Below are 144,179 nucleotides of genomic sequence, written 5' to 3'. Positions count from 1 at the left end.
CCGCCTCGGCCGAAGCAAACGTGTCCAGTTTATAATGCCGTATAAAGGTGGTAGGGGTGGCCCACGTGGCCGCCTTACAGATGTCTTCTATCGATGCCTGTGTGGCCCATGCCGCCGAAGCAGCGGCACTACGAGTCGAATGAGCCGTGATGCCACTAGGCAATGTCTGGGAACCTGCTTTGTACGCTTCTACTATACAAAGCTTCAACCATTGACTAATGGTCTGTGAGGACACTTTGAGGCCCAGTCGATGTTGGCCAAAGGAGACAAACAAGGCCTCAGTCCTACGGAAAGGAGCCGTGCGTCTGATATAGAGTTTCAGAGCTCTGCGCACGTCCACCTTATGCCACTTAAGTTCCAACGGATGTGATCCATGGACGCAGAAATCCGGCAAGACAAGTTCCTGTGTCCGGTGAAAGTGGGTGTTGACTTTAGGTATGAACGTTGGGTCCAAACGGAGGATCACCCTATTAGGTTGAAATGTACACAGGTCAGGCCCTACTGACAAGGCCGACAGTTCCGACACCGTCGTGCCGATGTAATGGCCACTAAGAACGCTGTTTTAAGGGATAACATTCTCAAAGGTACAGTTCTCAGCGGTTCAAACGGAGGAGCTGTGAGTGCTTGTAATACCACTGTAAGATCCCAAGTAGGGAAACGTCGTATCGGTGGAGGATGCCTATTGGTAGCCCCTTTCAGAAAGTCTTTAATCAACGAATGGTGGGACAATGACCCACCATCCTCAGATCGAATAATCGTTGCCAAAGCCGCTACCTGTCTTCTTAAGGTATTGGGAGCCAATCCCTTTTCCAGACCGGATTGTAAAAACTCCAACACCAAGACTAAACTAGCATCCTGCGGCCGCTGATGTCTGACCTTGCAAAAAGCGGTGAATGCGGCCCAAGTAGCCTGGTAGATCCTAGTCGTTGAAGGCCTCCTGGCCGACTGGATCGTAGCGATGACATTCTCGGGAATGTTCCAGGTTCTCAGTCTGTCCCCCTCAAGCGCCAAGCGGTCAGGTGGAACCACTGAGGCTCTGGATGGAATATCGCTCCTTGAGTGAGGGTAATTTGGTCATCTGGGATCCTCCATGGCTGGACAATTGAGAGCCCCATCAGGTCTGCGAACCAAGCCCGCCGCGGCCAGTGCGGTGCTATCAGGATGACCTCCGCCTGTTCCACTAGGATCTTCTCGATGACCTTTGGAATAAGTGATGTTGGTGGAAAGGCGTATAGCAATTTCTTGGGCCACGGTAGGTACAGGGCATTGATCCCTTCGGCTCCCGGTGTGGGGAATCTTGAATAAAACCTTGGGAGCTGGGCATTGTGCGGAGTCGCGAATAAGTCTACCGTCGGGTTGCCAAACCTTTTGGTCACTTGCTGGAACAGTTGTGGGGTCAGACTCCACTCCGCTGGATCCACTGCTTGCCGACTGAGCCAATCCGCTTGAGTATTGGCCTCCCCCGCAATGTGCTCTGCGTGGAGAGACGCAAGATGGACCTCTGCCCAGTCGAAGAGGAGTTGTGTTTCCTCCATCAACCTGAGAGATCTGGTGCCCCCCTGGTGGTTGAGATGCGCCCTGGTCGCAACATTGTCCGTACGAACCAACACATGCTTTCCCTGGAGAAGTGGTGTAAAGGTTAGCAGGGCAAGGCGCACCGCTTTCAGCTCCAGGAAGTTGATATTCACTGGAGTTAAGTCCTGAGGAAGCCACAACCCCTGAGTTACATGATGGTCCACATGGGCTCCCCAACCCAGGAGGCTGGCATCCGTAGTCACAATGATGTGCTGTAGGTGGCCAAGGGGGGACCCTTGATGTATTGCCCGGGACTTCCACCATTTTAGGGAGTCTCGCAGGCCTCTTCCTACCGCAACTAATCTGTGTGTGTGACTCACCCGTTGCTTTTGGTATGGAAGCAGTGTCCATTGTAGCGTGCGGAAATGGTACCGAGCCCAGGGAACGATGTCCACGCATGACACTAGCGTCCCCAGGACCTTGGATAAAAGGGCCAGCGGTACCATCCTCTGATGTTGTAATTTGGTGACTAAGTCCTGAACGTTGCGCTGTCTCTCCAGAGATAGGTAGACCTTCATGGCGATGGTGTCTATAACAGCGTCGAGATGGGTGATAGTGGTGGTGGGCGAAAAATGACTTTTTGCCCCGTTTATCGTAAAGCCATGTTCCTGCAACAGCGCCACCGTGTCCCGTAGATCCTGCCGCGCGGTCGCAAGATCCCTGGACAGTACGAGGGTGTCGTCCAAGTAAGCTAACAGTCTTATTGACCGGGACCGTAAAGAGGCGAGCAGCGAATCCAGGAGCTTGGTGAAGGTACGCGGTGCGGAAGAGAGGCCAAAAGGCATCGCCTGGTACTGATAGTGCCTCCCATGGACATAAAAACGGAGGTATCTCCGGTGCTCCGGATGAATGGGCACGTGCAAATACGCCTCCTTCAGGTCGATGGATGACATGAGATCTCGAGGCCGGATTGATGCCAGGATAGTGCGAAGGGAGGCCATCTTGAATCTGCGGTATAACACGTACCTGTTTAGGTGCTTCAGATTCAAGATGAGCCTGCAACCTCCCGATGCCTTGGGGACTATGAAGACCCTGGAGTAGAATCCCATACCCTCCATCTGGGCTGGCACCCTCTCGATGGCTTGGATCTCCAGGAGATGTGCAATCTCTTGTTCCAGTAATGACCGTTTGGTAACGTCTTTGGGCACTGGACATGACACAAATTGGGTAGGCGGAATCTGAAGGAATTCCAGGTGTAGGCCCCGGGTCACTGTGTCCAAGACCCAAGCGTCGGAGGATGTGGTCCTCCAGGCGGTACAAAACCTTTGGAGTTTCCCCCCCAAAGGGACCTGCCCTATGGAGTCACTTGGCTCCACGGAAGCCTCGTTGATTGGAACCCCGAAAGGGGCGTCTCGCCTGCTGGTATCCTCTGCCCCGGCCCTGGAAGTAGGTCCTATCACCCCGGTACGAATAGGACTGACCATATTGACCTTGTGAATACGGTCTAGAGGCCTGGGTGGTTCCGGATGCTGGGTCCCATCGAAAGGGCTGCCGGCGTTGATACGGGGCGGTAGTGCGATCCTGACGTCGAGAGGATCTGGGGAGGATCTTCCTCTTGTCCTTGTCCTCCACAAGGACTGATTCCAACACCTCCCCGAACAATTTCGTGCCCTGGAAAGGCGCAGATGACAGGCGCCATTTCGACTTGGCATCCGCCTGCCAGTGGCGGAGCCAAAGGAGGCGCCGAGATGAAATAGTGGAAGCCATGCCCCTCGCAGAAAACTTCGCCGCATGCAAGGTGGCATCTGCGGAGAATTCGGCCGCCGCCAGGAGCTTGCTGAGATCCAGCTTTAGACGAGAATCCTCAGGCCCCATCCTGGCCTGTACCTCCTGAATCCACATCAGGGATGCCCTATTGAAGATGGATGCAGTAGATGCAGCCCTCAGGGCCCATGCTGCCATCTGGTGGGCCTTCCTCAGGAGTGTCTCAGCCCGTCTCTCATCCGGCTTGAGGCTGTCTGCAGTCTCAGAAGGAACCAAAGCATTGGACACCAGTGTGGCCACCGGCTTGTCCACTGGCGGGAACTGCAATAGGTTCTCCATCTCATCGTCGAATGTGTAGAAGCGGCGCTCTAAGTTGGAGGGCCCCTGCGCCGCTGCTGGGTGCTGCCAGGTGCGTTTTATATTCTCAAGGAATATTTCCATGGCAGGTACATTTTCAGACTCCTTGGGCGGCTCCTTACATAGGGAAGCTGAAGTTCTGACTCCATCTCCCGCCTCAGGAGGAGCCATGGCACCTGCCACATCCAAGGCTTGCTTTACCTTGTGCAAGAGCACCCTAAATAATGCTGGTTTAAACAATCCTGCGGGAGCTGGTTGTTCTGGAACATTATACTCATCATCAGATAGTTGATTGTCCCCCGGTTCACTGTCACCTTCCAGAAAGCATGTTTCTCCCGCAAGTGAGTCCAGCCCAGGAGGGGGCGGTGGTGCTGACCAAAGATCCCTGGGCTGATACAGGTGTGATGATGAAGGCGTTGTACGCTGGGCTCCAACCACCATGCCCTGCGCATAAGCGTTAGCAATAATGTCCTGCAGGGCTGGAGGGAAGGCCTGCCAGGCATCGGCTTGGGATCTGAGCCCTGCAGCCGTTGGCGTGAACGTTGCTGTTGGGGCACACACCTGTGTCCCTGCAGGGAACCCATAGGTAGGATGGCCTATTGAAGCAGGCCTATCTGGCCTAGTGAGAGGCGAAGGTGGAGGTGGGCCTGATACAGCTTGTCTGTCAGGAGACCAGTCCCTCTCACTTGCAGTGCCCATGGCTCCCAGAGACAATGATGATGTCCTTGATGAAGGGAGTGGCTGAAATGGGGGTATGGTGAGAGCCCCTGCAGTATGGGGGGCCAAGGCCGCTTCTAGCCTTTGTTCCAAGGCTTTAATCTTCCTCTCAGCTTCTTTAATGGAGGATGAAGACTGGGAAGATTTTGACTTGGCCTTGCCAGAAGCCTTCTCCTTATTTTTACTGGGCACTGGAGTTGGCTGGGGCTGTTCCTCCCCATGAGCACCCAGTTGGTCAGCCATTCTTTATCTGGTGATAAGGGGCAGCGTACTCACAACTATTATTATTGAACTGTCAAACGACAAACAGCAATCTCTGCAGTCTCCGTTCACGAGCACTGACTATGGAGGCTGTCACAGTTTTTTCTGCTGACTCTGCCTGATGATCACTTATCACGTGATCGGGCGACCACCAATCAGAGGCAGTCTCCAGGCAAATTAACCTCTAAGGTTTTTTGGCACACCGCCAAGCCTCTACATAGTGGCTGCCGCTTGCAACGGCTTTTTGCGCCCTTTTTTAAAAGAAAAAATGGCGGGCGTGACTCTCCCCGGTCTTTCGCGCCCTTATAGCCAGCGAAATGGCGGCGCGACTCTCCCCAGCGAGCCCAAGCCTGGAGAGCACTCCTCTGCTGGAATCACCAGTCACTGAGGCTTCCGCGCCGGCGAGCCTTTATTTGGCTTCGCCTCAGGCCGAATAGTAATTTCCGCGGCCGTTTAAATGCCGCCGCGCGGCTTCCCGATCAACAGCTGACAGGCGCTGCTGTCAGATCCGCGCCTGTCATCCACGGCGCCGCGCTGCCCCCGTCAATGGGGAGGGGCGGACCCTCCCCATCTGGGGTGTAGGGCTAGGTCTGACCACGGAGGACAGTGACCTGTAGCCCAGCCATTCCTCATCAGGGCAGTACTCGCTGGGAGAAGAGGTCCCATGAGGAGTCTGATGGGGGTGCTGCCCGCGGAGGGCAGAAACCCCAGGCATCCAGATACCTGTAGAAGACAAAACAACAACATTAATACAGAAATGAACAAGTAAAAACGATTAAAACATTATTTTATTGAATTTCCTTCAAGAGGAAAAAACTCAGAGTCCCTATTCTAGACTGAGTTTTTTAAAACAGAGGTACTGGGGCAGCAAAGGGGCGGTACCTACTTAATATGTTAATTATATTAATTTAAAACTCAGTCCCTACCAATAAGACTTGAGCTAAACCCATGCTGGACTCTCCTTCCAGAGACATGGGAGAACTTTGCTTTATGCATAATACATTAATAGACAAATCAGGCATTATGATGATGGCGAATTGCGATACTAAATTTTTGGCATTGTTATAAGTGTCAGCCTTACTTTTTTGCAAATATAAATCCCATGTAGTTGACTTTAAGACATAGCTTCTTTACAGTGGCACTTGTAAGTATACAACAAAAGTAAAACATGAACCAGAAGCCAGTTGCTATGCTCTTGGTGGAATAGGCTATCATCAAAGGAATGGAAGCTAGTGTTTAACAATAATGCTTATTAATTTACTACAGCCGTTAAGAAACATCAGCAGATGTGCCAAGTGCCACTATAACTCCAAGCTGAGAGCTTAACCACAGTTGTCTGCAATTTTGTAACGTCTCATTTCAACTTCTGCAATTTGTTGCTTTTTAAAATAGTTCTGAAACTACAGATGGTTTAGAAAAAGACTGGCAGATTATTAATTTGAACTGCCAATGCTTTGTTAGTCAGGCTTCTTGGCCCACGGTAAAATGATTTTTACGGGATGGAGTGAAGATACCTTAAAGATCATTATTTCTTATCCATGGTTGTCTTCTCTGTAAAATCTTCATCAGGAGTCTAGGCATTCCCTTCAATTAAAATAAGGTGGATGGATCAAGTGATACCCTACTCAGTACTGAATCATAAGGTAGAAGAAACCTTTTTCTAAGGAGACATTCAATTGGCCTTTTTCATATCACACGAAAAGGTTTAACAGAATTTCTGTTATTTATTCAGGTTTAACAGAACCTTTGTTTTTAGTCTAGTTTTCTTCATTATTTTTTTTGTTAGTTATTTTTTCTTTCTCTTTTGAAAAGGACATGTTTTCTGTGCTGCCATGACAGAAAAATCTCTCATAGAAAAATATCTCTCCTTTCTCAAACATTGTCCAACATCATGGAGCATCTTAAGGTCTACATTTTTGGTGCACCACGTATCTAGTACTTTTCTATTGCCACCAGTTATCTTTCTAAGGGAAGTGAATGCTGTGAGCTGGCTCTTTTTCCATTAGTATTGGCTTACAAGAGAGAGGAAACCTCTCAATTTGAGCAGGTAGTTACCTTCCTGAAAACCAGGTATAATGGTAGCAGTAGTGTTAGCACTAATACTGGTAGCAATGGAATAGGAAGCTCTGTAGCATCATCTGCATGGCCTAGTAACTTTTAAGATGTGTGACAGAAAATAACCCCTACTTTTAAAAGAAGGCAAAAGCACCAATCTTTTTTATAAAAAAAAATAAAAATAAGAAAAAGTACGATATCTATTTAATATTACATAGCCAGATATCCAGAGCAATGACAAATGGATGGAATAGGGCATTGACTACTGTCAAAAATCACAAATGGTATCTTGGGCATCAGTTTCCAACATGTCCATAATGGGAGGGAGCTGAACTCTTGAAATAGAATAAAACAAACCAAGGTTTCCCCTTCTGTCTTTCCTCCTTGTGTTCTCAAGGAGTTTTTGTCTACCTGGAAAATTGCCTATTTTGCTTCAGTACAACAAATGTTAAGAGCATGCCACGGACTCTGTGTGTGTGTTTTCTTTTTTTTCTTTTTTTAAATAATACAGACTATACAATAGGCTCTTTGTTTAACAAACACTTGATATTGTGTTTTACTATTGCACAGGTTAGTCCCAATTACCATTGTTAAGCAAGGACAACCAATATTACTGTTCATTTGAGGTCAGCAAGTCCAAGTATGTGAGATAGATAGATAGATGGATGGGTGGGTGAGTGGGTGGGTAGAAAGGTAGATAGATAGACAGACAGACAATGTAGATTTAGATGACATAGATATAGATATATAGAGGGAGGGAGAGAGGAAGAGAATAAATGAATTATGGGGATTAGTTACTCTAGTACATTGATGGCTAACCTTTTTTGGTTCACATGCCAAAAGGATGGTTGTGGGTGTGCTAGCAGCCACACCATTCCCTCCCTCGAGCATGTGCACCCTCTCACACTGTCCATGTGCATACCCCCCCCCCCCGTCCACGCACATGCGCACAGGCCTCACTGAAGCCTGGGATAGTGAAAGAATAGGCAAACCGGAAGATCGGGAAAATGGATTTACGGTTTGCCCATTGTGCTGTTTTTCGCACTCTGGGGCTTCAGGAAGCGCTGCAGCTGACAGGGCAACAGCTTATGTGCCCTCCAATATGGCTACATGTGCCATAGGTTTGACATCATGGCTCTAGTATATGATTGATACACTTACAACGGAGAAAAAATGTTTTTAATATAATGTACAGTATATTGACCACTTGAGACATCAATAGACAGCAATAACATCAACATGCACTGATTTCAATCTTAAGTATGTGGACTTAATTAGAAAAGAGTGATATTTAAATTATACACTGCTCAAAAAAAATAAATGGAACACTTAAACAAAACAATATAACTCCAAGTAAATCAAACTTATGTGAAATCAAACTGTCCACTTGGGAAGCAACACTGATTGACAATCAATTTCACATGCTGTTATGCAAATGGAATATTCAATGAGAATATTTCATTCATTCATTCAGATCTAGGATGTGTTATTTGAGTGTTCCCTTTATTTTTTTGAGCAGTATATTTTGGCAAATTTTCTTTTCAAATATTTCATCTTAAAAATACGTCTTTAAAGTATAATTTACCATTAAATATTATAGATTTAATTATGTTTTGACTTTTAAAACTGGCTTATTATGTGTTTCTGCTAGCATTTATGTTGCAAAATGATCTTTAGCCATAAGGAAAAGCTTGTTCACAAGCTTTCCTTCAAAGGTGCCCTGCATCATGCGGTACCTTCTCATGTATGTTTGGACAATATTAGAACAGTCTAAAGGAATAATATATTTCAAGTTCTTTTACATTTCTGCTGTAAAGCTTTTGGCAGACTGGGTTTCTGTCCTTTTTTTTTTATCTGCTGAGTTCAAGAATGATTTTGAGAAGCTTCATTTATGGGCTAAAACAAGGATTTGCTTCATTAGGGATGTAAATGCACCTACGATGCTATGTTGCTATGCTATGGGTGCTCTTTAGTCCAGGTTAAGATGTTTTGTAAAGAAAGTGACAAAAGGCACTCACAATACTTGTGAGATCCTTTTAATTCAGACTTTGAGTATGAATGAATGTGTTTGTATGCATATAATATTGTCAGCTTTGAAAATGTGCTTTGTTCTTTATATTTTTCTACCAGCTGCTCAGGTTCATGGAAAAGGTGCTGAAGCATGTGCTTAGAGATCAGTTATTTGTGTGCATCTCAGAATAATAGATCTTCAAAAGACCCCAAAAGTTTAGTTTGCACCGCTTGCTGGTAAATCAAGGGTAGCGGGGAACATACAGAGTAATTGTAGTTAATTCAGCAAAATGCATCTTTTCTAAGAATCACTCTTCCACTCTGAGATTCATGTATGTAATGTATGCATTCGCTGGCTGGGGAATTCTGGGAGTTGAAGTCCAGATATCTTCAAGTTTCCAAAGAAGGATTTCCCTTTTAAAGCTAAAATACTTCTTTGCCCTGTTAAGCAGGTATTCCTTAATGTAATACCGGCTGCTTAGCAAATGTTTGATGATATGATGCACCCCCAAATATTCTTATGACCAGAATTCAAAGTGCACACGATCCATTTGTGGTACCAAGCTCACATGACCCTGATTTATGACTTTTTTTGCCACATGGCATTTACTCCCAGTTTCCAAGGGGGTAAATTTCCATTGTAGAGAGACAATGGATTTGTTTAGCAACTGAACTTTAACGACCATGTTGATTCAATTAATGGCTGTCATAAAAATGTCAGAAAATCTAGTTAATCATGTGATGATTTGCTTAATAACCTGCACAGGTTAAGATAATTCTGATCTCAACTATAGTCGTGTTGTTTATTTTATTTTAATAAATTTATATGCCGCCCAACTCCCAAAGGACTCTGGGCGGCTTAACAACAGAATAAAATATTTTAAAAATCTTAAACATTAAAAACACTTTAAAACCCGTACATATCATTCCATGGCCAGATCTCGCCGATTACAACCGTGAGATCAACAGCCCCAGGCCTGCCAGAAAAGCCAAGTCTTAACTGCTTTTCAGAAGGTCAATAGGGTGGGGGCAGTCCTGACCTCTGGAGGTAACTGGTTCCAGAGAACCGGGGCAGCCACAGAGAAGGCCCTCCCCCATGGGCCCGCCAGCCAACACTGTTTAGCTGACGGGACCTGGAGGAGACCAACTCTGTGGGATCTCACTGGTCGCTGGCAGTTGTGTGACAGAAGGCGGTCTCGAAGCTAAGTTGAGGATTACCTGTAACAGGAGAGTACAATTTGGAGTTGTGAAGAAGAGTATTCCCATCAAACCTAAATAAAATAATTCTTATATTGTATTATTATATTTACAGTAATCTTAACTAACCAAACAAAATGTTACAGATTGTGTAGGACTTTATTTAATCAGTTTATCTTAGCATAATAATTGTTCTTTCCATTTCTAACACTGTGAGTTAATTGGTCCATAAAATAAATGTTTAGACCCTTGCACCCCTACTTGGATAGCATAATTTCTAAAACAACCTTTCTTACAAACTCTTGTGTTCCTTTTTATTTTGAAGGTGCCACAAGAACTTCAACTGAAGAAAGAATTTCTACCAGAAACTTAACTAACCGTGCCTGTCAGTTGGGCTTCTTCCTTGTGCTTTTAATAAGATCAAAATAAGAAAACACAAAAAAAGAAAGAAAAGAAAGTTGTCTTTTCCTTTCCCCTGTTTTTAAAAAGATGTTGTTTTTATGGGAACTGCACTCACTTTAAGTGTTCTACATTGGTCATTTGTTCCTACCTGAACTTGAAGACTGTGGCCCTATAACCTGGGGCTTAATTTCAAGTAATCATGCATAGGATTGCACTGTGCATGACAGCAGCACTGCCTCCCTCCTCCAACAGGACCTGGAACAGAATTGTGGAATATTTAACCTTATGAGAAAACAAATAGCAGCTTAAGGTTTACAGTACATGAACAGTTATAAAATCATGAACATTTTCAGTTCTTTTCACCGCGGATGGGATTTTTACATTTTTGCCCCAGCTTGGTTCTGACGCCATCTTTATAAGTTCTTTAAAAATTTACCTTACTTTCCCCCCCAGTAGCAGCAATCTGGTTGTTGTTAATTGATCTTCGGCACAATGTGTCTTCAGTGGTGATTTTTAAGAAATACAGGTTTCACATTGTGGTCCACCAAACTCCATTCAGGAAATCTATTGAAAAGTCAACTGTTATTTATGCTTTGGCCTTGAACTTGATTTATTCTCTTAGAACAGAGTTCATAGCCTGGTTGAAGAATTAAACTCTTAAACTTCAGGGAAAGGCAAAGGCTGAAACTGGTTGCTTGTTTCTTTTTTGCTTCAAGGAGATGTCAATAACTATAAATGTCTATAGAATGTTCAAAATTAGACTGCTTTATTATTGTTCTAGACAACTTAACAAAATGAGGAAGCTTTTTAAAAATAGATGCTTGATCTGAAGAGGCCCAATGTTACTGTATTTTCTTTTAAATAGTGGAGAATACTTCCAAAAAGCCACATCAATTTTAAAGATCTGTAAAAGTATAATCTGAAATATCCTGTTTTAGTATTAAGTATTAGTAAGCAAAAAAGCAAGATGTTTTTTTTCAAAGATGGTTTTACTGAATAAAGCAGCATTTTTTCTATAGGAGTTATGTACGTGCTGGAACTTGAACTGTTTATTAAGAGGCTCATTAAGCTGTCTAACAATTTGCAAGTGGTCCATGATTTAAAATAAAAGTTGGGCATCTTGTCGGAACTTCTTAATTGCCCCAAATTGATACAGAAAAGACGATGACTAGATTAGAAAATGCAGATTAACAATTTCTGAAATAGGTTGCCACCACACTGACAAAACTATGTGGAGGGGTGATGAACCTGCATGATGATTTCACAAAACACCAGCTTTGCTTATGGCAGAAGAGTTTTATTTTACAATTTTCATTATGCAGATTCTATTCAATTCCCTGCTGTATCATACCATCAATTTGTTCCCTCCCCCCTCCCCCCCCCCACCAATAACTTGCCTTTATTTCTCTTGCTTCTGGCACTTATGTTTTATTGATCAGTTCTTGCCAGGTATTAAAATACTATATAGGGATGCTAACGGAATTGTTTTAATAATTCCTTCCATATGTTCATAGATGGCAGTTTTGGTGCACTATTGGCAAAACAAATATTAATAGAGCTCTTCCACCACCAGCATTACACCCTGGTGTTGTGAGTAGTATAAGCAGAACTGAAGTCACACAAAGAACAAATACAATAAAATTATCTGTGGACTGTTCTCTTCCCCATTGTAGGTGACTGACCATATCACTTACTCTTCTTTATCTGTATAGAGAGGTGTTAGGGGGAACAAATCTGCGGTATAACTTTTCCTCTGTTGATGATTCCTTGTAGATGGACCTGACATGGCAGGGTCCCATAAAAATGTTATCCTTCCACTGCTAATTGTTTAAATCTACATTTAAGATGCTTCAGAAATCAGTTTGCCCCATCAACTTACTATATTTTTTGGAGTATAAGATGCACTTTTTTACCTTCCCAAAAAGAGTGAAAACTTGGGTGTGTCTTATACACCAAATGTAGCCCCCCCCCCAGTCCCCCCCACTCTTTTGTCTCTGCCTGCCAGCCGTTTACCTCCTTGCAGCAAAGAGCAGCAAAGCCTGATTAGCACAAGTCACTGATTATCTGCCTCCCGACACACTTCTGAGTGATTGAAGTTGCTGGCAAGCTGCACAGAGCCAATTGCTGCAGGGAGAGGCAAAGGGTGAAACTGGTTGCTTGTTTTTTGCTTCAAGGAGATGTCAATAACTATAAATGTCTATAGAATGTTCAAATTATTAGACTGCTTTATTATTGTTCTAGACAACTTAAAATGAGGAAGCTTTTTAAAAATAGATGCTTGATCTGAAGAGGCCCAATGTTACTGTATTTTCTTTTAAATAGCAGAGAATACTTCCAGAAAGCCACGTCAATTTTAAAGATCTGTAAAAGTATAATCTGAAATATCATATTTTAATATTAAGTATTAGTAATAAAATAGGTGTTCTGCCAATGTGTCCCAACAGCCCATAATTACAGGGTAATTAGTCCAAAAAGACACACACTACACGATAGAAGGAAAACCAAAAGTCTTTATCAACAGAAAAGCAAAAAACCCTCCCTTTTTAAATGTCAAAGGGATTTTCTGGTACACACAAGGCACGGGTTAAATGCAATCCAATTCCTCACCCAGTAACTGGGAAATTGAGTCCAATTCCAAAGTCCAGAAAGTTCACACACAGTCTTGAACGGGGAAACAGCGAAACCACGATCTTGACGAAACTATGAATCAGATAAACTTCCACAAGACTAAACCAGCACGCTGCTCTTTTTATCTGTAGCACTAATTATAGCAACCCCACCCAACCACATGTGGCCTCACTTATCTCCTGTAATAATCCTTCAGTTGTTCTCTCCTATGCATTACTCTACCCATGCGTGGGTCCATCATAAGTTCTTGTTCAGAATCCAGGGATGATAAGGATGATTGAACTCCTGGGCTGTCTGCCAAACTCCCCTCTTCCCTGCTACTCACGCTTCCTTCGTCAGAGGAGCCTTCGTCGGGAGATTCTATTGGGAGCAAAAAACAGGCCTGTGGCATGTGGATGTTTCCCCCACATCCACCTCCACATTCCTTGGGGCAGGAGCTGGGCCAGAGCCAACCACAACAATAGGGCAGCTGAATTAAATCTGATTTATTCATGTTTGGAGTATATCTATTTAAATAATTGGGAGCAGTTAGTGTGACTATTTAAGAAAACTTTCTGGGATTATTATACTGCCATAATGTGCATTTCTCCAATTCTTTGCTATTTCTATGGGTCAAACACATGCACAGGAATACACAGCAAACAGTGTATATCTTCTGCTGTACTGTTTTCTGTTCTGCAATTTTCTGGGAGACAGGCCTTTTTTCCTTCTTTTCCCTCCCCCAAAACTAATGTGCGTCTTATACTCTGAAAAAATACAATAACACACATTTTTTCTGGTCTTGCTGTTCTATGTACAAGTGGTCCTTGACGATCATTCAGTGACAGTTCAAAGTTACGACAGGTTTGGAAAAGGCAACAACTTGTCCTCAAAAGTACGGAGAGGGGCGGCATACAAATCAAATAAATAAATAACTAAATAAAAGTTATGACGATTGCTTCACCTAGTCACCCGATGGCAATTTGGACTCTTAGCTTATGTTTACAGTGATTTTGGAGTCTTGGAGTCACATGACCATTATTTGTGATTTTTTGAGTCATCTCCCGATAAGCAAATCCACTGAACGTTTCATTAAAAATGGGCCTGGTCACATGATGATTCATTTAATGATTGAATCACTTCATAACCAAAATTCCAGTCCCAAATGTTGTAAATTGAAGACTACACATGTCCACAATATTTTGGTAAGTACAAATACCATAGCAGGCATAGCTGCTGGTATTCGCAGAGCGCTTGGGCATTTGGGACAATGATTACAGCAATTGAAAGAGCACAATAAATTTGAGGCCAATTGTTACATTTATCATTGTTAACACTTGTTTTTAACTGATACTCGTTTTGTTACAGTATACAGTGTGGCAGTCAGCTTTGCTCAGACAGCCCTGTCAAACTACATAAATAAATAAATCGTACGGACCTTGATACACTTAAGGAATCAAATCAGAAACACTATCACTTTATTAAAAACAGAAATTTCTACTACAACAAGGTGATAATATCTCGAGATAGAAAAAATCCCCAAAATATGAACAGGTGGGATGATACCTCCCGCCTGCCAGATATCTGGAAACCAGCCCTCAAGCGTATCCCAGCCATAGAAACTGGGACCAGACTCAGAACACACATTGCAAAACAATTAAGTAGCCTGCAAGCTCCAACTACTCAGGATGTCACGCCTAATCCACAACCATTAACTAATTAGCATACCTCAATCACATCAAAGACCCCAGGTGTTACCCCACTGACTCACCAGGAAGTTTCTACACAGCAGGCAATTTATAGAAGGAATGCAGCTCAGGTCTCGCTGTGTTCGCCCTAGAACAAGGACAGAAACACCAGCCTGAAGAAGACGAGTGGGACCTTGTCGAAACATCACCAGAAATTTCCAAATCCTACATGGGAAGAAACCCAAATATACCAAGACCGTCATACCTGTACCCATGAAAATCTACGAAAACATATATATGTGTGTGTGTGCGTGTGTGTGCGCGCGCGCGTGTGCTGATTTTGTTTTTTGCTGAATTTGAAAATTAAGGGAGACAAGGATAGATCTATTTCGGCCTTATTTTGGCCTCATCAGCTAGCCATACCCACTGGGACTTGAACCTGCAACCTTTGCCTTGTAAGGCAGAGAATTATCCTCTAGGCTACAGTACAGTAGTCCCTCGCTATATCGCGCTTCACCTACTGCGGCTTCACTTCATCGCGGGTTTTCAAGAAACATTAATGAGAAAAATCATTCGCGGATCTTCGCTGGTTCGCGGGTTTCTGAGGAAGTCGATCGGCAGATTTAAACAGCCCGCGGAACTCGATCGACAGGTTTTACAAAAAAAAATATATCTAAAATTGTAAATACTGTATTTAAATACTGTATCTAAAATAAATACTGTGTGGGAAGGGTTTATAAACACTTAAAACAATGAAAACTTACCAAACAATTACAATATAAATACTTAAATAAGTACTATCAGTCGATAAATTCCCCATCGCGGATTTCACCTATCGCGGCCGGGTCTGGAACGTAACACCAGCGATAGGTGAGGTCTTACTGTATATATATATTTGTTTTCGTAGATTTTCACGGGTACAGGTATGACGGTCTTGGCATATTCGGGTTTCTTCCCATGTAGGATTTGGAAATTTCTGGCAACGTTTTGACGAGGTCTCGTCATCTTCAGGCTGGTGCTTCTGTCCTTGTTCTAGGGCGAACATATATATAAATTAACATTGCTTATTGCAGTCATGTCTGACCCATCGCAACCCCATGGACAAGGTTCCTGCAGGCCTTTCTGCCCTCTACAATCCTCTGGAGTCCATTTAAGCTGCTCCAATGACTCAATTCTGCCACTTCGTTCTCTGTCGTCCCCTTCTTTTTCTCTCAATCTTTCCCAGCATTAAACTCTTGTCCAGTGAGTCCTTCTCATTAGGTGGCCAAAGCACTTGAATTTCATCCTCAGGATCTGGCCTTCTAAAGAGCAGTTGGGGTTGATCTCTAAGACTGTCTGGTTTAATTGCCTTCCAGTCCAAGCGACTCGCAGGAATCTTCCAACACCATAGTTCAAAGGCCTCAATTCTTTGGTGCTCAGCCTTTCTTATGGTCCACCTTCCACAGCCATACATTACAACTATTAGTATACACACTTTGGTTGGCAGGGTGATGTCTCTGCTTTTTACTTTGCTGTCCAGACTTGCCATAGCTCCCCCCCCCACCCCGGAGCAAGCATCTTTTGATTTCTTGGCTGCAGTCCCCATCTGCGGTAATCTTGGAGCCCAGGAAAATAACATTTTCACTACCTCCATTTCTTTCCCATCTATTTGCTAGGAATTGAGAGGGCCAGATACCATGCTCTTAGTTTTCTTAATGTTGAGCACATGAATATATATACATGATATCTGGCCCTGAAAAGCAGTTATTTAGAAATTAATTGCCCATGTGTAAATAAAAATAAATAAAAAAGGATTAATGATTTAACAAAAATATAAAGGTGATTTTTTAGAAAGAAATGTATTGTTGACGCTGTAAACTTTACTTGAGCCAGAAGGTGGCAGCATTTTTAACTATTGCAGGTTGAAAAAAAGAAAGTTTGGAAGACTTGGTCTAATCAGCCTAAACCAGTGTTTCCCAACCTTTTTTGAGCCGCGGCACATTATTCATATTTTCAAAATCCCGGGGAACACTGAAAGGGGGGGGGGGCGGGGGGGAGGGCTAAAGAAAAGTTTGGACAAAAAAACCCTCTCTCTTCCTCCCTTTTGCTCTATTTCTCCCTCTTTCTCTTTTCCTTCCTTCCCTTCTTTCTCTCTCTCCATCCCTCTTTCTTTCTTTCTCTCTTTTTTGCTCTCTCTCTCCCTCCTTCCCTTCCTCTATGTCTTTCTCTCTCCTTTGCTCTCTCTCTCTCTCTCTGTCTCTCTTGCTATCTTTCTTGCTTTTCTCTCTCTCTTGCTCTCTCTCTCTCTTTCACTGTCTTGCTATATGTCTCTTTCTTTCTCTTTGCCTCTCTTGCTATCTCTCTTTCTTTCTCTTTCTCTCTTTCTCTCTCTCTGTCTCTCTTGCTATGTCTCTCTTTCTTTCTCTTTCTCTCTCTCTCTGTGCCTCTCTTGCTAAGTCTCTCTTTTTCTCTTGCTATGTCTCTCTTTCTTTTTCTCTCTCTCTGCCTCTCTTGCTATGTCTCTCTTTCTCTGCCTCTCTTTCTTGCTCTGTCTCTCTCTCTCTGCCTCTCTTGCTATGTCTCTCTTTCTTTCTCTCTCTCTCTTTCTCTGCCTCTCTTTCTTGCTCTGTCTCTTTCTCTGCCTCTCTTGCTATGTCTCTCTTTCTCTCTCTCTCTGCCTCTCTTATATGTCTCTCTTTCTTTCTCTCTCTCTCTCTCAGCTGACTGCAAGCGGGAGCCCTGACGGCGGCAGCTGGACGAGCTGCTGGACACCGTATATGCCAGGCCCGCAGCGCCAGCATGTACGACGTCTAGCAGCACGTCCAACCGCCACCGTCAGGGCTCCCGCTTGCAGCCAGCTGAGAGAGAGAGAGAGAGCGCTCCCTCTCGCTGCCGCCATCTCCCCACGACTGCCTGCGGCCACTGCGGCTGCCCCCGCCCCCCGCTTCCATCGCCAGTGCCCTCCCGCCGGGCCACAAAGGAAACTTGCCGTCGACGCAGGAGAAGCTCCAGCTGGGCGGGGCGCTGCCGGTACTTCCGTCTTGGGGCTCCCGCTCGCAGCTGTCAACCGGCTCCTGCTCAATGCCGCGGTTTTCGGCGCTCTCCTGCTGGGTCCCAAAGAAGGAAGGCGGGGAAAAGGCGCGAAGAATAAAGCTCTCCTTCTTCCTGCCTTCCTTCTTTGGCGCCCAGCAGGAGAGCACCGAAAACCGTGGCATCGAGCAGGAGGCGGGGGACAGCTGCGAGCGGGAGCCCCAGGACGGAAGTACCGGCAGCGCCCCGCCCAGCTGGAGCTTAGCGGCACACCTGGCCATGTCTCGCGGCACACCGGTGTGCCGCGGCACACCGGTTGGGAAACGCTGGCCTAAACTAATAAAAGCGGAGTAAAACTACAGGAAATTAAAATTCAAAACTCCACTGCTTTAGGTGCTTATCAAACTTAGGAGGTTCCTAGAGAGGCCCCACGGAGGCTTCTCTCTGCCTTTTCCGGCCCTGTTTCCTCCCAGGAGATTCATTGAGAGGCCCCATAGAGGCTTCTCCCTGATTTGGAATTAGATTTTAACGTGAGCACTAGTGAATAGATATTAACTTAAAGTAAGGAAGTTAATTTTATTATAAATATATAAGAAATTAAGATTTAAAAGTATGGATTGGCAACACTTGTTTTTCTTTTTGAATTTTTTGGTCTTAATAGTAAATATGTGGATTTGGGTTTTTGCCTTTATTTTTACTAATTAAGAGAAGTTTATATAAGGGTTTTTAATTTTAAAGAAAAGTGTATAAGAAGGGGGAGTAGGCATAATGGCTTACTTAGAATTGTAAGATGGACCAGCCGGGAGCTAAAAGGCTGGCCGGAGCTTGCGGTGGTGGTGGAGGCAAGTTAATTTGGAGCTCAAATCCCTTTGGTCACTGGGGATGGCGCTAAGATGCGGAAAATGGGGAAGACAGCAACTGCGTGATCTCCTTTGGGCATCTTTTGGAAGATGATGGGCCTCTCCTCTTTAAAAAAAATATATTATTTTTTAATTGATTTTAAAATATAAAATACACACAACAACATACGAGTGCTCGGTGATTGGTGCCTGCCACCAGACAAACATTCACACCCCACCACCAAATTGGGGGTGTTTCTTATATATGTCATTTTAACTCAAGAGCAATATATCTATTTACATATTATAAAGTGATTCCAATTTATTCCTTGTAGCTTGGTCTCGGATTCTACTAACCATATATCGTCTTGCCTTGTCCCATCATCCCATCAGTTGTCGCAAATCAGTTTCATTAACTGAATTCATCCTTTTGTCCATAATCTCAAATTGAATATGATCCACCATGTACCGGTACCAATTTTGCATTGTCCATTTTGTTGCATCCTTCCAACCCAAGACTATTACCACCTGAGCGCTTTCTATCGCTGCTTGTTTGATGGGCTGCTCCTCTCCATGACTACAAGGCTGTGCCGGCCTGAGTTACTTAGTTAGTGAGTGAGTTAGTTAGTTAGTGAGTTAGTTGTCTGTTTGTTTGTTTGTTTGTTTGATTGATTTTTATGCCGCCCTTCTCCTTAGACTCAGGGCGGCTTACAACATGTTAGCAATAGCACTTTTAAACAGAGCCAGCATATTGCCCCACAATCCGGGTCCTCATTTTACCCACCTCAGAAGGAGGGAAGGCTGAGTCAACCTTGAGCCGGTGATGAGATTTGAACCGCTGACCTACAGATCTACAGTCAGCTTCAGTGGGCTGCAGTACAACACTCTACCTGCTGCGCCACCCTGGCTCTTATGGAGGTGGGATGCCCTTGGGGCTCACCTACCGCATGCCCAGAGATGACAACTGGGTGGGTGAGCCTTCCCACACGCCTGGGCATGGCAGAGAGCAAGGGAAGGTCAAGTTGAAGGCCAAGGTCAGGGGACCCTTCCTTTGCAATGGAACCTTCGCCCATAGTTGCCCAGGAATGTTTGAAACTGATGTTTCTCCCCCTTTTTGGTTACCTCTGCAGGTCCAGTTGGAATTAATAAAGTGACCCATAAATCCCAGTTCTGTGTCCAAGTGTTTATTCTGCGTCTGCTGCAACATAATGATATTGTGTCAACAATGTTGACAAAATGGCATACAAATCTAATAAATAAATAAATGTTAAAAGGAAATTAATGGTGAATTTAATTAGCAGAAAATTTGTTATCTAGATGACAAAATTAGGGGTTGAGGTTTGGGAGCATGATATGTACCGAAAGTAAATAGTTTGGAATTTGAAATTTATTTTTTGGACTATATTATGACTGACTAACAAAATACTGTTTTTATTGTAACATGAATAGAAGGTACTTTATACTGTATTGAAAAAAATTGTATTGAAGAAACAAATAAAAAAAATTACTGGAAAAAAAAAGAAAAAAAAAGATCACAGTAGGTTAACCACCAAACTCTTGGCTTCAAAGACTTGTATGGTGTGACATTTATCCAATAGATGAAGTCATCTTGTAGCATTGTAGAAGACCTCTGATTGGTCCACTGAAGACAATTCTAACTTGACTCACCAGTGAAGGAATGACACAGGAATTCTGTCACAAAGGCTTGGGCCAGAGGTTGGACTTACAAACCCATGGGAGGTCTTCCACGGCTGCAGCTGCAGCTGGCAACCCAGCCATGACAAGGAAGATGCTCCTCTGATTCTCAGCTCGCTCGTTTCTGTTTTCCTTACCAACCATGGCTGTGCCAGGGGACAAGATGTACAACAGTTGTCTCCCCTTTGGCGAGACCCATCAGAAACTCTTAGCCACCATCTTGATTGTGTTGGGTCTTTTTGCTTTACTGGAATACGCCGTTAAACTGATTGCCTTGGTAAGCAAAACTAACCAGGTGGGTGCTGTTACGCACGTCCTCACAAGACGGATGGGCTGCAGGGAACATCTGTCCTTCCGAATTGTGGCCATTGGGTGAGCTTCCCTGAGCATTAAGGCACTGAGGCTTCTGTGAGTGTCTCTACTGGATCTAAGACAGCGGTGGGTCTACGAGCCGGAACATTAAATTGCGCTCGCCACCGCGGCTCGTAAGTTCTTGCAGGACCAACACAATTTTGTGCCTGTGTTTCGGTGAGGTTTTACCTGCAGCTCCGTGCATGATTTTGCTACCTCCACAGGTGCAGCAGAAAAATCATGCTGGTCCCGCAAGAACTTACAAGCCGCAGCGGCGAGCGCAATTTAGCGTTCCAGCTCGTAGTCCATTGCTGATCTAAGAACCTCTTCTGGATCTAATTGTTTCTGCTGATGGGTTTCTTCTCCAAGCAAAGGATCATAGTTAAAATATTGTTGGTTCTTTCTTGGGTGATGGTGGTGAAGGCGTGAATTAGGTCTAGGCCAGTGATGGCAAACCATTTTTCCCATGGGTGCCAAAAGTGTGCGTGTGTATGCGCGTGCTATCATGCATGCACGAGTGCCCACCTCCATAATTCAATTCCTGGGGAGGGTGAAAACGGCCTCCCCCTTCCCCTGCAGGCCCTCTGGAGGCTAGAAATGGCCCATTTCCCAACTTCCGAGTTTGCGGAGAGGGGCGGCATATAAATCCAATAAATCTAATCTAATTTTCTGGTGGGCCCGGTAGACCTGTTTTTCACCCTCCCCAGGCTCTAGAGGCTTCCCTGGAGCCTGGAGAAGGCAAAAATGACCTCCCCCATTCCCCTGGAGGCCCTCTGCAAGCCAAAAACGCCCTCCCATAGCCTCTGTGTGAGCCGAAAATCAACTGGGCAGCATGCACATGCATGTTGGAACTGAGTAGAGAAATGGCTTGTGTGCCAGCAGATATAGCTCCACGTGCCCCCTGTGGCATCCATGCCATATCACTGGTCTAGGCTTACAAAACAAGTAAATAGTGAGTACTAACCAAAAACAAGCTGCAGCATGTTACAACAGGAAGCCAATTTGGTTAATCCCCAGGGGGAAAAAAAGTGGTCTCAACCTGATTGGTACTGGGATAAGATATCACTAGGTATCACCTGTGCTGCAGGCATCTCTTGGCGCGGCGACAGCGCCCCGAGCGAGCCATGGCCTTCAGGAGCACAGTGCTGCTGCTCCCAAAGGCCACAACTTGCTCGGGGTGCCATCACCGCGCCGAAAGATCCCTACAGCGTGGGAGAGCAGAAAGCAGGCCACGCGGTTGGAGCTCGGGCAGGCCGCTGTTGCTGCTGGCCCCAGCTACCACTCTAAGCGCCACCGCGAGATTCTGCTGCTGTGCATGTGCAGCAGCTGAAATCTCGCACGGACATCCTTCCGGCAGCGAGATTTGGGCAAAAATTGCCAGTTGCATGGTGCGTGCATGCCCGGCAGTAATGGAGATAGACTATGTGCTCCATTTCTGCAATAGGAATGGCATTCCCAGCGTTCCGGGGCCTGGCCCATCCCTGCATAGGAGATACATACACAGATCTAGTTGGTAATTCAATTTTCTAAAAAAACAAAATCATTCAGGACTTTATAGGTAACTAAAGGCATTATAGGTAAGTACGAACTTTATAGGTAACTAAGTTACCTATTACAATTCTGCTTTCTCCTATGAGAGTCAGAGGGATGTACATTTAATATTAGAGTATGTAAGCCTTTCAACATTATAAAAACACTATTCCTTTAACCCACAAAAAGCTTTTAACACAACAGGCTTCTATTTGCCAGCATTTTGGCCCTGCAAAAATGTGAATATGAATTAAAGTGACACAAAACAGACCCAGATAAAGGAGAGGAATATAAATTGCATTTATACAGCTGCCCAACTCAAAGAGACAAATAGCAGAGCCGGGTAAGGGTGGGGAGAATATATACAGTATTAATTAATTTATTTATTACAGAGATTTACACAGCCGCTGAACTCAGGATGCATGCGCAGCATAGAAAGAAGATTAAGCAAGAAAAAAAAATCCCAAAGCATGTATCATTTGTAAAAATAACTCAAATATGCAAAAATGACGAACCAACAAAACAGATTAAAACAACTGATGCTGTATATCAGTGATGATGAACCTATGGCACGGGTTCCATAGGTGGCACGCAGAGCCTTATCTGTTGGCACACGAGCTATAGTCCTAGCTCAGCTCCAACGTGCATCTGTGTGCTGGACAGCTGATTTTTGGCTCATACAGAGGCTCTGGGAGGCCGTTTTTGGCTTCCAGAGAGCCTCCAGGGGGATGCGGGATCGAGTTTTTACCCTTCCCTAGCTCCAGGGAAGCCTTTGGACCCTGGGGAGGGTGAAACACAAGCCTACTGGGCCAACCAGAAAGCTTAGAACTTCGACGCCTAAAACACGATTTAAGTATTGTCCACAAGATCATATGCTGCAACGTCCTACCTGTCAATGACTACTTCAGCTTCAACCGCAGCAACACAAGAGCACGCAACAGATTCAAACTTAATATTAGCCACTACAAACTTGACTGTAAAAAATATGACTTTAACAATCGAGTTGTTGAAGCATGGCACTCATTACCGGCCTCAATAGTGTCAACCCCTAACCCCCAACATTTCTCCCTTAGACTATCCACAATTGACCTCTGCAGGTTCCTAAGAGGTCAGTAAGGGGCATACATAAGTGCACCAGTGTGCCTTTCATCCCTTGTCCAATTGTCTTTCCTTTATCTCATATATATTTTCTTCCTTTCGTATCTTCTTCTCTATTTTATATTTTTCTTTATATATATTACCTCATGTCTATTCTCTTCTATATGTATTGTGTATTGGACAAAATAAACAAATAAATAAACAACCAGAAGTTGGGAAACAGGCCATTTCTGGCTTCCAGAGAGCCTCCAGGGGGATGCAGGAGTGTGTTTTTACCCTTCCCTAGCTCCATGGAAGCATTTGGAGCCTGGGGAGGGTGAAACACAAGCCTACTAGGCCAACCAGAAGTTGGGAAACAGGCCATTTCTGGCTTCCAGAGGGCCTCTGGGGCATCGGGGAAGCTGTTTTCATCCTCCCCAGGCATAGAATTATGGGTGCGGGCACTCATGTATGCATGATAGCATGTGCCCACACTCTTTTGGCCCCCGAGGAAAAAAAGGTTCACCATCACTACTATAGGGCATGTGTGTCTGACCTTCTGCCTTGCCTGGGCCACATCAAGTGAAGACGAATGGTCTTGGGCCACATATACAATACATAATATAGTTTTATAATATCAAATCACAACATAATGGTAAAAGTTATGATCTTGTGGGTTCACATTACCAGAGGTCCAAGGCTGCATGTGACCTCTGGGCTGAGAATAATTATACTTTCAGAAAGCCACACCAATTTTAACAGAATCTGTACAAGTACAGTCTGAAATGTAAGGGTCCTGTTTTAGTATTAAGATAAGACAGCTGAGTAAAACCCTGACTTAGTTCTGTTTGGAGTAGATCTATTTAAATAATTGGGAGGCATTAGTGTGACTACAATAATAACTTTCTGGCATTAATATACAGTACTGCCATAATGTACATTTCTCCAGGGGACATGATCGAAACATTTAAATATGTTAAAGGGTTAAATAAGGTTCAGGAGGGAAGTGTTTTTAATAGGAAAGTGAACACAAGAACAAGGGGACACAGTCTGAAGTTAGTTGGGGGAAAGATCAAAAGCAACATTAGAAAATATTATTTTACTGAAAGAGTAGTAGATCCCTGGAACAAACTTCCAGCAGACGTGGTTGGTAAATCCACAGTAACTGAATTTAAACATGCCTGGGATAAACATATATCCATTGTAAGATAAAATAAAGGAAATAGTATAAGGACAGACTAGATGGACCATGAGGTCTTTTTCTGCCGTCAGTCTTCTATGTTTCTATGTTTCTTTGCTATTTCTATGGATCAGACACACATGCCCAGAAATACACAGCGAACAATGTATATCATCTGTGTATTTGCTGTTTGTTGTTTGCTGGGAGGCAGAGGAAGAATTTTTTTTTGTTTTCCTCCTCCAAAACTAAGGTGCGTCTTATTCTCTGGGGGGAGGGGGGAGTTATTTCAGTATGTTATTTAATTTAATGCCATATTTTTTCTCTCTCTCTTCAGTTATGGATTACCTTCCCCCCATTCCTGAGGAAAATATATGATTCTTTCTTCAAGAAAGGTATTTTCTAGATGCATAAAAAGTAGGAGGGAAACAACCAAATTCCCAGTTCTTTTACCTCAGCAAATTCTTTCCTCTTCAGCCTTCAAAAATCATCGGCTAAACTCACATGTGACACAAAGTTGTAGTGAGCTTCAGTTGTTTTTGCTTTAACATACGGCACAAAATCCCACAACCACGGCTTGTTCAACACAGCGTTCAGTAAACTTAATACAAGTGATGAACTAGATCACAGAAAATTGGGCTAATTCATAATCAAAAATACCAAAAGATCCTAGTCAAAGAAACAGCTGGGGAGTGAAATGTCTCAGTAAATGGGTTAAAGTAATGTTACATTACTTTACTTTACATTAACATTTTAAACCAGTGGTTCTCAACCTTTCTAATGCTGCGATTCCTTAATACAGTTCCTCATGCTGTGGTGACCCCCAACCATAAGTCTAGCGCCATTTCTCCCACAGCGCTTTAAGCTGATTGGCAGGAAGGTTAGTGGGACACCCCCACTGTAAAGGCCTGATTGGTCAGATTATAAAAATATGTTCCAAGGCGCCAGAATAGAAGCTTTAGTTCCTAACACCATGGGAAATTTGTCTTTTCCCATGGTCTTAGGTGACCCCTATGAAGCGGTCGTTTGACCTCCAAAGGAGTCCTGACCCCCAAGTTGAGAACCACTGGTTTAAACCAAGGAAATCCCAAGACGAGGGGTCCTTGATGCTTTGAGCTTCGTTGTTTCCTTGCAGATATTTCATTACCCAAAATGTTAATCAGAGCCCGTAGTCCAGCCATCCAGTCCCCACTGTAGAGCACAGAATTCCACAGAAAGGCCTTAATTATAACAACAGGTGATGTCAATGGCCTGAAATTTAGCCTTAGAAGGAGCATTTAAAAGTGTTAAACTTCCCAGAGGTCCAAGAAAACATCAGACAAACCATCATTCCACGGATCAAAAGAAGAGGAGAACAGGATAAACCTATAGCAAGAGGACAGGGCAGCCGTCAGAAACCTCAAAAAAGGGCTGTTACCTAGTTTGGATAATAAAACATCTGCAAGTAAACAACCAATCTCAGAGAAAGCAGCCAGCTGAAAATATTCCCCTTTTCTTGAAAACACAACATTATCTCACCCTTGAACTGAGAACAGAACTGAGAACAAAACTGAGGAATCACGGGGAACTTGGTAGAAAACAATATTGCCAATATTTATTTATTTGTTTGTTTGATTGATTTGTATGCCGCCCCTCTCTGTGAACTTGGGGCGGCTAACAACAGTGGTAAAAACAGCATGTGACAATCCAATAATAAAACAGCTAAAAACCCTTGTTATAAAACCAAACATACATATAGACATACCATGCATAAAATTGTAAAGGCCTAGGGGGAAAGAATATCTCAGTTCCCCCATGCCTGACGGCAGAGGTGGGTTTTATGTAGCTTACGAAAGGCAAGGAGGGTGGGGGCAATTCTAATCTCTGGGGGGAGTTGGTTCCAGAGGGCCAGGGCCGCCACAGAGAAGGCTCTTCCCCTGGGTACCGCCAAGCGACATTGTTTAGTTGACGGGACCCGGAGAAGGCATGTTTGTGTCACCATTAGGTGTACTCAGGAGTGAGTTCTAACTTACCTCGATGCTGGTTCACTTCCTCCCGCAGCAGTGAGTGTGCCGCATGGGTGCACCTCAAGGGCACACTTGCGCAGTGCCAATTTTTTTTTTAAGCCAAAAATGATGGCGACCACATGCACAGTGGCAGAAACTCGGCTTTTACGTATGCTCAGAAGAATTTTTTTTAAAAAATTAAAATCATTTTTTTAAATTCAAAAACAAAAAAGATGGCAGTGTCCACGGACCGGAATTGACATACTGGTTCCATAATGTCATTGTGACCAGGGAGGGGCTGCACTTACCTCCGTTTACCCGGATGCCTCCGGGCAGTCAGTGAGCATGGGTGGATGGTCAGCGGGCGTGGGCACACGGGCCGGGGTCGGGCACATGGGCCTGGTGTGAGTGAAATCTTGCATGAGGACATGTGCGACTGCAAGATTTCGGCAATTTTCACTCGTTTGTTGCTTCTGTCCATGTGCAGAAGAAAAATATATATATATATTAATTTATTTATTTATTCATTCATTCATTCATTCATTCATTCATTCATTCATTCATTCATTCATTGGATTTGTATGCCGCCCCTCTCCGTAGACTCGGGGCGGCTAACAACAATGATAAAAACAGCATATAACAATCCAATCCAATACTAAAATAACTAAAAAAAACCTTATTATAAAAACCAAACATACATACAGACATACCATGCGTACATTGTAAAGGCCTAGGGGGAAAGAATATCTCAGTTCCCCCATGCCTGACGGCAGAGGTGGGTTTTAAGAAGTTTATGAAAGGCGAGGAGGGTGGGAGCAATTCTAATCTCTGGGGGGAGTTGGTTCCAAAGGGCCGGGGCCGCCACAGAGAAGGCTCTTCCCATGGGTCCCACCAAACGACATTGTTTAGTTGATGAGACCCGGAGAAGGCCCACTCTATGGGACCTAACTGGTCGCTGGGATTTGTGCAGCAGAAGGCAGTACCTGAGATAATCTGGTCCAGTGTCATGAAGGGCTTTATAGGTCATAGCCAACACTTTGAATTGTGACCGGAAACTGATCGTCAACCAATGCAGACTGCAGAGTGTTGATGTAACATGGGCATATTTGGGGAAGCCCATGATTGCTCTCGCAGCTGCATTCTGCACGATCTGAAGTTTCCAAACACTTTTCAAAGGTAGCCCCATGTAGAGAGCATTACAGTAGTCGAACCTCGAGGTGATGAGGGCATGAGTGACTGTGAGCAGTGACTCCCGGTCCAAATAGGGCCGCAACTGGTGCACCAGGCAAACCTGGGCAAACGCCCCCCTCACCACAGCTGAAAGATGTTTCTCTAATGTGAGCTGTGGATCAAGGAGGACGCCCAAGTTGCGGACCCTTTCTGAGGGGGTCAATGACTCCCCCCCAGGGTGATGGACAGACAGATAGAATTGTCCTTGGGAGGCAAAACCCACAGCCACTCCGTCTTATCAGGGTTGAATTTGTTCAAAGTTGCTAAAATCTCATGGTCGCACACATCCTCATGTGAGATTTCGCTTCCTGAGCATGCACAGGAAGCAAATCTTGCACCAGGCACACACGCCCGACTGCCGGTCAGCTGGAGTTGCGTGCATCCTCCTCCCGCCCTGGGAGCAGCCCACCTCTGATTGTGACGTCACCAGCAGGTCAATATCGGCTCAGGTGAACTGGTCCGAACCAGGAAGAATCCCCCTCTGGGTGTAATGCGTTAGGGAAAATAACCTGAGGACCTTTCTCTACCACTGCTACAAAGTGCTGTTGCTTGAAATGGCAAAAAAAAAAAAGGGGGGGGGGAATTAGGCAGCTATCCTTATTACAGATTCCTGTCCTGCCTCTGCCTTGACTCACTGCTGAACTGTGTCATCCAGATTTTCTTTCTGCGTGTGACAAGCAGCAACTGGTTGATTCCTCGGGCTTTGCTCTTCTCCTCCAGCTTATATCTACCAACCATGGAGCTGCAGTAGAACAGGATAAATGTGACCCTGTCATATTTGGTCTCCCCTTCGCTCCATTCTGGATAAGGTTGGCTTGTTTGAAAGAACAGGAAAAATAGATCAGAGTAATGAAGGCAGCTGAGTCATAGGGACACTTATATAGGATATTTCCGTTCGCACCCAAACACACACCTATGGGCAACAAATACCAAAATTCATGGGTATTCTGCCAATGGAGGGTTGTGTGTAGGGGTCAGGAGGGTTTGATGTTGTCATTCCACTGTTACTATTTAAGTTTTGTCCTAAAATGGTAACGGCTGTAGATTTAAAGTGCTTATCGCTCAGCCAAATAAACAATATAATGCGACTAACATAATTGTGTTTCTACTCTCCGGAAGTAGAACAATGGGGGGAGGCAGGTCAGGGAGGTCAGGGAGTCGGGCGGGAGGAGCTTCCCCCATTAGCCTGAAAGAGTAAAGTTTAATTCCAATCCCACCCACCCTCAGTTGTTCACCTTGGACAATGATTGGTGCCATAGATCACACACAAGGGGGCATGCATAAGCGCACCGGCATGCCAACCATCTCTGTCCTACTGTATCCATCCGTGTCTGGGGTGGGTTCCTACCATGTGGTTCAGTGCGCTGCTCCAGTAGGTGGGCCGCTGATTGCAACATTTTGGCGCGACAGCCCCAGCGCTGTTTTTGCTGGTCCGTGCATGCCGCCATCTCTTTTTTTTTCTAACTTTCTGCAATTTTTCATCTCTCTGAGAAGTGAAATCGTCCCTCTGCGCACGCGCCGAAGCAAAATTGCACTATTTATTTGTTTTGTTTAATTTATATGCCACCCAACTCCTGAGGGACTTTGGGCAGTTTACAACAAAAATCAACATCTAACAACAGTGTAAAAGAACTAGGGGACATGCTCGCACACATGCGAAATATTGCGATTTGCATGCTGCACACCAGTAGGAAAAGGTAAGAGGAACACGGCCCTGATCTGCCTGTACTCATTTTATGTGCTTATGGCTATGTTTTGCTTCTTTATATCCATTTATTTGTGCCACTTTTTCATGTGCCCTGTTTCCTTGCTGACAAATAATAAAATAATAAAAAAATAAAATAAAATAAATAATTCCCCCAAGGCCTTTACAATTTATGCATGTTATGTTTGTTTGTAGGGATGTTTGGTTTTACAATAAGGGTTTTTTAGTTGTTTTAGTATTGGATTTATATGATGTTTTTTATTACTGTTGTTAGCCGCCCCAAGTCTACGGAGAGGGGCGGCATACAAATCCAAATAAACTATAAACTATATAAAATAAACTTATGCCTGAATAGGGGAAACAGTACACAGTAACAGTAATTTTTACTGCCATACTGTGGGTGTGGCTTATTTTGTAGGTGTGGCTTAATGGTCATGTGACTGGGTAGGAGTGATTGCCAGCCATGTGATCTGGTGGGAGTGATTTGAGCAATCATCATTGTTCAAGTGAATTATTAAGTCCTCGACTTACAACTTCACCAGTGTCGCTCACTGGGGTGACAATTTGCTTCGTGTTTCCTGTGCTCTCCTTCTTGGGTGCCCCCTGCCTCAGGCTGGGTAGCTAGGTGAACAAGTGCTGCCAGAAGAATAAATGTGTGGTCGCGTGAGGCTGGAGGGGAACCGGGCAGGAAGGAGGGAAGCTCGTCCGAGGCCAGGAAGGAGGAAAGAGGGAAAAAGCAAGGAGCACAGATGCAGTAGCAGCAGCAGGGAAAACAAGGAGAGCTGAGCCGAGATCAGTAATCCAGGAAGTGACAGCCGTTGATCAGCTAGAGCTGCACACACATCTTCATTTCCGCCGGTGGAAGTGTGTTCCACCCCGTCCTGCCTGCTGCCCATCCCTGACTGCACAGCTAAGGATGGTATACAACTGTCTTACTCATTAGTCAGGGAGAAGATTGGAAAAGTTGCAAGGGACAAAGCCCAGGGAAGTGAGGGAAGGATGCTTGACAATGTTGCTGTAGTTGTTAGGTTCAAATGGGAAATGGCCTTAAGATTGTACAGTGTTCCCTCAATTTTTGCGGGGCATGCGTTCCGAGACCGCCCACGGAAGTCGAATTTCCGCGAAGTAGAGATGCGGAAGTAAAGTACACTATTTTTGGCTATGAAGAGTATCACAAGCCTTCCCTTAACAGTTTAAACCCCTAAAGTGCAATTTCCCATTCCCTTAGCAACCATTTAGATCAGAGGTCCCCAACCGCCGGTCCGCGGACCGGGACCGGGCCGTTGGGGTTTTCCAGCCGGTCCGCGGCATCGGAGACCCAAAGCCCATCCTGCGTGGAGGGAGACGGAGCCAAGCGGGGCCACCCGGAGACCTTTTCCCGTCTTCTTCTCCTCGCTCGCTCCCCTCATAACCAGCAGCCCCGCTCGCGGGGGGATGCCCGTTCGTAGCTACGCCAGCCCGCCAAGCGTCGAGGGGGCTTCTGAGGCTGAAGGGAAGAGCCGGAATGCCCTTCCCGCATTTAGATTGCTTGCCGTTGGGGGAAACGGAGGAGGCGGCGGTGGGGCGCGATCGCCTAGTTTCTGGAGCGAGGAGAAAAGAACCGCCGCCTCCTCCATTTCCCCCAACGGCAAGCAATCTAAACCCGGGAAGGGCATTCCGGCGCTTCCCTTCAGCCTCAGAAGCCCCCTCGACGCTGGAGGGATGGTTATGAGGGGAGCGAGCGAGGAGAAGAAGACGTCCCACTCATCGCTCCTGAGGGAACGGGCGAGGGCGTCGGAGACCCAAAGCCCATCCTGCGTGGAGGGAGACGGAGCCAAGCGGGGCCACCCGGAGACCTTTTCCCGTCTTCTTCTCCTCGCTCGCTCCCCTCATAACCAGCAGCCCCGCTCGCGGGGGGATGCCCGTTCGTAGCTACGCCAGCCCGCCAAGCGTCGAGGGGGCTTCTGAGGCTGAAGGGAAGAGCCGGAATGCCCTTCCCGCGTTTAGATTGCTTGCCGTTGGGGTAAACGGAGGAGGCGGCGGCGGTGGGGCGCGATCGCCTAGTTTCTGGAGCGAGGAGAAAACAACCGCCGCCTCCTCCGTTTCCCCCAATCTAAACGCGGGAAGGGCATTCCGGCTCTTCCCTTCAGCCTCAGAAGCCCCCTCGACGCTTGGCGGGCTGGTAGCTACGAACGGCCATCCCCCCGCGAGCGGGGCGGCTGGTTATGAGGGGAGCGAGCGAGGAGAAGAAGACGGGAAAAGGTCTCCGGGTGGCCCCGCTTGGCTCTGTCTCCCTCCACACAGGATGGGCTTTGGGTCTCCGACGCCCTCGCCCGTTCCCTCAGGAGCGATGAGTGGGACGTCTTCTTCTCCTCGCTCGCTCCCCTCATAACCATCCCTCCAGCGTCGAGAGGGCTTCTGAGGCTGAAGGGAAGCGCCGGAATGCCCTTCCCGCGTTTAGATTGCTTGCCGTTGGGGGAAACGGAGGAGGCGGCGGCGGTGGGGCGCGATCGCCAAGTTTCTGGAGCGAGGAGAAAAGAACCGCTCGAGCTTGAAAAATAAAGAAGGGGGGTTATGGTTGGCGCTCGCTGATTTTATTATTATTATTGTTTGGTGGCTGAGTCTATTGAAGCCTCCCTTGAATGGAAGAGATGGGGAGAAAGAATCCAGCCTTTTCCCATCTACGGGGTTATGTTTTTGTGTGTGCGTGTGTGCGCCCTCTGTTGTTAAACTCTCCGGAGAGCGGAGAGCCTCTTGCAGCAGCTGCCACAGCCACCGGCTTCGGCGCCGCTCTGTCCCGCTCATCGCCCGTATCCAGCAGATAGGCTTTGAGTTTTTGGCTGGGGGGGGGAGAAGTAGGACCTTCCTAAGTCCCCCCCCCAGCCAAAATCACAAAGCCAGGCAGCCCCCAGCCGCCAAAGGAGCCTCCTGATTCTCCCAGCCCTGTGGAGAAGTGTGGAGGGCTGCGTCACTAAGCTCCACCCCTCCATAACCCCACCCCCATTTGACCAAAGCGCTCCCCCCCCCGGGCCGTGGAAAACTGGTCTAGCTTAAAGCCGGTCCCTGGTGCAAAAAAGGTTGGGGACCTCTGATTTAGATCATTACTCACCATGTTTATTTATTAAAGTTTATTTTAAAAAATATTTATTAAAGTCGGATGAAAGGTTGGCGATGACATATGACGTCATTGGGCGGGAAAAAACCATGGTATAGGGGAAAAACCCGCAAAGTATTTTTAATTAATATTTTTGAAAACCCGTGGTATAGACTTTTTGCGAAGTTTGAACCCGCGAAAATCGAGGGAACACTGTATTGTGAACTAATTGTTAAGATCCTTTTGCCACATTGATGCCCTGCAGATGTTTAGACTACAATGCCCATCACACCGTAGCCAGCTGACTGGTTAGAACAATAGAAAGAGCATGTGAGCGATTCATAGAGAATGAATAAGGAAGTATCTACTTTGTACTTGCTAATTTCCAATGGTGGCTCATAGCCACTTTCCACAGTCAGCAATTAACCCCATAGCTAAGGGTCATCGGTACAGGAGGTGGCTTAGCATATGATCCCCCCCAGATCCATGGAGATCACTTTGCTGAGCCTATGGATCAACTGTGGGTTTGTTTCACCTTCTCTTCACTACTATTCCGGAGAATTCTAGGAAACTGGTCTTTCCTTTCTCCCTCATCTCACATTCACTGCTTCCATAATAGGTAAAATAATAAGACTAGCTCTTGGCTATTGCTCAGTCAAGAATTCAATAAATTGTGGGTACAAATCCACAGCTCTATCAGACAAGCTCCGAGAGAAGCTGGGAGGTGTAACTCAGCAAAGATATTGCCAGCTTCTGCCCCACGGGGGGAGGGGAGGAGTAGGGGTAATACATTTATGCACTATTTATTGAATGCTTAATAGTTTTTTTATTGTCCTTCCTTCTCTAGTACCTTAGTATGATCCTTAGTTACGTTTAAAATGGGAAATAATTAAATAGTATGTTTTTACCCTGATCATTTTAATCATTATCTAGAACCGAACTTTTATAACAATTAAAACTGAGCTACTTGCCTAACCTGTTATCATACTGAACCTTATGGGTTCAGTACAAAGCCTTAAAATGTTACTGTGCTTCTCAACAAATAATCTATCCTTTGTCCTTTTTGTGGCTATTCAAATAATGTAACTTAATCAACTGAAAAAGAGTCCAAGCACCTATTTGAAATCTTATCTTGGTCGGTAAACCATTCCCACCCAGTCACATGGCCTTTAAGCCACCCCTGGTCAAATGATTGTCAAGCCACTCCCACCTGGTCACATGGCCAGCAAGCCACTCCTACCCGGTCACATGACCAGCAAGCCACACGCACACAATAAGCCACACCCACTGTATGGTAGTAAAAAAAATTGCAGCCCTCCACTGGAAATTGCTGAATTTATTTATTTATTTATTTATTTATTTATTTATTTATTTATTTATTTATTTATTTATTTATTTATTTATTTATTTATTTATTTATTCAATTTTTTGATGCCGCTCTTCTCCTTAGACTCAGGGCGGCTTACAACATGTTAGCAATAGCACTTTTTAATAGAGCCAGCATATTGCCCCCACAATCCGGGTCCTCATTTTACCCACCTCGGAAGGATGGAAGGCTGAGTCAACCTTGAGCCGGTAATGAGATTTGAACCGCTGACCTTCAGATCTACAGTCAGCTTCAGTGGCCTGCAGTACAGCACTCTACCTGCTGTGCCACCCCGACTCTTTCATTACACCCCTAGCTGTTCCAAAGATGCCATTTTCCCCCCAAGAGATAATTGGACTTTCTGGTTTTCCTTTGAAGACACTTCGCTTCTCAGCCAAGAAGCTTCTTCAGCTTTGACTTCCATTGCCCACTATCCTGTCAGAACTGAAGAAGTTTCTTGGATGAGAAGTTGAAACGTCTTCAAAGGCAAAAACCAGGAAGCCCACTTGCCTATTGAAACAAGCACGTTTGGGTGGGCAGAGGTGGGCTGCTAGCCAGAACGCTAAATTGGGCTCGCGGGGCCACTGCGATTTTGCTTCTGCACCTGTGGAGATAGCAAAATTGTGCACGGAGCCACAGATGCACCCGTGCTTCTGTGCATGCCGAAACACGGGCGCACCTGCGGCGCCATGCGCGATTTTGCTATCTCCACAGGAGCAGAAGCAAAATCGCACAGGCCCTGCAAGCACTTACGAGCCGTGGCGGCGAGTTCAATTTAGCGTTCCGGCTGGAGCCCACCGCAGCCTTTGGGACAACGTCACACCTCTAGCTGTGAGACACCTTTCATGATTTCCTTGTCAGTTTTCGAGATTTTTAGGCTGCTTCTCCTTGGTTTGCAGGCAGCCGACTGCTCAAAACCATGAAGATTCTCTCCAGCAGCAAGAGGCTATGGAAAGAATCGGCCCTTTTCAAGAGCCAGAAACAGCCCTCAACCCTGCGCTTCCGTTGCATTGTAGATCCTGTGAAAGTGACTGTGAAAATCGGCAACCCCCACGAGTCCAAAGCCTTCTGCACTCAGCTGGGTAGGAAAAACAAGGCCTACTACTCTGGGGAATGGTCCAGCCACCACGACACGGACGACAAGAAAGCTAGTTGGCACAAGAACCAGCAACACCTCCAGGACAGCCAAGGAAGCTCCCACCTATCGGACCCCGAGACTCCCCAGCCGGCGTGTCCCGTGGGATCGGTCGCTTCCTGGGTCCGTTTCAGCTTCAGCTCACCGGTACGCACCCCGGACACGGTAAACAGTTCCGCCAACTATGGCGTCTTGGCCAGGAACCACCAAAGGGCCACGGGCGACAAGCTGCAGAGTTCAGAAGTGACCGGCGGTAGTTCCCACGGGCAGCGCTTCTTGACACGCTCAGTGGGTCTAAACACCGATGGGCCTACTCCTCACCACTTACCTCAGCCCCACGAGCCCTTTCATCGTCCAACCAGTGAGACCAATTTCATCCCCAGCCCAATCTTACCTGGTCCCCGACGGGTGCTGTATTCTACCTTTGCTCCAGATACGGCATCCAGAACCCACCTCAATGCCGAGGAATTTGTCTACCCGCATTCTCCCAGAGGTCATCAGCCCCGCCTTGGCCTAGAGTGGCATCAGCACTTGCCAGCAGCACAGCAAGCAGAGGTCTATGTCTATCTGGTCAGTCCACCCCACCCTAGAGCAGAACACCGTCCCGAGCAACCCAACCAAACCTTCCCAACTGCTCAGACCGTCTCCAGGAAGGAAATGTTGGAGAACAGAATCGCCCTCAACCAGAGCAGGGGCGGCAGCAATCAAAGCCCCGCGGTCCAAGGGGGCAGCGATTCCAATAAGCCGCGCAAAAGCATCTGGGAGAGAAAGCGCCAGAGAAGGTCGCTGCAGCCGACCTTGGACAATGAGAAGTTGGTAGGGAGCAATGGTGGAGTTAATGTCGGGACCCACGAGCCGTTTCCTCATAGCCCATCTCTCTTGGTTGATAGAGGGAAGGAAACTCTCGATGCAACTCCACCCAACATTGCCAGCTGAAGATACCCAACGGTCCTTCCAGGCTCTGGAGATCAGGTGGAACCCTTGAGAAAGGAAGAAACAGCCTTTCCTGCTACTTCCCTCAAAACTTTGGCACATATCTGGGGTCATTAAAATAAAGGCAAAGCACAAAGCATTAATGGAGTGTCATTCATAAAGCACCATATTAGCATGGTAAAGATCCTGTCCTGTTGATAGGCTAATCCAGGGGTAGGCAAAGTTGGCTCTTCTATGACATGTGGACTTCAACTCACAGAATTCCTGAGCTACCATGATTGAATGAGAAATTCTGGGAGTTGAAGTCCACAAGTCATAGGAGAGTCAACTTTGCCTACCCCTGGGCTTGTCTGTCTGTCTGTCTGTCTGTCTGTCTGTCTGTCTGTCTGTCTATCTATCTATCATCTATCTATCTATCTATCTATCTATCTATCTATCTATCTATCTATCTATCTATCTATCATCTATCTATCTATCTATCATCTATCTATCTATCATCTATCTATCTATCTATCATCTATCTATCTATCATCTATCTATCTATCTATCATCTATCTATCTATCTATCTATCATCTATCTATCTATCTATCTATCATCTATCTATCTATCTATCTATCATCTATCTATCTATCTATCTATCTATCATCTATCTATCTATCATCTATCTATCATCTATCTATCTATCTATCATCTATCTATCTATCTATCTATCTATCTATCATCTATCTATCTATCTATCTATCTATCTATCATCTATCTATCTACTATCTATCTATCAATCTATCTATCTATCTATCTATCATCTATCTATCTATCTATCTATCTATCTATCTACCTACCTACCTACCTACCTACCTACCCATCCACCCATCCATCCATCTATTTATTTGGTTTTCATGCTGCCCTCCTCCTCAGACTAAGGGTGGCTTACAACATGTTAGCAATAGCACTTTTTAACAGAGCCAGCCTATTGCCCCCACAATCCAGGTCCTCATTTTATCCACCTTGGAAGGATGGAAGGCTGAGTCAACCTTGAGCCGGTGAATTCTGGGAGTTGAAGTCCAAATATCTTCAAGTTGCCAAGGTTGGGAAACACTGGCGTAGAGGTTGAGCTCTTGCCTCACAAGCCAGCGCTACTGGTTCCGCGAACCACCGGCAGCCAGCACTACTGGTACGGCTGATCCGGTCCAAACCAGTAGCATTTCACCCCAGAATACCACACATAACCAGTCAATTCTTCAGTATGTTTCAATATGGTTTATTTCTCTTAATGGTTTTCCTCCATCTTTATAGAGGGCTTCTCCAAGAAACTACAAGGAAGCTTCCCATGTTCACAGCCCTAAATTGCAATGCTAGATCTCTTTCCTAAAAAGGAATGTAAGACTGTAGTGATGTAATAATCCCAGGGGCAGCAGTTATGAACTCCACTACAAGATTTAGTGGGAAGAACATGAGATCTAGATGGATGCTATTCTGCAGGCTATAAGACATCTTGAAAAAAAGGTACTCTAAATCCTTTTCAGTTTGAAGCAGCAGCCATGCTGTATCCAAAGGGTTTTTCTTTTTGTCTCTGCTTTTCTGATTGCCTTGAATGCACTATGCCCTTTGAAATCTCAATGCTGCTGCTATAAATAATGATGTAGGGGAAAAATCTGGTTTGTGAACTGGAAAGAGAAAAAAACAAGCATTTAAAGAGATCCTAGCTTGATTCAGCTATGCTTCTTCTGAAGAAACTTGTTTCTTCATCCATACACAATCACTTCAGGCTATAAATCATAGGAAGGGAGATTTAAATGAAGAATTATAAAGATTTGCAGCCATGAACGTAAGTAAATTATAAGAACTCTTTTCTGCTGAGCACAAAATCCTAGATTTCTGCCGCACAAACGGTACACTGTGCAGTTATGTAAAAACTAAGAACTACGTTAATTTCACATAGCCTGCCTCAAAGGTCTTTTGCAAGCAAAAGGTTTAGATCTCCAATTAAACATTGGAGTCTGTCCTTCCCGTGGCAGAGGAGAAAAAAATAAAGCCCCTTTCTATCAAGCTACATTCGATCTTGGCAAAAACAGAGAAATTGTTATTTTCTTCCAATTCTAAGATGTTCCCCCATCCACTCAGGTCCAGTTTACCTAATGATGTCCCATATCCAAGTCCTAATCAAGATTTGAAGCTGTGCCTGTTTATTAAGATGTTTATTTAGGTTTCATTCATATTCCAGATTCCATAACAAGCAATTTCATACCTTGCATAGTGGCAATAACATAGCAGGCCTTCCATCTGGTCTTCTTGCTTGAAAATTAGTTTGTTTATTTTTTTAATGTCATACAAGGCAATAACTAACCAAAGCCTCCATATTAAGTTAGTTGGTTAGTTAAGTGCTCTAAGCCTATTCCATCAATGCTTATATTTTATTTACTCATTTATTTGTCAAACATGTATAGGATATTAGTTTGCATAAACATAAGTAAAAAGTAATGATAAAAAAGGACAATAGGACAGGGACGGTATTACAAGAGATAGAAACCCCCCCGGAATTCTATTTACTAGGTATAACTAACCAGAAATATAAGAAAGAAATTCTACATTTAGTTATTCATATTTTAACAGCGGCCAGGATAGTATATGTGCAAAATTGGAAAGGGGAAAACATTCCCAAAGAAGAGGAGGTTATCAAGAAAATTTTAGACTGCGCTGAAATGAATATGATGACAAGACGGTTAAAAGATCAAGAGGAAACAGAATTTTATGAGATTTGGAACAAAGTATATATGGATAAATAATAATACCGTGTTTCCCCGATAGTAAGGCAGTGTCTTACTATCTTTTTACCCCCAAAAGCCCCACTGTGTCTTACTTTGGGGGTATGTCTTACATTGTCCCGGGCACCGGGGCCGGCTCGTCTTCGGGCGCGGGGAGCTGCCGGAAAGGAGGCGGGCGAAGGAGGGCGCCTGACCGCGCCACTCACCTTTCCGCTCGCCTCGGAGCCGATCGGCCTCACTGGCCGCTTGCAGCTGAGCCTCGGCAGGGGAAGAGGCGGTGGCGCCGCGGCGAGCGAAGGCGAGGGGCGCGCAGGGAGCTGCCGGAAAGGAGGCTGGTGAAGGAGGGCGCAGCTCCGGCCGCTCGCCTCGGAGCCAATCGGCCTCGCTGGCCGCTTGCAGCTGAGCCTCGGCAGGGGAAGAGGCGGTGGCGCCGCGGCGAGCGAAGGCGAGGGGCGCGCAGGGAGCTGCCGGAAAGGAGGCTGGTGAAGGAGGGCGCAGCAATAGTATTTGTCTAGTTTTTTCCCCCTTTAATTCCTTTTATACTACCGTGTTTCCCCGAAAGTAAGACATATGTCTTACTTTCGGGGTATGGCTTATATAAGCCGACCTCCCTGAAACCCCCCATATGTCTTACAATCGGGGGGGTCTTACTATCGGGGAAACACGGTAAGAAGTAAAAGTAAAAAGAATAGGTGAATAGTAGAAGTATGAATACGTTTTAAATTTTGAGTTGGATGTAGTTTATATATGAAGATTTATTACATAAGGTTAAACAAATTTCTTCTTTTCATTTAAAGTAATAAGTAGATTTAAAGTATTAATAATGTATTCTTTTTTCTGTATTGAAATTTATCTTCTAGAATAAGCGGGGAAATTGCAACCCCACTTTTATGTTAAATGTATGTTTGCTTTGTCTGTTTTATGAAAATTAATAAAATTTATTGAAAAAAAAAAAGGACAGGGACGGTAGGCACAATGGTGCGCTTACGCATGCCCTTTACAGATCTCTTAGAAACGTGGAGAGGTCAACTCTAGACAGTTTAAGGTTAACGTTTTTGGAGTTTGGGAAAGAGGCCCACAGAGTCAGGTGGTTCATTCCAGGCATTGATCACTCTATTGCTGAAGTGGTATTTTCTGCAGTCAAGTTTAGAGCGGTTTACATTTAGTTTGAATCTATTACGTGCTTGTGTATTGCTGCAGTTGAAGATGAAGTAGTCATTAACAGGAAGGACATTTTACTATATGATTTTATGAACTACAGTTAGATCAGATTGGAGGCCACCTAGTTGTAAATTGTCTAATCTCAGTAGTTCAGGTCTGGAGGAATAAGGTATTTTGTTGCGAGCGGAGAAGTGAAAGACTCTTCTTGTGAAATATTTCTGGACTCTCTCCATTGCATTAAGGTCTGATATGCAATGCAGGTTCCAGACTGGGGAACTGTATTCTAGAATTGGTCTAACAAATGTCTGATGATGGCAACTTTTCTTCAAACTAGATAAAAGAAATAAGTTTGAAAAGTATCTCCCACAAATCAGTACAAATGGTTCAAGGCAGAAAACTATGTATCACACTAAGCCATGGTTTCTTAATCATAGGTTTGAATTAAGTAAAAATCAGTTGACACAAACCTGAGTGCAAAAACTGTAACTTACAAAAATGACTGAACATTACAAGTAATATAGACTAAGCTAAAACTAAATGTGTGTTGTTACTGGGTTCATCCATCATGCTAAGGAGTTTGAGTTTACATAATCAACCGCATCAGTTAGTAATGCTAAATTTAGTTAGTGCTCAACTTTGGCCAGCTTTCCCTAGCCATGTGTGTGCACTTAGGTGGTGATTATCTTGTGGTTTTAGATCACCCTGTGAACCCCAAGAAAATTAAGAGGAAGTGCTATTTCTCAAAATAATCCCCCCCCCCCCGTGTTTGTGTTTCTTAACATAGTAAGTTTATAAATAATTGCAGCTCTTTAATACTAAGTAAGAAAAATACGCTTTGGGCAGCACTTCCTTTTCCCTCTTGCCTTTTATGATTAATTCATTTATAATTAAAACAAATAGATTTTTTTATTGGTCAAGTGTGATTGGACACGCAAGGAATTTCAGGGTGGCCAGGGGGGAAGCATTTTGAAATTCCCTGATATTTTCCTGTAACTTGCGATCTAGTTAAGTCATGGTGGTAGATGACGTCATACCAAATGGCTAAGCCGTGGAGAAATATAGGTAGCTGTGGAAGCAAGTTGTTGCCACAGTTATGTTCATTTCTGCTTGACTCTGCCAAGCAACCCAATAATTTTTTTTTAAAAAAAACCATGATTTTTTTTCCTGACTTTTAAACATTTTAATAGTTTTTTCCCCCTTGATTTATTCTGTCTTTTTCACGAATTCCCTGATAATTCCGATATTTTCCGAACCACCGATTTCCCTGATAATTCCCTAATTTCTCTGTATTCCAGGCTTGCTGGACACCCTGAATTTGTCTTGGTGCATATCCTCTCAGCGTACATAAAAAGAAAAGTTTGGTAAGAATCATAAGTGAATTCTTAGTGATAGTTTGGGTACAAATAAGCAATCAAATCATATTAGGAACCAGTTCAATATAAATTGTAAGTATACAAGCAACAGTTAGTCATATAGTCATTTGTGGCAGGAAATGGGTGTTGGGGTGATGAGAAGATTAATAGTAGTGCAGGCTTAATAGTTTGACAGTTTTGAGGGAATTATTTGTGATAGTATTCATGGAAAAAAATTGTTCTTGTGTCTATGTGTTGCTTGTATCCTTAAGATTTTTATTACGGTAATATTGTTTCCTCATTGCTTATTTGACCCCTATGACAATCATTAAGTGTTGTACCTCAGTGTTTCCCAACCGTGGCCACTTGAAGATATCTGGACTTCAACTCCCAGAATTCCCCAGCCAGCGTTTGCTGGTTGGGGAATTCTGGGAGTTGAAGTCCAAATATCTTCAAGTGGCCAAGGTTGGGAAACACTGTTGTGCCTCATGATTCTTGACAAATGTATATTTTCTTTCCTGTACATTGAGAGCGAATGCACCAAAGACAAATTCTTTGTGTGTCCAATCACACTTGGCCAACAAAGAATTCTATTCTATTCTAAAAAGGCAAATTAAAAAAAAAAGGGGGGGGGCGCAGAAGACAGCCCGCTCCCGCCAAAATCTCCCTTTGATCTTCTATGAACAGCAAATGTTGGGCATCGCGATTTCCACAAAAAATTCTTCATCCACTTTATAAAAAATAAATAAATTCAAACAAACCTAAGGCGGTTTTCACTGGCGGGCTTCTTGACAAAAAATATATATATTTGCTTTGCAAAACGTGCATTTCTTAGTCAAATGAGGCGCTCCTTTCCCACTTTTTCTTCTCCCGCCTCTTTGCAAATTGCTCGGCTGATTTACATACATTTCATATTCGCCCGGGAGGGGGAGGGCTGGGGGAGGAGACGAGCCGCTCTCGCGGGGCCTGCTGGGAAATGTAGTTTGTCAGCGGGAGAGTCCGGGATCCGCAAGGCGCGAAAATCCAACCGTTCAAATCGTCTTCCGTTTTAAAGCTGAATGTGCCGGTACTGTTGAATGTGCGGGATATCAGGCATGCACAATAAAGCCGGTTGTCACTCTCTCTTTTTCCCCCTGTTCACATAAACTCTCGCTACACAAAAGGGAGCTCTTTTTCAACTTCATAAAATGTGTAACACTATAACTGCATAGGTTAGAGTTAGACAATGAGTATTGATGTATGAATGAAGATAGAAGTGTGATGTTTTTTTCTTTCTTGGTAAAGTATACAGAGTTGTAAGGTTCTTTGTTTTCTATATATTGATTTCTTTTTTTGTATATGTCATAAGCATCAGCTTAAAAAAAAATTAAATAAAAATTGGATGTTTTTAAGAGGTTGGATAAACCATTTGTCTGAAGTGGTGTAGGGTTTCCTGTTTAAACAGGGTTTTGGACTAGATCTCCAAGGTCCCTTCCAACTCTGTTGTTGTTATTAGACAGTCACCTATCTGAAATGCTGGTCTAGAAGACCTCTAAGATCCCTTCCAGTTTATTAAGTCATTCTATCCCAGCTTGGTCAAGAGCATTTTTTAAAATTTATTTGTTTGTTTGTTTGTTTGTTTACTTACTTACTTACTCACTTACTTTATTTGAATTTGTATGCTGCCCAACCGTCCAACATGAATGAGTGAGAGTATATATTGCTTTTTAGGATTATAATGTATTTATACCATTGTATTGTATTGTATTGTATTGTATTGTATTTATTGCTCTTGTTCATTTTATACTGCTCAGGGTCCAGTTGGAGTTGGGCGGCAGATAAATCCAATCAACCAACCAACCAAATCAAACTTATGTGAAATCCAACTGTCCACTTAGGAAGCAACACTGATTCACAGTCAATTTCACATGCTGTTGTGCACATTCAACTTTGTACAGAACAAAATATTCAATGAGAATATTTCATTCATTCCGATTTAGGATGTGTTCTGTGAGTGTTCCCTTTATTTATTTTTAGCGGTGTATTATTATTATTATTATTATTATTATTATTATTATTATTATTATTATTATTATTGAGACTTGTATGCTGCCCCTCTCCAGAGATCCAGGGCGGCTCACAACATACAATACAAAACAATACATGTACAAATCTAATAATTAAAACTATGACTAAAATCCCATTATCTTAAAAAAAACAATCAATATTTCACAATCATATCCACACATAGCATTTAATGGTCGGGGGGGGGGGGCATGTACTAGCTATATACATATCAAACAATATACTATACATGGGGGCAAGCAACTTTTCTACAACATACACCGTACCCACTATTATTATTATTATTATTATTATTATTATTATTATTATTATTATTATTATTATTATTATTTAGATTTGTATGCCTCCCCTCTCAGAATACTTAATTAACCCTAATAATGAGCAACAGTCACCGTATTTCTAATAAAAACACAGGAAATAACGGAGAAACCCGAACAGCTAACTGAAATCTAATACAATCATACCTAAAAGTAGACAGTTAAGAATTTTCCGGTGTGTAATTCTACAAACTAGCATTATCAGCTATACTGCCAGCATTTACCCTAAAATATTAAAGCCTCTAGTCTCATTGGGTTTATCTGAGTATCTTATACGAATAAAGCAACGCAGCCTGCTCCTATGTTGTGAGCCGCCCCGAGTCCTCGGAGAGGGGCGGCATACAAATCCAATTAATAAAATAAATAAATGTCATTAAGAGTTAAAACCAGGCCTGTCATTTAAGAGTCCCGGGGCCCAATTGCCCTTGACCGAGAGCGGTGAACTACGAAGCCCAGAGTCCTATGCGTCTCTCTCTCTCTCTCTCCTCCAACCCCCCCTCCTCTTCCCGGCCATAACACGGGGAGGCGTGGTTGGACCTTGGGTGAAAGCGGGCGGAGGGCGGGAGGGGAGAAGAAGGATGGGTACAAAGCCCGCCGGTTGCATCCGCCAGAAATTACTTTCGTCCTCGGAGCGGCTCGGAGCGGTGACCTCGGGCGGGCGAGCCGCGCGCCGGTTGCAAAAGGCGCCGATGCTGCTGCTGCTGCTACTACCGCCGTCTCGGCCCGTGCATGGGACGCGGGGCCGCCGATCCGCTCCGTCCTAAGCCTGGCTGCAGCTTTGCCTCCCTTCGCCGTGGCCCGCGCGCCCGAGAGCCCCGAGCCGGGCTGCGTAGCGCTTTTTCTCCCCCCCTCCCTCCCTCCACCCTGGAACTTTTCCCTCGCGCCTCGGCTTCCCCGCGCTTCTTTTTGGATGCTTTTGCCAGCCTCGCCTCTCCTTGCCCAGCACCCGCCGCCGGCGCTTTCTCCTCCTCCCCGAGCGACAGGCTCCGTGGTGGTTGCTCCCGCCGGCGGGGTTGCTCCGCCAGAGGCAGCGCCATGCACACGGTGCAAAAGGACACCACCTTCACCAAGATCTTCGTCGGCGGGCTGCCCTACCACACCACGGACACCTCGCTGAGGAAATACTTCGAGGTCTTTGGCGACATCGACGAAGCCGTGGTCATCACCGACCGGCAGACGGGCAAATCCCGAGGATACGGCTTCGTAAGTGCGCCGGGGCGGAGGGTGGACCCGGACCGCTCGGCCGGGAGGCTTATTTCCCCCCGGAGTCCCGTCGGAAGGACTCCTCCCCCCCGGAGTCGCCAGACGCTTCTAGCTAACAAAGAATCCGGTGGAAGCCTGTGGCGACATTTTATATTGAATTCGCCTTTCCCTGCCGGGGTCCTGCTGTGGGGATGATTTGGGCTATAATATAACCCATCATCCCCAGCTGCGCCTTTCGGGCTGGCTCCCTTTTCGACATCTCTAACACCTGCCTACTGGGGTGGGGTGGTGCCTTCTATCATTACTTTTTATCATTACTTATCTAATGTTTTACTTGTACAAATTACCATCCTGTAATAGTTTGACAAATACTTAAATAAAATAATAAATAAAGAATAGAATACAATTCTTTTATTAGCCAAGTGTGATTGGACACACAAGGAATTTGTCTTTAGTGCATCTGCTCTGAGTATCCATAAAACAAAAGATGCATTTGTCAAGAATTGTGAGGTACATGTTCATATTTATTGTTTTAAAATAGAATAGAATAGAATTCTAGATTGGCCAAGTGTGATTGGACCCACAAGGAATTTGTCTTTGGTTCAGATGCTCTCAGTGTACATAAAAGAAAAAGATACATTTGTCAAGAATCCTGAGGTACCATACTTAATGATCCTCATAGGAGTCAAATGAGCAATGAGGAAACAATCAATAAATCTTAAGGATACAAGCAACAAGTTACAATCATAAGTGGGAGGAAATGGGGGATAGGAATGATGAGGAAAAACTAGTAGTAATAGTAGGGCAAACTTGGTTAATAGTTTGGCAGTGTTAAGGGAATTATTTGTTTAGCAGAGTGAGGGCGTTCGGGGGAAAAACTGCTCTTGTGTCTAGTTTGTCTTGGTGTGCAGTGCTCTGTAGCGACGTTTTGAGGGTAGGAGTTAAAACAGTTTATGTCCAGGATGCGAGGGGTCAATAAATGGTCCAGAACATCACAGAAAATGCCCCCCTCTGACTCTCTCCTCTTCAGCTCCCTGCAGGTTTTAAGCAATTGCTTTCTTCCTCCTTTTAGCCCTCACTTGGCTTCCCTGTTTACACAATTTAGGGAAAACCTCAAACTCTTTGCTTCTTCCCCTTCCTCCATCCTTGAATTGCAGCAAACATTTCACTGTGAAGGGGCTTCTTCAAGAGACACCCCTACTTTTGTGCAGCTCTGCTTAACTGGATCACATTTTTTTGCTTTAGCTGTGGCCATAGTTGTGTTGTTTCATCATGGCTTAGTTTCTTTTTGTTAACCAACCGTGTCTAGTTTAATTTGTTTATTTTATTTATTAGTGGTTCTTGTATGCCGCCCAACTCCTGAAGGTCTCTGGGTGGCTTCCAATGAGTAATTTTGACATCTAAAATGTCATAATGAACTCAGACAGCGAATGAATTACATACAGGTAGTCCTCAACTTACAACAACAATTGAGCCAAAAATTCATCTTGATAATTGATACGTGTGAAGTGAGTTTTGTCCCGTGTTACAACTTTTCTTGGCCACATTGGCTAAGTAAATCACTGCGGTTGTTAAATTAGTGACGCCATTGTTAAATGAATTTGGTTTCCCCACTGACTTTGCTTACCAGAAGGTCGCAAAAGGTGATCACGTGATCCTGGGACATGGCAACCAGCATAAATGTGAGTCCGTTTTCAAGCATACAAATGTAAATCACGAGACCATAGGAATGCTGCAAGGATCGTAACAGTGAAAAACGGTCATACGCCGCTTTTTCCAGTGCTATTGTAACTTTGAATGGTCACTAAAAGAACTGTTGTAAGTCGAAGACTACTTTTACTGAGATTAAATAGGTGGTCTGAACATAGACACATTCCAGTTTACGTTTATGGGCCCCTGATTGGATTGTGTTTCTTGTTCTGTATTTTAAGCAGGTAGGAAGGAACTGAGGAATGGAATGGAATAAAATGGAATGGGATAAAATAGAATAACATAGAATATTATCTTTATTAGCCAAGTGTGATTGGACTCACAAGGAATTTGTCTTTGAAATGGCTTCAAACCTGAAGAAACAACCAAACAAATAAGTAAACAATACATTGACATAATTGATCATTGTAAATAACATAGTGAAAATGTAAATAATTCATAATTTGGACTAGATAAAGTAATAATGATACATAGAGAGTTTGCTTCTTGAATCATCAGAAATGTAAATAAGATAATAGTGTGCTATGTAACCGTTTTTATCTCTTCTTTTTCTTCTGTTTCTTTTTTCCTCTCTACCTTTTTGTTTTTTTTATCTTCTTTCTTCTCTTTTCTATTTGTATTTTTATTGTTCTTTCTAAATTGTACCATTGCTTTATATGTGAATATTTTTTTTTAAAAAAAGGAATTTGTCTTTGGTGCCCAATCACCCTTGTGTGTCCAATCACACTTGGCCAATAAAGAATTATGTTCTGTTCTGTTCTGTTCTGTTCCGTTCCATTCCTCCCTCCTTCCTACCTGCTGAAAGTTCATAACATGTAAAACCTGAGAAGGAATACATCGTGCATTAAACATCCCCAGAGCTGCAACCGTCTTTTTCAAGTTTTCTGAAACCGATTGAAATGGGTCTCTAGAGAATGTGTTTCAAAAGTGCCTGTGGTTGGCATAACAGAGGTACGATGAATCATTGATGCGGGTGGGGTAGAGGAGAGAATTGGTGAACATAGTTGGCTGCCAATTTTAAACGGAATAGAAAGTGAACGGTTAGATTCAGCAATTGCTGTTCTTGAAGATTCTTTGGGGATCAGAAGCAGTTCTCCAGATCTAAAGAGTTGAGTTCAAAAACGCTGTTTATAGTCTTGCTAGGTTCCATTTAATATTAGATCAGAATTATTGTCCACAATAATAGAAAGGAGACTTAATGGACAACAGTACGACAGTTTGCTGGTCTACTAAGCTTCTGAATAAATAGAAATATAGTGTTCCCTCAATTTTTGCTGGGGATGCGTTCCGAGACCGCCCGCGAAAGTCGAATTTCCGCGAAGTAGAGATGCGAAAGTAAATACAGTGATCCCTCGATTAGCACGGTCTCGATTAGTGCGAAACGCTGCAACGCGGTTTTTCAAAAAATATTAATTAAAAAATACTCCACGGTTTTTTTGCTATACCACGGTTTTTCCCACCCGATGACGTCATACGTCATCACCAAGAGTCACTTCTCTGTCTCTTTCTCTTTCTTTCCTGTCACTATGCTTCAATCATTTTCTCATTTCTCTTTTTTCTCCCCTTTTTTCTATCATTTCTCTCTCTCTTTCTTCCTCTCTCACACTCTCTTCCTCCCTTCTCTCTCCCCCCCTCCACTTGCCCACGAGAAGAAAAAAAGCAACCTCTGCCGGGCAGCTCCCCTTGTGCCCCTGCTTTGTGCCTGCCTCTTTTGGGGATTTCTTTTTCTTTTCTTTTTTGCGCTGGCAGCGGGAGCTGTTGGGGAGGGCTCTGCCGGGAAGGCCTCTCAGCTGCAGAGCCGAATGGGGGCGGAGGCAACAGCGGAGCCCGGCGCTGGGGCCATGCGAGGCTGTTCATCCAGGGGGGCGTGGACTGGCAAGTCGCCCTCCTTTCTCTCTCTTTCTCAAGATCGCTTGCCGCTTGCCTATTGCAGCGAAGGAGGCGAAGCAAGGCTCCAAGCTGCAAAGCGGCAAGCGATCTTGGAGTTTCCCCTTTGCCTGGGCGGCAGGAAGACCAAGGGAAGGTTCCTTCAGCCGCCCAACACCTGATCCGCTCCGCAGCGCGGCAGCAGCGAGGAGCCGAAGATGGGGTTTCCCCTTTGCCTTTACCCCATCTTCGGCTCCTTGCTGCTTCCGCGCTGCGGAGCAGATCAGCTGTTGGGCGGCTGAAGGAATCTTCCCTTGGTCTTCCCCGCCGCCCACACGCAAACTCCACCATCTGCACATGTGCGGCCATGAAAAAAATGGCGCACATGCGCAGATGGTGGTTTTTACTTCCGCATCCAGTATAACGCGGAAATCGGTTAGCGCGGGAGGTCTTGGAACGTAACCCCCGCGCTAACCGAGAGATCACTGTACACTATTTTTGGCTATGAACAGTAACACAAGCCTTCCCTTAACAGTTTAAACCCCTAAATTACAATTTCCCATTCCCTTAGCAACCATTTAGATTATTACTCACCATGTGTATTTATTAAAGTTTATTTTAAAAAAATATTTATTAAAGGCGGATGAAAGTTTGGTGATGACATAAGACGTCATCCGGCAGGAAAAACCGTGGTACAGGGGGAAAAAACGTGAAGTATTTTTTAATTAATATTTTTGAAAAACCGTGGTATAGACTTTTCGCGAAGTTCGAACCCGCGAAAATCGAGGGAACACTGTATTTGGCTCATCTTCTGTGGGGAAATTATCTTCTGAAATATAGTCTTATGAAGAAATTTCTTCTAATGTTTCAGATAGCAACTGAATTCATTGTGCAGAATGGTAGGATGATGGATCAATGGGCCTCAAAATTGGGCAAAGATTGTGATAACACCAAAGGTGGATTCATTGTAGTTGGCATTCTCTTGGAAATCGGTACATTCCTTCTCTTGAAAAATAGAGATGTAACTGTAAATTGGTGCTTGCTTTCCTTGATCTCTGAGCAATTGAAATTATGTTTTTGTGAGACGGGATGAGTTTATATCCTCCTTGATGCAGTTGTATTCCAGTTTTGTAAACATTGGTGATGTTGTTCTTCCATATCTCACAACTGTCCATTCTAAAGCCATGACATTTTTGTGGATACAAGGCTATACTGAATATAGATAGGTTCCTTGCCTGTAGTGGCTCTTAACCATTTTCCACTTTCAAACAATTATAGGATAGGAAACAAAAACTGTCTCCAAAGTGAGTTCCGAATCTTTCAAAATGGTGGAGAGATTGAATGGCAACTGCTTGTATATTACTGTTGTATCCTTACATTGTGGAGCTTCCAGGGAATTAATCTTAGGAAAGTATTTAGACACTATGGTGAGGTAGAAACTCTGTATGCCATGAGATGTTCATTTGGGGAAGGTGATATGTATGTCCTTTCAAGTACAGTGTTCCCTCGATTTTCGCGGGTTCGAACTTCGTGAATAGCCTATACCACGGTTTTTAAAAAAATATTAATTAAAAAATACTTCATGGTTTTTTTCTATACCATGGTTTTTCCTGCCCGATGGTTTCTCGGCCAATCAGCATTTTTATCACAAAAAAATAATTATTGTTAATAAATAATTATGTTTATAAATGTCAGAATCACTAAGTGTCTTATTCAATGGTGAGTACCAGTAATAATGGTGAGTAAATGGTTGTTAAGGGAATGGGAAATGGTAATTTAGGGGTTTAAAGTGTTAAGGGGTGGCTTGTGATACTGTTCATAGCCAAAAATGGTGTATTTACTTCCGCATCTCTACTTCGCGGAAATTCGACTTTCGCGGGCAGTCTCGGAACGCATCCCCCGCAAAAATCGAGGGAACACTGTATATAAGCAAATACAGGAAACCTTATTTGAATCAAGTTTGTTTGGGAGGTACAGGAGTAATCCTACCTCTGCTTTCTAGGATATATTTTCACCTTGAAAAATCTACAACTTACCGTAGATTTCCTAATAGTCTCCCACCCAAATATTATCTTAGCTTTTTGAGGTTGGCCAAAATAACCAGGTTATTTTGGAAATGGATGTCCAAGTGCCACCTCTAAGTTGGTTGAGGCAGGCAGGATTCCCTTGGGTGCTCTTTGTTGGTGGGTCAGGGGAAAGGGAGGGTCTTGCCTTCTCTTTCTGCACAAGACCCCCATGGACAATTGGTGGGCCACTGTGTGACACAGAATGCTGGACTCTGTTGTGGTTGGCTCTGGCCCAGCTCCTGCCCCAAGGAATGTGGAGGTGGATGCAGGGAAAACATCAACATGTCATAGGCCTGTTTTATTGTCGACAGAGTCAGGTAGTGCAGTTTTCTCGGACAAAGAAGAAGGTGGGGGTGACTTGGAAGAGGGGGTTTTGGCACACAGCCCAGGAAGCCAATCTCCATTATCTTCGGTCGATTTGGATGAGGAAGTGTTAGACCCTCGCATGCGCAGAATTATGCATCGAAGAGACCAATTTAAGAAATATTACAGGAGATAAGAGAGGCCACCTGTGTTTGGGTGGGGCTCCAGTAATTAGAGCTGCTGATATAAATAGCAGCGTGCGGGCTTGGCTGTTGTGGAAGATTATCTGATCGTTGTTCTTCAGGACCATGTCTTTCTGTTTCCCGGACTTTGTTTGTTGATTTTTCACGTCTTTGAAACCAAAGCAGAGCAAAGTGTGTGTGTTTCACTTGTGGAAGAAGGAGGGCTGTGACGTTCCTTCACAGCTGCTAGCTAAGTACTTAAGGACTGATTAAGGGGATTGTACAGACTACCAGGTTGTTTTGGGATGAGGGCTCTTTGCAATACAAAAAGGGTGCTTTGTTTCTTTTGAATTTTTGTGATAAAGAACATTGTTTTTGAACTTTCAAGTGTGTGTGTGTCTGAAATTTGTACCCTTGAATTTTCGGGAGACTCATACCATAGAGCCCGGCAGAACAGACTCGATGGGCTTTGGCCTGATTCAGCATGGCTCTTCTTATGTTCTTATGTTCAGGTATTCTCACCTAGCTGGACAATATGAAGAATGGACACTTAATAGCTACTGAGTATTAGAATAAAAGTTTGCTATTGAATGCTTTTTTCCTTTTCTCCCTGGGAAAGAAGGAAATATAACCAACAGTCAGAAGGGAGGAAGATGCTAAATCTGATTATTGGAGAAGGGAAGAAGTGTAGGAAGTGATGAACAGCCAATACAAAGCTTTGCCAGAGAGGAAGGAACATATACATACAGTATATCATACTTCAGTTTAATTCCAAAGAAAGAGTAACAATGGGAATTGCTGACTATTTTTTTGATAATTAAAGCATGACTAAGGAAGCACTGAGATATCCTAAAATCAATTTGCAGATTAAAATGCATCAAAAATGAGGCACAAACACATGCAGAACACATTTAAGCTCTTTTTCCCTTTAATTCACTATGTAAAACAATTGCAGTCAGCCAACACAAATACTGTCACTTTCTTTTGATCCAATCCAGGGCATGTAGTATGAAATCTGTTAATGGATTTAACTATATGGAGAAACTGAATGGAAAGTAGCTATATTATAAACATCGGCCTCTGGTATATTTATTTACAAGAATGTCTCTGGATTTCCCCTGAGCATTCCTAGAAAATATTTTTAAAATTTAAGTTTTCTTTGCCCTGTGATTTCTTTGGAAGGGTGCCATCTGTATGTTGATCTTTTTTGCCTAGCAAAGGCAAAAATATCAATGTAAGATTATATAGTAAAGAGAATAGCAAGGGGTATCTTTGGCTGTTTACCTTCTTGGCAAGGGGTATCTTTGGCTGTTTACCTTCTTGGCAAGGGGTATCTTTGGCTGTTTACCTTCTTGGTAAATCAGTGTTTTGTGACTGGACATGTCCACCTTGATAATAATGTTTTAAACAGGCAGGACCCCTGCCTGTAGCAGCCATTTTGTGAGCACACCTGTTCACATTCTCTCAAACTTCCAAATCTGCTTACAGAAATGACTACAAAGTCTTACCCTTTCCTTCTTCCTTGATCAGTTTTAAGTCTACAACAGGAGTCCCTAAACTTGGCAATTTTAAGACTCGTGGACTTCAACTCTCACTGGGAGCTGAAGTCCACAAGTCTTGAAGACCCTCTGGTCTATAACTTCATCTGCTTCTTCCTTGACATCATAACACCTGAAAGGTCATTATATCGTTATGTTATAATGATATTGCTGTCATTATATTTTCACATCATTATTAGCACTGACCATATTTACCTTTATTGTGAGTATTGCAGTCAAAGGCCAAGCAAAAGAGTGTCTTATTGATAGACTTACCGGAATGTGGAAAGCAAGAATGAAATTCTCCAGAACCTGCAGTTTGATAGGAGACCTACATTTTTCTTTTCTTTTTTTAAAATTATTTTTATTAATTTTTAACAAGTTTAATATACACACAACATAAAACAGTGCATAGTGAAATGTGCCCACCACCCAGACACACACACATTCCCCACCACCAAATCGGGGGTGTTTCTTATATAATCCACTTGACCCAAGAGCAATATATCTATTTACATATTATAGAGTGATTCCAATTTATTTCTTGTAGCTTGGTCTCGGATTCTGCTCATAATATATCGTCTTACCCACCGTCCCATCAGTTGTCCCAATTCAGTTTCATTATCTGAATTTATCCTTTTATCCATAATTTCAAATTGAATATGGTCCACCATGTACCTATACCAATTTTGCATTGTCCATTTTGTGGCATCCTTCCAACCCAAAACTATTACTGCCTGAGCGCTTTCTATTGCTGCTTGTTTTATTTCTCTAAATTCTCCCATCGCATTACTTTTAACTAGTACTGCCATTTCCTTAGTGAGTGTCCATTGTATATTTAGCATTCTATTGATATCCACTTTCACTTTTTGCCAAAATTCCTGCACTATCGGGCATTCCCAAAACATATGCATAAACACTCCTTTATCTTGACACCCATGCCAACAATTCCCCCTGACATTCTGCTGAAAGTGTGCAAGTTGAAAGGGAGTAAAATACCACTTATGTAATATTTTCCTTCTCATTTCCCTGATTCTTGTATTTTTAATTTTCCTTATATTTTCTACTATATTTTCCATCTCTTGTACCTCTACTTGTATCTCATTTTGCCACCATTTAGTCAATCCTTGAATCGTGTCCCCATCTGGCTGCACTAGCAATTTATATATATTGGTTGCTTGCGCCTTTATACCCTCATTTTTTTCTCTTATTATTTTTGAAACCTAAATTTTTCAATGAGGCTAAATGCACTGAGCGCTGGCTGAGTTTCTGGGGAAAAACTCAAAAGCAAGAAGGCATGAAATGTATGATGACATGGAATATCCTAGGATAGAACAACAATGTTTTGCGAGCAGCACTTGCAAAGAATGTGCTTCCCTATGCTGTGTTGTGACTGTCCCTGAAATCTTTTTATGTAGCAAATGCTCTCAGTCAGTCATCAGTGTCAAAGGGCAAGAGACTGGTTCTTCCATGCGTGAGAAGGGTACAAATTGTGGAGATGCACATCTGTAGGCATGGGTTGCTTGGAATGTGCAGGAGACAGAATGTAGCCTTGGATGCTGCTGTTAGACTTCTCAGAGAGTTGTTATTACGGGAAAGAAGATGTAGTTAGATGTGGAAGCATGCTGAATTAGGAAGGAGAAGCAGACTGCAATATCCTTGTTGATCACTTCTCCCATGTTAGAAACATAGAAACATAGAAGATTGACGGCAGAAAAAGACCTCATGGTCCATCTAGTCTGCCCTTATACTATTTCCTGTATTTTATCTTAGGATGGATATATGTTTATCCCAGGCATGTTTAAATTCAGTTACTGTGGATTTACCAACCGCGTCTGCTGGAAGTTTGTTCCAATCATCTACTACTCTTCCAGTAAAATAATATTTTCTCATGTTGCTTCTGGTCTTTCCCCCAACTAACCTCAGATTATGCACCCTTGTTCTTGTGTTCACTTTCCTGTTAGAAACATTTTCCTCCTGAACCTTATTTAACCCTTTAACATATGTAAATGTTTCGATCATGTCCCCCCCCTTTCCCTTCTCTCCTCCAGACTATACAGATTGAGTTCATTACATCTTTCCTGAGTTCATTACGTCTTTCCTGCCGCACGAATTCCAGCGACCAATTAGGTCCCACAGAGTTGACCTGCTCCAGGTCCCGTCAACTAAACAATATTGTCTGGCGGGAGCCAGGGGAAGAGCCTTTTCTGTGGCGGCCCCGACCCTCTGGAACCAACTCCCCCCGGAGATTAGAATTGCCCCCACCCTCCTTGCCTTTCGTAAACTCTTCAAAACCCACCTCTGCCCTCAGGCATGGGGGAAATGAGATATCTCCCCCAGGCCTATATAGTTTATGCATGGTATCTTTGTGTGTATGTCTTGCTTTTTAAATAAGATTTTTTTTAAAGAGATTTTAAATATTAGATTTGTTATACATTGTTTTTATCATTGCTGTAAGCCGCCCCGAGTCTATGGAGATGGGCGGCATACAAATCTAATTAATAATAATAATAATAATAATAATAATAATAATAATAATAATAAGTTATTTTATGCTTAAGACCTTCCACCATTTTTGTAGCCCGTCTTTGGACCCGTTCAATTTTATCAATTTTATCAATGTTGTTCTATATCTTCTCTGTTGACCTTATGCACATAGCATGTAACCTGGTCAGATGTCTTAGTTCTGCAGCTTATAGCCCCAGTAGCTGGATCAAAAGTTGACATAGTGCAAGGGTGTCAAACTCAAGTCCTGCGGGCTGGATTCGGCCTGCAATGTGGTTGGATCTGGTCCGTGGGGCCATCCTGATCTACCCAATTCTAAGAGGAAAGATCGGGCCAGCGTGGCTTCGACCCACTCTACCCAGTGCAAAGAATGATCGGACCAGCATAGCTTCAGCCTGGTCTATCTAATGCAAAGAGGAAATATGCCAGCAGTTTGGGGAGTGGTGTCAAGCTGGCCACACAGACCCAGTTGGCCATAGCCATCCAGTTGGCCATGCCCCCCAATACCCCCCTGAGGTCAACCACAGCCCACATGCGTCCCTCAGTGAAGTTTGACACCTGATATCTAAGATGGCGTTGCTGAAGGCTGTCTCGGTAAATGGTTTCTTTATTCTAATGGTTTCTTTATTAATTATTATTTATTTTTTAATTATTCTCTTTTCTATTATTCTCTTATTTTCTCTTATTCTCTTTTATTATTGATTATTATTTTTTATTATTCTCTGTGAGTCACGATGGTCTTCATACTCATGAGACCATCTGCTAAAATAAAGGCTTATTTGTTCCTGGGCTATCATTAAGCTTAACCCTGACAAATTTCGGGGGAGGGGGGGGTTAAAATAAACTCACTCCCACTCCACTGCTGAGATTTGGTGATTGTGTGACTCGTCCCACAACTGATTTGATTTAAGTAGGGGTCTCCAATCTTGGCAACTTTAAGACTTGTGGACTTCAACTCCCAGAATTGATTCTTGACGAATGTATCTTTTCTTTTATGTACACTGGGAGCATATGCACCAAGACAAATTCCTTGTGTGTCCAATCACACTTGGCCAATAAAATTCTATTCTATTCCATTCCATTCCATTCAATGAGAGTACAGAGTCCTCATCTGTTTTCTTCATGAAATGCCTGCTAATTTATCCAACATTGTGTTTGTTCATTATTGGCAATGTTTTATCACTCCTCATCAAATACCTCTTCCCAATAGGCATGGCTTGACCTTGACTGTTGAGTCAATCAATGCTTGAGACGGATGACTCCTGGCTGATTTATGGTCTTGACAGAAAGTTCAATAACATAAAAGCTGCTTTGTGTTCAGACAGTGCACATTGCCAACTCTTCTTATCACAGTGTTTCTCAACCTTCGAAACTTTAAGATGCATGGACTTCAACTCCCAGGATTCCCCAGCCAGCATGCTGTCTTAGCAGAAACGACTGGATGAGGGTTGGAAAATAGCCTACTTTTGATTGAGGAAATAATGTTCATACAATGTAACTGATCAGATGAATATAGCTTCACCCTGACAAACTCAAGGCTGTTGCCGGATTAAAATAAACTCACTCCCACTCCACCGCTGACAGAGGTTAGGCAATTGTGTGTTTCATCCCACAACTGATTTGATTTAAGCAGGGGTCTCCAACTTTAGCAACTTTAAGACTTGTGGACTTCAACTCCCAGAATTCCTCAGCCAGCTTTGAGGAATTCTGGGAGTTCAGGTCTACAAGTCTTAAAGTTGGGAGTTAAAGTCTACAAGTTCTAAAGTTGGGAGTTAAAGTCTACATGTCTTAAAGTTGGGAATTAAACTACAAGTCTTGAAGGTGGGAGTTCAAGTCTACAAGTCTTAAAGTTGGGAGTTCAAGTCTACAAGTCCTAAAGTTGGGAGTTCAAGTCTACAAGTCTTAAAGTTGGGAGTTAAAGTCTACATGTTTTAAAGTTGGGAATTAAACTACAAGTCTTGAAGGTGGGAGTTAAAGTCTACAAGTCTTAAAGTTGGGAGTTAAAGTCTACAAGTCTTAAAGTTGGGAGTTAAAGTCTACAAGTCTTAAAGTTGGGAGTTCAAGTCTACAAGTCTTAAAGTTGGGAATTAAAGTCTACAAGTCTTAAAGTTGGGAGTTAAAGTCTACAAGTTTTAAAGTTGGGAGTTAAAGTCTACAAGTCTTAAAGTTGGTAGTTCAAGTCTACAAGTCTTAAAGTTGGGAGTTAAAGTCTACAAGTCTTAAAGTTGGGAGTTAAAGTCTACATGTTTTAAAGTTGGGAATTAAACTACAAGTCTTGAAGGTGGGAGTTAAAGTCTACAAGTCTTGAAGGTGGGAGTTAAAGTCTACAAGTCTTAAAGTTGGGAGTTCAAGTCTACAAGTTTTAAAGTTGGGAGTTAAAGTCTACAAGTCTTAAAGTTGGGAGTTCAAGTCTACAAGTCTTAAAGTTGGGAGTTAAAGTCTACAAGTCTTAAAGTTGGGAATTAAACTACAAGTCTTGAAGGTGGGAGTTAAAGTCTACAAGTCTTAAAGTTGGGAGTTCAAGTCTACAAGTCCTAAAGTTGGGAGTTAAAGTCTACAAGTCTTAAAGTTGGGAATTAAAGTCTACAAGTCTTAAAGTTGGGAGTTAAAGTCTACAAGTTTTAAAGTTGGGAGTTAAAGTCTACAAGTCTTAAAGTTGGGAGTTAAAGTCTACAAGTCTTAAAGTTGGGAGTTAAAGTCTACAAGTCTTAAAGTTGGGAGTTCAAGTCTACAAGTCTTAAAGTTGGGAGTTCAAGTCTACAAGTCCTAAAGTTGGGAGTTAAAGTCTACAAGTCTTAAAGTTGGGAGTTAAAGTCTACAAGTCTTAAAGTTGGGAGTTAAAGTCTACAAGTTTTAAAGTTGGGAGTTAAAGTCTACAAGTCTTAAAGTTGGGAGTTCAAGTCTACAAGTCTTAAAGTTGGGAGTTCAAGTCTACAAGTCTTAAAGTTGGGAGTTGAAGTCTACAAGTCTTAAAGTTGGGAGTTAAAGTCTACAAGTTTTAAAGTTGGGAGTTAAAGTCTACAAGTTTTAAAGTTGGGAATTAAACTACAAGTCTTGAAGGTGGGAGTTCAAGTCTGCAACTCTTAAAAGTTGCCAAAGTTGGAGCCTTCTGGATTTTGGTGTGTTCTGCAAAGAGTGTCAGTTTGCTAAGAATTCAAAAAGGAGCATTCCTCCCCCGCATCCCACAAGCCTTCTTAAAAGATGCTGGGGATTGTAGCTAAAGGCTTTTCATACAGTCCACCCCCTTCCCTTGTTCTGATTGTTTTCTTAAAACTCCTGACAAAAGAAAGGGGGAAAAAAAGATTGCAAAGAGGAAATCTGTTGTTAAGAGCAACAGCAGGTGAGGCTCAGTTTCCTGACCAGCAAATGAACTCTTACCTCACCCCATGCAACTGTAAAGTTCCAACGAATAAAAGTTTCGCTTTCTTGTCCTGCTGGGGGAACTTGTGTCTCGGAATGAATAATGAAGCAATTTGCTGTTCCTCAGACCTACCCAGTGGAGGATACTTAATCTAGTACAGTCAGGGAGGGATGTGTGCTCTGAGTGAAGGTGGTGCCGTGGATATTGCCTACCTTGGATGAAGGTGGTACCGTGGATATTGCCTACCTGGACTTCAGCAAAGCCTTTGATACGGTTCCACATAAAGAGCTGATAGATAAATTAGTGAAGATTGGACTTAATCCCTGGATAGTTCAATGGATTTGCAGCTGGCTGAAGCGTAGACATTAGAAAGTTATTGTTAATGGCGAGTATTCTGAGCAGGGACAGGTTACAAGCGGTGTGCCACAAGGGTCTGTTCTGGGTCCTATTCTTTTTAATATGTTTGTGAGTGACATAGGGGAAGGTTTGGTAGGGAAGGTTTGCCTATTTGCCGATGACTCTAAAGTGTGTAATAGGGTTGATATTCCTGGAGGCGTCTATAATAGGGTAAATGATTTAGCTTTACTAGATAAATGGTCAAAGCAATGGAAACTGCAGTTTAATGTTTCCAAATGTAAAATAATGCACTTGGGGAAAAGGAATCCTCAATCTGAGTATTGTATTGGCAGTTCTGTGTTAGCGACAACTTCAGAAGAAAAGGATTTAGGGGTAGTGATTTCAGACAGTCTCAAAATGGGTGAACAGTGCAGTCAGGCGGTAGGGAAAGCAAGCAGGATACTTGGCTGCATAGCTAGAGGTATAACAAGCAGGAAGAGGGAGATTATGATCCCGCTATATAGAGTGCTGGTGAGACCACATTTGGAATACTGTGTTCAGTTCTGGAGACCTCACCTACAAAAAGATATTGACAAAATTGAACGGGTCCAAAAACGGGCTGCACGAATGGTGGAAGGTCTTAAGCATAAAACGTATCAGGAAAGACTTAATGAACTCAATGTGTATAGTCTGGAGGACAGAAGGAAAAGGGGGGGGACATTTGAAACATTTAAATATGTTAAAGGGTTAAATAAGGTCCAGGAGGGAAGTGTTTTTAATAGGAAAGTGAACACAAGAACAAGGGGACACAATCTGAAGTTAGTTGGGGGAAAGATCAAAAGCAACATGAGAAAATATTATTTTACTGAAAGAGTAGTAGATCCTTGGAACAAACTTCCAGCAGACGTGGTTGGTAAATCCACAGTAACTGAATTTAAACATGCCTGGAATAAACAGATATCCATCCTAAGATAAAATACAGAAAATAGTATAAGGGCAGACTAGATGGATCATGAGGTCTTTTTCTGCCGTCAGACTTCTGAGTGTTGACTCCTAGTGACTTCCTGGACTACTATTCTTGGCAAGATTTTTAGCAACACTGTTCTGTCGGACTCTCTGGTAGACTTCTCCCAAAAATTCACAGCTAGAAATTTCAGACACACACACGTTTGAAAATTCAAAACAACGTTTGTAATGAAAATTCACTTAAACTAAGCCCTCTTTTGGTATAGCAGAGAGCACTCGTCTCCAAACAAACTGGTAATTTGTACAAGTCCCTTATCAGTTCTGCGATACTTAGCTTGCAGCTGTGAGGCAATTCACAGTCCTTCTTCTTTCACAAAGTGAAACACACTTTGCTCTGGTTTAGTTTCAAAGTGGAGAAAAATCAGCACACAAAAGGTCAAAGTCAGTAAAGCAGTCACGAAACACAACGATCAGATAATCCTCCACAATGGCCAAAACCACAGGCTGCTATTTATAGCAGCCTCAATAATTACCACAGCCCCACCCAACCACAGGTGGCCTCATTTTCTTTGATAATAATCTCTCAGTTGTTGTTGCCTATGCATCGCTCTTCGCATGCGTAGCTATATCATTAACTCTTGTTCTGAATCCAAGGAGGAGCTAGATAATTGATCTCTTTCTGAGCTGTCTGCCACACTCTCCTCCTCCCTGCCACTCATGTCTTCTTGGTCAGAGGAGCCTTCATCAGCAGATTCCATCGGGGGCAAAACAGGCCTGCAACATCCACAGTCCTTGGGGCAGGAGCTGGGCCAGAGCTAACCACAACAAACACCATGCTAACACTGTAAAAAAAATGTAAATTTTACATTTATCTAACGTAAAACCGGTTATGCTTTTAATTTTAAGGTTGCTTTTCCTGCACCTTGTTTTTCATTGTTGCATATATTATGCCTGTCGGGTCCATTTGGGGTGAAGTTGCGCTACGCATTTCTAAAACAAAATCTGTGCCTGGTCTGCATTTCTACAAAGGGAAATTGTCTGCTTCTTTCCAGGTCACCATGACTGACAGAGCTGCAGCTGAAAGAGCCTGTAAAGATCCCAATCCCATCATTGATGGGCGGAAAGCAAACGTCAACCTCGCCTATCTGGGAGCAAAGCCAAGGAGTATTCAAACTGGTGAGGCCAATAGCTCTTCTCTTAACGTCATTTAAGTTATTTCATCTTCCAGGCCAGCGTTTCTCAACCTTGGCAATTTCAAAGTGGGTGAACGTCAACTCCCAGAATTCCCCATCTTAACGCCTGCCAAAGTTGAGAAACACTGTTTTATATGGACTTCAGTATAGATAATCCAGTACAGAGCTCTAACCCTCTTTTTTCAAGAAGCAACTCTGCTTTCTGAGGGTTTTTTTTCTTTTGAAGACCTTTCACTTCTCATCCAATAAGCTTCTTCAGTTCTGACTTGGATGGTGGGGAATGGAAGGATTTATATTCCTTGCAGACAGCTTGGTCATTTGCACTCTTTTAGAGAATTGTTGAGGCCACTTGGGGGTTTATCTGTGTCCTCGGGGTCCCGTCAACTAAACAATGCCACTTGGCGGGACCCAGGAGAAGAGCCTTCTCTGTGGCGGCCCCGGCCCTCTGGAACCAACTCCCCCCCAGAGATTAGAATTGCCCCCACCCTCCTTGTCTTTCATAAGCTACTTAAAACCCACCTCTGCCGCCAGGCATGGGGGAATTAAGACTTTTTTCTCCCCCTAGGCCGTTACAACTGTAAACATGGTGTGTTTGTATGTATGTTTGGTTTTTATATATTAAGGGGTTTTAATTTGCTTTTAGTATTGGATTTTATTGTATATTGTTCATGATTGTTGTTAGCCGCCCCGAGTTTTCAGAGAGGGGTGGCATATAAATCCAATAAACTTGAACTTGATCACCTGAGTGATGCAAATGGATGTGAAGCCTTTTTCGAACGGCTGAAAGGACTCTGATGTAGATTGGAGATAGATGATGTCGTATCTCTTCCCCTTTGTTGAGAAGGGGCCCTTCAGTTTTATTACACTCTCATGCATTCAAGTAAATCCTGCAGTCTTTGTTTTCTGTTGTCAAGCTTGGCGTATCCAAAGCCACAAACGGTCTCCCTTGGCTATCAGTGGAGGTGCTATTATGCAGGTGCACTGCAGCAGAAGCCCCAATAAATAGCCACAGATTAGGTTCAGACATTGCACTAAGCCAGTGTTTCCCAAACTTTTGATATATGTATAACCAGTAATGGGCAACCAAAATTTTTACTGCCACACTGTGGGTGTGGCTTATTTATTTATTTATTTATTTATTTATTTATTGATTGATTGATTGGATTTGTATGCCGCCCCTCTCCGCAGACTCGGGGCGGCTAACAACAGTAATAAAACAGCATATAATATAGCTCTCTACATGGGGCTACCTTTGAAAAGTGTTCGGAAACTTCAGATCGTGCAAAATGCAGCTGCGAGAGCAGTCATGGGCCTACCTAGGTATGCCCATGTTTCACCATCACTCCGCAGTCTGCATTGGCTGCCGATCAATTTCCGGTCACAATTCAAAGTGTTGGTTATGACCTTTAAAGCCCTTCATGGCATCGGACCAGAATATCTCCGAGACCGCCTCCTGCCGCACGAATCCCAGCGACCGATTAGGTCCCACAGAGTTGGCCTTCTCCGGGTCCTGTCAACTAAACAATGTCGGTTGGCGGGCCCCAGGGGAAGAGCCTTCTCTGTGGCGGCACCGGCCCTCTGGAACCAACTCCCCCCGGAGATTAGAACTGCCCCTACTCTTCCTGCCTTCCGTAAACTCCTTAAAACCCACCTTTGCCGTCAGGCATGGGGGAACTGAAACATCTCCCCCTGGGCACGTTTAATTTATGCATGGTATGTCTGTGTGTGTGTCTGTTAGCATATGGGGTTTTTTAAATATTTAAATATTTTAAATTTGTCTGATTGCTTATGATTTGTTTCTACATGTTGTGAGCCGCCCCGAGTCTTCGGAGAGGGGCGGCATACAAATCTAAGTAATAAATAAAAAATAAATAAATATAATTTATACTCATACTGTCAACTGCGCATACGAGGGAAATAGGTTGCGTGCCCCTCCCTGATCCATGGAAAAATTGCCTTCCGCAATGCCAGTCCCTGGTGCCATAAAGGTTGGGGGTTGCTACACTAAATCGTTATGGAGTTTCCCTGTTTTCTGGCCTAGCTTTATTGATTTCTTCAAATATTTATAACCTGCCATTCTGTGTAAGAAGTTTTAAAGTGATGTACCATGGGATTCAAAATGCAACCTCTTATCTACAACCGTAATTTGCACAACGCGGTTGAAAAGTGTATCACTTTGTATGAAACAGAACACTGGATTATTCAATAAGCCAAACCAAACTGGAGGTGGAGGGACTGAAGGAATGTTGTTGGGTGGCGGGAGCACATTTCACTGTGCACTGTTTTGTGTTGTGTATATTCTTTATATTACAAAAATCAATAAAAATGTATTTTTTTAAAAAAGGATTATTCAATATGGTAAATGATTTAGCTTTTCTAGATAAATGGTCAAAGCAATGGAAACTGCAGTTTAATGTTTCCAAATGTAAAATAATGCACTTGGGGAAAAGGAATCCACAATCTGTGTATTGTATTGGCAGTTTTGTGTTAGCAAAAACTTCAGAAGAGAAGGATTTAGGGGTAGTGATTTCTGACAGTCTCAAAATGGGTGAACAGTGCAGTCAGGCGGTAGGGAAGCTAGAGGTATAACAAGCAGGAAGAGGGAGATTGTGATCCCACTGTGTAGAGCGCTGATGAAATCCCATTTGGAATGCTGTGTTCAGTTCTGGAGACCTCACCTACAAAAAGATATTGACAAAATTGAACGGGTCCAAAGACGAGCTACAAGAATGGTGGAAGGTCTTAAGCATAAAACGTATCAGGAAAGACTTAATGAACTCAATCTGTATAGTCTGGAGGACAGAAGGAAAAGGGGGGACATGATCGAAACATTTAAATATGTTAAAGGGTTAATTAACGTCCAGGAGGTAAGTGTTTTTAATAGGAAAGTGAACCCAAGAACAAGGGGACACAATCTGAAGTTAGGTGGGGGAAAGATCAAAAGCAACATGAGAAAATATTATTTTACTGAAAGAGTAGTAGATCCTTGGAACAAACTTCCAGCAGACGTGGTTGATAAATCCACAGTAAGTTAAACATGCCTGGGCTAAACATATATCCATCCTAAGATAAAATACAGAAAATAGTATAAGGGCAGACTAGATGGACCATGAGGTCTTTTTCTGCCATCAGTCTTCTATGTTTCTATGTTTCAATAAGCATGTTTAATCATCTCGGTTTAGCTTTGTGCATTACTGACTGGGTTTACATACCATCCTAAGCCATTTTTTAATAATCCAGAGAAGCTGGAGCTACATATGTACATATATACCTATTGCACTGTTCCTTTAGGGAAGTGATGGCTAACCTTTTCTGGCCCAGTGCCCAAATGCATGCCCGTGCCCACAAAATGCAACATGCATGTGACACTATGCCCCATGCATGTGCCCCACCCCTGTGAATGCGTGCACAATCCTCTCCGCATGCGCCCCGCCCCTGCACACGTGCGGCAGAGACCCAAAAACCAGCTGGCCAGTGGGAAATTGTGCGCACCTGTTCAGTGGAGCTGAACTTAGCCGACCACTCTCATGCCCATTTCTGGCATGTGTGCCATAGGTTCTCCATCATGGCTTTAGGGGATAAGTAACATTATTCCTGCCATGGGAAAAAGAGTAATATGTAATAAACAACAGAAATTAAAGATAAAAATAAAATAAAAAGTAACTAAATCTAAATTACACCTTTATATGTTTCTATTCTTGCAAGCCATCCTTACATCCATCACACCTATATATTGATTCAAACATTCTCTTTTGTTCCTCAAATGCCTCACTTCTATGTTTTTGAGAATCGCATCAGATCCATCCGATCACACAACTTTCTCCAACTTCCCTTTCATCTTGACTCATTAATTCTTCGTAGGTTTGTTTTGGATAAATTGGATTCTTATGCATTTTTCCTGCAATAGAAACATAGAAGTCTGATGGCAGAAAAAGAGCTCATGGTCCATCTAGTTTGCTCTTATACTATTTTCTGTATTTTATCTTAGGATGGATATGTGTTTATCCCAGGCATGTTTAAATTCAGTTACTGTGGACTTACCAACCACGTCTGCTGGAAGTTTGTTCCAAGGATCTACTACTCTTTCAGTAAAATAATATTTTCTCATGTTGCTTTTGATCTTTCCCCCAACTAACTTCAGATTGTGTCCCCTTGTTCTTGTGTTCACTTTCCTATTAAAAACACTTCCCTCCTGGACCTTATTTAACCCTTTAACATATTTAAATGTTTCAATCATGTCCCCCCTTTTCCTTCTGTCCTCCAGACTATACAGATTGAGTTCATGAAGTCTTTCCTGATACATTTTATCTTAAGACCTTCCACCATTCTTGTAGCCCGTCTTCGGATCCGTTCAATTTTGTCAATATCTTTTTGTAGGTGAGGTCTCCAGAACTGAACACAGTACTCCAAATGTGGTCTCACCAGCGCTCTATATAAGGGGATCACAATCTCCCTCTTCCTGCTTGTTATACCTCTAGCTATGCAGCCAAGCATCCTACTTGCTTTCCCTACTGCCTGACTGCACTGTTCACCCATTTTGAGACTATCAGAAATCACTACCCCTAAATCCTTTTTAGTGCCACATTTCATGTCCTTCACGATAGGACACATTGCAACAGTAAGTTGGATTGTAAGGTAGACTATAAGTGAGAGATTCTAGCTTGCATAATTTAATGAGCGTGCTAGGGATGAAACCAAGCATTGTTTTCACTTGTGCAACTAGCACTTGTTCGCCTTCCAGTGTCACTGGGTTGAGATGTGCAGTTGTAGAGATTAAGTTTAAATAAAATATTTAGCAAAATCAACATGCACTGTCCTTACTGTTAGTAGGGAATGCCGCCTGTTGTAAGGAATGAAGCTGGTACGGCTTGAAAAACATTTCTCAGATGATAAACATAAGATCAGGAGCCTCCCAGGCCATCAAGAGAACAGCACGTATCTTTTGAGTTAGAAAGTTTGAAGTGAAAAGTTTAGAATTTTAATCTTGGAGCATAAGATTTATACATATATATGGACTTCTGAGTCTTGAAGTAGACATATCTTTTGTTTATGTGCGACTTTGTTCTTGGAGAAAAAAGAAAGCTAATTCAGTCAAATCATACTTTCTGCTAGGTAAGTTGTTACCTGAATAAAGTGTACCGTATTTTTCAGAGTATAAGATGCACTGGGATATAAGATGCACCTTTTGGGGGAGGAAAATAAGGAAATAAATCTACCTATCAGGTATTCATCTTAACTTCCTTACTCCTTACTTCAGCATATTATTTTATCTCCTGGTTAGGGCTGAAAAAGCTTTTTTCAGAGGAAGTAGGAATGAAAATAAGCCTGCAAAGACTTAGGGCTTGAAAAAACATTCTTTGGAGGGAATAGGAAGCACCTAGTTAGGGCTGGAGAAAAAAGCTACATTCGGAGTATAAGACACACCCAAATTTTCAGCTTCTTTTAGAAAGGAAAAAAGTGTGTCTTATACTCTGAAAAATACGATAATCGATCTGGAGAGCTGAGTTTTATAGATGAGCCTGGCATGAAGTTTAACAGACATGGGACAGAAACATAGAAACATAGAAACATAGAAGTCTGACGGCAGAAAAAGACCTCCTGGTCCATCTAGTCTGCCCTTATACTATTTTCTGTATTTTATCTTAGGATGGATATATGTTTATCCCAGGCATGTTTAAATTCAGTTACTGTGGATTTATCTACCACGTCTGCTGGAAGTTTGTTCCAAGGATCTACTACTCTTTCAGTAAAATAATATTTTCTCATGTTGCTTTTGATCTTTCCCCCAACTAACTTCAGATTGTGTCCCCTTGTTCTTGTGTTCACTTTCCTATTAAAAACACTTCCCTCCTGGACCTTATTTAACCCTTTAATATATTTAAATGTTTCGATCATGTCCCCCCTTTTCCTTCTGTCCTCCAGACTATACAGATTGAGTTCATTAAGTCTTTCCTGATACGTTTTATGCTTAAGACCTTCCACCATTCTTGTAGCCCGTCTTTGGACCCGTTCAATTTTGTCAATATCTTTTTGTAGGTGAGGTCTCCAGAACTGAACACAGTATTCCAAATGTGGTCTCACCAGCATTCTATATAGTGGGATCATAATCTCCCTCTTCCTGCTTGTTATACCTCTAGCTATGCAGCCAAGCATCCTATTTGCTTTCCCTACCGCCTGACTGCACTGTTCACCCATTTTGAGACTGTCAGAAATCACTACCCCTAAATCCTTTTCTTTTGAAGTATTTGCCAACACTGAACTGCCAATACAATACTCAGATTGAGGATTCCTTTTCCCCAAGTGCATTATTTTACATTTGGAAACATTAAACTGCAGTTTCCATTGCTTAGACCATTTATCTAGTAAAGCTAAATCATTTACCATATTACAGACGCCTCCAGGAATATCAACCCTATTGCACACTTTAGAGTCATCGGCAAATAGGCAAACCTTCCCTACCAAACCTTCCCCTATGTCACTCACAAACATATTAAAAAGAATAGGACCCAGAACAGACCCTTGTGGCACACCGCTTGTAACCTGACTCTGCTCAGAATACTCGCCATTAACAATAACTCTCTGATGTCTACGCTTCAGCCAGCTGCAAATCCATTGAACTATCCAGGGATTAAGTCCAATCTTCACTAATTTATCTATCAGCTCTTTATGTGGAACCGTATCAAAGGCTTTGCTGAAGTCCAGGTAGGCAATATCCACGGCACCACCTTCATCCAACACCTTTGTGACATAGTCAAAGAAATCAATGAGATTAGTCTGACATGATTTGCCTTCAGTAAAGCCATGAGGAATGAATAAGGCTGCTAACTTAGTACATATCTTTTTCTCTGTTGCATTAACAAGTATTACATGGAAGCTCATTTGACCAAAATTATGATGGGGAATGGAAGAACAAAGTTCACAAAACCAACACCTGGAATTTATACCTAAACAGCAAAGCTAGGCAACCTTTTGTAGCAGTTGACCAAGAGACAGATGGTTTTTCATTCTTGTGCAAACTTTATCCTCTTTTCTCCCCCTTAATCATAATTGGTCATCCCATCCAAAATGGACACATTTGAAGGAAAGCAGGAATTGGAATTATCACATCATCCTCATGATCTCATCAATTTGATGCTTTAAAATTACTCTCCTTTAGATAAAGTTTTCTTGCTAAGCATAAGCAAACATTTCACATAAAATTTATCTCTGTGTTTTAATTAAAAACTAGCTGTTTCAGGTGTGACACAAAACTGTTTTTTGAGCCCTTTTGACATGCGTCAGGATCTACTGTTCTGAGTATGAAACTCTCTGGCAAACTTGAAATATTTCCAAAATACTTGAAAGGGCTGTTTTGTGCTCAAAACAGGGTACAGTGATCCCCCGGTTATTGCGTCCCCGACCATTGCGAACAGGGTAATTTGCGATTTTTGAACCCGGAAGTCAAAACACCATCTGCGCATGCGTGCCCTTTTTTCTATGGGCACGCATGCGTAGATGGCGCCGGGCAGATCAGCTGCTGGGCGGCTTCCCTGGGTCTTCCCCCTCTTGCTGGCGGGAGGGCGAAGCCCCCCCCAGCACCCGCTCGCCCGCCCTTCGCCCTTCGCCCGGGAAGTTCGCCAGGAGTCAGCGGAGAACGGCGCGCCTGCTTTAAAACGATCGGAGCTTTCCAATGAGTCCCGAAGACAAACGTCAAACTTCCGCGTTTGTCTTCGGGACTGATTGGAAAGCCGCGCGGGTGTTTTAAAACGTCGCCGCCGACATGGGGGGCTTACTAGCACCCCCCCAAACCCGGGTTGGGGGTTCGGGGGGGTGCTAGCGAGCCCCCCATGTCGGCGGTGACGTTTTAAAACAGCCGCGCCGCCCCCAATCTTCGGCTCCTCGCTAGCGCTGCAGAAGTTAAAAACACCATCTGCACATGCGCAGATGGTGTTTTTACTTCCGCAGCGCTACTTCACGAAAACCCGCTCGTTGCGGGGGGTCCTGGAACGGAACCATCGCAACGAGCGGGGGATCACTGTATTTTGAATTTGGGAGAGTTCGGTTTGCAATGCTTTGCCCATCCTTCATTTGCTGTTCAAGAGAAATTGAAAACCTGGCAAAATTCCATTGAGATGCATATTTTAAAATATGCATGTATACAGTGATCCCTCGTTTTTCGCAGGGGATGCGTTCCAAGACCACCCGTGAAAAACGAATTTCCGTGAAGTAGAGGAAAGGTTTTTTTTTAAATGTATTTAACGAGTATTTGGACTTTTAAAACTCACCCTTTGCATTAAACAGTCATTCTATAATGTTTCTCAGCTGGAACTGCATGTGATATCCTACCAGTTTCTTTAATACAGTACAGTAGTACTGTAGAAGAATTTTATGAATTTTTAATGGATTTAAAAATTTTAAAGGATTTAAGCCCCCTTTGAAAACCCGTGAAATAGCGAATCCACGAAAGATGAACCGTGAAGTAGCGAGGGATTACTGTCATTGATTTTCCACAACTTGCAGAGTTAGTGTGCAAATTTGAACTGGTGAGAACATGTCATAAGTTCTTTCATGTCACAAGCACTTTCACAAAATGGCAGCCACAATGAGTGAAACCAATAACCTATCACTCGTTTCTTGGAGGGCAAGTTGTCTGGATTGCTTCCACCAACTTATGTAATTTCCCAGAATCCTCTGCACCACTTCCTCTTCCATCTTCTTTCTCCTGGTGGGGAGAGCAGGCACACTTCCAAAGAGAAGACAGCCTAAAAGTCCTGTCAGTGTATTTTCCAACAAAGCTTCGGAGCCCAGGAACATTCCTGGAAGTGATGGTAATGCTAGAGTTGGCACTTGGCTTTGATGCATGTTACCTTTCCACTTAATTTCTTAAAATTAAAACAAGCTTACCTTTGATTTCCCCCCCACTAGTAGATGAACACACTTCCTAGCACAATTTTGGGCTGCAACCAAGCTACCATTTAAATTTCTTGGAATGCTGCTTGAGGAGTGGGAACTTATTTGGGCACTGGTCCAAAATTGAGAAAATACCTAATTTGACTCAGCTGGCATTCATTTATTTAAAGTCCAATCGTGTATTACATTTAAAAAAGAGTCAAGTAATTACAAGAATGAAATACTGTACAAGTAAAATAAACTCATTTCCGGAAAGACCAGAGACCATGCAAAAAGTGCACCCCATTCTCGTGTGGTCTCTGCAACCTCCAAAAATTGTATTGAGAGCCTGGCGTGATTCTGAAAACAATTGTTGGGTGTTGGGGAATGCCGGTGTGTCACCCAAAACAATATGGTGTTTCAGGGGGGAAGTGTTTTTAATAGGGAAGTGAGCACAAGGGGACACAATCTGAGGTTAGTTGGGGAAACGTAAGCAACGTAAGAAAATATTATTTTACTGAAAGAGTAGTAGATGCTTGGAACAAACTTCCAGAAGACGTGGTTGGTAAATCCACAGTAACTGAATCTAAACATGCCTGGGATAAACATAGATCCATCCTAAGGTAAAATATAGGAAATAGTATAAGGGCGGACTAGATGGACCATGAGGTCTTTTTCTACCGTCAGTCTTCTATGTTTCTGTCTTTGACACACGTGTCCAGGCGAGGGTTCCACTTATTGGCCGCTACCAATATGGCCTCCGCGATCGTCGAGGGTGTGTGTACGCCCGTCGGTGTGAGATTTCACTTCTGCACATGTGCAGCAAGTGAAATCCCGCGCGAGGATGAGATTTCACTGATTTTCACCAATTTTGCTTCTTTTGCAGAAGCAAAAAAAAACCCGCCGAAAATCGGCGAAATCTCATGCACGAGAGCAGTCTCGCACAATATTTTGCATGTGCAGAAGTGAAATCTCACATGTGCACGCATCAAGGCACATGGAACCCCAATCCCAGCCACACTGGCTGCAATTACTGCACATGTCATAGATTCACCATCACTGGCCTAGCATCATTAAGGTGAGAACCCACCGGCACCAGTAGGGGGAATTGAAGGAAGTGGGTATGTTTAACCTCAAGACTGCAAGGGGATTACATTCTTCAAATATCACTGCTACACAGAAGAACATTAGAACTTTTTGGGTTGTTTCGGATGCAGGACACAGAATAATAAATTTAAATTACAGAGGTATCAACCGAAGGCTAGAAACATCTTTCTTGGAGAAAGTGCAGTGAACCCAGAGAAGTGCTGACCTTTTCTTTGTTGGTGTGAACTAGAAGGAGTTTTGTAGATTCAATAACCCATCCTCTTCCAACTCTTGTGTTTCTATGTCCCCTAGGGCAGTATTTCCCAACCTTGGCAACTGGCTGGGGAATTCTGGGAGTTGAAGTCCAAATATCTTCATGTTGCCAAGGTTGGGAAACACTGCCCTAGGGTATATGCAGCTATTTTACTACTTCATTAATAAAAAGTTCCCTCCTATGTAGAATGCTAAATTGTGATGTTCATGAAAACAAGAAGATGGCTGGAAATTTCAAAATGAGGGGAAAGATAGAATTTCGCACAATGCAGATGGGAATCAGCAACAGAGCCCTGTACTTCAATTTAGATTCTGTTTCCTCAGTTTCTAGCATTGTGTAAGACAGTGTTTCCCAACCTTGGCAACTTGAAGATATTTGGACTTCAACTCCCAGAATCCCCCAGCCAGTGAATGCTGGCTGGGGAATTCTGGGAGTTGAAGTCCAGATATCTTCAAGTTGCCAAGGTTGGGAAACACTGGTGTAAGACATGGAATAGAAACTGCAAATATGTAAGCTGAAGATCTCAATTGTTTTTTTAAAAAAAGAAAAACAGAAAATATATTCAAGTATATTTTAGAGTGTGTGATACATTTGAATACATAGCTGCAATTTTACAATATGCATTAAAACTAAATGTATTATAAAATGAAAGAAATTGCTGCATAAGGATGAAAATGATTTCAATCTGTATACAGTTGAAAAACTACTGCCAAATACTTTCAAATTAGGAAGGAGTGGTTTTGTATAAATCAGGTTCATGTCAGTGCTGCATTTATCTATCAAAAAACCCAGTCATTTAATCTGAATAATACTCTGTTCTGCACAATTTCTCCTTCAATCGTCTTCTTAAAAAATGTACAGGAAAAAAATAACATTAGGCAGATTTTGAATATGGTTTTCTGCAATACATGGATTTTTCTACAAAGCATAACCAGCTTTTCTCATGGTATACATTAGTTAAACCTGATTACTATGCTGAATTAAATTATTTTTGTTGGTATGCACAATTTATAGAACTATGAATGGAGTTCAGACATAGTAAATACTTAAGAAAAACCTAATTAAAATTGATGCTTATAAAGCTTAGGCTGTGATTTAAGTACATCTCCACACTATTTCACGATATTTTTGAAACTTTCTTTGCCAAAAATAAAAAAGATTGAAGAGACCCTATTTGAGTTAAAACACTTCACGAGTTCATACTGCAGTTATTTTTAAATGTGTATTACTATTGCTTCCAGAAGGTGTATCACAAGGAAACAAAGATGTAAATATAATACAATCTCAAGGTGAACATTAAGAGAATTTAATTTAATCACAGTATAAATAAATAAATAAATAAATAAATAAATAAATAAACTGGAGGCACTTGATTAGAAAGCAATAACAGATGGAAATATGAACATCATCTAGATATTTGGGAAGGATTGATCAACTGCAGTTCCATTATTCTACTCAAGTCATGTTCTGTAAGAGAGGATGGAAAGTTTTAAAGAAATGGAAGACATAAAATATTATTAGACATATTTCTAGAACAGTCCAAAACAGCTCCGTGCATACTAACAATTAAACATGTGAAAGTGATAAGATGTCTATTGTAGATAATGTAAGATAACCTTACATTATCTACAATAGACCTCTCCCCTTTTCTAAGAGGTCTGTAAGGGGCGTGCATAAATGCACCTTTGTGCCTACCATTCCTGTCCTAATGTCTTTTTCTTTTCTATCTCTACTTTATACTTATTTATTATTATTATTTATTATTTATTGGATTTGTATGCCGCCCCTCTCCCGGAGACTCGGGGCGGCTAACAGCAATAATAAGACAGCGTACAATAATAATCCAATAATAAAAACGATTAAAAACCCATTAATACAAAAACCAAACATACATACAGACATACCATGCATAAAATTGTAAAGGCCTAGGGGGAAAGAGCATCTCCATTCCCCCATGCCTGGCGGCAGAGGTGGGTTTTAAGTAGCTTACGAAAGGCAAGGAGGGTGGGGGCAATTCTAATCTCTGGGGGGAGTTGGTTCCAGAGGGCCGGGGCCGCCACAGAGAATCCCACCAAGCGGCATTGTTTAGTTGACGGGACCCGGAGAAGATCCACTCTGGGACCTAACTGGTCGCTGGGATTCGTGCAGCAGAAGGCGGTCCCTGAGATAATCTGGTCCGGTGCCATGAAGGGCTTTATAGGTCATAACCAACACTTTGAATTGTGACTGGAAACTGATTATATTATGTTAAACATACTACAATACAATACTATATTTGTATGACAAATAAATAAATAAATAAATAAAATAAATATGGTTGGGTTACACTCTGTTAAAGAAGCCACCAAGTTGTATGATTTAGTTTAACTTTGCTTCAATCATTTTTTCCCTAGGTTTTGCCTTAGGGGTGCAGCAGTTACATCCAGCTCTTATTCAAAGACCCTATGGGTAAGTGGAATTTTTCTTTTTAATTGTTTTAACAACCAATCTGGTTATGAATTCATAAAGCATCAAAGAAAGAGGAAACAAGCTCTCGGTTACAAAACTTACGATAGTATGGCTACAGCAACTCGAACAAGAATTCCTGGTCCTCACTTAGTATACGAAGCAAACTTTTGGAAAACTTGCTTGGATTGGGTGATTTGTTTGTTTGCTCATTGTTCATTCGATTTGTATGGCTGCCTATCTCACAGACCGCGAATAATCTTAAAATACATTAAAAATAAATTTTCTTGCTGATAGAGCTCAAGGATTCTATTTCTATTTCTCTGGTCCTCTTCATTATGTCCCAGAATTGTTACGGTAACAGATCGTCTGTAAACATGTTCCACGATCTCCACTTTTGCTAAATTGAATTCCTTTACTTCGAGAGTGTAGATGTAGATGAAACAGAACAGTACATTGTACCCTATCCTGGGAAGCAGAGCAGCTAGATTCATATATATTTTTTAATTTAATCAAATTTATGGGTCTTAGTTCAGGGTAACAGTATTCATATACAGTGGTACCTCGGTTCTCGACCACAATTCGTTCCAGAAGTGTGGTCGAGAACTGATTTGGTCGAGTACCGAATTAATTTATCCCAGAGGAAATAATGGAAATGGGTTTAATTGGTTTCCAGCCCCTATTTCCTTTATTTCCTATGGGATAAAGATCTGAGGTCTAAGCACTCCAACCTGTAGTAAGGGTGGGGGCAGCTGCAATACCGGCAGTTTCGGGGGGGGGGGCTCCTTTCCTCAGTGGTTTGTCTTCTTCCCTTTAAGCAGTTACACCAACTTTCTCCTTCCCGGCGGTGGCGACGGTGGTGGTGGCGGCTTTCCTTAGAGCAGCAGCAGCGCTGGGAACGTGACATGAGAAAGGGAAGCCGCTGATGTTCCCGGCGCTGCTGCTGCTCGAAGGAAAGCCGCCGCCGCCGTCGGGAAGGAGAAAGTTGGTGTAGCTGCTTAAAGGGAAGAAGATGAACCACTGAGGAAAGGAGCCCCGCCCCCCCGAAACTGCCGGTATTGCAGCCGTCCCCACCCTTCCTACATCCTTCCGCTCCAAGCGGTAGGAACGGTGGGGGCAGCTGCAATACTGGCAGTTTCGGGGGGGGGGCTCCTTTCCTCAGTGGTTCGTCTTGTAGTTGTAGGCAGCTACACCAACTTTCTCCTTCCCGCCGAGGGCGGCAGAGGCTTTCCTTCAAGCAGCAGCAGCGCCGGGAACATCACATGAGAAAGGGAAGCCGCTGACGTTCCCGGCGCTGCTGCTGCTCGAAGGAAAGCCTCTGCCGCCATTGGGAAGGAGAAAGTTGGTGTAGCTGCTTAAAGGGAACAAGACGAACCACTGAGGAAAGGAGGCCCCCCGAAACTGCCGGTATTGCAGCCGCACCCCCCTTCCTACAGCTTGGAGCACGACTGGGGGGCTGTTTAGTGGGCGGCCAGGATGGGCGTGTCGGATTCCGACTCCCATTCCTTCTCACCCCGTCCCCTCATTTCAGATAATAAACAAAATTTTCTGTGGCTGTTCGGTATCCAAATTTTTGTTCAGATACCAAAGCAAATTTTTGTCGAAAATTTTGTTCGGTATCCGAAATGTACGAGAACCGAAGCGTTCGAGTACCGAGGTACCACTGTATTCATTATGCTGTGATCAAATGGGATTGAGTGGCCTTAAAAAATATTGAAAGTTAGACCATGATATTAAGCTCTCATGTGTTTTGTTATTTATTTAGATAGAATGAATGTACAATATATAACCAGTAGTTATATATTGACTTATGCTTAAGATTTAATGAGTTGTGTGTACCCATTCGGTTTTCCCATAATGCTTTCCACATGACGAGTCTAAGATTGGGTTTGATCTGAGCCTAAAGTCATAGTTTAATTATTGTTTATTTGAATGAATCACGGTTGACTAGATTTATAGAGGAAAAAATAAATAAACCCATTCCCGTTATGGCTTAACTTTTAATGCCTACATATCTCATGCAAAATGATTGCACTCACATCAAGCACTAACCGTTAATGTGGCATGCTCTACTTTAGACTAACATGCTATATCCTCCCAAAGTGAAAATCCTAATCGATTGAAGTTTTTTTCAGCCAACTCATGGCTTAGCCAGTGGTTCCCAAAGTGGGCGGTACCACCTCTTTGGGGGCGATGGGATGCCTTAAGGGGGCAGTATGAGGCAAGGGGGGGCAGGGGAGCGCTAAGAGGGGTCAGGGAAGTGGCAGGTGGTTTGCTGGTCCTATCCCCATGCCGCCGCCCATGTTCACCCAATTACCTGCTCTCAGCTTTTTCCGCCACTCTTTTCCTGTCTCCTTGAGAAACTGAGAAGTAGGGTCCCAATTTATTTATTTATTTATTATTTATTTATTTTATTTTATTTATTGGATTTGTATGCCACCCCTCTCCGTAGACTCGGGGCGGCTAACAACAATGATAAAAACAGCATGTAACAATCCAATCCAATACTAAAATAACTAAAAAAAACCTTATTATAAAAACCAAACATACATATAGACATACCATGCATAAAATTGTAAAGGCCTAGGGGGAAAGAATATCTCAGTTCCCTCATGCCTGACGGCAGAGGTGGGTTTTAAGAAGTTTACGAAAGGCGAGGAGGGTGGGGGCAATTCTAATCTCTGGGGGAGTTGGTTCCAAAGGGCCGGGGCCACCACAGAGAAGGCTCTTCCCCTGGGGTCCCGCCAAATGACATTGTTTAGTCGACGGGACCTGGAGAAGGCCCACTCTGTGGGACCTAACTGGTCGCTGGGATTCGTGCAGCAGATTGGGCATCAAAGCTTGGGTACCCTCAATCCTGCCCCCTCGACTAGTTATATATGCCTGTTGCCGGGCTTTGTGGAAGCGGGCGCAGGCTGCTGGTTACGTTAAAAATCCACTGCAGAGGAGCTCTTAACATTGCACAGAAAACAGACGGGGACAACTCCCTCCCCTTCCCAGTGCTACTGTCACTCATGGGGTTGTGGACAGTGAATGGAAGGACCCCCCCTTCGGCTGGAGCCTTGGCTGAGGGAGCTCTTTATTGCTGGCAGTCTAAGCATCTAGGGCAGTGATGGCGAACTTGTGCCACAGGTGGTGGTACGCAGAGCCATATCTGCTGGCACACGATCTGTTGCTCTAGCTCAGCTCCAACGTGCATGTGTGTGCTGGCCAGCTGATTTTTGGCTCACACAGAGGTTCTGTGAGGGCGTTTTTGGCTTCCAGAAAGCCTCCAGGGGGATGGGGGAGGGCGTTTTTTACTCTTCCCCGGCTCCAGGGAAGCCAGGAGGTTGAAACACGAGCCTACTAGACACACCAGAAGTTGGGGAAAGGCCATTTCCAGCCTCCAGAAGGCCCCCAGGGGACAACGAAACTGTTTTTGCCCTTCCCAGGCATTGAATTATGGGTGTGGGCACTCGTGCATGTGCAACAGCACATGTGCACGCTCTTTCGGCACCTGAGGAAGAAAAGGCTCGCCATCACTGATCCAGGGCATGCGTGCGGAGGACGTGCGAACTCGTGCATTGGAACATCTGTCTTATCTCTGGAATTGAAACCGTCCTTTATATCCATGATGGGTGAACCTATGGCAAGTGTGCCACAGGTGGCAGGCGGAGCCATATCTGAGGGCACATGAGGCTTTGCCCTATGTCAGCTCCAGCTCATATGTGTGTGCTAGCTGATTTTCAGCCTTCTGGAGGGTTGGAGGAGGCTTTTTTCACCCTCCACAGGCTTCAGAAAAGCTTCCAGAGCCTATAGATGGCAAAAAATGACCTAGTGGGCCTACCGGAAGTTAAGAAATGAACTTCTGGTTGGGCTGTTGGGCTGTTTTTCACCTTCCCAGGTTTCAGGCGGCTTTCCTGAAGCCTGTGGATAGCGAAAAACGGCTCAACGGGCCTACTGGAAGTCCGGAGGCTTCAGTGAGGCCTGTGTGAATCACTGCATTATATGAGGGTCGCCCAGAAAGTAATGCACTACATTTTTTTTTCTCAGCCTACAGTAATGGAATGAATGCAAAACTTTAGATATCCCTTATTTGAATTGTCAGGAGTGTGTGTGTAAATTTTGAGTTTCTTCAGACAGATAGTGTAGTTGCAGGAGTGTTTAAAAAGTGTGGCGTCTGTGAGTGATGTACGTTACAAATAGCATGTCGTCATTGAATTTCTCACTGCAGAGAAAGAAACTGTTGGGAACATTCACAAACGTTTGTTCCACTTGTTTGGGCCATTAAAGGATGCCATTCGCGGAAGACATTTTGAAGATGACAAAGAGGTGATTTGCACAGTGCAGAAATGGCCTTGTGACCAGAACAAGGAGTGGTACCGACAGAGCATACACACCCTTGTGTCTCTCTGGGGAAAGGCCATAGAAGGGGATGGAGATTACGTGGAAAAATAGGGAGTGTAGAAGAAACATCCTTGTTTCTTGTGTGTAAGTTTCATTGTGTTCAGTAAATAATAGAATAGAATTTTTATTGGCCAAGTGTGATTGGACACACAAGGAATTTGTCTTGGTGCATATGCTCTCAGCGTACATAAAATAAAATATACATTTGTCAAGAATCATGGGGTACGACACTTAATGATTGACATAGGGGTCAAATAAGCAATGAAGAAGCAATATTAATAAAAATCTTAGGATATAAGCAACAAGTTACAGTCATACAGTCAACATGGGAGGAAATGGGTGATAGGAATGATGAGAAAAACTAGTAGAATAGAAGTGCAGATTTAGTAGAAAGTCTGACAGTGTTGAGGGAATTACTTGTTTAGTAGAGTGATGGCGTTCGGGGAAAAACTGTTCTTGTGTCTAGTTGTCTTGGTGTGCAGTGCTCTGTAGCGACGTTTTGAGGTTAGGAGTTGAAACAATTTGTGTCCAGGATGTGAGGGGTCAGTAAATATTTTCCCCACCCTCTTTTTGACTCCTGCAGTATACAGGTCCTCAATGGAAGGCAGGTTGGCAGCAATTGCTTTTTCTGCAGTTCTGATTGTCCTCTGAAGTCTGTGTCGGTCCTGTTGGGTTGCAGCACCAAACCAGACATTTATAGAGGTGCAGATGACAGACTCAATAATTGTTGAAGAAATAAAATGTGGTGCGTTACTTTCTGGGCAACCCTTGTGTGATTCTTTGAGATTATGTTTCTTATGGACTACAGCAGTGATTTTCAACCTTTTTTGACCCACGGCACATTTTTTACATTTACAAAATCCTGGGGCACACCACCAACCAAAATGACACAAAATGACACCCTAAGACACTCTCCTCTCTTTTTCCATCCCTGTCTCCTCCCCCCTTGTGTGTGTGTGTGTATACACACTCTTGAACCATTTCCAAAAACAGGTGAGGGCTGGGTTTTTTTCCTCTCTTATTCTTTGGGTGCTTTTTATCATATGCTTTAAATCAAGAGTCACTTCTCTCTCTCTTTCGTTTCTCTCTCTTTCCTCTCATTCTCTGTCTCAATCATTTTCTCATTTCTCTTTTTTCCTCCCCTTTTTGCTCATGTCTCCCTCTCTCTCCCTTCCTCTCCTTTTCTCTCTCTCTTTCTTTCTCTCTTGCTTTTTTTCTCGCTCTTTCTCTCTGTCTCTCTTGCTTTCTTTCTCACTATTGTTTTCTATCTCTTTCTCTCTTTTCTTTCTCTCTCTTGCTTTCTCTCTCTCTCTCACTCTTTTTCTCTCTCTTGCTTTCTCTCTCTCTCTCTCTCTCTCAGCAAAAAGTTGTGAGACCGGAACCTGAGCTTCCTTCTTTGCGGCACACCTGACCATGTCTCGCGGCACACTAGTGTGCCACGGCACACTGGTTGAAAAACACTGGACTACAGGACCTTAGGCACATCTCTTGCCCAAGATCCTTGTGCCATAGGACCGTGGTGTCTCTGGGTTTGAGGCACCTAAAGACTTCTTGCAAGGGCATGCCGTGCGAGTTTTATAAAACCCCCACAAAAGCTTTGTTGTTTGTTTGTTTGAGTTCTAATTGAAATGGTGCCGGTGCAGGAGGCCTTGGCAGCAGTGGGTTGCATCTCATTGCTTTGGGCCCCACGCTTCAATATCCAGGCCAGGGAACAAATTGCATTCAGATAGTAAATCTAATATTCAGTGAAAAGAAACATTAGGTCAAAAATTGATTCCGGACAGATGTTATACAGGACTTGAGGAGTTTATAGAAATCCGCTATTGTCTCCACTTTTCAATAGAATACACCAGCTCTCTTTGGTCTAAAAGCGTCCCCTTTTTTTATACATCTAATAGGATTTGGCAGCTGCTTTGGAAAAGCCAAGAGTGCTTAGAGACAACAATAGCAACTGTCATCCTAACTTCATTTAACTGTTTAATGATTGATGTAATTCTCTGAATCGCTCCCCATCGCTGCTTGCTGGAAATGGAAGCTTGTGGGTATGTGTGTGTCTTTGAAAGAATTTGGGAAAGTTCAGTTCTTTTTTTGGGTGGGTGGGGGGATTTTTGGAAGGCTGATGGTTAAGAAACAATGGACCATTTTTTTCCTTTGCCAAGAGGAATTAATATTTAATCTCCTCTGTGTCTCCTCTCCTCCCTCCCACTCCAGAAACACACACATAGACTTGTCTTCCTTTTAGAGCTTCCCTCTCCAAATTTCCTGCTCTGGATTATTCAACTCGATTCCAGTGGTGGGTTTTTTTCTCCCCTCTTGCTGGTCTGATGGCATCGTAATAAGGAATTAATAGGGAGCTTTGGTGGCGCAGTGCTTAGTATACAGTATTGCGGGTTAACTTGACCCACAGCCAGGAGTTTGATCCTGACCGGCTCAAGGTTGACTCAGCCTTCCCTCCTTCCTAAGTTAGTTAAAACGAGGACCCCAGATTGTTGGAGCCAATATGCTGACTCTATAAACCTCTTAAGAGAGTGGTGTAAAGCCCAGGTTCGCCTGGTGCACCAGTTGTGGCCCTATTTCGACCGGGAGTCACTGCTCACAGCCACTCATGCCCTCATCACCTCGAGGCTCAACTACTGTAATGTTCTCTACATGGGGCTACCTTTGAAAAGTGTTCAGAAACTTCAGATCGTGCAGAATGCAGCTGTGAGAGCTATCATGGGCTTTCCCAAAAATACCCATGTAACACCAACACTCGGCAGTCTGCATTGGTTGCCGATCAGTTTCCAGTCACAATTCAAAGTGTTGCTCATCACCTATAAAGCCCTTCATGGCACTGGACCAGGGTATCTACAAGACCGCCTTCTGCCGCACGAATCCCAGCGACCGGTTAGGTCCCACAGAGTGGGCCTTCTTCGGGTCCCGTCAACAAAACAATGTCGCTTGGTGGGGCCAATGGGAAAAGCCTTCTCTGTGGCGGCTCCGGCCCTCTGAAATCAACTCCCCCCGGAGATTAGAATTGCCCCCACCGTCTGTTTCCTACCCTTGTGCACTCTCTGTTCGGAAACTCCAGATCGTGCAGAATGCAGCTGCGAGAGCAATCATGGGCTTCTCTAAGTATGCCCATATTACTCCAACACTCCGCAGTCTGCATTGGTTGCCGATCAGTTTCCGGTCACAATTCAAAGTGTTGGTTATGACCTAAAAAGCCCTTCATAGCACCGGACCAGAATATCACCAGGACCGCCTTCTGCCGCATGAATCCCAGTGACCGGTTAGGTCCCACAGAGTTGGCCTTCTCCGGGTCCCGTCGACTAAACAATGTCGTCTGGCGGGATCCAGGGGAAGAGCCTTCTCTGTGGTGGCTCCGACCCTCTGGAACCAGCTCCCCCCGGAGATTAGAATTGCCCCCACCCTCCTTGCCTTTCGTAAGCTCCTTAAAACCCACCTCTGCCGTCAGGCATGGGGGAACTGAGATATTCTTTCCCCCTAGGCCTTTACAATTTATGCATGGTATGTTTGTTTGTATGGATGTTTAGTTTTACAGTAAGGGTTTTTTAGTTGTTTTTAGTATTGGATTTACATGCTGTTTTTTATTACTGTTGTTAGCCACCCCGAGTCTTTGGAGAGGGGCGGCATACAAATCCAATGAATGAATAAATAAATAAATAAATAAATAAATAAATAAATAAATAAATAAATGAGTGAGTGATGAAGCGTGATGAAGAGAGTTTCCTGCTTGAGCAGGGAGGTTGGATTAGAAGACCTCCAAGGTTCCTTCCAACCAGTAATGAGTTCTAAAACCCGTTGCTACTGGTTTATACCTATGCTCCCGATGCTTCTGCGCATGTGCAGAAGCGTCCTGGGTGGGTGGGCGGAGCCTCCCGCCACTACTTTAAATACGTTAAAGGGTTAAATAAGGTTCAGGAGGGAAGTGTTTTTAATAGGAAAGTGAACACAAGAACAAGGGGACACAATCTGAAGTTAGTTGGGGGAAAGATCAAAAGCAATGTGAGAAAATATTATTTTACTGAAAGAGTAGTAGATCCTTGGAACAAACTTCCAGCAGAGGTGGTTGGTAAATCCACAGTAACTGAATTTAAACATGCGTGGGATAAACATATATCCATCCTATGATAAAATACAGGAAATAGTATAAGGGCAGATTAGATGGACCATGAGGTCTTTCTCCAATGCACTTGCAAGGAGAGTCCAGGATGGGTAATTCTTCAGTCTGATTGGTCGGGACTGAGTTTAATTTAAATAATAGGCAGGTACCGCCCCCCTTAGCCCCCCAGTCTAAAAACTCAGTCGCAGTATAGGGACTCTGAGTTTGTTTCTCTTCAATAAATTTATATTTATTGTTTATTGTTAATTATATGTATTAATTCAATTTAATATTTTGTTTTTCTCTTCTTTTTCTTATCTTGCAGGTGCAGTTGGGGGAAACCTTTTTTTTCCTCAGGCAGCCCTGGATTCAAACCTCCAGTGGGTTTATCCAGGGGTCTGCAGCTCCTCCTTTCCCAACCCACGAGCTGGGCTGGCAGCCTTGTCCCCGGAGTGAGCACCCAGGGAGACTACCTCCGAGGTAGACCCTGGAAGAGAGGAAGGGGTTGACGCCTCGGGAGGGTCCGTCCCGCCCGTGGCGAATAAACCCGAGGACCAGGAGAGGAAGGTCCTCTGTGAAGAGGGGAGCGCGCCTCGCCCCCCCCCCCCCCTTGCCATCGGCGGAGAAGCCAAATGGAAGCGCTGAAAGGCTCGACATGCCTTTATAATACAGCAGGCTCTGGCAGCAAGGAAAAGCCTCGGCGGTCGCCGTTTGCCTACAGCGCCGGAGGAAGGGCGGGGAAGCCAGGGGAGGCTTCCCGCCCGTTTCCATGGCAACAGCCGGCGGCCATTTCTAAGGAGCCCGTAATCGAGCGGGCAGGCCAGTTACTGTCTGAAGGCATCATGGGTTGCCAGGACAACGGCCCGGCGGCCATGTTTTTTGAGCATGCGCACAGAGCGTCTTCCTCAGCAAGGCTGTTGTTTTTCGCGCCAAGTGTCCCCTCTGCCGAGAGACGCGCAGGCGCACAACACTAACCAGCAGTTACTGCCTTAGACGCCATTACTGCTAGCGGTTAGGAGCAACGTTTCGGTTGTGGATTCTACCTTTAACAACCTTCGATTGCTGTTCAGTTGCTTGAGTGTGCAGAAGCAGACGATCCTTGCTGTCTCAACCTTTTCGTGAGTTATGGCTGACCAATCTATTCCGGCTGGGGAGGAAGCCAGTGCTACCAGGCCCCCTACCCCCAAGGAAAGGCCCCAGAAACAAAAATCTTCCCAGGGGGCTGCGCTCAGGGAGGCTGAGAAGAGGATTAAAGCGCTGGAGAAACAGTTAGAATCCTCTCAGAGGTCTGGAGGCACGCTTGCGCCTGCACAGCCCCCCATTTCCATCCCTCAGCCAGCCTCCCCCTTATTTGCACCAGGGGTAGCAGGCTCGGCCTCGGTGAGGGACTGGTCACCGGAAAGATACTTCCAACCCTCAACTTCTTCCAGACCAGATGTCTTTGCCTTTGGAAGACAAGCAGCGTGGCCCAGCACATCTACTGCCCCACAGCCAACGCCCCCTCAGGGTGGCCAGACTTCAGCAGCCACTTTCACCCCTACGGCTGCTGGATTGCGCACGGCACAGGATGCCTGGCAAACCATGCCTCAAGCACTGCAGGACCTGATTGTCAGCGCCTACACACAGGGGCAGGCTAGCGTGGCTCAGCAGCAGCAGGTACCGGCCGGACCTGCTCAGTCGAGATTCAGAGACCCCTGGACGGCTCCAGCCTCTCAATCCATCCTGGAGTCGGGGGAGGAGGATGAATTTTCTAGAGAAGGCTTCAGCGAGGATGAGGATGAGTTATCCGGCGATGAACAGCCACCTGAGCAACCCGCCTTACCAGGCCTGTTCAAGGCCTCACTCTTCCGGGTTCTCCTGAACAAAGCCAGGATCACCATTGACCAGGCTGGTGAGGGAGGTCAAGGGGCTGCTTCTGCTCTAGATCAGCCTACGAGTGGTCTCTTTGTATTTCCAAAACAGGAGACTGTTAATGTACCATCCTCCCATCTTTTTCTAGAGACTGTACAACGCCCATGGGAAAACCCAGCGACGGGTCAGGGCCCGTCTAACCTGGACAGACGTTTCTACACCTTTGACCAGCACATGGAGGACCTCCTGGAGCTGCCTATAGTGGACAAGCCGGTAACCGGCCTAGTCTCAAATGCCCTAGTCCCTTCAGAATCCCAGGAGGGACTAAAAGCGGAAGACAAAAGGGCGGACAATGTTGTTCGCAGGGCTCACCAGATGTCAGCTTGGGCCGTAAGAGCCGCCTCGGCGGCATCATTCTTTAATAGAGCTACGCTCCTCTGGATAAAGGACATTCAGTCCAGAGTCGATCCGCAGGATGCGAGACTACGCCAGGACTTAAACAAACTGTTAGCGGCCACTGAATTTTCGGCGGACGCAACAGTCAATGCCGCCAAATTCTCATCAAGGGCAATGGCCGCGTCGGTCGCCTCCCGCAGACTCATCTGGCTAAGGAATTGGCAGGCCGACGTGAAGTCAAAATGGGCCCTAGCTTCTTCACCGTTTAAGGGCAAGAAGCTCTTCGGAGACATCTTGGACGATGTGCTAGTGGAGGATAGGGATAAGAAGAAGATTATGCCCAACTCCAGTAAGAAGCAAGGACGGCGCTTTACACCTTACCAACGGCGGCAGTCCTTTCGGAATGATTCCACCTCGACCAACAACCAAGGGTCGAGGCCCTACTTTCAGGGATCCTTCGGTCAGGGTTCCTTTCGCACGGACAGGAACCCACAATTTGATCGCTCCAGGTCCTACCAGGGCCGCCGTCCCTTTAGAGGTTCAGGCAGAGGGTTCAGGAAGACCAAGTGACTTTCTTCCGGACATCCCTTTAGGCGGCAGACTAACCCATTTCTCCGACGTCTGGACCAACACCTCATCAGATCCATGGGCGACTTCAACAGTTTCACAAGGCCTACAGATCGAATTTCTTTGCCCTCCACCTTGTCGCTACCTGCCTTGTCGCGCCCCCTTGGAGATGTCCAAGAAGAGGCTCCTATATCAGGAGGTATCTCACCTACTGGAGATAGGTGCCATCGAGGAGGTCCCTATACCTCAGCGGGGTTTGGGATTCTACTCAGCGATCTTCTTGGTACCAAAATCGTCAGGAGGGGCACGCCTCATTCTGAACCTGCGGAGACTGAACCTCTATGTAAAGTACAGGAGGTTCAGAATGCATTCTCTGCGTTCCATCCTGGCAGCTATCAGACAGGGGGACTACATGACGTCCATAGACCTACAAGAGGCCTACCTTCACGTCCCCATCCTTCCGTCTCACCGACAATATCTGCGCTTCAGCCTGGATGGAGTCCATTTTCAATACAGGGCCATGCCCTTCGGGCTTTCATCGGCCCCAAGATCCTTCACGAAGCTGCTGGACGTTCTCACGGCAGGCCTCAGGCAGAAGTCGGTGCGCCTAATGGCCTATCTGGACGATATCGTGATTCTGTCCAGATCACGAGACCTTGCGCTTCAGGACCTGCATCTCACGATCCAGACACTTCAGGACCACGGCTTTTCGATCAACTTCGAAAAAAGCCACTTGACTCCCACAACACGGCTGGCCCACCTGGGTACCAGTATAGACTCCAGGAAGGGACTTGTTTTCCTGTCCCAGGAGAGGCAGTCCACTATCAGAGAGCTCGTCCGGAGCTTGGCGACACAGCAGTTCCCCAGACTCTCGTCGCTGTCCAAGCTTCTAGGTACACTGGTGTCCTGTATCGACATCATTCCATGGGCCAGGTACCACCTACGCCCTCTCCAGTGGTTCCTCCTACCATACCAAAGGAGAAAGACCAGCCATTCCCACCTTCAGGTGCACCTCGACCCGGCAGTTCGACGGTCCTTACGGTGGTGGATTTCCCCAGCTCTCACAAAAGGATCACTCTTCCTAGACAAGCATTTTCTGACAATGACGACAGACGCCAGCCTGACGGGATGGGGAGCCCATCTTTCCTCCAATTTGGCCCAGGGCCTTTGGGACCCATCCGACCTGAGAGAAGTCAACATCAACTTCTTGGAGTTAAAGGCAGTTTCCCTGGCTCTCCTCAGCTTCGCGAACCTGGTAACGGGCCACCATGTCCTGGTTCGGACCGACAATGTCTCTACCCGGTCTCACATCAACAGACAAGGGGGGACTCGGTCTCGACGACTGATGAGGGAGTCAGAGTCCCTGTTCAGATGGGCAGAGGCAAATCTGGCTTCCCTGTCAGCGGAGCACATCTCAGGCGTAGAGAATGTGTGCGCGGACTGGCTGAGCCGGGAGACATTGGATCCAGGGGAGTGGCAGCTGGATCCAGCAATTTTTCAGATCATCACTCGAAAGTTTGGGATGCCAATCCTGGACCTGTTTGCTACCCGAAGCAACTCCCAGCTCCCACGTTTCTTCTCCCGCTTCCCGACCCCGGGAGCGGAAGGAGTGGACGCTCTTCGGATACGGTGGCCGCCAGGACTTCTATATGCATTTCCCCCGATCTCCATCATCCCCAGGGTCATGCGAAAGATCCTGGAGCAACGAGCGGAGGTACTGTTGCTGGCTCCATACTGGCCGCGTCGCCTTTGGTTTGCGGACTTGATGCAACTGTCAGTGTCACCCCCCTGGAGGATTCCAGATCACCTGATTTCCCTCTCCCAGGGCTCGATCTCCCATCCAGAGCCACAGTGGTGGCAGCTGGCCGTATGGAAATTGAGCGGCAACATCTAAGACAACATCTCTTACCAGAGGCAGTTATTGATACAATCCAGGCGGCTCGCAGGCCTTCGACAAGAAGAATATACCAGGCTACCTGGGTTTCCTTCTCCAGGTTCTGTGAGGAGCGGGAGGTAGATCCACAAAAGGCCTCCCCTCCCCTGGTCCTAAGTTTTCTTCAGGCGGGCCTTGAAAAAGGTCTTGCTCCAAACACCTTACGCCGTCATGTGGCCGCCTTATCCACCATCATAGGAGGGGGCAACTCCCGCCCTCTGACCAGACACCCCTGGATCAGGGACTTTTTGAAAGGGGCAGCTAACATCAGACCACCACCGATCCATCGGTTCCCTTCTTGGGATTTATCCTTGGTGCTCCACGCCTTAACGGGACCTCCATTTGAACCCTTTCGCCACATACCTCTCAGAATGTTAACCCTCAAGACGGCCCTTTTGGTCGCAATCACATCCGCCAGGAGGGTCTCTGAGATTGCAGCGTTCTCAATCAGGGAGGATCTTTGCATTTTTCACACGGACAGGGTGGTCTTAAGACTTGACCCAGCCTTTCTACCAAAGATTAACTCTGCTTTCCACAGGGCACAGGAGGTAGTCCTCCCAGACTTCTGTACCCACGGGACTCACCCCTCGGAGCTTAGGTGGCATAAGCTCGATGTGAGACGAGCTCTGAAAATTTACATTCGCAGGACTCAGGGATTCAGAGTTTCGGAGGCTTTATTCGTGTCCTTTGCAACCAGGACGTTGGGCACTAAAGTCTCCCCTAGGACAATCAGCCGCTGGCTTTGTGATTGCATTAGAGAGGCTTACCGGACTAAAGGATCCCCTGTGCCTCAGGGACTCACGGGACATTCCACTCGTAGTACGGCCACTTCAGCAGCCTGGAGCACCCAGGCTTCACTAGAGGACATTTGCAGGGCGGCCACTTGGGCGGCGCCGTCCTCATTTATCAGACACTATCGAATTGACTCTTTCGCTTCCGCGGAAGCAGCGTTTGGGAGGAGGGTACTACAGCGGGTGTGTTCCTTCTCAGAGCCCCCGGTCCGACCTTCTCCCTCCCTTGGTTAATATCTTGGGTATATCCCATCCTGGACTCTCCTTGCAAGTGCATTGGAGAAGGACCGTTGAAACTTACCTGAACGGTCTTCTCGATGCACTGCAAGGAGAGTCCAGACCCACCCAAATTGGGACCAGGGACTCTTTCTGACAAGGGTATGCCTTTGAGAGTTGGTTTTTTCCAGTTACCTTGAATGTTGAATAAATTTGTGTTAGCTATACTGCTCCTTCGTTTCCTTTAGACTGGAGGGCTAAGGGGGGCGGTACCTGCCTATTATTTAAATTAAACTCAGTCCCGACCAATCAGACTGAAGAATTACCCATCCTGGACTCTCCTTGCAGTGCATCGAGAAGACCGTTCAGGTAAGTTTCAACGGTCCTTTTCTGCCATCTGTCTTCTATGTTTCTATGTTTCTACTGGGTCTAAGAATCAGGCTGAACCGGGAGCACCCCTCCGCTGCTTCCAACTCTCTGTTATTCCGTCATGGTGAAAAGATTGTCGAAAATTTTAACAAAAGAGGTCTGTTCAATTCCTTTGGTGCTTTCTGTAGCTGCGTTTTTGACAGCCACATTTCTCAATAGTTGATGTTTCCTAATTCTGCAGTTCCTCTGAAGAAGCCCAGATCGGCATTTGCACAATGGCTTTGAGTTGTTGAATCCTGACCTGTCTATGAGTATGTGCTTTAAATTTATAGCGCCCAGGAAAAAAGAGGAACAGTAAGAGGCTGTGAATATAAATCCTGCATTTGTTTAAAACTTTATTTCAGCTTTTTTTAAAAATTAAATTATTTTGTTGAAGTTTAAAAAGACAATACAAAAACATAAAAAATAGACAAAAATATAAAAAACGATACAAAAACACAAGTGTACAATAGAAACATAAGGAAAACAATGATGTAACACACCTTTATTTTCTCATTTTACATTTCTGGCAATTCAAAAAGAAGAAAGAAAAAATATCTATGCCTAAAATTATCAATCAATCATTTCAGTTAATTTCTTTAAGTTTGTTAGTTACAATTGCCATTTATTTCTCTTCGTTTATTTGTGTTTTTTAAAAAAATTCTAGCCACCTGTAAAACATTTTCCATATGGTAAAAAAGTCCCTTTTGTCTACTTTGTAATTCATATGTGAGCCTAGTCATTTCTGCGCAGCTTTTTAGAGCAGCTTTTTATAATAATAATAATAATAATAATAATTATTATTATTATTATTATTATTATTATTATTATTATTATTACAGTGATCCCTCGAGTGATCCCTCGAGTATCGCGAGGGTTACGTTCCAAGACCCCTCGCGATACTCGATTTTTCGCAATATAGTGGTGCGGAAGTAAAAACACCATCTGCGCATGCGCGCCCTTTTTCCATGGCCGCGCATGCGCAGATGGTGTTTTTACTTCCGCACCTGGGAAGACCCAGGGAAGGTTCCTTCCGCCGCCCAGCAGCTGATCTGCTCGGCAGCGCCGCAGCAGCGAGGAGCCAAAGATCGGGGTTTCCCCGCCGCCCACGCAAAGGGGAAACCCCGATCTTCAGCTCCTCGCTGCTGCCGCGCCCGCCACTTGTCCGCCCACCGCTTGTCCGCCGCCTGCCTGCCCGCCGCCTGCCTGCCCACCCGCCCTCCGCTTGTCCGCCCGCCACTTGTCCGCCCGCCGCTTGTCCGCCGCCTGCCTGCCCACCGCTTGTCCGCCCGCCGCTTGTCCGCCACCTCGCTTGTCCGCCGCCTGCCTGCCCACCTGCCCACCGCTCGGTGCATGACAGAGGGAAAGTGAGAAAAAGAGGGAGAGCAAGAGGGGGAGAGATAGAGAAAGAGAGAGAAGGAAAGAAAGAAAGAGATGAGGAAGGAAGAGAGTGAGAGAGAGGAAGAAAGAGAGAGAGAGAAGAGTGGAGTATTTTTTAATTAATATTTTCTGAAAAATCGCGATATAGCGTTTCGCGAAGATCGAGATCGTGAAAATCGAGGGATCACTGTATTATTATTATTATTATTATTAATTAGATTTGTATGCCGCCCCTCTCCGAAGACTCGGAGCGGCTCACAACAGGAAAATACATAATATACAAATCCTATAGCTAAAAAAACAATTTAAAAGTCCTTATAAAAATAACCATGCAACTCAAACAAACCATACATAAATTATAATAGCTAAGGGGTATATTAATTTCCCCGTGCCTGGCGACATAGATGAGTTTTCAGAAGTTTACCAAAGGCAAGGAGGCATGTTTGGAACTAGGTAGTAATAAAAATTGGCTCAGTCTGAATTTTGAGGGCTTTGGTTAGACATATAGTCGATGAAGCAGCGGTGGCAAGGGAGACACGCAGAGTAAGAATTGTAGTAAGTGGAGAAAATGCAGGTCAAAAGTCACTCTAATTTCCAGCCCACCCTGAAATCGTCAGGTGCTGCAGGTGGGTCTATTGATGGGCAAACAGAGAACAGGAGAGAAATGTTTGATGTTGGTGAGAAGCGTGCTTGCAGAGGTAGCTTGGGTGACCAGAAAAACATGGAGAATATTTAGAGAACCTAAATTCTGTTTAATGAAAATAGTGCAAATCTATTCGTCATCAGCAAGAGTGGGATGAATAGGGTAGCCCTTCCTTTCCTTGTATGATCTCCATGGGCAAAAGCAAAGGTGGCATCATGGTGGGGCTTCTTCTTAACTTAACTGAAGACTCATCATCTCCAATTCCACTCAGAGTATCTAGGGATGACAAAGGAGAGTAGCTTGCTTACCCCTTGGCCCTCCTGGATCTGAGAGTTTCTATACCTGGACAATCTAGTTAACATTGGTAAAGAGCCTTTTCTTTCCCTTCCTGCAAGCATTTTGAATCTTTTTGGTGAGCCTCTCCCTCCCCCTTCTCTTTCCTTCCTCCTCCCTCTCTCCTCCCTTCCCCTTCCTCCTTCTCTTTCTCCCTTTCTCTCTCTCTTCTCTCTCTTTCTCTTCCTCCCTCTCTCTCCCACCCTCTCCATCCCTTTCTCCCTCTCTATCTCCCCCTTTCTCCCTACTCCTCTCCCTCCCTTTTCCCCTTGCTCTATCGCCTCTTTCTCCCTCCCTCCCTCTACATTCTCCTCCCTCGCTCTCTCCCTTCATCGCTTCCTCCCTTTCTTTCTCTCCCTCTCCTTCTTCCCTTTCTCATTCACTCTATCCCCTCCCTCTCTCCCTTTTCCTCCCTCCCTCTTTCTCCTTCCCTCCCACTGCATTCTCCTTTCTCCCTCGCTCTCTCCCTCTTCCTCCCTTTCCCCCTCCATCTCTCTCCCTCTCCCTCCCTTCCTCCTCCTCTCCCTCCCCCTCCTTCCCTCTCTGTGTAATGCATTGTCACTCTATGTTCACTTTCCCTTGAGAATTCCTGAGACTTGTTTCCTTTTTGGCTTCCTCTTTCTTCACCTGATCTTCTGCCCTTTCGCCCTCTTCCCATTTCCCAGCTTTATCCTTTCCAGCTAGCCCAAATTTTCTATCGCCAAGCAAGACAATTGTTAAATGAGTTTTGCCCAGTTTTACAACCTTTTTTTGACAGTTGTTAAGTGAATCACTGCAGTTGTTGAGTTAGTAACACGTTGTTAAGTGAATCTGGCTTCCCTATTGACTTGGCTTGCCAGAAAGTTGCAAAAGGTGACATAGAAACATAGAAACATAGAAGACTGACGGCAGAAAAAGACCTCATGGTCCATCTAGTCTGCCCTTTTACTATTTCCTGTATTTTATCTTGCAATGGATATATGTTTATCCCAGGCATTTTTAAATTCAGTTACTGTGGATTTCCCAACCACGTCTGCTGGAAGTTTGTTCCAAGGATCTACTACTCTTTCAGTAAAATAAACAAATCAGTCAGGGGGGTAGCAAGATGACATGACCCCGGGACTCTGCAACCGTCATAGATACATGCCGGTTGCCCAGTGTCTGAATTTTGATCATGTGACCATGGGGATGCTGCAACAGTCTTACGTGTGAAAACAGTTGTAAGTGCCTTTATTGAGTGCTGTTGTAATTTCCTGGTGCACCAGTTGCGGCCCTGTTTGGACCGGGACTCACTGCTCACAGTCACTCATGCCCTCATCACCTCGAGGCTCGACTACTGTAATGCTCTCTACATGGGGCTACCTTTGAAAAGTTTTCGAAAACTTCAGGTCGTGAAGAATGCAGCTGCGAGAGCTATCATGGGCTTTCCCAAAAATGTCCATATAACACCAACACTCCACAGTCTGCATTGGTTGCCGATCAGTTTCCGGTCACAATTCAAAGTGTTGGTTATGACCTATAAAGCCCTTCATGGCACCGGACCAGATTATCTCAGGGACCGCCTTCTGCTGCACAAATCCCAGCGACCAGTTAGGTCCCACAGAGTGGGCCTTCTCCGGGTCCCGTCAACTAAACAATGTCGTTTGGTGGGGCCCAGGGGAAGAGCCTTCTCTGTGGCGGCCCCGGCCCTCTGGAACCAACTCCCCCCGGAGATTAGAATTGCTCCCACCCTCCTCGCCTTTCGTAAGCTCCGTAAAACCCACCTCTGCCATCAGGCATGGGGGAACTGAGATACTCTTTCCCCCTAGGCCTTTACAATTTATGCATGGTATGTTTGCTTGTATGTATGATTAGTTTTACAATAAGGGTTTTTTAGTTGTTTTAGTATTGGATTTACATGCTGTTTTTTATTGTTGTTGTTAGCCGCCCCGAGTCTACAGAGAGGGGCGGCATACAAAACCAATCAATCAATCAATCAATCAATAATTTCAAACGCTCATTAAATTAATGGTTGTAAGACAAGGACTATCCCTCTCTATATTTTTTGCAACTGAACCCAGGATGCATTTAGTTAAAAGAGTCTGCATTTTGGTTTTTTCCATCAGGGCTTAGGAAAATAGCACTGTTGTTGGTTACAACAATCGAGTATGTAGCTTGACCTGTATATTTTATTTATTTATTTATTTGATTTTTATGCCGCCCTTCTCAGGGTGGCTTACAACATGTTAGCAATAGCACTTTTTAACAGAGCCAGCATATTTCCCCACAATCCGGGTCCTCATTTTACCCATCTCAGAAGGATGGAAGGCTGAGTTAACCTTGAGTTGGTGATGAGATTTGAACCGCTGACCTGCAGATCTACAGTCAGTTCCAGTGGCCTGCATTACAGCACTCTACTTGCTGCACCACCCCGGCTCTTTTATTCTTTGACCTGTTATCTTCCATGTACTTTGTAGCACAGCCTACCCACCAATTCCAGTGTAGACATCCTTGTTATATATTGCCACTTTAAAACACTGTCATTTGTAAGAGTCCGAGAAGACTGCTGGCTGGCAGGGTCGCGGAGAAGAGCCTTCTCTGTGGTGGCTCTGGTCCTCTGGAACCAACTCCCCCTGGAGATCTGCACTGCCCCCATCCTCCTGGCCTTCCGAAAGCCTTAAAAACATGACTTTACCGGCAGGCCTTGGGCCATTGAGTGATAACACTCTGCTCCGGCCAATAGTGATGAATGATAGATGGATGAATGTTTTTTATTGTGGGGTTTCTAATTTTGTATACTGTTTTATTGCTGTGCACTGCCCTGAGTCTGTCAGGGGATACAGTGTTCCCTCAATTTCCGTGGGGGATGCGTTCCGAGACCGCCCGCGAAAGTCGAATTTCCACGAAGTAGAGATGCGGAAGTAAATACACCATTTTTGGCTATGGACCGTATCACAAGCCATCCCTTAACACTTTAAACTCCTAAATTACCATTTCCCATTCCCTTAACAACCATTTACTCACCATTATTACTGGTACTCACCATTGAATAGTCATCCTGATATTTATAAACATAATTATTTATTAACAATAATTTTTGTTGTTATTTATTTGCAAAAATTATTAGTTTGGCGATGACGTATGACCTCATCGGATGGAAAAAAACATGGTATAGGAAAAAAACCGCGAAGTATTTTTTAATTAATATTTTTGGGAAAACCGTGGTATAGGCTATCCACGAAGTTCAAACCCGCGAAAATCGAGGGAACACTGTAGTCGGCTTATAAAGAATATACACATAAACAATACATACTTGATTGTTGTGACCAAGCACAGTGCTATTTTCCTAAGGCTTGATGGAAGAAAACAAAATGCAGACTCTTAACTAAATGCATCCCAGGCCAAAGAATTTAAATAAATAAATAAATAAATAAATAAGAAGGAAGGAAGGAAGGGGAGGAGGAAGGAAGGAAGGAAAGAAAAAGAAAGAAGGAAGGAGAGAGAGAGAGAGAGAAATAGCACCTTTTTAGCAAGGTTCCATATATAACTATATAAACTACGACTGAATGGTCTCTGCTGTGAAAAGCTGTACTGGTGCTCCTTGTTCCTAGTCATTAGTGGCGTGACAGTGTGATAAGGGTGACTCTGAGCAAAGAGCAGGTGTAACCATTGTGTAACCGTAACAATCATTTCTTTCAATAGCAGCTTTCATGAGCTCCAGCATACACTTTGAACGTAAATAAATAAGGCGTAATCAAGCTTTCTTTACAACACCCTGGAGAATAGAATCGGGCAGTCATGCAAATCCTGTCCCGTCGGCTGTATGAATTCCCAGAAAACCCATTCAGAACTGGGCTTCCAGCATACTGCACAAAGTTGGATAGTTGGACATGGTGGTTGTTGTGGTTCGTTTAATTTCTGTGACTACGGGCATTTTCAGAGTGCCAAGTGACTTGAATTAAATTTGTCATACTACTAGATCACTCAACTCTCAAACAGCTCTTTCTTGGAAGCTTTCAAAGCACACATGTAGAGATAGAGGTCATGTAGAGGTTGTACGCAGCCAACTGCCTACCTCAAGCAGGCCTCGCACACCTACATGATCTCACTCAGTTCACATCGCCGGGATGATGTAGGATACTAGCCCTGGCTGGTATGTGATCTCGTCTAGGTTGTATCAACAGGATGTTCTTAAGGATTGGCAAAGACAATTCACTGATAAAAATGATGTTGCTCTTTGTTACCTTTTGGTAACAATGATATAAAAGCAATAAATATTGCAAAAGCAGTTGCTCTTTGTTACCTTTTGGTAACAATGATATAAAAGCAATAAATATTGCAAAAGCAGTTAGACATCTTAGCATCCTGCTACGACTGGTCTCTAATTCCATCACACACAGACTCCTATAAGCTATTTACCAAAAGCTTTTCCACCCTTCACTTCTCTGGATGACACAAAGTTATCAAGCTGAAACACATTCTAGCTGTAATACAGAGCACGCAGAGAATTGCAGAGCAAACCTAAAAGTGAGTAGCCAGACAAAGAGAAATAAAGAGAATGACTCAGAGAAATAAGCAATGAACTCTAGCTCCCTCTTGTGGCAGTCTGCAAATCAGACATAGCTCAGTTTATATATTGCGAGCCCAACTGTTTTGGACAGAATCCTAACAGTTATCTGGCTTCTCCATTGACTTTGCTTGTCCGAAGGTTGCAAAAAGGCAATCACATAACCCTGGCATAAATACAAGCCAGGGACCAGGCATCCAAATTTTGATCGTATGACCATGGGGCTGCTTCAGTGATTGTAAGTGTGAAAATAGTCGTAAGGGTCCGTCCCCCCGCCCCCCGTGCTGTTATAACTTTGAACAGTCATTAAACAAATGATTGTAAGTTGAAGAGTACCTGTTTTCTTGTAAGAGGGCTTGGCATGTTCTTGAAATGATTTGGGACTTCCTTCTTGGATGTGTTTTGACTTTCCAGTTGAGCCAGCAAGCTTGGAGTTCCCAGGCAATCTTCTGACTGCTTCTTTTCTTTTTCTTCTTAAACTGCTTCTAAGGTCAGCCAACATTGGCTATATATGGCCACCTTCTCGAGTACATTTATCCCTATATACACTTACAAGTTTACTCTCCAGGCATGTAATTAAGGATTTTTTGCAACTTTTTTTTTCTATTCCTGTATGCAGAAAACTTTAATGCATGAATAAGAATCATTCAGGAATATATTTATGTCTGTATAAGAGTGTACACAGAGACATAAATACCCATTCATATGCCTTTAGTACTTTAAATTTAGTAATTTAAGAAGGTCAAAAGTGTCAAGGATTAGCTCAATCCTAGGTGATATTCCATTATGTTGCCATATAAGGTAAAATAAGGTTGTAAGCATGTGAAATGAATGCTGAGTCATAGGGAGTAAGCTGCAACCTGATTGGGCCAGAGCATTATAAAATGTAAAGCACCTTTACAATGGGTGTGGTGGTGTTTTAGGTGGTTGTTAGTTGGCTGGCTGAAGCAGTTTGAGCATGAGTTAAGTATTGAGTTAGAACTGTGGTGTTGATGCGGAGAAACCTGGATTGGTTTAGTATCTATGTATAAGTGAGCTTTACTGTGTACAGTGTTCCCTCGATTTTCGCGGGTTCGAACTTCACGAGAAGTCTATACCACGGTTTTTCAAAAATATTAATTATAAAATACTTCGCGGTTTTTTTCCCTATACCACGGTTTTTCCCACCCGATGACATCACATGTCAACGCCAAACTTTCGTCTGCCTTTAATAAATATTTTTTTTAAATAAACTTTAATAAACACGGTGAGTAATAATCTAAATGCTAAGGGAATGGGAAATTGCAATTTAGGAGTTTAAAGTGTTAAGGGAAGGGTTGTGATACTGTTCATAGCCAAAAATAGTGTATTTACTTCCGCATCTCTACTTCGCGGAAATTCGACTTTCGCGGGCGGTCTCGGAACGCATCCCCCGCGAAAATTGAGGGAACACTGTACAGTGATCCCTCGATTTTCGCGGTCTCGATTTTCGCGAAACGCTATACCACGGTTTTTCAAAAAATAATAATTTAAAAATACTCCACGTTTTTTTTCTATTCCACGGTTTTTCCCACCCGATGACGTCATACGTCATCACCAAGAGTCACTTCTCTGTCTCTTTCTCTTTCTTTCCTGTCATTCTCTGCTTCAATCATTTTCTCATTTCTCTTTTTTTCTCCCCTTTTTTCTATCATTTCTCTCTCTTCCTTCCACTCTTCTCTCTCTCTCTTTCTTCCTCTTTCTCACTCTCTTCCTTCCTTTCTCATCTCTTTCTTTCCTTCTCTCTCTTTCTCTATCTCTCCCCCTCTTGCTCTCTCTCTTTTTCTCACTTTCCCTCTCTCGTGCACCCACCAGCCTCCGGAGAATGCCTGTCCCGCCTCTCTTGCAGCAGAGGAGAGGTGGAGCGGGCGGGCGAAAGGACGAGCGGTGGGCGGGCGAGCGGACAAGCGGCGAGTGGCAGGCGGGCGAGCGGACAAGCGGCGAACGGACGAGCGACGGGCGCGCGGCAGGCGGACAGGCGGCGAGCGGGCGAACGGACAAGCGGCGAGCGGGCAAAAGGACGAGCGAGCGGACAAGCGGTGGGCGAACGGACAATCGGTGGGTGGCGGGCGAACGGCAGGCGGGCGGACAAGCGGCGAGCGGGCGAACGGACAAGCGGCGGGCGGGCGAAAGGACGAGCGAGCGGACAAGCGGCGGGCAAGCGGACGAACGGCCGGCGGGCAAGCGGACGAACGGCGGGCGGGCGGACAAGCGGCGAGCGGTGGGCGAACGGACGAGCGGCGATATGTTTATTTTATTTATTTAGATAGATGTGTATTAGTTGCACTTTCGTCGCTCCCCGGCTCCACCATCTGCGCATGCGCGGCCATGAAAAAAGGGCGCGCATGCGCAGATGGTGTTTTTACTTCCGCACCACTATATCGCGGATAATCGATTTTCGCGGGAGGTCTTGCAACGTAACCCCCGCGAAAATCGAGGGATCACTGTATAGCTAAAGTAAAGTTTGTTCCTGTAAATAGAAGACTAAGACAGAAGATATTTTGCTTGCAGTGAGGAGTAAAACTCTTTACTCCTGTTTTTCTACAAAAATGTCTTCGTTATTTATCTGAACTGGTTCCTGAATTGCCACACTATAAATTCTGGTATCTACACAAGTCCTGCTGTGTATCTCAGTATATCCGGACAAAAAGAACCAGATTTTATTTATTTATTATTTAATTTGATTTCTGTGCCACCCTTCTCCTGAAGAGATTTTGTCTCTTCAGATTTTACTTCAGAGGTGAAAGGCTCGTGGTTCGCTTGTGCCTGTGAGTCATCAGAGAGCCAGTCACAAAGGCAACGCAAGTCTCCACTCACCCGCCCGGGTGCTGCCATTTGAGTTATTTCCTAGTCTTCGATGTGGGGCGACATACAAATCTAATAAATAATAATAATCTAAATAATAATAATCTAAATATTATTATTATTATTATTATTATTATTATTATTATTATTTATTGGATTTGTATGCCGCCCCTCTCCATAGACTCGGGGCGGCTAACAACAATGATAAAAACAGCATGTAACAATCCAATACTAAAACAACTAAAAACCCTTATTATAAAACCAAACATACACACAAACATACCATGCATAACTTGTAATGGCCTAAAGGGAAGGAATATCTCAACTCCCCCATTCCTGGCGGTATAAGTGAGTCTTGAGTAGTTTACGAAAGACAGGGAGGGTGGGGGCAGTTCTAATCTCCGGGGGGAGTTGGTTCCAGAGGGCCGGGGCCGCCACAGAGAAGGCTCTTCCCCTGGAGCCCGCCAAACGACATTGTTTAGTCGACGGGACCCGGAGAAGGCCAACTCTGTGGGACCTTATCGGTCGCTGGGATTCGTGCGGTAGTAGGCGGTTCCCGAGGTAATCTGGTCCAATGCCATGTAGGGCTTTAAAGGTCATGACCAACACTTTGAATTGTGACCGGAAACTGATCGGCAGCCAATGCAAGCCGCGGAGTGTTGAAGAAACGTGGGCGACTCTTGGAAGCCCCACGATGGCTCTCGCGGCTGCGTTCTGCACGATCTGAAGTTTCCCAACAACAACAACAACAATAATAATAATAATAATAATAATAATAATAATAAATATTTTACCTTCCACGTATGCAAGGAACACTTTGCACACGCACAGAGGGTAAAAGAACCCAAATGGCGGCAACCGGGCGCGTTGGCGGAGTCTTTGCCCCCTTTACAATCAGCTCTCTGACGAGTCAAAGCCCCCGGTCTATTTACTGCTTCCATTAAACTGATATAACTCTTCTTTTGGAAATCCCTCCAATGCTTGTTTTAAAACAAGGGCTCGACATCTTCATGATTCCAAAGAAAAAGTTGTGAATGCTCCCAACACTGGAAGTTTTAAAGAAGATGTTGGATAATAATTTGTCTGAAGTGGTGTAGGGTTTCCTGCCTAAGCAGGGGAGTGGACTAGAACCGTGTTTCCCAACCTTGGCAACTTGAAGATATTTGGACTTCAACTCCCAGAATTCCCTAGCCAGCGAATGCTGGCTGGGGAATTCTGGGAGTTGAAGTCCAGATACCTTCAAGTTGCCAAGGTTGGGAAACACTGGACTAGAAGACCTCCAATGTCCCTTCCAACTCTGTTATTCTCTTCTATTTATTCTATTCTACTCTATTCTACCTTTCTAAATTTTTAGACAACCATTTTCCTAATCAAAACCATCCCAGCTGCCCCTTGAGCCACTTGACAGTGTTTGTTATAAAGTATTTATTGGTTGCTGAGAGATGAATGGAGGCAAGAAAGCAGGGGATGTATCATTAGTATATATCGTTTGGATCAGTAAACAAGAATTTCACCACATTCTGTTCCAGCAGTGGTTTAATTGTGAGAAATGCAGATTGGCAAGGCCCGTGCCATTTGCTTGAGCAATTTCGGTTACTGTGGTGATTTTATTTTTCCCCTAGCAAAGCATCAAACACTCCCCTAGCAACATAGGCTTGGCCACTGACTGTATTCTTGTCCAGTTGGGACAATTGTTAATACATAGGCTTCAACATTAAACCCACATTCCTTGGCTTCTTCAGTCTAGAATAAGAAAAGACCAAAATTTCTAAGCATTGTGTGGTTACAGATCTTCTAAAACAACCGTTAAAACAAATTTGCTAAACCAATTGTGTGTGTGTGTGTAAGGAAGATCAAAGGAACTAGATTTTGTCTCTTTAGAGTCTACTTATTGTTCTGTCGGGCTCTCTGGTAGACTCCTCCCAAAAATTCACAAGTACAAATTTCAGGCACACACACGTTTGAAAATTCAAAACAATGTTCTTTATAATGAAAATTCACTTAACCTAAGCCCTCTTTTGGTATAGCAAAGAGCCCTCGTCTCCAACCAAACTGGTAATTTGTACAAGTCCCTTATCAGTTCTGTGATACTTAGCTTGCAGCTGTGAGGCAATTCACAGTCCTTCTTCTTTCACAAAGTGAAACACACTTTGCTCTGGTTTAGTTTCAAAGCGGGGAAAATCAGCACCTCACTAATTACCATAGCCCCACCCAACCACAGGTGGCCTCATTTTCTTTGATAATAATCTCTCAGTTGTTGCTTCCTATGCATCGCTCTCCGCATGCGTGGCTGTATCATTAACTCTTGTTCCGAATCCAAGGAGGAGCTAGATAATTGATCTCCTTCTGAGCTGTCTGCCCCACTCTCCTCCTCCCTGTCACTCCTGTCTTCTTGGTCAGAGGAGCCTTCATCATCAGATTCCACTGGGGGCAAAACAGGCCTGCAGCATGTGGATGTCTCCCCCACATCCACAGTCCTTGGGGCAGGAGCTGGGCCAGAGCTAACCACAACACTTACTGATCCCATTATACTGATATAACTCCTCTCTTTTGGAATTCCCTCCAATGCTTGTTTTAAAACAAGGGCTCAACACATTCATGATTCCAAAGAAATACAACTGTGTAAGTGAAGGCGGAGAGCTTAGTTGACAGATCAGGGTGGTTGTAATGGCTGGATCTTTTTGTCTCTTGGTAGATTTATTTGCCGCATAAAGTGATATTGTTGCAATTGTTTTGTCATTAATCAGTAGGATATAGAAATCCTGGAAACGGACCTCTTAACTAGGTGATCTTAATTCTGAGGAGAGTAGAAAGTTAGTCCCAGCGTAAGAATAGTCTTATAAAATGCATATAGCATATAAAGACAATGAATATTGACAACAGGCAGTGCAGTAAATTTTGTGTGAACCACATCTGTACGAACAATATAGATTTTCTTGTTCCTCACTTACCTTGTTGCTACCAGTTGCTAAGGAGCAACAGCAGGATAAAATGACTGCCTTCAAACCTTGTTTGTGTAAAGAAGACTACTTTTATGTGTGTGTAATGTTTTGTTAGTTTCTTACTATTGTTTGTTTTTGTTATTTGTTCTTTCTTCTTTAATGTATTAAACCAATAAAGATTATTTTATTTAAAAAAAAAGAAAGAAAGTTAGTCTCATAGCAGTTTTCAAACACTTATTAGCTCCTAGTAGATTCTTTTTTTTAATCATTTTTTTTATTTTCAAATTTTTATGTTACAATAAAGCATGACAGTGTCAAAACAATATTTACACAATTATATAATAACTCATTTTTGATTCCCAGGGCATTGGATTCATAAGAGATTATACAGTTCCATAAGTCCTTATGAAAAATTCCTTTCATCAAAAATAAAGATTCACATATTTCTGCAAACATACAAAATATATCATATACTTGAACTGTAGTCCTACCTTTTGAAGCGAACATATTATTTTTCCTTCCTTCATCATCTGCTCTTTAAGTTACAGTGTTCCCTCGATTTCCGCGGGGGATGCGTTCCGAGACTGCCCGCGAAAGTCGAATTTCCGCAAAGTAGAGATGCGGAAGTAAATACACAATTTTTGGCTATGAACAGTATCACAAGCCTTCCTTTAACACTTTAAACCCCTAAATTACCATTTCCCATTCCCTTAACAACCATTTACTCACCATTATTACTGGTACTCACCATTGAATAAGACACTTAGTGATCCTGATATTTATAAACAATTATTTATTAACAATAATTATTTTTTTTGTTATTTATTTGCAAAAATTATTAGTTTAGCGATGACATATGACGTCATTGGGTGGGAAAAACTGTGGTACAGTGGTACCTCAAGATACGAACCCCTCGTCTTACGAACAACTCGTGATACGAACCCGGGGTTCAGCAAAATTTTGCCTCTTCTTACGAACTTTTTTCGAGTTACGAACCGGCGTTCGGAGACTGCTGGGAAGCCGCGCGGCTGTTTTAAAAGGTGACAGCCGGGCGGCGGGGCTTCCCAGAAGCCTCCCGAACGCCGGTTCGTAACTCAAACAAAGTTCGTAAGAAGAGGCAAAATTTTGCTGAACCCCGGGTTCGGTTCGGGAGGTTGCTGGGAAGCCCCCCAGGCCGGCTGCGACCTTTTAAAACACCCGCGCCGCTTCGCAGCTGTCTCCTGAAGCCGAACGCTAAAGCCGAACTTCCACGTTGTGGGGATTAGTTATTAAGCAGAGTTATGGCATTCGGGGCAAAACTCCTTGTGTATATTATTTATTTATTTATTTATTTATTAATTAATTATTTAGATTTGTATGCCACCCCTCTCCGCAGACTCGGGGCGGCTCACAACAAGACACAACAAATCGTAACAAATCAAAATAAATTTAAATATTTAAAAATTTAAAAAGAACCCCAATATACTAACACACACACACACACACAAACATACCATGCATAAATTGTACATGCCCCGGGGAGGTGTTTTAGTTCCCCCATGCCTGACGGCAAAGGTGGGTTTTAAGGAGTTTAGGGAAGGCAGGGAGAGTAGGGGCAGTTCTAATCTCCGGGGGGAGTTGGTTCCAGAGAGTCGGGGCCGCCACAGAGAAGGCTCTTCCCCTGGGGCCCGCCAACCGACATTGTTTAGTTGACGGGACCCAGAGAAGGCCCACTCTGTGAGACCTAATCGGTCGCTGGGATTCATTGTTCTGGTGTGTTATTTTGAGAGTAGAAGTTGAAACAATATCTATCAAAGATGTGAGTGGTCTGTAAATATTTTCCCTGCTTTCTTTTTGACTCGTGCAGTATACAGATCCTCAATGGAAGGCAGGCAGGTAGCAATTGTTTTTTCTGCAGTTCTGATTATCCTCCGAAGTCTGTGTTTGCCTTTTTGGGTTGTAGAGTCAAACCAGACAGTTATGGAGGTACGGATGATAGACTCAATAATTCCTCTGTTATATGAATTATTATATAATTATGTACGAGAAGAACTTTACCTATTTGCCTTCTAACAAATAGGTATTTTGTCCACATATATGCCTCCTTGACCAGAAAAAGTGCACCATTTGAATAGACAATTGTTCTCTCACATCCACACAAACCATTTTGTTACAGAATAGAATAGAATAGAATTTTATTGGCCAAGTGTGATTGGACACACAAGGAATTTGTCTTGGCGCATATGCTCTCAGCGTACATAAAATAAAATATACATTTGTCAAGAATCATGCGGTACGACACTTAATTATTGTCATAGGGGTCAAATAAGCAATGAAGAAGCAATATTAATAAAAATCTTAGGATACAAGCAACAAGTTACAGTCATCCAGTCAACATGGGAGGAAATGAGCCGGGGTGGCGCAGCAGGTAGAGTGCAGTACTGCAGGCCACTGAAGCTGACTTGTAGATCTGAAGGTCAGCGGTTGAAATCTCATCACCGGCTCAAGGTTGACTCAGCCTTCCATCCTTCCGAGGTGGTTAAAATGAGGACCCGGATTGTGGGGGCAATAGGCTAGCTCTGTTAAAAAAAAGTGCTATTGCTAACATGTTGTAAGTCGCCCTGAGTCTAAGGAGAAGGGCGGCATAAAAATCGAATGAATGAATGAATGAATGAATAAATAAATAAATAAATAAATGGGTGATAGGAATGATGAGAAAAACTAGTAGAATAGAAGTGCATATTTAGTAGAAAGTCTGACAGTGTTGAGGGAATTATTTGTTTAGTAGAGCAGTGATTTTCAACCTTTTTTGAGCCGCAGCACATTTTTTACATTTACAAAATCCTGGGGCACACCACCAACCAAAATGACACAAAATGACACCCTAAGACACTCTCCTCGTTTTCCATCCCTGTCTCCTCCCCACCCTTGTGTGTGTGTGTATACACAGTCTTGAACCATTTCCAAAGACAGGTGAGGGCTGGGGTTTTTTTCTCTCTTATTCTTTGGGTGCTTTTTATTATATGCTTTAAATCAAGAGTCACTTCTCTCTCTCTTTTGTTTCTCTCTCTTTCCTCTCATTCTCTCTCATTTTCTCATTTCTCTTTTTTCCTCCCCTTTTTGCTTATTTCTCTCTCTCTCTCCCTTCCTCTCCTTTTTTCTCTCTCTCTCTCTCTTTCTTTCTCACTCTTGCTTCCTCTCTCTCCTCACTCTCTTTCTCTCTCTCTTTCTCTCTCTCTTGCTTTCTTTCTCTTTCTCTCTCTCAGCAAAAAGTTGCGAGACCGGAACCTGAGCTTCCTTCTTCGCAGCATACCTGACCATGTCTCGCGGCACACTAGTGTGCTACGGCACACTGGTTGAAAAACACTGTAGTAGAGTGATGGCGTTCGGGAAAAAACTGTTCTTGTGTCTAGTTGTCTTGGTGTGCAGTGCTCTGTAGCGACGTTTTGAGGGTAGGAGTTGAAACAGTTTGTGTCCAGGATGTCTACGGAGAGGGACGGCATACAAATCTGATTAATAAATAAATGCAAGGGGTCAGTAAATATTTCCCCCGCCCTCTTTTTGACTCGTGCAGTATACAGGTCCTCAATGGAAGGCAGGTTGGCAGCAATTGCTTTTTCTGCAGGTAACATGTTCTCAAGAGTCAAAAAAGCATTGCTGCCTGGTCAGAAAACCCAGTGGTACTAAATGCTCAATAGAAACCCAACCTTGGAAATGTCAGTTGGGATTGTACTACATTCACGAGTTGTTTTGGAAGAAGCTATAGCAACCATCGAGGTAATGCATAATGAATCCACGTAAAACAAAAAACTTCTAAAAACTCGCTAGCTAGCCAATATAAAATATTTAAAAGGGCACTAAAAGCTATTAAAAGCACATTCCTAATACCCTTTCTAATAACGAAGGAAAAGTCTTTCTGATGCAAACTTCTCATGAGTTTTCATTTTCAAAGCTGCAATGTAGATATTGAGATGTGAAGATGAGATGTATGAGAGAGAAAATAAAGAGTTGAGGGATTGGAAGAATTGGTCCAGTGCAAAGATATATTAGATCTTTTCACATTAGATCTTTTCACTTACACATTTCAGCCAATTACTGAAATGTGTAATACGGTAAATCATGAATTCACCCTTTTTTTGGAAACTGAATTTAGCTGAACTAAATCACTTCTACAACTTATACAGGAGCTCTCTAAAGCAGTGTTTCCCAACCTTGGCAACTTGAAGATATTTGGACTTCAACTCCCAGAATTCCCCAGCCAGCGAATGCTGGCTGGGGAATTCTGGGAATTGAAGTCCAGATATCTTCAAGTTGCCAAGGTTGGGAAACACTGCTCTAAAGGACAGAGATTGACACAGAGCCTTCATAAATCACAGTCTACAACATTTTTTTTCCAGATTTCAGTGCCCTACCTGGTATTCAGGGCCATACCCAGGATGGTACAGTAAAACAGAAGTAGATTCAGAATGAGTACGAGGAGTAGTCAGAGCACATACTGGCCTTAATTCGGTAAAACAGATCTAATTATTTAATCATTTTCTACCTCTAGCTCACAAAAAAATGAAATTGTAATGACATAGAAACATAGAAACATAGAAGACTGACGGCAGAAAAAGACCTCATGGTCCATCTATGATTAAAGTAGAAAGTTTAAAGTCACGGGCAACTCTTTTTCAGAGTTAAATAGTCACAGAGAATTTGAAGGTTCTTCTACTAGTATCAACTATGTAAATGTCTAGTTTCATAACCACGTTTTTAACTCTATGGTGGTGTCCATATTTGAAAATTATTTTGTCTGCTTCTGCAGACTGGAAGAGGCAACTCTATTTACTTATTCTCTTCCTTTTTAGAAATGAGGACAAGGGGACAAATTTCCTTCCTTCCTTCCTTCCTTCCTTCCTTCCTTCCTTCCTTCCTTCCTTCCTTCCTTCCTTCCTTCCCTCCCTCCCTCCCTCCTTCCCTCCCTCCCTCCTTCCCTCCCTTCATCTTTCTTTTTCCCTTTCCTTTCTTTCCACTTGGCTGACAAACTGTCTCTTTGCCTTTGTATTTGGTTCTTTCACGCCGATTGTATCTTCCCTTCAGTTGCCTAACAACCTTTTGTAAAACTTCCTAGAATCATTTCTGACTCTTCCAGCCTTTAATGTGGCTCATTGTTGCAGTGGATCACCTGGATCTAGAAATGAAACTTTGAAAGTTCTGGCTGGAGGGGGAGTAACGAATGTACTGTATTGATGAACTGACCTTTTATTTATTTTTAAAAAATATTTTTATTAAATTGCATAGACAAACATGACATACATAACATGCAACACTTAGTGGAGCTACAGTCGCTCCGCTCAGAGTAGAAGTCATCTTTATATTTAAGCGGGAAAAAAGTGAAAAGAAAAAATCTTGTCGTTGTTTAACACCGTCTATAAAATACTTAAAAATATCCATTATAAAATGATAAATAGAAACACATTTAAAATATTTAGCAACATATATAAAAATTTTAAAATTCTAACTTAAATTGAACTAAAAGAAAAGAAAAAAAAGGAAGGAGAAAAGACAAAAAGAAAGTAGAAGAAAAAAGGAGTTCACATTTATATTGTGAACTGACCTTTTAAATATATATTGTAGCCCTCCTTGTTGGTGTAGCCTTGCGCTTGCTGAATTTCCTGAGAAAAGGCTGAGTATGTGGTGGGAAAGGTTTTGGTGGTTATAGGTTGGAGAAAAGGGAGATGTTTCTAGGATTAAAAAGATGGCAGAAGAAGGATGACCATGAAGAACAATGACAACTTGGAAACTTTATAAATTGTATGATGCCCTGATAAGTCACACCCACTCCACACCCACTTCTTGTTATGGGCCCAATGAAAGAATCAAAGCTGGACACAAATCAAGGTCTATCCTTTGTAGAGAACTTCAGGTCCTTAAACCAGAGTTTTCATTTTTATACTCCTTGGAGACAATGTTCTATTAAATCCTTCCATTCCTCACCATCCAGTGAGAGGTGAAGACGCTTCTTGGATGAGAAGTGAAACATCTTGGAAGAAAAAATATGGGTGCGGGCACTCACACATGCGCAGAGTGGAGGAAAAGGGGAAGGAAGGAAGGAAAAGAGGGAAGGAGAGAGGAAAAAAACATACCAGAAGGCCTTACATATTCCATTTCTTCTTGGAGAGTATACATTATGTACTGGCTATTTTAGAAATGGCGATAAATTTTCTATAAAATTTATAGAAATTTATTACACCCCCTAAAGCTCATAAGTAAGAAGGTGAGGACAAATGAAGGGAAATATTTCTTCACCCAGAGGGTCGTTGGTTTATTTATTTATTTATTTATTTATTTAATTTATTTATTTATTGGATTTGTATGCCGCCCCTCTCCGCAGACTCTGGGCGGCTAACAACAGTGACAAAAAACAGCATGTAACAATCCAGTACTAACCAACTAAAAAAAAGAATTTATGGAATTCACTTCCGGAAGAGGTTGTGACAGCTGTCAGCCTGGATAGTTTCAAGGCAGGATTAGACAGATTTATGGATGCCAAGTGTATCGGTGGTTATTTATTATTTATTTATTTATTACTTGGATTTGTATGCCGCCCCTCTCCGAAGACTCGGGGCGGCTCACAACATGTAAAAAGACAAATCATAAGTAATCAACAATTTAAAATTTTAAAGATTTAAAAAAAAAAAAAAAACCCCACAAACTAACAGACTCACACACAAGCATACCATATATAAATTCAAACGGATATTGAAACGGATGTCCATGTGCCGCCCCTATGTTGGTTGAGGCAGGCAGGATTCCCTTGAATACCATTTGTTGGAGGGAAAGGGAGGGTTTTGCCTTCTCTTTCTGCTCAAGATCCCCATGGACAATTGGTGGGCCACTGTGTGACACAGAATGCTGGACTCAATGGGCTTTGGCCTGATTCAGCATGGCTCTTCTTATGTTCTTATAAAATTAACTGATCTTCAATTAAAACTAGGTATGTCATATTTTTACAGACATAGAAACATAGAAGACACGGCAGAAAAAGACCTCATGGTCCATCTAGTCTGCCCTTATACTGCAAATTTACAAATTTCTATGACTGTATATATCCTGTTTTTGTGTCTTGTTGATTTCTGTGCATCATCCAGCCCTCACCTTGATTGTGGCCCTGTGATGTCTTCCTCGTCTTGTTCTCCTGGTAGCAAGAGAAACCTGGCATGAGTCTCTACAGCAAGCCTCAATGGTTCTAATTTTAGGTTTGAGTATGTTTCATGGTATGTGCTCAAACTGTTTGTGGTCTTGGCCAGGAGTTAATCAGTAACGCTGTGAAAAGCTACCAAACTCCCGTTCACAAGGTAGCTCTGATGTGCGTTGACCGTTTCAAGATGGATGTTTTGCATAATTGAGTTTCAGATGAAAAGTTCTTCTGGCGTTTAAGAGTTGTTATCTCGGGTTGTCTTGGATTCCCACGCGTTTTAAACAGAATTGCAAAACAGAGGAAGTTCATACTTTCATTTTCAAAACATGAAAAAATCAAAGGACAGCCTTTTCAGTTTTCAGTCTTGTACTTTTAACACATTATGAGTCATCTTTAATAATTTAGCCAGAAGATAATTTTGTCACAAAATTGATGGGTTCCTTGGTCAGAAAGAAAAATAAAACTCAATCAACTTAGCATATTAGTGTATTTTCTTTCACCCTAACATTTAATTCAGACTTAATTCAAAGGTCTGAATGTGTATGATTGTTTTTTAAAATATTTGGGATTTTAGGTTAGTTATCTAGCCTAATTAATTGGATTGGCCATTGTATGTTATTATATTTTATTATACGCTGTAAGCTGACCCAAGCCTTCAGAGAGGGGTGGCATATAAATCAAATACATATATACATACATACATACATACATACATACATACATACATACATACATACATACATACATAAATGCTCTTATTCTAGGAAACTTTTAGCTTGCCGTTTCTATTTTTTATTTCTATAAACTGGAGAAATTTATTATTTATTTCTATAAACTGGAGAAATTTATTTTCTCCAGTTTAGAGCTTCCATCAACCCTCTTTTCAATCAGGAACGGTTTGAAATTTGGGTCACATTCAAAGGTGGGTTCCTATCGGTCCAATTCTTTAGAACTGTTAGTAAACTGGCTATGATATTACGGAACTAGTTCTGTTGTTGCTGATCTATGGGCACCACCATCTTGGATTTTGCTTCTGTGCATGCGCAGAATCTATTTTTTTAATTGCTGGGGGTGTGCACACGAATGCCTGGCGCAACCCTGATCAAGCCGGCAGCAAAACAATCCAGAACCCACCATGGTCACATTAAATTAATATCTATGCTTGATGTAAGAAGAATTGTAAGATTTATTTTAAGCATAGGCACTGGATATAACATCCCTTATTCCTAAGAATAGCCATTGGTAAGAGATGCCAGACGTTGTAATACAGTAACATTCGAAGTGCTGCAAATTATTTAACTTGCTTATAATATTTGCTTGATTAGGGGAAAAGATAGGCAGTCATGTTAGAGCAGTATCTAAATTGCTATGGTTAGACATGTAGAACAAAAGCTAGATATGTGAAATGTAATTCTAAAAAAAAATACCGGGCATAAATACCGTGTTTTTCAGAGTATAAAACGCACCAGAGTAGAAGATGCACCTTAGTTTGGGGGGAGGAAAATAGGAGGAAAATCTACCTACTAGGTACTCATCTGGCTAGCGTCCTTAGTCTGGTCAGCTTCAGCACATTATTTTATCCCCTGGTTAGGGCTGAAAAAAATATTCGGAGGAAGTAGCAATGAAAGCAAGCCTGCAAGCTGGGAAGATCAGTCGGGAAGAGGTGGGAATATCATTAATCCATTAGGACTGGGGGAAAAAAGCTTTAAAAAAAACCTAGATTCGGAGAATAAGACATACCCAAATTTTCAGTCTCTTTTGTGGGGGGAGGAAAAGTATGTCTGAAAAATACGGTAGCTTCTGCCTTTGGCTCTCTCTGGCTTCTCTATTCCTGCAAAAGGCTAAATATAAATTTGTTTAAAGTGCAATCCATATGAAACCAGCTGTCTCTTCAGGATGAATAAATGAATTGTTTCTCTGTCTGGTCTAAATTAAGTCTCCCACTACCCCATTCCTTAACAGAATTTATGGTTAGTGGCCAACATTTGTTATTAATGACTAAGGGCTGCTACTAAATAAAATATGGAAACCACTTTTGAAGCTACTGTACTTAACAGAATAACAGAGTTGGAAGGGACCTTGGTGGTCTTGTAGTCCAACCCTCTGCTTGAGCAGAAGACCCTATAACCGTAATGGCGAACCTATGGCACAGGTGGCACAAGGAGACCTATCTTCCGGCACTTGAGCCATTGCTCTTGCTCAGCTCCAACAGGCATGTGACACACTGGCCAGCTGATTTTCAGCTCACGTGGAGGCTCTGAGAGGGTGTTTTTGGCCTCCAGAAAGCCTCTGGAGCCTGGGGAGGCCGAAAAAACGGGCCTAATGGGCCCATTGGGAGTTGGGAAATGGAGGAGAGGGGGTCGTGTGTGCATGCATCAGGGGGCCGGGCAGTGGGTGGGCATTGAATTATGGATGTGGGAACACGATTTCAGCACCCAAGGGAAAAAAGGTTGGCCATCACTGTCCTATAACATTTCAGCTAAATAGTTGGTCAAACCTCCAGTGTTGGTGCACCCACAATTTATAGAGTCTACGGAGAGGGATGGCATACAAACCTAAATAATTATTATTATTATTATTATTATTATTATTATTATTATTATTATTATTTGTTTTGTCGGGCTCTCTGGTAGACTCCTCCCAAAAATTCACAGGTACAAATTTCAGACACACACACATTTGAAAATTCAAAACAATGTTCTTTATAATGAAAATTCACTTAAACCAAGCCCTCTTTTGGTATAGCAAAGAGCACTCGTCTCCAAACAAACTGGTAATTTGTACAAGTCCCTTATCAGTTCTGTGATACTTAGCTTGCGGCTGTGAGGCAATTCACAGTCCTTCTTCTTTCACAAAGTGAAACACACTTTGCTCTGGTTTAGTTTCAAAGCGGGGGGAAATCAGCACACAAAAAGTCAGTCAGTAAAGCAGTCACGAAACACAACGATCAGATAATCCTCCACAATGGCCAAACCCACAGGCTGCTATTTATAGCAGCCTCACTAATTACCACAGCCCCACCCAACCACAGGTGGCCTCATTTTCTTTGATAATAATCTCTCAGTTGTTCCTGCCTATGCATCGCTCTCCGCATGCGTGGCTGTATCATTAACTCTTGTTCTGAATCCAAGGAGGAGCTAGATAATTGATCTCCTTCTGAGCTGTCTGCCACACTCCTCCCTGTCACTCATGTCTTCTTGGTCAGAGGAGCCTTCATCAGCAGATTCCACCGGGGACAAAACAGGCCTGCAGCATGTGGATGTCTCCCCCACATCCACAGTCCTTGGGGCAGGAGCTGGGCCAGAGCTAACCACAACAATAATAATAATAATTATTATTATTATTATTATTATTATTATTATATAAAATTTTATAGCAAATCTAGGTCATTCTTTTCTATCATTTAGGACAGTGGCAGAATCAGATTTTTTGTGGGGAGGGCTGTATACGTGGAGAATTTAGTAGTATAGTTGCAATCAGTTGTCTATGATGAAAAAAACTAAACCAGCCTACCAAATTCTGGGCTTCCACCAGATGTCAGATTATTAATCCCAGAAAGTTTTCTTAAATGTAACCACACTAACTCCTCCCAATTATTTAAATAGATCTATTCCAAACATGACTAAGTCACGGTTTAACTCAGCTGCCTTATCTTAATACTAATACTTAATACTAAACCAGGACATTTCAAATTATACTTTTACAGATCTTATAAAATTGATGTGGCTTTCCGGAAGTATTCTCTGCCATAATAGAACCGGGCCTCTTCAGATCAAACATTTATTTTAAAAAGCTTCTTTATTTTGTGAAGTTGTCTAGAACAACAATAAAGCAATCTTTAAAAAATAGGGTTTTTTTAATAATTTGAACATTCTATAGGCATTTATAGTTATTGACTATGCAGCAAAAAACAGCCAGTTTCAGCACAGTTTGATTAGCACAAGAAAATAAAATTCTGCCTTGCCTCTCCCTACAATTTGCCTCCGTTCAGCTTTAGTTTCACTTTCATTTTATTATGGGCTTGATGACAACTTCAATCAATCAGCTTGAGTGTCGGGAGGCAGCTAATCAGTGGCTTGTGCTTCAGGCTCTATTTGTTGATTGATTGGTTGGTTGGACTTTTATACCACCCCCTCCGAGGACTCAGGGTGGCTTATAACATATAATAGAACAATAGATAACATCTTAAATCCAATTATTTAAATTTAAAATTAAAAAAAAAAACCAAAACCCCAAGACAGTCATTCCCATTACTCTCAGCACATTCATTGGCCAGGGGGCTAGAGTCTAGTGGCCTCAAGCCTGGCGGCATAAAAGACTCTTGCAGAAGGTGAGGAGGGTGGGGGCAGTACAAATTTCTGGGGGGAGCTGATTCCAGAGGGCTGGGGCCCACACAGAGAAGGCTCTTCCCCTGGGCCCCGCCAAGTGACAGCTGTTTGCTGCAAGGAGATAAATTGCTGGCAGGCAGAGACCAAAGACAGGGAGTGGCTGGGTGGGGTTACATTTGGTGTATAAGACGCGCCCAAATTTTCACCCTCTTTTGGGATGTTTATTGTTGTTTATTAATTGATTTTGTCCAATACACAATGATGGTTTTAGTGGGTATACTCATAGTAAAATACATAATGAAGGTTATAGAGGAGATACTCATAGTAAAATATATCTAAGAAAGAATAGAAGATATAGGAATAAAACATATCAATGAAAGAATAGAAGGAGATATATAGGAATAGAAGAAAGGAATAGGAGATATAGGAGAGCAGTAGGACAGGGGACGGAAGGCACTCTAGTGCACTTGTACTCACCCGTAACTGACTTCTTAGGAATCTGGATAGGTCAACCATGGACAATCTAAGTGTAAAATGTTGCGGGTTTGGGGATGACACTATGGAGTCCGGTAATGAGTTCCACACTTCGACAACTCAGTTACTGGAGTCATATTTTTTACAGTCAAGTTTGGAGCGGTTAATATTAAGTTTGAATCTGTTGTGTGCTCTTGTGTTGTTGTGGTTGAAGCTGAAGTAGTCGCCGACAGGCAGGACGTTGCAGCATATGATCTTGTGGGCAATACTTAGATCTTGTCTTAGTTCTAAGCTTTCTAGGCCCCTTACTGACATCTTAGGTAAAAGGTGCATCTTGTACTCCGAAAAATACAGTTAGTTGGGCCTTGCCCTCAGAAGGGCCACTTGGAGAGAAGAGCTGCTAAATTAGTCAAAATATGCCATTTAACCACAAGATGTTCTCTGCCAACCCTTCTAGGCCCCTGGGATGCCCCCACCTCCTCCAGTCTATTTTTAGCCATTTTTTCTGAAAAGGAATTAATAGAGCATAGCATGAAATGCTTAGCTACACTCAGTTATATTTCTCTTTCTTTCTCTCTCTCTCTCTTTCTCTTCTCTCCCTCCCTCCCTCCCTCTCTCTTTCTCTCTCCCTCCCTCCCTCTATCTTGGGGCCCTTTCAACTGAACCCTGTACAAGTCTCAGCCTGTAGAGGAAGTAAGAAGGGTGCTGGGTGATTTTTATGAAAATAGCAATAGGGAGGCAGGAGGAAGAAAATTGAATATAATAAGCAATTTCATGCTTGACAACAGATGAACCCTGAAGTCACCGCTGTCCTGCAAGCAATTTTTTTTTTAAAAAAAGGCCTTCAGCATTGTGCCAGTACATGTCCAAACGTGGAAACCTTGACAACAGCCTGACATGTTACATAAACTTGAAAAGGGCCCTCCTATCATTCAAGGCAGAATGAATTAATCTGTGCCTATCAGAGAAGAGGCTGGAAACGGGGAGCTTTGCTATGACCTCATAGATATTGCAAAGAGGAAAATAGAAGAGACCCTATGACTGGAAACCTCAATCTCAACCCTTAATGCCTTTTCATACATATACAGCGGTACCTCTACTTACGGACTTAATTCGTAGAAAAGTTTGTAAGAAGAAGCAATTTTTCCCATAGGAATCAATGTAAAAGCAAATAATGCGTGCGATTGGGGAAACCTCAGGGAGGGTGGAGGCCCTGTTTCCTCCCAGGAGATTCCTAGAGAGGCCCCGGAGAGCTCCCTGCCTTTTCCGGTTACAGTTTCAGAGGCTCAGGTTTGTAAGTGGAAAATGGTTCTTGAGAAGAGGCAAAAAAATATTGAACAAACGGTTCTTATCTAGAAGAATTCGTAAGTAGAGGCGTTCTTAGGTAGAGGTACCACTGTATACTACGCACCCTGTTTCCCCCCAAAATAAGACACCCCCAGCTTTTGAGTGCATGCCAATAAGGCCAAGCACTTATTTCAGGGTGCAGAAAATATAAGATAGGGCCTTATTTTTCAGGAAACACATTGTCTTTTAACTATTGCTATTATTGTAAGCCCCCCCAGAGTCCAATTGGAGTTGAGCAGCATATACATTTCACAAATAAAAAATAAAATATTAATAATAGAGGGGTGGATGGATGGGATGGGTTTGTAACATTTTTTTGCTGATAATGAAAATAAAGAGATCCTTGTATAGACCTATTTCAAGCTATTTAGCTCTCATCAGCTAGCCATACCCTTACTGGGATTTGAACTCTGGGCAGACTGCCTATAAGGGGTGTGTGTGTGTGTGTGTTTGCTGATAATGAAAAGGAAGGGAGACTAGTATAGTTCTATTTCAAGCTGTTTTGCTCTCATCAGCTAACCATAACCTTACCAGGATTTGAATCTGGAGATTCTGCCTGTAAGGCAGTAGCTTTGTCTGTCTGTCTTGTCTTGTCTGTCTGTCTGTCTTGTCTTGTCTGTCTGTCTGTCTGTCTGTCTGTCTGTAAACTAAAAAATCAAGCAAAAACATAGGGGGAAAGGGTATAAAAACAGAAAAGAAAAAGTAAGAAATCGTAAAAACCAAAGGAGAGAATGAAACAACCAGAAATAAAAAATATCTAAGGAAACTATTTCCAACCTGCTTTGCAGCAGGTACAAATGTACTGCAAAGTCTTTGGTGCTCTTATGAGTTTAGTTTCATTATCCAACCTCATCCAGTGTTAATGAGTGTGGGGTTTGCAGTGTGTTTGTATACAGTAACTAGGTCAGTGTTAGTTGTGGGAGTAATTCCCTGTACAGTTGTTTTAGTAATTCCTTGATTAGGTTGATGTTTACTGTTCGATTATTTGTCTTGGTACTTCCTTGACTGAAGTATTGTTTAGTGCAGACCTGGGCAAAGTGCGGCCTGGGGGTCGGATGCGGCCCGCCCGCTCTCTATGACCGGCCCGCGGAGGAAGGAAGGAAGGAGAAATGAAGGAAGGAAGGAAGGAAGGAAGGAGAAATGGAGGGAGGGAGGAAGGAGAAATGGAGGGAGGAAGGAAGGATGGCGGAAGGAAGGAAGAAGAAATGGAGGGAGGAAGGAGAAATGGAGGGAGGGAGGAAGGAGAAATGGAGGGAGAAAGGAAGGATGGCGGAAGGAAGGAAGAAGAAATGGAGGGAGGGAGGGAGGAGAAATGGAGGGAGGGAGGAAGGGAGGGAGGAGAAATTCTCTTTCCATGTCCTTTTGCAAAAGTCCAATAAATGCTCATTTTTAATTGTTCATTGGTTTCATTGGCCTTTCCAAGAAATTTAAAGCAACCCCCCCCCCCTTCTCAGGGGAGAAAAAGGGAGGATGGGGAAGAAAAGGAATCCAAAGCTACTTTCAGGCAAAACCTCCACTATGTTTTCTCAACTGACAATATAGGTCTTTTTCAGGCTTTTTCGGCACCCAAGGAAAAAAAGGTTCACCATCACTGGCATAGGATGTTCAGTTTGCCAGTTGAAATACTGGTAGCCCTTGATTTTTTTACTGTAATTGGGACCAGGATTTCCATTGCTAAGTAATGTGGCTGTTAAACGAGTCGTAGCTGATTTTACAAACATGGGTTATTAAGAGAATCTGACTTCCCCCATTGATTTTGCTTGTTGAAAAGAGATATGATCATGCATGTCTTTCTTAAGTGGCATCTATGGACCTACATAGAAATTCATTGCCCTAGATAGTCCTGGGGACACTTGTGATTTGCCATGATTTTTGTGCTGCCTGGTATTTGGCACCGGACCAGATTATCTCAGGGACCGCCTTCTGCTGCACGAATCCCAGCGACCAGTTAGGTCCCACAGAGTGGGTCTTCTCCGGGTCCCGTCAACTAAACAATGCCGCTTGACGGGACCCAGGGGAAGAGCCTTCTCTGTGGTGGCCCCGGCCCTCTGGAATGAACTCCCCCCAGAGATTAGAATTGCCCCCACCCTCCTTGCCTTTCGTCAGTTACTTAAAACCCACCTCTGCCGCCAGGCATGGGGGAATTGAGATACCCTTTGCCCCTAGGCCTTTACAATTTTATGCATGGTATGTTTCTATGTATGTTTGGTTTTTTATTATAATGGGTTTCAATTGTTTTTAGTATTGGAATATTGTTATACGCTGTCTTATTATTGCTGTTAGCCGCCCTGAGTCTCCGGAGAGGGGCAGCATACAAATCCAATCAATCAATCAATAAACAAACAAACGAATAAATAAATAAATAAATAAATAAATAAATTTCTACTTGTAGTCCTCAGCTTACAACCACTCCTTTAATGGCCATTCAGACTTATAACGGTGCTAAAAAATCATGAGCTATGACCAGTCCTTGCCATTGAAACCAGTGGAGCATGCCCTCAATCAAAATTTGGGCCCTTAGCAATCAGTGTGTATTTTGATTTGATTACATTTATATGTCGCCCATTGCTCATGGACTCGGGACGGTGAACAACAATAAAATACAATACAAAAAGTTAAACTATAATGAAAAAGTCATTCATCTCACATTCATACAACAGTCAGGCTGCAGCAAGATGTCGGTGCTTAATGGTCTTCCCAGGCCTGCCGGCAGAGCCGTGTTTTACAGCCTTTCAGAAGGCCAGGAGAGTGGGGGCAGTACAAATCTCCAGAGGAAGCTGGTTCCAGTGTGCCGGAGCCATTACAGAGAAGGCCCTTCCCTGTAGTCCCACCAACAGGCATTTACCAAGTTTGCAGCATTTCAATATCATATAATTATTATTAGCATATGTTATTACATTAGACAGGACACCACAATGCTATTGCAGAGTAGCAATTTGGCCAATTTACCAGCTCTGTTGAGGGACAGAGTCATGGTCGTAATCTAGTCCTGCCTTGTGCTCACATAACACAGCAGAACACACAACATAATCCAACCTACGAGGGTCGCCCAGAAAGTAATGCACCATATATTTTTTCTTCAACAATTATTTATTGAACACAATGAAACTTACACACAAGAACGAATGATGTTTCTTCTACATCCCCTATTTTTCCATGTAATCTCCGTCCCATTCTATGGCCTTCCTCCAGCGAAACACAAGGGCGTGTATGCCTTGTCGGTACCACCCCTTGTTCTGGTCACAAAGCCATTTCTACACTGTGCGAATCACCTGTTCATCATCCTCAAAATGTGCCCAGCGACTAACTTTATTTATTTTATTTATTAGATTTGTATGCCGCCCCTCTCAGAAGACTCGGGGCAGCTCACCACAGTAATAAAAACAATATAGTAGTGGAGCAAATCTAATATTAAAAAACATATAAAACCCTATCATTATTTAAAAAACCAAACAGCACATTCATGTCAAACATAAAACAAAGTATAAAAAAGCCTGGGGGAAAGGTGTCTCAATTCCCCCATGCCTGGCGGTATAAGTGAGTCTTGAATAGTTTACGAAAGACAAGGAGGGTGGGGACAGTTCTAATCTCCGGGGGGAGTTGGTTCCAGAGGGACGGGGCCGCCACAGAGAAGGCTCTTCCCCTGGGGCTGGCCAAACGACATTGTTTAGTCGACGGGACCCGGAAAAGGCCAACTCTGTGGGACCTTATCGGTCATTGGGATTCGTGCGGTAGCAGGCGGTTCCGGAGGTACTCTGGTCCAATGCCATGTAGGGCTTTAAAGGTCATGACCAACACTTTGAATTGTGACCGGAAACCGGAAACTTTACTTCTGTCGACTGCAGATTCTCCATAAACTGTACTCAAACGTTTGTGAATGTTCCCAACAGTTTATTTCTCCACAGTGAGAAATTCAACGACGACATGTTGCTTGTAACGTACATCACTTACAGATGCCATTTCGAAACACTGCTGCAGCTACGCTAGCTGTCTGAAGAAACACAAAATTTACACATGCACGCCTGACAATTCAAATAATGTATATCTAATGTTTGCATTTGGACCATTACTGTAGGCTGAGAAAAAAAATGTGGTGCATTACTTTCTGGGCGATCCTTTGGCTTTGGTTTGTCCAACACATTAAAGCCATCCCAAAAAGACAATCAAGGATTAACAGTGAAACTTACTGTGTTCAGCATATGGAGCAAATGGGCTTGCTAAATCATTTACCTAACCAAGTGTGTTGGAATTTCCTGAGCAAGGAAACAATACTGTATCTCCAAAATGTTGCAGAGGAACAGATGGCCATTTCATTGTTTTAAATAAGCTATTAGCATCCACCTCATTAAAACAAGATTCAGTTAGAAAGAAGCTCAGAACCAACTGAGAGGGCCTTCCTTAGCATAACTCATTGATGCAATTTTTAGTGGGAATAGAAAAAAGGGCCTTTTAATTGTCCCTTTTTTCCTTGCAGTAATTCTGCCTAGTCAGACTTCATATAAGAACCTTACTTTCTTGGTTATGGGCTGCTGCTGTGTGTGAAGGTTAACACTAAATGTGATGTGCATATTTATTTGGTAGAGGGGAAGAGCCTATCTTATTGTCATAATTGCAAAAAGGGTGTATATGAAAAATAAGGCACACATTTTGCAAGCCCTTCCCAGACATAGGAGAAAAATGTGACTTGTTTGTGGAGTGTAGGTGAATTAGTGAATAAAACAGAGTGAGCTTTGCAGATATTCAAAACATATTTTGCTGCCTATTCCCATGGAAATCAGACCTATTTTTGTTCCCATCCCTGCCAAACAACAAGGCTAACATGGACCTCAAACCAACAGAAACTTGGGCAATGTCATTAAATAAAATACTAGGATATGCGGAAATTGATAGGCTAACGCTTATAATTAAGGAAAAGAAAGAAACGAAATTTTTTTTTCTACTTGGAACCTATTTTATCTATGGTTAGCTGTCAAAAATAGGAGCTAGAAACAGGGAAATATATAGAAAGGATCAGTGATTCTAAGAAAGGTATGTTAAAGTGGTTAAACAAATATTGTTATTATTAATAATAATAATACTATAACTAATACTAACATAATGAATACTGTTGTAAACCCTTTGGTTGTTATTTCCTAAAACTATTTGTACCCAGACAACATAGTTTAATTGAAATTGAAATTTTTATATATTATAATTTTTTTAAAAAAATGAAAAAAAGAAGAAGAGAAATTTGGACCCCAATGGAGAACCACCATGTAAGCATGAGTTAATCAACAAGAAATTCCCTTCCTTTTTAGCCACTCAGGGCCTCCTGAAACTATGAGATGGACACTAAATAAATGTGATGATGATGATCCCAAACATTCCGAAAACAAATGTCGGGAACTGATAGGGGCTTTCTAATACAGTGGTACCTCTACTTAAGAAGAACTTAATACATTCTGTGACCAGGTTCTTAAGTAAAAAAGTTTGTAAGTAGAAGCAATTTTTCCCATAGGAATCAATGTAAAAGCAAATAATGTGTGCAAACCCATTAGGAAAGAAATAAAAGCTCGGAATTTGGGTGGGAGGAGGAGGAAGAAGAGGAGGAGGAGGAGGACAGTCGCTGCTGAAGGAAGAAGGTGAGGTGAGGGGAATTAAAAAAATGAAAACTTTAAGGCTTAAAAAAAAAAGAGGGACTCTGAGGCGGTGAGGAGGAGCACGCGCCTCTCATATACCCAGCGCGAGGCTGCCTCCTACACACTGTGCCAAAGAGAGAAACCCAGCCGGAATGGCAGGAAACTGGCCGGGCCTTCGTCTCGCCCTAAAATTTCCTGGGAAATTTTTCCAGACTCAGGTTTATAAGTAGAAAATGGTTCTTAAGAAGAGGCAAAAAATTTTTTTGACTACTCGGTTCTTATCTAGAAAAGTTCTTAAGTAGAGGTACCACTATATCATCATTTGCATCACAGAAGCATAATAATTAAACATCCTCTGCCTTCATGTGTTAATGATGATCATTAGAGCCCCAATCTGAATGGGACTTGACTGACCTAAAATGAAGAAATCGAACAGGCTGGAGGAAACACCAAGGTTTAAAGAAATCCATGTGGAATCCCTGTTAAAGGGATTTCTATCTATCTATCTATCTATCTATCTATCTATCTATCTATCTATCTATCTATCTATCTAATATCTATCTATCTATCTATCTATCTATCTATCTATCTATCTTCTGTGTCTTTCTTCTGTGCCGCCAAACTTGCCAAGGCAATTCTATGCAGCTAACTGTCGTGCAATTAAAATACCATTTAAAATAAAACATTAAAGTATTAATATTGTGAAAATATTTACTGACCCCTCACATCCTGGACATAAATTGTTTCAACTCCTACCTTCAAAATGTTGCTATAGAGCACCGCACACCAAGAAAACTAGACACAAGAACAGTTTTTTTCCTGAGCGCCCTCACGCTGCTAAACAAATAATTACCCTCGACACTGTTGAACTATTTACTAAGTCTGCACTGCTATTACTACTAGTTTTTTCTCATCATTCCTATCACCCATCTCCTCACACTTATGACTGCGTGACTGTAACTTCTTGCTTGTGTCCTTACGATTTATATTAATATTGATTGTTTCCTGATTGCTTATTTGACCCCTATGACAATCATTGTGTAGTGCCTCATGGTTCTTGACAAATGTATTTTTTCTTTTATGTACATTTGAGAGAGCAAATGCACCAAAGACGAAATTCCTTGGGTGTCCAATCACCATTGGTCAATAAAGAATTTCTATTCTATTCTATTCTATTCTACTCTCCTCTCCTCTATTCTATTCTAAAACAATAAAAATGAACATATATTTAAACATTCAGATAAATGAATGTTTATTCACTTTCGTGAATGCCATATTTCTGAAGCCGTTGGCTGATTGTAGGCATGAACAGGAGCTCCTGTGTTGTTTGTTTGTTTGTTTGTTTATTTATTTATTCATTCATCCATCCATTCATTCATTCATTCATTCATTCATTCATTCATTCATTCATTCATTTATTGGATTTGTATGCCACCCCTCTCCGTAGACTCGGGGCGGCTAACAACAATAATAAAAACAGCATGTAAATCCAATACTAGAACAACTAAAAAACCCTTATTTTAAAACCAATCATATCTACAAGCAAACATACCATGCATAAATTGTAAAGGCCTAGGGGGAAAGAGTATCTCATTTCCCCCATGTCTGACGGCAGAGGTGGGTTTTAAGGAGCTTACGAAAGGCGAGGAGGGTGGGGGCAATTCTAATCTCCAGGGGGAGTTGGTTCCAGAGGGCCGGGGCCGCCACAGAGAAGGCTCTTCCCCTGGGCATTGTTTAGTTGACGGGACCCAGAGAAGGCCCACTATGTGGGACCTAACTGGTCGCTGGGATTCGTGCAGCAGAAGGCAGTCCCTGAGATAACCTGGTCCGGTGCCATGAAGGGTTTTATAGGTCATAACCAACACTTTGAATTGTGACAGGAAGTTGATCGGCAACCAATGCAGACTGTGGAGTGTTGGTGTTATATGCATTATTCATGGCCCGTGTCTTCCCAGAAATAAATCAAGTCAACTATTCTACGATTTCAGCCATCCTTGTTTCTTATTTAAACCTCAGTTGCATCGCAGTTACGACCAAACTTACTGTTTAGTGAAACGATCTGATTATACCTCTTTCTCTCTCCCCTTACAGGCTGGCCCATCACTTTATCTACCCTCAAGCAATTGTTCAGCCCAGCATGGTGATCCCAACTCCGGTCCAGTCCATCACTTCTCCTTACATAGACTACACAACGGCAGGACAAGCCTACTCGCAGTTCACCACTGCTGCCTACGACCAGTATCCCTATGCTCCTTCTCCTGCTGCTGGCTTTGTGGGATACGGGTATACGGGCGCCGTTCCTCAACCTGCCACGCCCGCCGGTCTACCCATAGCAGCGCCCACAACTTTTGTGCAGTATCCAGCGACACAGCTGCAACCAGACCGTATGCAATAGAAACCCATCTTCGGAAAGACGTTTCTGGGCTATGAAAGAACGCAAAGACATGGAAGGGACCGAGAAAACAAAGGAGAAAACAATAATTAATTTTTTTATTAAAAAAATCAAGCTTTTGTAAACAAAAAAATTGATCCTATTAGGAAGGATGCATATCAATACCTAAGCTATTTATAGTGTAACAGACTTTTTAAAACATCTTTGCAAAAAAAAAAAAAAAACCCTGTATAATTTACAATGAACGTTGGAAATCTCTTTTTTCCATCCTCCCCTCTCTTTCTTTTTATCGAGACGGATATTATTGCAAAGGTGGACTAAAATGACACACACACACCCACGCTTAAAAGTGAAAACTGCAAACTCTTGAACAATTCATGGCGGTTCATTTCATCACCAGCTGTTTTCTGCTTTATTACTTAAGTTGCTTATGCGCCATCCGACTCTTGCCATTTGTTATTTAGCCTTGTTGCAAAAGGTATTTGGAGAAAATACATAAATGGGGGGGAGGAGCAGGTTTTGGGGGCGAAGCGGTTGCAGGATCCTTCCATTAAAAATTTTGTAATACTCAAATGCCTTACAGGAAAGAAAGACAAAAAAGAGCCTATTTTAATATTTATTGTGATCTCTCTTTATTCACAAGAACTGTGAATTGCAGGTGAAAAATATAGTAATATCTGCCTTGTCTAATACACCTAAATTATTTGTGTTTTGGGGGGGGTTCTAAATTGCTTTCAACATGCAAAAGTAATATTGGCTTTAAGGACGGTGCAATATTCAAGTCAATGCACTGTATTTTTTTCTTATTTGTAATTGTTACTCTTTTAAGATTATCTCAAAAGTTTTAGCTATATTTTTAAAACCAAGAAAAGCAAGAAAAAAAAATATTGAACACATTGTCTACTTTAATAGATCTTTTGTTTATGATGCTGCAGTTCTAGAGAAATTTTACAGTATTTATATAAAAGCTAAGCGGGGTCTTCGACCAGCGCTGTTTAGGCGAATGTCAGGAATAAATTCGAGCTCTATTATGGTGTTACAAACTTGAACAAGACAGTTGAAAAAGTTACATTTTGACACCCAGTGGTACAAAGTGCTGAATAGGTAAACGACGGTGTAAGAAGTGCATTTTTACAAAGAAGAGCAATAAACTATTTTGAATTTTAAGATTGTGTTGTGCTTTGGCTAAGTTATGAGAAACTGGGAGACATCTGTGGGTTGTCTACCTCACTGGACTGTATATCCTGATCCTGGATATTCTGTATATCTTAGATTTGAGCAAGGCTATCAAACGTCCGGCCCACAGGCTGGATGAGTGACGCACTGGCCACACCCATGCCCATTTTAGCAAAATGGGGGGAAAAATTGTGATACATCACATGATGCCGCCGTGACAAAATGAATTTGACATCCCTGGATTAATGTGTCTTTGGAGAGTCTCAATCCTCCAGGTCATGATTGCCCCAAAGATGCTTTTCAAAAACAGAACTGAAGAAGCTTCTTGGATGAGAAGTAAATATTTTCAAGAATTTTTTTTAAAAATTGGTAGTTTAACATACATGGCAACCACAAATACCATTATGTAGCATGTAATAACACAATATATTAAGGATCAATGTCCTTGGCTGAGCCAGAAGGAAATTCCTTTCAGTCTTGCTTTGGATTTAAACATTGCAGAAAGCCATAATATGGTTTTACCTTAGTATCAGGTGGGGGTTCCACTTACTGGCTGCTACCGGTGCACTCTCCGGGCCTTTCGTGGGCGGGCGTGCATCTAGCGGGAGGATGCTCATGCGTGAGAGATTTTGCTGATTTTTGGCAATTTCTTTGCGCAGAAGCAAACCCCCCACTAAAAATGGGTAAAGTTTCATGTGCGAGAGCGTCTTTGCACGAGATTTCACTTGCGCATGCGCAGAAGCCAAATCTTGCCTGGGCATTGGGGCCGTGGAGATGTGCACGCATCTCAGTTTCCACTACCAGAACCCCGATCCTGTACCAGGTGCAACCCGCTACTGCTTAGTGTGTGTTATAGGAAACTAGTCGCAGTCAATGGGTGGCATTGATTATGATTTATGGTTTCGTACACAAAAGCACCATTGGTGGGCCCAGATGGGTATCTGCTTGGTGGTGGCCCCATCTTAGCTTTTTTGAAGTCCATCCTACAGACACTCCTGGCCTCCAGGCTTCATATATCAATCCCTCAGTTATTCGACTGTAATTGTCAATATGACAGAAGGTGAACATGGTTAAACACTCAAGTGCGGAGTAATCCTATTAATATATTAAATTTTAAAACAGCAGTCTCAATTTTTTGTTGTTGTTGTTGACTGATCTCTTGCTTTTGGAAATCTGTTCCTTAGCTCATCATACCAAACCTTAACTTAGAAAAAGCTGATGACTTCTGATTTAGGGATAGCATAAATGCAGCTAATTATTTCTTGTTTGGTACCCAGTTTCTGAGGATGTGCTTTATGTGTCTCAGAGTTCAATTTTTAATGGGGGGGCGTTCGCCCAGGTTCGCCTGGTGCACCAGTTGCGACCCTATTTGGACCGGGAGTCACTGCTCACAGTCACTCATGCCTTCATCACCTCGAGGCTCGACTACTGTAACGCTCTCTACATGGGGCTACCTTTGAAGAGTGTTCGGAAACTTCAGATCGTGCAGAATGAAGCTGCGAGAGCAATCATGGGCTTCCCCAAATATGCCCATGTCACACCAACACTCCGCAGTCTGCATTGGTTGCCGATCAGTTTCCGGTCACAATTCAAGGTGTTGGTTATGACCTATAAAGCTCTTCATGGCACCGGACCAGATTACCTCAGGGACCACCTTCTGCTGCACGAATCCCAGCGACCAGTTAGGTCCCACAGAATGGGTCTTCTCCGGGTCCCGTCAACCAAACAATGTCGTTTGGCGAGACCCAGGGGAAGAGCCTTCTCTGTGGCGGCCCCGGCCCTATGGAACCAGCTCCCCCCAGAGATTAGAATTGCCCCCTCCCTCCTTGCCTTTCGTAAGCTGCTTAAAACCCACCTCTGCCGCCAGGCGTGGGGGAATTGAGATACATTTACCCCCTAGGCCTTTAAAATTTTATGCATGGTATGTCTGTATGTATGATTGGTTTTTATATAATGGGTTTTAACTGTTTTTAGTATTGGATTATACTGTTTTGTTACTGTTATTAGCTACCCCGAGTCTGCGGAGAGGGGCGGCATACAAATCCAATAAATAAATTAAATAAATAAAATAAATTGTTACTTGAAGCCTGATACTATGCTACCTTCAGCTATTTGGCAGAGGGGATGGGCTACAAACCATCTGTTTTTCTGTTATACCCAAATATGGGAGGGAGCATATTGCTTCCCTCCCATATTTGGGTATACCAGCTGACTCAACAGCTGGTTCAGATTGTAAAAGCATTGCCTAGCAAGACAAGCAGCCCAGGTTTGAATCCTGGCACTATTCCCTCAAAACTGTCAGACTTTCTACTAAATCTGCACTTCTATTCTACTAGTTTTTTCTCATCATTCCTATCACCCTTTTCCTCCCATGTTGACTGTATGACTGTAACTTGTTGCTTATATCCGAAGATTTTTATTAATATTGCTTCTTCATTGCTTATTTGACCCCTATGACAATCATTAAGTGTTGTACCACATGATTCTTGACAAATGTATATTTTATTTTATGTACGTTGAGAGCATATGCACCAAGACAAATTCCTTGTGTGTCCAATCACACTTGGCCAATAAAAAAAATTCTATTCTATTCTATTCTATCGGTTCACAGAACTGGGTCTAACTAGGAGCAACCCACAATAAATAAGATAGATAGATAGATAGATAGATAGATAGATAGATAGATAGATAGATAGATAGATAGATAGATAGACAGACAGACAGACAGACAGACAGACAGACAGACAGACAGACAGACAGACAGACAGACAGACAGACAGACAGAAACATAAGAAAAACCATGTCACACAGTGGCCCACCAATTGTACATGGGGATCTTGAGCAGAAAGAGAAGGCAAGACCCTCCTTTTCCCTTGACCCTCAACAAAGAGTACTCAAGGGAATCCTGCCTGCCTCAACCAACATAGGGGTGGCACATGAACACCCGATTCAATAACCCCCGATACACTTGGCATCCATGAATCTGTCTAATCCTGCCTTGAAGCTATCAAGGTTGACAGCTGTCACGACCTCTTCTGGAAGTGAATTCCATAAACCAACAACTCTGGGTGAAGAAATATTTCCCTTTATTTGTCCTCCCTTTCTTACCTATGAGCTTTAGGGAGTGCCCCCTTGTCCTAGTATTGTGTGATAGAGAAAAGAATTTTTCTCTATCCACCTTTTCTATCCCATGCATGATTTTATACACTTCGATCAAGTCACCCCTTAAACGCCGTCTTTCAAGGCTGAAGAAACCAAGGCGTTGCCACCTGGTATCATAAGGGAGGGGCTCCATTTCCTTGATCATACTTGTTGCCCTTTTTGGCACCTTTTCCAGTTCCACTATATACTTCTTGAGGTGCGTTGACCAGAACTGTACACAGTACTTCAAGTGTGGTCTCACCATCGATTTGTACAGAGGCAATACAACACTTACTGACTTATTTTCAATTCCTTTCCTAATCATGCCAAGCATGGAATTTGCTTTTCCCCCCCACAGCTGATGGATGGGTGGGTGGATGGAGAGAGAGATACAGATGTATATTTACTGGGGGGGGGGTCTGATTCAACTAGCCTCTTTAATTTGATGCAGAAATGGATCAACAATTAGAACAAAGCATCTGTTAGAGGATTTAAAGTTCAGCCCACCTATAATAAACAATTTTAAAAGAACTTTCATAGCTTGGTTGGGATTCAATGAATTTGGGGGCAGGCAGTTTTTACACCAGGAGAGCAGCGAAGGGGGAAATTTCTCCATGCGTTTTGTTGCTGGGATATTTTGACTGATGGGATTGTCCAAAGACCATTCATGATGAACGGGAGGAAGATTATGTTGGAATGAAGAGAACAATGTAGAAGGAATGCTTATCAGGCAGTAACAGGGCATTCTGGCAAGGGCGACTCTAGCCTGAGATGGTTGGCAAACTGAACCAGCTAATGGCTGTAGCAGAGGAACTGTTGCTCGGCATCGCTTCAAATCAACAAATTTTCAACTTTTCAACAATTCTCTGGAATGGAAACTCCAAGCTGGCAAATAAAATATGCTTTCATTTTTTTTTTACTTCAATCAAGATAAAGTCTTCAAATGATGTTCGGAGAGGGGCAGCATACATTGGTTATGACCTGTAAAGCCCTTCATGGCACCGGACCAGAATATCTTCGGGACCGCCTTCTGCCGCACAAATCCCAGCGACCGGTTAGGTCCCACAGAGTCGGCCTTCTTCGGGTCCCGTCAACTAAACAATGTCGTCTGGCGGGACCCAGGGGAAGAGCCTTCTCTGTGGTGGCTCCGACCCTCTGGAACCAGCTCCCCCCTGAGATTAGGATTGCCCCCACCCTCCCTGCCTTTCGTAAACTCCTTAAAACCCACCTCTACCATCAGGCATGGGGGAACTAAAACATCTCCCCCTTGCCCATGTTGTTTTGCCGTTTGAATGATTGTGTGCTTGTTTTTATATATATTGGGATTGTTTTATGAATTTCTTAACTTAAAATTATAATTGGATTGGTGGGCATTAGATTTCGTCACTCTGTGCTGTTTTTACTATTGTTGTGAGCCGCCCCGAGTTTGTAGAGAGGGGCGGCATATAAATCCAATAAATCTAATCTAATGTAATCTAATAATAATAATAATAATAATAATAATAATAATAATAATAATAATAATAAAACTCTTGGAGACTTCAAAGGCCTAACCCTGCAATTTTCTTCCAGGTAGCAGTGTTCCAATATCTCAGGGGTTGCCACAAAGAAGAGGGAGTCAACCTATTCTCCAAAGCATCTGAGGTTAGAACAAGACGCAATGAAGAGAAGCAACTTAGAACTAAGGATAAATTTTTTGACAGTTAGAACAATTAACCAGTGGAACAGCTCACCTACAGAAGTTGTGAATGCTCCAACACTGAAAGTTTTTAAAAAGATGTTGGATAACCCTCTGTCTGAAGTAGGGTTTCCTGCCTAAGCAGGGGGTTGGACTAGGACAGTGATTTTCAACCTTTTTTGAGCCACGGCACATTTTTTACATTTACAAAACCATGGGGTACATTGGGGGGGGAGGGGGCTAAAAAAAGTTTGGACAAAAAAATTCTCTCTTCCTCCCTTTCGCTCTATTTCTCCCTCCCTCTTTCTCTCCCTTTCTCTTTTTTTCTCTCTCCATCCCTCTTTCTTTCTCTCTTTCTTCTTTTTTGCTCTCTTTCTTTTTTGCTTTCTCTCTCCCTCCCTACCTCCCTCTATGTCTTTCTCTCTCCCACCTTCCCTCCCTCTCTTTCTCTCTTGCTTTCTTTCTTTCTCTCTCTCTCTCTCTCTTTCTTTCTCTCTTGTTCTCTTTCTCTCTCTCTTGCTTTCTTTCTCTTTCTTTCTCTCTTGTTTTCTTTCTCTCTTGCTTTCTTTCTCTCTCTCTTGTTTTCTTTCTCTCTTGCTTTCTTTCTCTCTCTCTTGTTTTCTTTCTCTGAGCTTCGCGGCAAACCTGACCATGTCTCGCGGCACACTAGTGTGCCACAGCACACTGGTTGAAAAACACTGGACTAGGAGACCTCCAAGGTCCTTTCCATCTCTGCTGTTGTTGTTGTTGTTGTTGTTGTTGTTGTTGTTATTATTATTATTATTATTATTATTATTATTATTATCCCCAAGATCACTTCCGACTCAAATAATTTTATGAGTCTATGAGTTATGACTCCCTTGTAAATAAAACTGCATTCATCAAGAGGATTGTTTCTCAATTTCTGCTTGGTTCTGAAGGAATGTTTGAAGTCTACTCCCTGCCACCCACCAAATGTGATGTTGTTTAAAAAAATGTGGAATAATTCCTATGACCAGCACCAACCCTTGCGTTACCAGAGAGAAAAAATGCTAACAAAACTTCCTCTTTTCTTCTCAACCCTCTTTGTATCCTGTTTCTCCAACTGAGCGATTTGCTCCTTCCAAAGCAACCCTCCCACCTAAAAGCCCTACTGAAATCATTTGAATTACAGAACTAATTTAAATGAAATGCCTCTTCTAAAGCAACAGGGGAAGAGGAATGGTGTGTGCCTAACTTACGTGCGTGCCTGCCACCAGATCATGCCAGGGAGTTTCTGCTCTCTGCGATAGAATATGCTCTCGTTCTTATCTGTCGCTTTCCAGCTCCTAGTAGGATGTGCCTGAGCTCTGTCTGGTCAGGGATTATAACAGGACTAGACGGGCGTCTTTTAATTAATCAAAATAAGCATGGAAAAGGCAGAAACCAGCAGCAAGGTAGTCGTCAGTGTGACATAATAATTTTGGAAAAGATCATTTGAAGAAAAAAATGTTCTGGGGGCCTAGAAGTAAATGCAAGACAGAATACTTTTTTACTGAAGGTAGTCCTTGTCTTCTCCTCCTCCTCTTCTTCTTCCTCCTCCTCCTCTTCTTCTCTTCTTCTTCTTCCTCTTCTTCTTCCTCCTCCTCCTCTTCCTCCTATTCCTATACCTCCTCCTCTTCTTCTCTTTTTCTTCTTCCTCTTCTTCCTCCTCCTCCTATTCCTATACCTCCTCCTCCTCTTCTCCTTCTCCTTCTTCCCCCTCCTCCTCTTCTCCTTCCTCTTCCCCTCCCCCTCCTCCTCCTCTTCTTCTTTCTCCTCCTTTTCCTCCTCCTCTTCCTCCTGCTCCTCTTTCTTCTCCTCCTCCTCCTCCTCCACTACTACTACTACTACTACTACTACTACTACTACTACTACTTCTTCTTCTTCTTCTTCTTCTTCTTTCTCCTCCTTTTCCTCCTCCCCTTTCTCCTCCTCTTCCTCTTCTTCCTCTTCCTCCTCCTTTTCCTCCTCCTCCTCTTTCTCCTCTTCTTCCTCTTCTTCTTGTTCCATATCCATCATCAGACATGGGCAATCCTGTTAGTGATCCTATTTTTATCAACAGCCGTGTGAAAAATGTAATGAAATGCTACTACGAATTTTACTACTGTTAAATAATAATAGACAGGCAGATTTTCATATTTGAATTTAGAAAAAGTGTTTGGGAATCTGCAGGACTTAATGAGTAGCTCATTAAAGCAGATGTATTTTTTTTTTATCATGGGATTCTGGACTTCAAAAATCAGAATAACAACTAGATGGCAACTTAGTGACCCAAGTTTTCTGGATCTATTAGCTGCCACCTAGCAGTCGCATAGGGTTTCTGCAGTCCAGATCTTGTTGCCCAAATATACCTGGCTCTGTTTATTCCTTTCTCATATTATTCTCCTATTATTTAAATTAAATATTCATATTATTTAAAGCTCTCTCTCTTCCCTCCTACTTCTTATCCATGAACGAGTAAATGCGTCATCGGTTTTTAAGGACAATACAAATAACTGTTGTCATTGTCCATTCTTGTCAGATTACCAGAAAATTCCTAAACACCTACTTATACGCCAAATAGAAGGAACATTGAGAAGACAAATCAACATTAAAATGAAGACAAATATTTAAGAAATTAGTTTTTCTGGGGGGGTGGGGGGGGTTTCATCCTTTTTATTAATTGAAATTCATCTGAGAGCCTAGTTCATCGGAAGCTAGGCCTCCACACCCCACAATTAGCTGTAGGCCTTTCTGAAAAGTGAGTTTTAATTTGAATGAAACCACAAATGGCTAAAACCTGCCTCTCAATTCTAAGGTAGGAAGCTTGTTCTGTCCCGCTCTCTGGTAGAATCCTCCCAAAAATTCACAGGTACAAATTTCAGACACAGACACGTTTGAAAATTCAAAACAATGTTCTTTATAACGAAAATTCACTTAAACTAAGCCCTCTTTTGGTATAGCAAAGAGCACTCGTCTCCAAACAAACTGGTAATTTATACAAGTTCCTTATCAGTTCTGTGATACTTAGCTTGCAGCTGTGAGGCAATTCACAGTCCTTCTTTCACAAAGTGAAACACACTTTGCTCTGGTTTAGTTTCAAAGCGGGGGAAAATCAGCACACAAAAAGTCAAAGTCAGTAAAGCAGTCACGAAACACAACGATCAGATAATCCTCCACAATGGCCAAACCCACAGGCTGCTTTTTTTTAGCAGCCTCACTAATTACCACAGCCCCACCCAACCACAGGTGGCCTCATTTTCTTTGATAATAATCTCTCAGTTGTTGTTGCCTATGCATCGCTCTCCACATGCATGGCTGTATCATTAACTCTTGTTCTGAATCCAAGGAGGAGCTAGATAATTGATCTCCTTCTGAGCTGTCTGCCACATTCTCCTCCTCCCTGTCACTCCTGTCTTCTTGGTCAGAGGAGCCTTCATCAGCAGATTCCACCGGGGGGCAAAACAGGCCTGCAGCATGTGGATGTCTCCCCCACATCCACAGTCCTTGGGGCAGGAGCTGGGCCAGAGCCAACCACAACAGAAGCTAATGAAAATTAGGCATAATTAGGCATGAGCAGATTACTTACAGGACCATCTGCTGCCTCGCATATCCCAGCAGTCCCACAGAGTTGGCCTTCTCCAGGTCCTGTCAGCTAGACAATATCACCTGGCGGGGCCTAGAAGAAGAGCCTTCTCTGTGGCGGCCCCAGCCCATTGGAACCAACTCCTCCAGAGATTTGTACTGCCCCCACCCTCTCCGCCTTCCATAAAGCTTTAAAGAGCCACCTCCGCCGACAGGCTTGGGGCCACTAAGATTAACATCTAGCCCAGGCCGACGAATGAATTTATATGCATGATTGGATGAATGTAAGCAACTGGTTTTTAAAAAATTGGGGTTTTGGGATGTTTTTAGTTTTAGATTTCTAGATGTTTTTTTCCACCCTTGATGTGAGCCGTCCTGAATCTGAGGAGAAGGGCGGCATAGAAATCTAATAAATACGCCATAAATTACGCATCTCGATTAATAAAAAAACCCTAAAGAATTCCCTCCATTAAATGCTCCTTAAATATCCAACCCTGCTCATAAGTAACATCATGCCTGTTTTGCAGCTGTCGATCCCATTCTTGGGTCAAGCGGGTAAAAAAGAGAAACATTAGGACAGGGGATGGAAGGCACACTGGTGCACTTATGCACACCCCTTACTGATCTCTTAGGAATCGGGAGAGGTCAACAGTGGATAGTCTATGGGTGAAATTTTGGGGTTCAGGTGATGATACTAAGGAGTCGGGTAGTGAATTCCATGCATCAACTACTTGGTTACTAAAGTCGTATTTCCTGCAGTCGAGTTTAGAGCAGTTTACTTTAAGTTTATATCTGTTGTGTGCTTGTGTGTTGTTGTGGTTGAAGCTGAAGTAGTCATTGACAGGAAGGATGTTGTAGCAGGTGGGGCTATGCTTAGCTCGTGTTTAAGACGTCGTAGTTCTAAGCCTTCCAAACCTAGGATTGTAAGTCTAGTTGCATAGGGAATACTGTTGCAAGTGGAGCAACGGAGGGCTCTTCTAGTAAAGTATCCGGATGTTTTCTAGAGTGTTTATGTCTGAAATATGGTGTGGGTTCCAGACAGATGAGCTGTATTCAAAGATTGGTCTGGCGAAGGTTTTGTATGCTCTGTGGTTAGTAGTGCGAGATTACCGGAGCAGAAGCTACGTAGGATATATAAGATTAGGTATGTATGTATGTATGTATGTATGTATGTATGTATGTATGTATGTATGTATGTATGTATTTATTCATTCATTCATTCATTCATTCAATCATCCATCCATCCATCCATCCATCCACTGACCCACCCACCCATTTATTTATTTATTCATTCATTCAATCAATCAATCAATCATCCATCCATTTATTTATTTATTTATTTATTTATTCTAGTCTAGTACATAATGCAGGTTTGTGAGGATATAATCATAGTAATATGCATCAATAAAAGATTAGAGAAATGTTAGGAATAATATAGAAGAAGTAATCATTGCGAATAATAGAGTTAATATTCATGAAGCTAGTAAAAACATAAAGAGACATTAGGATAGGGGACAGAAGGCACGCTGGTGTACTTATGCGCACCCCTTACTGACCTCTTAGGAATCGGGAGAAGTCAACAGTGGACAGTCTAAGGGTAAAAGTTTGGTTAACAACTCTTGAAGTCTTTTTGGCTTCAAGCTGGGTATTTTCTTTTCCAAAGAAAGAAATCAGCTATGTATAAAACAAGAATTCGATGGCCCGTTCATAGCCAGCGAGGGAGGAGTTAAAAATTCGGCTGCATGCTCCAAACCAACTGAAATGGCCTTTCATAGCAGAGACTGGATTTCTGTCTCCCTCCCCCCCGCCCCCCCTCAATCTTCTAAGCCAGCATTCAGTGTCTGCTGCTTAACTGATGTGCCCTTGCAAAACTTGTGCAATTCATCCTAGCAAACAAAAGGCACAGTTGCTAAGAGAGTGTCAAGCATGGCGATACATAAAACAGGGGGGGAAAAGAGGACGGCTTTAGGTTTTGCAAAAATGTTTTCTCTTTTAAAAAGTTGTTTCTTTCCGTTCCTCCCTCCGACACCCCTCTCTCCCCCCCCCCAATCCTGCCCCCTCCCACTTCAGCCCTGGGCTTTATCCTTTCATCCAGAGTTGCTTTTCCTTTCAACAGCTTTGTACTTTTTGGTTGAAAGTAGCCAAACGACAAATGGCCTAGAGATTTCATTTCTTTGTTGCACATGCCAGTTCTCCGCTTTTGGCACTGAGGACCAAAAATGTTATTCTGCATGACCTATCTGTGTTTTCACCTGGCAAGCTGGGAGGTCAAATCCTTTAAACACTGTCTTCTGCAAACATAACTTTCTAGAATATAGAACAATAGAGTTGGAAGGGATTTTGGAGGTCTTTTAGTCCAGTGTTTCCCAACCTTGGCAACTTGAGGATATTTGGACTTCAACTCCTAGAATTTCCCAGCCAGCATCCGCTGGCTGGGGAATTCTGGGAATTGAAGTCCAAATATTTTCAAGTTGCCAAGGTTGGGAAACACTGTTCTAGTCCAACCCTCTGTTTGAACAGAAAACATAGAAACATAGAAGACTGACGGCAGAAAAAGACCTCATGGTCCATCTACTCTGCCCTTATACTATTTTTTGTATTTTATCTTAGGATGGATATATGTTTATCCCAGGCATGTTTAAGTTCAGTTACTGTGGATTTACCAACCACGTCTGCTGGAAGTTTGTTCCAAGGATCTACTAATCTTTCAGTAAAATAATATTTTCTCATGTTGCTTTTGATCTTTCCCCCAACTAACTTCAGATTGTGTCCCCTTGTTCTTGTGTTCACTTTCCTATTAAAAACACTTCCCTCCTGGACTTTATTTAACCCTTTGACATATTTAAATTTTTCGATCATGTCCCCCCTTTTCCTTCTGTCCTCCAGACTATACAGATTGATAGAGTAGAATAGAATAGAATTTTTCTAGAGTAGAATGGAATATAATTTTTTATTGGCCAAGTGTGATTGGACACACAAGGAATTTGTCTTGGTGCATATGATCTCAGTGTACATAAAATAAAAAGATACATTTGTCAAGAATCATGTGGTACAACACTTAATGATTGTCACAGGGGTCAACTAAGCAATGAAGAAACAATCAATATTAATACAAATCTTAGGATACAAGCAACAAGTTACAGTCATACAGTACTGAGTGGGAGGAAAAGGATGATAGGAATGATGAGAAAAACTAGTAGAAATAGAAGTGCAGATTTAGTAAAAATTCTGACAGTGTTGAGGGAATTATTTCTTTAGTAGAGTGATGGTGTTCGGGAAAAAACCTGTTCTTGTGTCTAGTTGTCTTGGTGTGCAGTGCTCTGAAGCGACGTTTTGAGGGTAGGAGTTGAAACAGTTTGTGTCCAGGATGCGAGGGGTCAGTAAATATTTTCCCCGCGTTGTTTTTGACTCGTGCAGTGTATAGGTCATCAATGGAAGACAGATTGGCAGCAATTGTTTTTTCTGCAGTTCTGATTATCCTCCGTGTCAGATTAGGTTGGTTTAGGTTAGGTTAGATTAGATTTGTTTAGATTAGATTATTATTAGAGTTGGAAGGGACCTTGTAAGCCATCTAGTCCAACCCACCACTCAAGCAGGCATCCCTACACCATTTTGAACAAACGGCAGTCCCTTTGAAAGTCTCAAGTGTTGAAGCTCTCACAATTTCCGCAGAGAAGCTATTCTAGTGGTTGATCACTCTCACCGTCAGAAAGTTCCTCCTTATTTCCAGGTTGAATCTCTCCTTGGCCAGCTTCCCTCCATTATTCCTTGTCTGGCCCTCTGGTGCTTTCGAAAAGAAGTCTGACCCCCCTCCTCTCTGTGGCAGCCCCCCAGATGTTGGAACACTGCTATCATGTCTCCCCTGGTTCTTCTCCTTCTTAGCCGCCCCGAGTCTACGGAGAGGGGCGGCATACAAATCTAATAAATTGAATTGAATTGCATTCTCTTTGTCAGTCTGGCCATGTTCAGTTCCTACAGCCGCCCTTCATATGTTTTAGTTTCCAGTCCCCTTATCATCCTGGTTGCTCTCTTCTGCACTTTCTCTTTTTTGTAGTACTGAATGCAGTATTCTAGGTGTGGCCTACCCTGTTTTCCCCAAAATAAGACAGCGTCTTATATTAATTTTTGCTCCCAAAGATGTGCTACGTCTTATTTTCAGGGGATGTATTATTTTTTTTCAATAAAAAAGAATTCACATTTATTGCTGAACAAAAAAATGAACATTTATTGTATCTTGTACAGTAGTTGTCATCACAAACCAGCATAACCAGACAAACTGTGAATCCTATCAAGAATTTCTTATGACTACCGTACCATTATTTCCATGTACAACAATTATACTTTCTTCGAATATATGTTATATATGTTCTGTTCGGGAATGTTGCGAAACGAAACATCTCCTACGTCTTACTTTCGGGGGATGCCTTATATTAGGCAATTCTATGAAATCTCTCCTATGTCTTACTTTTGGGGTTGACTTATTTTCGGGGAAACAGGATAACTAAGGGTTTATAGCATGGTATTAGTATCTGCCGAGTCCTGGATTGTATCCCTCTGTTATTTGTATTGGCCTTTTTGACTACCAATGCACATTGCTCGCTCATATTTATCTTTTTCTTTTTAAACATTTTTTTTATTAATTTTCCACTTTTAAAAAAAGAGAACGCAATAGTAAGTACAGAAGAAAATCAAAGAAAATTAAATTAATAGTAGTATTTAGATCTCTCTCTCAGTCGCTGCTATTGAATGTGGTTTCACCCAGTTTATATGTATGGTTGGATTAGAAGATCTCCAAGGTCCCTTCCAACTCTATTGTTGTTGTTGTTTGTTTGTTTGTTTATTGCATTCATATGCCGCTCACTCCGAAATGGACTCTGAGCTGTTGTTGTTGTTGTTATTTATTATTATTATTATTATTATTATTATTATTATTATTATTATTATTAATTAGATTTGTATGCCGCCCCTCTCCGAAGACTCGGGGAGGTTCACAACAGTATTAGAAACAATATAACATTATTATTATTATTATTATTATTATTATTATTATTATTATTATTAATGTGATCTCATTATTATTATTATTATTATTATTATTATTATTTATTAGATTTGTATGCCGCCCCTCTCCAAAGACTCGGGGTGGGTCACAACAGTAATAGAAACAATATAACATTATTATTATTATTATTATTATTATTATTAATGTGATCTCATTATTATTATTATTATTATTATTATTATTATTATTATTATTATTATTATTTATTAGATTTGTATGCCGCCCCTCTCCGAAGACTCGGGGCGGCTCACAACAGTAATAGAAACAATATAACATTATTATTATTATTATTATTATTATTATTATTATTATTAATGTGATATCATCATCATTATTATTATTATTATTATTATTATTATTATTATTATTATTATTATTATTTGGATTTTTATGTCGCCCCTCTCCGAGGGCTCAGAGGACTCTATGCTTTCGCCTACGCATTCACTAACCAAATGTGCAGGTCGCTAAGGGCCTGAGATATCTCAGGATGAGGAAGGCATTGTTGGGGGGGGGTGTTCAGTGTTTTCCCCGATCCACTGAGAAATCTCATGCTTCCTGTCCATGATCCTTCCGGACCAGGTCACTTTCCTGACATAGATTTCGGTGATCAATGAACCTGTCTCCTCTCCAGCCTCTCTGCCGCGGTTTCACCTTGAGCAAAGGCTTGCCAAGGTCTACAGGAATGAGAGATTGCATCCCTATAGGCTCTAGTCATTTTTGCAAAAAGCCTTTGCTGACAAGAACGGAGCCCGGATGCATCCATCTGGGCCTCCGTTCTCATCAGCAAAGCCTCTGTTTTCACCGACAAAGGACTCGAGGAGGCCTTTCCCAATGAAAATCAACTCCCCTTGGAGATTTGAACTGCTCCCACCTTCCTGGTTTTTCGAAAGACTTTAAAAACACAACTTTGTCGGCAGGCCTGGGGCCGTTGAGTGATAACACCCTGCTCCGACCAATAGTATGTTAGTTTAATGGATGATTGATGGATGAATGCCTTTTAATATTTTGGGGTTGTATATTGTATTCTAGTGTTATTTTTGTACGTCACCCTGAGTCCACTGAAGAAGGGCGACCTATAAATTCAAATCCAGCTGATAGTTGCGATGGTGGGGAGGGGCGAGAACACCGCCTCCCAGCTGTTCCTGTCGGGTCGGGGGGAAAAACTCCCTGGCCGGATATCCGTTTCGGCCGGGAGGGGCGGGGTGCCGCCTCTCAGCTGATTGGCAAGACACCAAACGTCAGAGCTCCCCACGAGCTGTAGTTGGCTCGCAGGGGCCGCCGGGAGCGAGGGGAGGGGTTGCAGGCCTATTTCAGAACCTGCACCCCTCGCCCTTGCCCCTTTGCTCCCTGCTCGCCTCCCAGAACAGTCACCCATCCGCCCTCCGCTCTACCCAGGGTGTCCGGCAGAGGTTGCCCTTTGGGGCCGACAAGAAATTTTTGGCAGTCTGGAAGCTTTATTTCAGATTGTTTTTTTCGCCTTCTCCATCCTGGTCAGGTGTGAGGTTTTAATGGGTTAGGGGGTGTATAGGTTGTAAATAGGTTGATTGAATTTACTTTATTTTAGTCACTAATGGCAAAAACGGGGCGGAAAAGGTGTCTGTTGCAACTGTGTATTCTCCCTTGGGCATCTTTTAAAAGGTGATGGGCTCCTTCGTCTCACAACTCATGCCTCCTCCACGGATGGAGCAGTGGGAAGGAGGAGCGCTTGGGGTTCATCTACGTCACTTCCGGTTCTGGGTCATGGAGGTGAGCCCTCCCACACGCTGGGCGTGGCTTTCCGTTTGGGTGAAGGCGTGGCTCGCTTCACCCTTACCAAACAAGGAGTTCGCCCATTGGTTGCTCAGGTATGTTTTGTTCAGGTTTTTCCGCCCCATTTAGCGCCCTCTGCAGGTCTATTACTGTAATCAATAAAGTGACTCATTTTCATCCAGCTCTTGTGTTCGAGTTTTCATTCCCTGTCCAGCGCAATAAATAAATAATATAATGGTGGCCTGGAGAGATGCACGCGGCAAAAAGTTTTTACAAATGTGGCCAAAGGCTTTGCAAGCAGAGGGAAGGCTTCAGTGCTTTGGGCCTCCCTTCCGTTTGCAAAGCCTTTTGCTCCAGATCTTGTTCCAGGCCTCCCTTTGCCAAGAACAGAGGCCTAAAGTACCGTGAGATCAGTAGTGAGACACCTTGCGTTGCTAATTTTGCATGATCATGCGATACTTTAGGCCTCAGTTCTCTGCAAACGCACCAAAGGCCTGAAGTACCGAACAGGCCAAGAAACTGAAGGCTCTCTAGCTCTTCCCAAGGGGAGTAGACCCAGCAGGGTTGGGGTGGGGAATAGACAGGGCAAATGTTGCAGAGCCTCTATGTCATTTATAAAGTACTTTATTTATAAATGCACTTGGGGAAAAGGAATCAGCAATCTGAGTATTGTATTGGCAGTTCTGTGTTAGCAAAAACTTCAGAAGAGAAGGATTTAGGGGTAGTGATTTCTGACAGTCTCAAAATGGGTGAACAGGCGGTAGGGAAAGCAAGTAGAATGCTTGGCTGCATAGCTAGTGGTATAACAAGCAGGAAGAGGGAGATTGTGATCCCGCTGTATAGAGCGCTGGTGAGACCACATTTGGAACACTGTGTTCAGTTCTGGAGACCTCACCTACAAAAAGATATTGACAAAATTGAACGGGTCCAAAGACGGGCCACAAGAATGGTGGAAGGTCTTAAGCATAAAACGTATCAGGAAAGACTTAATGAACTCAATCTGTATAGTCTGGAGGACAGAAGGAAAAGGGGGGATATGATCGAAACATTTAAATATGTTAAAGGGTTAAATAAGGTTCAGGAGGGAAGTGTTTTTAATAGGAAAGTGAACACAAGAACAAGGGGGCACAATCTGAAGTTAGTTGGGGGAAAGATCAGAAGCAACACGAGAAAATATTATTTTACTGAAAGAGTAGTAGATCCTTGGAACAAACCTCCAGCAGACGTTGTTGGTAAATCCACAGTAACTGAATTTAAACATGCCTGGGATAAACATATATCCATCCTAAGATAAAATACAGGAAATAGTATGAGGGCAGACTAGATAGACCATGAGGTCTTTTTCTGCCGTCAGTCTTCTATGTTTCTATGTAACAATTGGACAGGGACGGTAGCGCCCCTTACTTACCTCTTACTTACTCAGGTGAGGTCAACGGTGGACAGTCTAAGGGTAAAGTTTTGGGGGTTTGGTGACGAAAACACAGAGTCAGGTAGTGAGTTCCAGGCATTAACCACTCTGTTGATAAAGTTGTATTTTCTACAGTCAAGTTTGGGGCAGTTCACATTGAGGTTGTGTGCTTGTGTATTGTTGTGGTTGAAACTGAAATAGTCATTGACAGGTAGGACACTGTAGCAGATAGTTTTATGAGGTATGCTTAGGTCATGCCGACAGTGGTGTGGTTCTAAGATTTCTAAGCGTTGTATAAGGTATTCTGTTGCGAGTAGAGGAATGGAGGGCTCTTCTAGTAAAGTATCTCAGGGCACTTTCTAATTTATTTATTTTTATTTATTTATTATTTAGATTTGTATGCCGCCTCTCTCCGCAGACTTGGGGCGGCTCACAGCAGGATACAACAATTCATGACAAATCTAAATATAATTTAAAATATTTTAAAAAAACCCATTTACTAAACAAACATACACACAAACATACCATGCATAAATTGTACATGCCCGGGGGAGGAGGTGATTCAGTTCCCCCATGCCTGACGACAAAGGTGGGTTTTAAGGAGTTTACAAAAGGCAGGGAGAGTAGGGGCAGTTCTAATCTCTGGGGGGAGTTGGTTCCAGAGAGTCGGGGCCACCAGAGAAGACTCTTCCCCTGGGGCCCGCCAACCGACATTGTTTAGTTGACGGGACCCGGAGAAGGCGCACTCTGTGGGACCTAATCGGTCGCTGGGATTCGTGCAGCAGAAGGCGGTCTCGGAGATATTCTGGTCCAGTGCCATGAAGGGCTTTAAAGGTCATAACCAACACTTTGAATTGTGACCGGAAATTGATGGGCAGCCAATGCAGACTGCGGAGTGTTGGTGAAACATGGGCATACCTAGGTAAGCCCATGACTGCTCTCGCAGCTGCATTCTGCACGATCTGAAGTTTCCGAACACTTTTCAAAGGTAGCCCCATGTAGAGAGCATTACAGTAGTCGAACCTCGAGGAGATGTCCAAAATGCGGTGTGGGTTCCAGACAGATGAGCTGTATTCAAGGATTGGTCAGGCGAATGTTTTGTATTCTCTGGTTAGTGTGATTTACTGGAGAAGAAGCTGCATAAGATTAGGTTAACAACTCTTGAAGCCTTTTTGGCAATGTTGTTGCATGGGCTTTGGCGTTTAGGTAATTTGATATGAATATTCCAAGATCTTTGACAGAGTGAGAGTCGTCTACAAGGTCTTGTCTATGCAGCTTGTATTTGGTGTTCTGATTCTTTTTGCCTATGTGCAGGACAGAGCATTTGTTGCTTGAAATTTGGAGTTGCCAGATGTTTGACCATTCTGACACAGAGTCAAGGACTTTTTGAATAGTAGCATGGTAGAGTAGGTGGTGTTGAAGAGTTTTACATCATTTCTAGAATAACACTGATCAGAATATGATAACTTTAAAAAAACCCTCAGAAAAAGCTATATGGTATAGAGTGGTATTCCATTAAATGGAATTAAACTTTTTAAAAATAGCAAGAAAAGCACTTTAGCGTTGATTAAAAGGACTGTTTGTAAGATGAGTTGATGTACTGGCACTCGCTATGAAGACTGTATTGTAAGTCACTGTAAATCTACCTGCCCATTATGATGTTGGATTTATTTGAATGGGAAAAAGACCAAACTTTAGCCTGTACTTCTTAAAAAATATTCATCGGACTAAAATGAATTTTGGTCGTCTTTTCTACCTTTTTTTCTCTGCACATTGATCATCTTTGTTACTTTGGTCTAGGACATGTAACATATATTAAAACATTTATTTGTTTGTCACCAACTATAAAACCATTGCAATAATTTAATCCCCCCCCCCCCAAAAAAAAAATTCAGATAAATCTCCAGATTGCTCGTATCCTTTGGAAAAGGAGAGTTGATATGAATTGTTTTGATTCTGGTCCTTGTACAATTTTTCATGCTTTTTATTTTTTGCAAAACAACGAAGGGTTAAAAGAAATCCTGTTTTCATTCTATTGCTGGTAAGAAGGCTAGAAAAAGTCCATGGTTGCAAAAACAGGCGGCCAGGAAACAGTTTAAATAGAAGTGGGTGCGTTACAAGGTTGCAAATTCATTGCCAAAAACCGAAGTCTCAAAATGAGGAGGAAAGATTGTGAAAAGAGAACTATTGCTTGCACTTGCTGATGTGCTAAGATGTGCTACGATTTGCTTATACTTGAACACTATACTTCAGCAATGGACTCTGCAGATGTTTCGTTTATGAATAAAACTGACATCCAAACATCATTGATTGTCTGGAATTCTTTAAGCTGGGATCATTCCCTGGAATTATGATGAACAATAATTTGCCTTTAATGATTTTTTTTACCTGTGAGCTTTTGATCTGTTAATTTAGACAACTGCAACTCTGCTTTCGATATCATCAACCATGGTATCCTTCTGCGCCGGCACAGTTCCGGTCGGTCACAGTCGGTGTTAGTGGGGGGTCAGAGGTCGACCTCTGGACTCCTCCCTTGTGGGGTGCCTCAGGGGTCGGTCCTCTCCCCCCTCCTATTTAATATCTAGATGAAACCGCTGGGCGAGATCATCCAGGGGCATGAGGTGAGGTATCATCAGTGCGCTGATGATATCCAGCTGTACATCTCTGCCCATGTCCAGTCAATGAAGCATTGGGGCCGCCACAGAGAAGGCTCTTCCCCTAGGCCATGCCAGACAACATTGTTTAGTCGACGGGACCTGGAGAAGGCCAACTCTGTGGGACATAATCGGCCGCTGGGATTCATGCAGCAGAAGGCGGTCCCGTAGGTATTCTGGTCCGATACCATGTAGGGCCTTATAGGTCATCACCAACACTATAAGGCTAGTTACAGCCAGTTCTCCAATCTGGTTTTAAGCAGTAGATAATTCCCTAGACCAAAAACCTTTTTTTTCTCCCTGAAACCTCCCCTTCTTTTTGCAGAAACTTCCACTTCCTCTTGATCTGACCAGTAATTTATTTTTTGTAGTGAAATAGCCAAATACAGTGATACCTTGTCTTACAAACTTAATTGGTTCCAGGATGAGGTTCTTAAGGTGAAAAGTTTGTAAGACGAAACAATGTTTCCCATAGGAATCAATGGAAAAGTGATTAATGCGTGCAAGCCCAAAATTCACCCCTTTTGGCAGCCAAAGCGCCCGTTTTTGCACTGCTGGGATTTCCCTGAGGCTCCCCTCCCTAGGAAACCCCACCTCCAGACTTCCGTGTTTTTGCGTTGCTGCAGGGGAATCCCAGCAGGGGAATCCCAGCATCGCAAAAACGAGCGCTTGGCTGGCAAAGGAGTTCCGGAGGTGGGGTTTCCCAGCGAAGGGAGCATCAGTGAAATCGTAGCATCGCAAAAACACTGAAGTCCTTGAAACCCCACGTCCGAACCTCTGTGTTTTTGCAATGCTGCAATTTCACTGAGGCTCCCCTCGCTGGAAACCCCCACCTCCGAACTTCTGTTGCCAGCGAAGCGCCCGTTTTTGTGCTGCTGGGATTCCCCTGCAGCATCACAAAAACACGGAAGTCCGGAGGTGGGGTTTCCCATAGAGGGGAGGCTCATGGGAATCCCAGCAGCACAAAAACGGGCGCTTCGCTGGCAACGGAAGTCCGGAGGCGGGGCATCCCAGCGGCGGCGGTGGGTTTGTAAGGTGAAAATAGTTTGTAAGAAGAGGCAAAAAAATCTTAAACCCCAGGTTTGTATCTCAAAAAGTTTGTATGATGAGGCGTTTGTAAGACGAGGTATCACTGTATAGACATTGAGGGAAAGAGGTTTTTATTTTTCTTTTGACTTTGATTCCGAAGAATTTAGATTTATGACATCTCCTTGCCTCTCTTTTTCAAAAGTCTGCCTTGGTCTTGCAAACTAAAGGTAGAAGTTTAATAATAATAATAATAATAATTAATAATAATTTATTAGATTTGTATGCCGCCCCTCTCCGAAGACTCGGGGCGGCTTACTTGTCTCTCTAAGCCAATGTATGCAATGATTCCCAACCTTGGCACCTCGAAGCAGGTGGGTGTTCCATTTACCGGTCACTAGCGGTATGCCCTCCCCCAACCTGATGCCTCCAGCTGTGTTGGCGTACACCTCCTAATACTCAGTCAAAGGCAATAGACTGAAAATTATGAGAACTGTCATTTAAACACACTTGAAGGCTACCATATTAAATAAGGGTTAATCTATAGCAAAGGTGTCAAACTCGCAGCCCGCAGGTTTAGCAAAAGGGGGAAAAGTTGAGATACGTCACGTGACAACCAGTGCTGCCCCCACAAGGGGGGGGGAACGCAGTGGATTAGTAAGTTTATGCACTATTTATCGAATAGTTCATAGGTTTTTTATTATCCTTGCTTCTCTAGTATCTTAGTATGATCTTTAATTACGGTACTTTTAAAATAGGAAATAATTTGATAGTATGTTTGTACCCATAAACGTTTTAATCATTTTAATCATTATCTAGAACCGAACTTTTATAGCAATTAAAGAAAATTGAGCTACTTACCTA

General features: G+C 43.2%; 2 protein-coding genes across 3 annotated transcripts in view; both read left to right on the top strand.

Annotated features, from left to right (window-relative positions):
• RAE1 (ribonucleic acid export 1) overlaps positions 1–11,407 on the top strand; it is a 30,083-nt gene extending 18,676 nt beyond the window's left edge. For both annotated transcript variants that reach the window (XM_070744568.1, XM_070744571.1), the window contains exon 13: positions 10,202–11,407. In XM_070744568.1, the coding sequence (XP_070600669.1) occupies position 10,202 (1 nt within the window). In that variant the 3' untranslated portion in view covers positions 10,203–11,407. The remainder of the gene's footprint in view (positions 1–10,201) is intronic.
• A 32,326-nt stretch (positions 11,408–43,733) lies between these two features.
• Positions 43,734–123,024, top strand: RBM38 (RNA binding motif protein 38). Its single transcript, XM_070744567.1, has 4 exons — positions 43,734–44,538; positions 60,424–60,547; positions 73,186–73,240; positions 121,557–123,024. Exons 1-4 carry the CDS (start codon positions 44,065–44,067, stop codon positions 121,858–121,860), a joined length of 957 nt encoding a protein of 318 aa, XP_070600668.1. The 5' UTR covers positions 43,734–44,064; the 3' UTR covers positions 121,861–123,024.
• Positions 123,025–144,179: the final 21,155 nt, after the last annotated feature.

This window comes from Erythrolamprus reginae, chromosome 3 (genome assembly GCF_031021105.1).
Source record: "Erythrolamprus reginae isolate rEryReg1 chromosome 3, rEryReg1.hap1, whole genome shotgun sequence".
Classification (NCBI taxonomy): domain Eukaryota; kingdom Metazoa; phylum Chordata; class Lepidosauria; order Squamata; family Dipsadidae; genus Erythrolamprus; species Erythrolamprus reginae.
This window is presented reverse-complemented; position numbering and strand designations above follow the sequence as displayed.

Bases quoted from the DNA above. Each gene is read 5' to 3' on its own strand.
- RBM38 (XM_070744567.1), top strand. From the start codon at position 44,065: ATGGGACGCGGGGCCGCCGATCCGCTCCGTCCTAAGCCTGGCTGCAGC. The intron at 44,539-60,423 runs GTAAGTGCGCCG...GCTTCTTTCCAG, and splicing joins AATCCCGAGGATACGGCTTC to GTCACCATGACTGACAGAGC. The intron at 60,548-73,185 runs GTGAGGCCAATA...TTTTTTCCCTAG, and splicing joins GCCAAGGAGTATTCAAACTG to GTTTTGCCTTAGGGGTGCAG.